At 40.5% G+C, this 121,896-nt stretch overlaps 2 protein-coding genes across 6 annotated transcripts; both read left to right on the top strand.

Annotated features, from left to right (window-relative positions):
- Positions 1-43,751: 43,751 nt before the first annotated feature.
- Positions 43,752-102,270, top strand: smad1 (SMAD family member 1). The gene is made up of 7 exons (XM_003221677.4): positions 43,752-44,158; positions 74,300-74,893; positions 88,572-88,829; positions 89,573-89,689; positions 95,504-95,725; positions 98,950-99,206; positions 101,028-102,270. The coding sequence occupies exons 2-7, from the start codon at positions 74,494-74,496 to the stop codon at positions 101,169-101,171; spliced, it is 1,398 nt and encodes a 465-aa protein (XP_003221725.1). The 5' UTR covers positions 43,752-44,158; positions 74,300-74,493; the 3' UTR covers positions 101,172-102,270.
- Positions 102,271-104,682: 2,412 nt separating this feature from the next.
- mmaa (metabolism of cobalamin associated A) lies at positions 104,683-117,058 on the top strand. Of its 5 annotated transcripts, none has more exons than XM_008111848.3 (7): positions 104,683-104,830; positions 109,587-110,055; positions 112,233-112,355; positions 113,641-113,811; positions 114,186-114,271; positions 115,585-115,734; positions 116,705-117,058. In XM_008111848.3, exons 2-7 carry the CDS (start codon positions 109,623-109,625, stop codon positions 116,990-116,992), a joined length of 1,251 nt encoding a protein of 416 aa, XP_008110055.1. In that variant the 5' UTR covers positions 104,683-104,830; positions 109,587-109,622; the 3' UTR covers positions 116,993-117,058. The 5 variants fall into 5 exon arrangements, with proteins under 5 accessions (XP_008110055.1, XP_003221728.1, XP_008110058.1 ...); XM_003221680.4 differs by lacking the exon at positions 104,683-104,830 and adding an exon at positions 104,847-104,957; XM_008111851.3 differs by lacking the exon at positions 104,683-104,830 and adding an exon at positions 105,703-106,623.
- Positions 117,059-121,896: the final 4,838 nt, after the last annotated feature.

Below are 121,896 nucleotides of genomic sequence, written 5' to 3' on the forward strand. Positions count from 1 at the left end.
CTCACCCAAGGTCACCCAGTGGGTTTCTATGCCTGAGTGTGGAATTGAACCCTGGTCTCCAGAGTTATTGTCCAATGCTCAAACCACTACACCACACTTTTTCTCAGTTTACAGATTAGGGGGTTGTTATATTTCTCAGCCAAAAAATGATAGTGCCACACCAAACCCATGATTTCATAGGATGCAGCCATGACAATTTAAGTGGGATTGATTGTGCAATGTAAAAGGGTAAGCTCTGGATCTGGGTATGTAGGTTGTTCTGGATCTGGGTATGTAGGTTCTTCTTTTCCTTTGTTTGCTTGTACCTTCCATCCATTTCTAATAATTTTGCTTGTTTGGGTTTTTTATGTTGTTCTTTTTTCGTTGTTGGTTTATTTCTTTAATTTGACTTGCTTTCTTGCCTTGCCTTGCCTTGCCCTTCAACCCCCATTGCCCTCTTCCCTTGAGAAGGTGTGATTTCCCAGCTAGGAGAGCTTTGTCTTTGTTGCTAAGTTACCCACTTGGCTGCTGAATACTGAGTCCATCAAATAGCACAGCTCCTTGTTCCCCTTCTTCCAGTGTGCAGCTCCAAATTCAGTATGGCTCCAGGCATGTAATTCTGGCAAAGCTTTTCCTGCAATGTAGGCACCTTCCTGCATGTTATATACAATTCAATAGCTATCCCTTGACACACTGATTTATTGTTATCATAACCCAATGCTAGAACTTTGGATGAGTTACTTTTGGGAACACTGCTAGAAAACCCCAGCCAGATTAAGTCACAAAACGTTACTTTTCCATACTCAGTCTATTGGAGACCTGCCAACTGTTGTCTATTCTCTTTCTATCGATGCCAACCTTTGAAGTTCAGCTGACTATTCACATTAAAGGCCCTGAGATATTTTTTTCCTGCTTCACTTTGAGTTGGATCTTGCCTCCCGTTTTCATCCAAATGCAAGTAATTGCAGGGACCTATCCTCTGGTCTGCTAAAGGAGGCATTTGACCACTTGTCCCAACATACTGAATGGCTTTTCCCCCACTTGTTCTGTTTCTTTCAGCTGATTGCTTCCCTTCCAACCCTGCCTGGCACTTCTTTCTTTGAGAGCTGCCAAAATTGTTTCTTTCCCCTGTTTTGTGTGCTGATTAATTCTCTGCACATTCCAGGAACACAGCCCAGAATGATGAATTCAGTCTACTGATGTGATTCTTGTATGGGAAAACGCCATTATGTCCCTCATCACTGTTGGGCGCTGAATTGCCCAGTTCATTGCACACCTTCCTTAAACTTGCATCCAGAGATCTGGGGAATACAATATGCTGGCTGGCTAAATCTGGGTACTGTAGTCCCAAATCATAATACTTTTAAGATCTGGTTGTGTTGAATCTTACAGTAAAGTCATTTCGTTATTTGATTCAATGAATGCTCAATAATAACCTCAACATTTATTGGTTTTGCACAGATACAGACATAATTGCATTAGAAATGCATTTTGCTTTCTCTTTGTACATTAAGTGAACAAAGTGGTTTTCGTTCTATTATGTTTATCTGCATATTCATAGCTGAAAATGATAAACTTGCATCTTGAAAAAATATTGAGTCCACTATATAATATTAAGTGAGACATAAAGTTACTATTTTTCGATTAGGCTTTCTGGCATGAATCCAAATGTTTTAATATTTTCTCCAAAAAAAGTTTTAATGGACCACTCTAACAACTACCATGCCAGACTACACAGAGAAACCATTGAAATCCACAAGCATGTAGACAATTTCGACAAAAAGGAGGAAACCATGGAAATGAACAAAATCTGGCTACCAATATTTTAAACACTCTAAAGCCAGGACAGTAAATAAAGAACAACATTCAGAAGATGGGAATTCCAGGCATGAAACAATCAGGGCCAGCTAACACTTCCCAACAAAGAATACCCCCAGGTAGAAAGAGCCAGGCTTTGAAGCCACAAGGCCATTCAATGCTAATCAAGATGGCCAATTGCAACATTCACACTTGCCTCAAACAGACAAAAATTTCTTTCTCGCACCCTGGACTTTCTACAGATATATAAACCCCACTTCTCTAGTTTCCAACAGACCTCACAACGTCTGAGGATGCCTGCCATAGATGTGGGTGAAACGTCAGGAGATAATGCTTCTGGAACATGGCCATACAGCCTGGAAAACCCACAGCAACCCGGTTATTTAATTAATTTATATCCCAACCTTCTCCCAATTTGAGATCCAAAGTGGTAGTTTTTTTAATGAATTTTTATTGCAAGCATTTATAATAATGTGGTTTACAAAGTGGTAGTTTTCAATAGCAAGTAGACTTCAAGCAGTTATATGCCAAGCCTGAACTTAATCTGAATGGATTTAAACAACTATGGACCTTATCTCGCAATAGATGTGTTGCCTGATTGCATTAATAGTACTGTGTTTGATCTTTGCTTATCACATGACGTCATGACTCTCCTGATGTGGCACTGCATTGTTATCACTTTGGATTGCATCTTTTCATTGACTGGAAAACCCCATAAATATCGCTTTGGTTTAACTACTGTTTCTGGTGCAATCATTTTGGTCTACTTCCGTACCACTATTCCAGCAGTCATGTGATGTGAGCTGGCATGGGCGTATCCCAAATCAGGGTGAAATTACATTGCTTTATTCTGTTACCCAGGGGGTTTTTAAAGGAAAAAAATTGCTATAATTGTGCAACTGTGCTACCATGGGATGGGGGAGGTCATCAATATGCTGCAATTATGCAATTACAGCCATGCCCACCATTTGCGACAAGTGTTGAACTGATTAATTGTGGTATAAGAGGAACAAGGTGTATCTGCTATGTAGGGCAGATGCAGGAGTGAAGCAACGCAGTGCAGAAGACTAAATGTGGGGACACACATCACTAAAATGGCACCATAGCAGTTCAGTGAGAAGGTGTCAAAGTTATTGTTTCCATATAAATATGTTTCCATTTGTTTAAACCAGTGGTCCTCAACCTGTGAATCCCCAGGTGTTTTGGCTTACAACTCCCAGAAATCCCAGCCAGTTTACCAGCTGTTAGGATTTCTGGGAGTTGAAGGCCAAAACATCTGGGGACCCACAGGTTGAGAACCACTGGTTTAAACAATGTGATTGGTGCACTGGACTCATAGCAAATTTAGAGTTAGAATGGTGTAGTGGTTTGGGTGATCTGGGGTAAACGACACTCTCTCAGCCTCAGAGGAGCTGTGGGAAGCTGCCTCTGAAAAAACCTTCCCAATAAATTCCATGGGTAGAGCTGATTTTAAGTTGACTTACCATTAAAGGCACATAACAATAACAGTGACATAAGCCTGCATCTACTGTTGTTGTATGAAAACAGTAGAACGGAGCAGCTGCCTCCTATCTCTCACTACAACTTTCTGCACGCACACACCCTTATGCCTTTCAAAATCTCCAGATAATTTTAGTGATGAACACAGAAGCTCTGACCATCAGCAAAACCACCCCAAAATTCCTGACCACAGAACCTTCTCTGAACAAATAAATGTACGTACACCCAGCCCCTGGAGGCGCAGCAGATTAAACTACTAAACTGCTGAACTTGCTGACCGAAAGCTCAGCAGTTCAAATCAGGGTGAGCTCCTGCTTTTAGCCCCAGCTTTTGCCAACCTAGCAGTTTGAAAACATGCAAATGTGAGTAGATCAATAGGTACCGCTCTGGCAGGAAGGTAATGGCGCTCCATGCAGTCATGCCGGCCACATGACCTTGGAGGCGTCTACGGACAACGCTGGCTCTTCAGCTTAGAAATAGAGATGAGCACCAACCTCCAGAGTCGGACACGACTAGACTTAATGTCAGGAGAAAACCTTTACCTTTACACTGATAAAGAAACTCCGAGTTGGGGGGGGGGGGGGGAAGCTGGGGCTTCAACTCTACAGTTCTGTGCCATGCATTCAGTCCTATGCTCTGTGTTGGCAAAGGAGAGAGAGGACTAGGCTCCAAACTTTTTGCTCTTGGCATAAACCAGCTCACTGCTTCTGACACTGAATATTGTGGTCTATGGGAGTAGTACCAATAAACTGGTTGAAAGCTTTTCAGTTTCCTTTGTGCTGGCACAAAGCACAAGTCCTGGATAATTGTGGTGATTCATTAATTGTATATGAGTAAGAATAGTACCTATGGAGATTGGTTAACTATACATGAGTAAGGCTAGTGCACATATTAGTGAATGTGTGGAGGGCATTTTTGAGAACTTTGTACACATATACATGCACCCTCGGACTGAATGCTGATATTTGGCTGAAGACATGTAAGCCCCTTGGCATTCATGTTTAGTCCCCCACAGCTATTTTGTATGGGAGGCACTAGTAAAAGTGGTTGAAAAGTCTCAGAAGGCAAGTAGAATTATTGATTTGCTTCCTCTTCACACTATACAATTAATATTTATTTATTTATTTATTTATTTATTACAGATTTTCTACACCACCCTTCTCACCCAACAGGGGACTCAGGACAGCTTACAATATAAACACATATATAAACAATCAAAGTAATGTTCAATTTCAGTTTTAAATTAATTACATTAAAACATTCATAAAAGCACATATAAATATATATTTAGGCACAATTCAAGTACAAGCCAGATCTGTCAAATTATGTCCTGAACCATGTATTACAGATGGTGCTGCTGAAAGCCTGGACCCACAGCCAATAATAATAATAATAATAAAACTTTATTTATACCCCGCCACCATCTCCCCAATGGGGACTCGGGGCGGCTTACATGGGGCCATGCCCAGGACAATACAATATAACCATAACATAATGCAATTAAATAATACAATACATAAAATAAACAGTACAACATAAGATCAAAACAGCAATATAACAAGGGCGGGCCGCATGAGCACTACATTTAAAAACTAGATTAAAAATTAAAAACTCTGGGTGAGAAAGGGATCAGAATAAAAACCTCGAGGGACAGGGACATCAGATAGTGAACCAGTCAAGTCTTGACTCTTAACGAAAGGAAAGGAGAGAGGGAGTTTATCTGATTTCATTTAGGAGGGCGTTCCAGTACTTTGCTAGCACTTTAATCGCTATGGCTACAGAATTCTGGGATCTGTAGTTTGCTCAGGCTCAGGCACAAGACCTTTTTGGCAGAAAGCCTCATGGAATTATAAATTCCAGGATTCCATGAAATGAAGCCATGGCGATTAAAGTGACATTTTAAAATCTATATTAATTTAGTACCAGTTGAATATCCTTTGTCTGAAATGTTTGGGACTTCAGCTGTCTTTTATTTTATTTTGGAGTATTTGTATTTATGTAATGAGATAGCTTGGAGATGTGATCCAAATCTAAACATGAAATTAGCATACGTTTTATAAACATTTTATACACATTTGTTGTTTTGTGTCTTCAAGTTGTTTTGGACTTATGGCAACCTAAGGCAATGTATCAAGAGATTTTCTTGGCAATATCTGATTGGGGGGGGGGGGGCTGCCTTCCTCTCAGGCTGAGAGAGTGTGACTTTCCCAAAGCCAACCGGGAGGATCCCATCGCTGATCAGGGATTCAGCTCCTGGTCTCTCCATAATGCTCAAACCACTGCACCACTCTTGACTCCTTTTAAACACAATACAGTATTTTTAATACTTTGATGCATGAAGCTAATTTTGTGTGCATTGGATGATCAGAAAGCAAAGGTGTCACTATCTGAGCCACCCATGTGGACAGTTTTGGATTTTGAAGCATTTTGAATTTCTGGATAATGGATACTCGAAGGTTCTGCTTTATCTGCTACACTAAAGAACTTTCCCGTCTTTCATTTTATAAGGAAAGGGACCTCAGGAATTCCTCTTGCTTTTTCTCAGAGCATTAAACAATGTTAAATAAAGGAACAGAACTTTCTGTGGGAAGTGTTAGCTATAAACCAACATGGATCTGTACTTAAAGCATGAAACATCTATAGCAGCCTTCCCAAAACTGATACCTTCTGGGTGATTCGGGCTACAGCTTGCATTATGGTATATCTAATGTATTGTAAGCTGAAGATGACATCAGGAGAGCAAAAGGTTGGGGAAGGCAGGAAAGTAACAAGAAACGCCTCCTCATTAAATTAAAAATAAATAATAAATGCTTCCAATTATCTTATTTAAAATATATGCTGTCTACATTGTTTTACATGAATGTTTACACAGGTAGAAAGATACCGTAGGACTTCTATATTGGTACACATAGCTTCACTTACCCATGTCTGAAAAAAAGTTTTCTCTAGGAATGTAATAGGTCCTCAAGTCTGGTTCTGTGGTATACTTCTTCTAGAAGCTGACCATAGAATCAACTTGGAGGATGTAGAAATGCTAAAGAGGCATTTTCTAGGTCCTCCAGCTTTATTCTGCAGTATACTTCTACTACAAGTGGTTCATAAATAGGATTTGTTATTATCCATGTTTTTGCATTTCCATGGTCAGTCCAGGAACATATATCCTGTGGATACAGGGGCCATACTGTATTTCCCAATGTACACACACACATATAAGCCATCTGTTTAATATTCTGGTTTTGTCTAATAGTGAAGAGTAGAATGTCTTAACCCTCTGTATGAATTTGTAGATGAGCTCTAAAAGTCATAAGGCTAATAAAAGCATCTTTCCATATCTAGATAACCCTCCTTCTAAATCCCAGCACATGAATAAATCACATAAATTGCATCTTTAGGAAGCTACTGGCAAAGACATAAAATGCAAGTCATTTCCCCTATTTTCCTGGGTCATTGATTTCCTTCCCAGTCATCTGTTACTAGTTTCTTGTCAGATGTGATCAGATGGATTTCACATCCCATTAAGAGATTACATAGGAAGAATCCATTCATACACACAGTCCATCTGCAATAATCTTTGAGCATTAATAACTCCCCATCTGGGATATCCCAAAGGACAAAGCCCCTTGGGAAATCATCTATATCACATGAATTCAACTAGGCTTTAACAAAAATGTATTGAATTGATATGGTGCACTGATGTTAGCATTCTTTTTACATGTAAAGGTAAACACAATTTTAATTGGAAATGTACCAGTTATGATTATTTAACACCAAGTCTCTCAGAAAAAAACCCTTTATTTGCTAGGTCTCATCAGTGAGGGAAAACAAGCAAAGCTCTTTTCATCTTCCCTGACTTTATGAGGTGTAATAAGACCCTGCTATCTGTGGAAACAATATTTGCATTTTCACTTATCCATTTAGAGCCTCCTATACCACAGTTTATTAAACTCTGGGTGCTGACCCCTACCCCACTAGTCTGGAAGTTTGTCAAAGAATCTTTCCAGAAGGTTCAAAAACGTTGTTCACTTTTGCAAGGCCTGTATGACCTAGGACAGACATTCTCAAACTGCAGCCCTCCAGCTGTTTGGGCCTCCAAGTTTCTGATTTCCCAATCATTGAACAAGTTGGTTAGGGAGTTGGAGACCCAAATAGCTGGAGAGTCGCAATTTGAGGGTTCCTAACCTAGGACCTATCTACTTGGGCCAAATGAACCAGTGCAGGAATGAATGGATTTCATGGCATCCATATGACGCACAAGGTCAATTTGCCTTAATGCGGGAGCCTCCAAGCTGGCTTAGTGGCTGGTCATGCAAATTTTGGAGGTGCTGATCCAAAGTAGCACACTCCGGATCACCATTTCTTGCCCATGTAGATGACCCCCGTGGTTGTTTCATCTCATATGTGTATACTGCTAGGGTTTTTTTTGGTGAGGCGTGGAGGGTGGGAAGCAATGTTCATTTACCACTTCATCACATTGAACCTGGTCAAGTGTTTGGTAGTGTAGAGCTCTGTCATACTCTGATGATTTTCCAAACTATTCTTCTTTCTTGTAATGTAGGAATCAATCCCTTTTCTCTCTAAGTTATTTGTATACCCCATACAAAATGTTCTGTTAAAGAAGTAATGTTCGGGAACATGTTTACTACATGTTTGTAGTAAACAATTTGATCTTCAGTGTTGCAACTTCCAAAAACTGTTCCTCCTCCCTTGCTGGCATTGTTTTTTTCTTTTGCCAGCGACAGCCCCTCCTACGCAAGTCCAGAGACCATATGGATGCAGTGTGGCAACCTTGTGTTCTTAGACTGTTCTATTGGTATGACAAGACATGGAAAATTATAGCATCTGTTTCTTAACCAAATGGAAACATGCCCTTTGCGTAGCTCTTAACATTCTCATTGTTTTGAGCTACCAGTGCCTCCACCACTTTGCACCCTTTTTATAAAGAGAACATGGTTGTCCCAGATGCCACATGTGCAGTTGACTTCTGCATTATTTACTTCTTAATCTGAATTGCTGGGTTAGATTTTAGGCACATGGCTTAAGTGTCTCCACTCTTCAATTTGGTTTGTTTTGTTTTCTTGAGGCAGATGTTGCAAATTATCTGCAGAAATATTGAAGATGAGCAAAGCATACTTTCTGGTTTTGATGTGGAGTCAGTCACACAGGCGTTGAAAGTAATATGATTCAGCAAAGGGTCTGAAGTGACTTGAAATGATTTTCTGATGCCACTGGCCTATTTCTTGGCATGCGGTATTACCACAGATCTTATTAGCTTCCCAGAAATCTGTGAAATGTTGAGCTCAGATGGTTTCTCTCAACCACAGAAAAGGCTAAGCAAGTTAACCCTTTCTATGAAACACTATGGCAAATATAATGTTACTCATATGTATCGTATGGTAGGGTCAGTCAACAAGAACTTCCGCGCAGTGACATAACTATAATACAGAGGTAGATTTTTGTTCATGTCGGTCTGATGTTGTTTGTTCTCCACTCCCCTCTTTCTTTGTGGTATTTTTGCCTGAATGAATAATCTCTGGGATGGCTTTGGAGCCATGAAGGGGTGGCACTGGCAACTGTGAGTTTAGGATTGGAATCATTAAAGAGGGAATTTTGAACCGAGATCATTACAGGTACAAAAAGGGTTTTAAAGACATTTCCCCAATCCAGGGGCCCAATCCAGATTGCTCCACCGTGTTTACTTTGGTGTCATAGCTATGTCTTTATCAGGAGTTGGGAACTAAGGGCTCTCCAAACACTGTTGGAGCTACTTATACATAGAGACATATAGAAAAGGTCTCTTATAAAAGTCTCTGATTCTCTAAATTCAGGCATGATTTGCCTTGTTGAACTAGAGTTGCCATTTCTTTCTCATAGACTCCATGTATTAACAGCTGTATTCCAGGAAGATAAAAACAGATGGAATAGAATCAAGTTGGGAATAGCTATGTACATGTTTAATCTAAGTGGTGCAGTTTAAAGTTTATTTGCTCACATTTGTTATGATCTTACCCAAATTTACAGATATCTTCATAAACAGGGTGCAAAGAACTTGGCATTTAAAATATAGAAGAGAGCAAAACTGGAGCATCTGTCCATTCATAAGGCAACTTCTTAAATCCTAATAGCAATATTGTTTTTAAGTCCCCTTCAGCGTGAAAAGGGTGGGGTACTAATGTGGGAAATAATAAATAAATAAATAAATAAACAAATAAATAAATGGGATTCTCCTGTTGGCCTTCCAGATGCTTTTGACTACAACATTTTTTGACTACACCTTATTATTGAGCAAGATTCCTTACAGGACCATAGCCAGAAAAAAAAATCGGGCAGCTATGGAGTGATACGAATAGCTCCAGCCCTTTCCCAACCAAAACCAACTTCTGATAAACATGAAAATCTTGCCTTTCATTATGTTTTTAAAAAGAAATACAGACTTGAATGAATGAATTAGTGAATGATGGGGATGGGAGAGCATAGATCTAGGAATAGAAAATGGAGCAATGCAATTGTAGTGCATTAAATGGTTTTTTAAACTATACTAGAAAAAATATTAGTTTTGATGGACCAGTGGTTGAACTTTCTAACAAATATCAGAAGGCAAAACAAAATTATGAAACATTTTATACTAGCTAACATGTGTTGTAAGATAATGATAACAATAATAATTTTATTTATTACCTCTCCTCGTGGTGGGTTACAACATAGCTAAAACACATAATAATTATTATATATATATATATATATATATATATATATATATATAAACATATTTCTGCAAAAAAACATTTATCAAAATATACAGAACAATGATTAAAATAGAGTGGACACAAGACGCGAATTTAAAATTAATTATTAAAACTGACTGGATAGGCCTGCCAGAAGAGATAGGTCTTCAGGTGTGTTTTAAATTCCAATAGCTCATTTAGCTGGCAGGTCATTCCATAGTCTTTGGGCGGTCAACAAAAAGGTCCTCTGGGTGATGGTCACCAGTTGGGTATGTAAGTATTGGCATTTTAAATTAAACCACCTTTGCCATGAAAAAATGGAAAAAAGAATGACTTATCCCAAGGAGCTTACCAGTATATCTGTTGATTGAGCTTCCACATATGTTTTTTTTTCTAAAGAAGCATTTTATTTTGAAGTCATTTCATGCTTTTTGTAAGTATTGCAGATTGAGTGAAGTAACAGGCACCTGTATAATGAATTAGTGCTTCTTTCTTTCTTTTTCTTTTTACAATTTAAGAATCTTCTCTTAGGTGGGTGTTTTAGAAAGAGGTTTTATTTGCTTGTCTGTTCTCCCTCCCCCTCCCTCCCCCTCTCTCTCTCTCCCTCCCCCCCTCTCTCTCCCTCTCTCTCTCTCTCTCTCTTCCTTCCTTCCCTCCTTCAAGGAGTTCACAGCAACCTATCTATCCTTCCCAATCCCAAGCATTTTCTAATCAGGACAATTTGCAGGGCTAGACATGCTTAGTTTCAGTGACAGATCTGCATTATGCACCTTGAGGCTATTCTATGGAGCTAAGATGCAATCAGCTCCCTGTTTCATCTGTTCTTGCTACCTTGAACACTATACAATCAATGATTAATGTATGCTGTCCCCATTCACTTGATTTGTTGAGAATTTGTACAAGAGCTGACAGCTGGCTGATCAGTAGTTTAGTCAAGTTCCCTTCCTTTTGGCAATCCCTTTCAGAAATCCATGTGACTCTCTACTAGGCTGCACAAACAGGAAGAAACTTGAAACAGATTCTACCTGTTTGCTAGATAACTCTTTAAATTCATTTCTCTTTCTCACAACAGAATCATGTTGGTTTTCATTCCTTGGAATTTATAACAACTGGATGTTTTTGGCTAGAATGTTTTGGGGATTGAAAAGAAGGCCTTGTTTAGGCTTGACCTTTGCCTATTGGATAGTTGATGAAGATCTGTTCTGGACTAGAATAGTACCGTATATACATTCAGTTAAATAGAATCCATAAACACTCTTAAACTAGGTGATCAGCATTAATCTCTGTTCCTCAGCTCCTTGTCTCTTCAGTAAAACGTATATTTCTTGCATGCATGCACGGACACAAATAGATACCCACACTTTGCTGTTTTAATTTGAAGGCAAAAGTTTCAGTCTGGTCAACTAGCCTAAAGCCATTGTGTAGTGGTTAGAATACTGGATGGAAGGAGATCTGGATACAAATCCCCACTTGGTCATGAAACTCAAGATGTGACCTTGGGCCAGTCACTCAGTTTTTTCTCAGCATACCTCATAGGGTAGATGTGAGGATAAGACTGGGGAGAAGATCCATGTATGTTGTCATGAACTTTATGAGAAAAGGGAGGACAGAAAAAGCAGCAGCCAAAGATGAAATATTTGCTTTCTTGTTCACTTTTGTGCTTAAACAATTATATTAAATGTTGCTTTTGCTTTCCTGTCTTCAGCAGCCAATTAACTAACCTATCTACATTATTCTAATTTTTATTGGTGGCCAGTATGTCTGAGAAAAATATGCTTCCAATCTTCCAGTTGTTGGGAATACCATGACAGAGGACCCCAGATAGCAACTGATAGGGATGTCCATGCTGAAATCCTTTTACAAGTTTTGCTTCTCCTCTTTGCTAAGCAGGAATGCTGGGTGTTACCTAAACTGTATTGCTCGAGGACTTGTCTCCAAACAGCAGGTAACATGAACATAGCCTGATTCATAAATTTATTTGGCATAAAAGTTTGTCAAGATGGATTGCATAAAATGAACATTATCTACACTGTGGACTTTACCTGATACTGTGTATAGCCTAATGCGTATGAATGCATGCTATAGAAACAAAGAGTTCATTTTACAAACTCAAGACAGGGTCCCATTCAAGCTAAAACTCATGGGAGTAAACTGCATGGATTACCTTCTGCTTTATTTCAAGAGTTTGTCACATTTTCAAATTAGGTGACCCTCAACATATAAAGCATGCATTTTATGTCAGCATAAGAGGTACTTAGGAAAGCTGTCCAGACACAGAGGGAAAAATATTCCACAGGAAGTGATAGTTTCAGCATGCAGGGCAAGCTCCTGATGACACTACTAAAATTCCACTGATGGAAAGCCGACAGCGTACTCTGACCCCCAAATGTTTTGTGATTAGATGCAAAACAGTCTGGAACCTGGAGTGACCTTGCCTTGACAATCCAGTGTGTTAGACTTCCAAATATTCCATCTGGGTTGCCGTTCTCATAATTCAGCATCAGATGTGCCAGTACAAATAGAATAATGACATATTTGTTTTGGAAATTCCGCATAGAAAACTGATTTGCCAGGGCAGAGGTGAATACAGTGAGATAAATCTCACTATTGAAAGCCAGAAACTGGAGAGCGAATGGCTAGTTTTTCCAATCCAGACTAAATGTTGAAGTGTGATATATATATGCCAATGGAAAGAGGGAACATTCAAACGTCGGCCAAGGTAGAACAGTCTATAAACTGTAGTACTTGTCTGTTGGGAATGGGCATAGACAGAAGAGCAAGTAAGGAACAGTGTTGTTTAATACTGACTTCATTTCTGAACCCAAAGAGGAGTTGCCACATGCTTTTAATATTCACACATACCACGATCATACCCTCTGCCTTGATTCAGCAGGGACAGTCCTGATTAAACCTCAGTTCTTCTACTTTGAAATGTCCCAGTTTCCCTCTCCACTTTTCCCCTTTGTCCCCAGATTATCTCACTTCCTGCAAACTGAATTCAAAATGCAAAAGTAGTGAACTCAGCAGGTTGTAGTGGAGAGGATGAAATAATATCTTTTCCCAGGCAAAAGCAAACTGCTGACAACCCTCCTAGCTTGTGTGTTCTTTCTCATTATTGCCTTTTGCTGCCTTGACCACATTCTGATGTCACTTGGCCTGTTTTCATCTGTGAAATATTGGCAAGTGTGCAAGTCGTTATTTGTTAACTCAAAGTATCGTACTGTTATGTAATCCTGTTCCCTTCTTTCCTCTGCCACTTTCTGTGTTCCCCAGTAACAAACCCACAGTCAACAATGCTGTGTTGGGGCAATCTTGGTATAATTATGAAAAACCAGCATGGTTAAAGAAAAAGCAAGTAAAGTGCGGTATTGCAAATACAATATGAAATAAGTGTCTCATCCTCCACCAAGGCCTGGGGAACAGGCAGAAGGTAGAGAGAGCCAATAGTCCAAATAGCAGCAGGCTATCTGAGATTGGTGGGAACACAGAAAGTGGCAGAGGAAAGAAAGAAACTGGGAGGCCTCGAAACTGGAGGTTCTCTTTAGGATATAGAAGAAATCAATAAAACAATAGATATATCTACACACATTGGGAAATTTTGGAATGTGGCAGACAGATACCTCTTCTTCAAAAAATATCAACAATCCACATCAAAAGGTGTTTCCAGAATGTTGTCATAGAACAGCCATCACTGATTCCCAAGACATGTTTTAAATATGCCCTGTGAGATTTGCTCCACAAAGTATCTATGGCATGTAAAAACTTCTTTGCACCTGTTCAAATATTTGTTTTGTTCCTTTGACTCCCTTTGAATGGCTCAGCCATGCACGAGGATCCAATTGCACACATGAACTGGTAAGTGCAGGTGCAAAGTAGCATGTGGTCCAGATGCTCCCGAGCTTGTCTAGGTCCATTGGGGTAGAAAGGAAGGAGTCAGCTCCAATTAGTGCCATCACTTTGTACAGTACTAGCAATTGAAGATATAATGTACTGAGAGATAAGGGCAGAGCTTGGAAATTTTACTATTTTGGATACAACTTGCATGGCCTTTCCAAGCTCTGGAGATGTACATTATCATAGGCGCCCCTATCCTTGCTCCAAATCTGTCTTGGGAAGCAGCAGCTTTCACAGTGACAACACAATGGATATTTGAGATGTGAGGTTAATATTGGCAGTTGAGGAAATGGCTAATTTTAGTGTGTCCTGGTATAACAAAAATTAGCTAATGAGCAGAGGGCAAGACAAGATTAAAATGGAAGTATTTTCCCCAGAAGAAGTTAGTAATACTGAATAAATGAAAGCCGACACCACAATTGCAAGCAGAAGGAGAAGGCACTGATAGTAAATGTTGCCAACTGTTGTAAGCCGCCCTTAGTCCCCCCGGATGAGAAGGGCGGGGTATAAATGCTGGAAATAAATAAAAATAAATAAATAGTAACACAAAAATCCATGGCCATATGACCACACAATCTGGAATCTGAAGGGATCCTTACCATATGTATCTTCACCCGTTGGCTTTTGTGAAGGAGTTGACACTAATTTTTGAACCTGACTATCTGCACCCTGTCCATGTTGCTGTTTGTTGCTTGAAGGGGATACATACAAGCATAATGATGTTCTATTGTTGTTGATGATTATCATGCTGTCTTGTAAAACCTCAGCCTCTGAGCATGATGCACACAATTTGAAAAGTGTGTGTTCTGTTCATTGTACAAATATATTAGTCACAACAAATCTGTTATAGAACTCCAATATGCAGATGAAAACATAGTCTGTGCACATTTAGAAGAAAACCTACAAGCCACTCTAAACACCTTTCCAAAAGCATACAAGAAGCTCAGCCTCTCACTGAACATCAAGAAAAGTGCTCTTCCATCAGTCACTAGCCAATCACTCTGCAATGCCAGAAATACAGCTTAATGGTGTAACATTAGAAAATGTTGACCATTTCAGCTACCTTGGCAGCTACCACAAAAGTCAACATTGACACTGAAATATAACACTGCCTGAGCTCTGCGAGTGCAGCATTTCTCCGAATGAAGCAGAGAGTGTTTGAGGATCGGGATATCCGTAGGGATACCCAGGTGCTTGTTTATAAGCCCTGTTATATGCCTATGAAACGTGGACTGAATACAGACGTCACACTCAACTCCTGGAACAATTCCATCAGTGTTGCCTCCGAAAAATCTTGCAAATCTCTTGGGAAGACAGGTGGACAAATGTCCGCGTGCTGGAAGAAGCAAAGACCATCAGCACTGAAGCGATGCTCCTTTGACATCAACTCCGCTGGACTGGCCATGTTGTCCGAATACCCGATCACCGTCTTCCAAAGCAGTTACCATACTCCCAACTCAAGAATGGGAAACGTAATGTTGGTGGACAGGAAAAGAGATTTAAAGATGGGCTTAAAGCCAACCTTAAAAACTGTGGCATAGACATCGAGAACTGGGAAGCCTTAGCCCTTGAGCGCTCTAACTGAAGGTCAGCTGTGACCAGCAATGCTGCAGAATTCGAAGAGGCACAAATGAAGGGCTTAAGGGAGAAATGTGCCAAGAGGAAGGCTCGTCAAGCCAACCCTGACCTGGACCACTTTCCACCTGGAAACCAATGTCCTCACTGCGGAAGAACATGCGGGTCAAGAATAGGTCTCCACAACCACCTACGCATCCACCACCAAGACTTGGAGGGTCATCATCCTTGGGCTACGAGGAATCGCCTATGTAAGTAAGTATCTAAGTATATTAGTACATTGAAAACCTTGCCTCAGTGCTGTAATGGAATAAATATATCTGGTCCTCATCATTATGGAGTCTAACAGCCTAATCCAATGTATGTTTCTTGGAACTAAGCACTACTGAGTTCAAAGGATTAGCTTCTTAAGTTTCTATTATTGTAGATTGTTAGTGTTGAATGGGGCCCCTGGTGGCAAATCCCGGGAGCGGAATGAGCGCCAGCTGTTAGCCCCAGCTCCTGCCAACCTAGCAGTTCGAAAACATGCAAATGTGAGTAGATCAATAGGTACCGCTCCAGCGGGAAGGTAACAGCGCTCTATGCAGTCATGCTGGCCACATGACCTGGAGATGTCTATGGACAATGCCGGCTCTTCAGCTTAGAAGTGGATATGAGCACCAACCCCCAGAGTCAGTCACGACTGGACTTACCGTCAGGGGAAACCTTTACCTTTTACTTAGTGTTGAATGGTTGAAAATATCTGGTGCTGAAGTTACTTTGGAGGAAATAACCCCAAAAAATGAAGATTCTCTCAACTTTGTGAAACATATGTGAAAATGTCTTACAGATTTACTCTAACTAACTGTCATCCCACTGGGGCTTTGCTTGAACATGGTATTGTAATGCAATTAAAAATAAGCATTTCGTCAGTATTGCTCATCCCTGAAGTATACAGTTTCAGAATCATATGCCAAATGTATTGTTTCATATGTTGCAACCCTATTTATCCATGACTGGAAATCTTAGAAAAATCGTTTTTCAATGTGTGCACACAATGATAAGCACTGTATTTTTAAAAATAACTTTTGTAATGGTCATAGAGGAGACTGGACAAATTGTGTCCTTTTGCATCTGTTTGGTGAAGCTCCCAGTGTTTCCTGGAGTGTCTAAAATCCACAAAATGTCTCAGCGTACTTAGTTTTATCATCTGTATCCTTGATTTAGCAGACAGATGTCAAGAAACACATGGAGTCAGAGAACTCCCCAGTATCTTCACAGCTGCAGATACTAAAATTAAATGGCTACAGTCAGCATATATTTAAGCCCAGATGCATCCTCCCTTAAAAGGAAGGAAGACCTACATTGAATGACCAGTATCAACTACATTTATAAATTCTGTGAGAAGATGGAAGATCAAGAGGGAAAATGTGCAGCAATTCAGTGTTGCTAGATTGTAATTCCCAGCAAACCTTGCCAGTGTAGCCTATAGTGTGAAATGATGGGAGATGTGGTTCAATAATAGCTGGAGGGCTGCATAGTTTTCATCATAATAGTAACTCAATGCTTATATAAGGGCAATTGATTGAATGGTTCTACCCTAGTTGGAGTAGCTATAGGATCTGGGGCAATGACTAGAAATGATCCAACAACTTTAAGAACCAAGTTCCTCTGAAAGTATGGCATTATAGTGCTTTCGTAACCTCTCTTCATTTGAGATTGGCTTATGTAGAAGAACTTCTTTATAAATAATGTCAAATAGTAATAATGTATTGGTGTGCATAATCCATTTTCACACTGCACAGCATTATGATTCCACCTTAGCTGCCATGGCAACATCCCAGGGTTTGTAATTTGATGAGGTATTTGTGCTCTAAATACCACTCCCTAAACTGCAAATCCCAAGACTCCATAGAATAAAACCACAGAAATTGAAGTGGAATCATTACGCAATAATTGTATAATGTGACAAAGCCCTTAAAAAACAATGGTCTGAGCATGTTTTGATGACATGCTACTGTAATTAATGTGGTGAGACCAATGTGTCTACCCCACATTTAAAGGTTTTTCACCACTCCCGTTTCATGTTTTCATTTTAGAATACTGGGATACTGTAATCTATAAACATTTGTTATAAATGGAAGACTATGGTTACAGATGTCATTTGTTGGCCTGCCATTACTTTCCCCTGTAGTCTCTACTGATATTACTAATTTTCTGATTATTGGAATTTTCTATTATAATAGACACAAAACCAATCTTAGTCCAACATAAACTTTGCATTTTGAACTGTCAAAAGCAATTACATGTTGCCTTTGAATTCAATTTGAACATAAAATGCTGAGAAGATGTTGTGTCATCTAACAGATATTTGCAACCGATGCAGGCATGCTTGCATAATATTTATACCACAGCTGCACATAAAGCAAAACAGCTTAACAAATAAAGCTTCCAGCTATATTCCCAGATATTATGTGTCTCTCAAGGATGACCATATTCTATATGTGTCCCAGTAACAAAACCAATACCTATACAATTTTTAAAATAAAGTAAAGGTTAGGTAAAGGTTTTCCCCTGACGTTAAGTCCAGTCGTGACCGACTCTGGGGGTTGGTGCTCATCTCCATTTCTAAGCTGAAGAGCCAGCGTTGTCCGTAGACACCTCCAAGGTCATGTGTCCGGCATGACTGCATGGAGCGCTGTTACCTTCCTGCCGGAGCGGTACCTATTGATCTACTCACATTTGCATGTTTTCGAACTGCTAGATTGGCAGGAGGTGGGGCTAACAGCAGGCGCTCATTCCGCTCCCAGGATTTGAACCTGGCACCTTTCGGTTTGCAAGTTCAGCAGCTCAGTGCTTTAACATACTGCGCCACCACCAGGGGCCCCTTTTAAAATAAAGCTGTCAATAAATCACATGCACTGTATTATAAACAAGGGGCAATTAAATGATAGTATTTCATAGAATCATAGAGTTAGAAGAGATCTCGTGGGCCATCCAGTCCAACCCTCTGCCAAGAAGCAGGAAAATTGTATTCAGAGCACTCCTGACAGATGGCCATCCAGCTTCTGTTTAAAAGTCTCCAAAAGAGGAGCCTCCATGACACTCCAGGGCAGAGAGTTCCACTGCTGAACAGCTCTCACAGTGAGGAAGTTCTTCCTAATGTTCAGGTGGAATCTCCTTTCCTGAAGTTTGAAGCCATTGTTCCTAGTCTCCAGGGCAGCAGAAAACAAACTTGCTCTCTCCTCCCTATGACTTCCCCTCATATATTTATATATGGTCATCATGTCTCCTCTCAGCCTTCTTTTCTGCAGGCTAAACATACACAGCTCTTTAAGCCACTCCTCAAAGGGCTTGTTCTCCAAACCCTTTTATCATTTTAGTTGCCCTACTTCAGACACATTCCAGCTCGTCAACATCTTCCTTAAATTGCGGTGCCCAGAATTGGACACAGTATTCCAGGTGTGGTCTGACCATGCTAATACAGGGGTAGCATGACTTCCCTGGATCTAGACACTATACTCCTATTGATGCAGGCCAAAATCCCATTGGCTTTTTTGCCGCCACATCACATTGTTGGCTCATGTTTAACTTCTTCCCCACGAGGACTCCAAGATCTTTTTCACATGTACTGCTCTCTAGCCAGGCATCCCCCATTCTGTATCTTTGCATTTCATCTTTTTCTGCCTAAATGGAGCATATTGTATTTGTCCCTCTTGAACTTCATTTCCTTGTTTGGAATTTGTTTGGATTTCTTAAATTGAAAACTATTACTGTGGTTTCAGGATACAGGTAATGAGAAGCTTCATACATAGACTGAAAGTTTTTGGACTATAGTTTCCAGAACTTCCCAGCCAGATTACAGTTGTGATGGGCATCATGGAGACTGGAGAGGGGAATTCCGACTATGGATTTTGTGAATTGTAGCCCAGAAACAACTTTTCCAAACTCTGAGGAAGGTTCAGATTCATATCCTCGGGCAAACTATGATGTTGACTTAAACAGACTGGCTTCATTCACTGTTTAACAGCCTATTCTATCTCAGCTGGTCAGGATAAAAAAAGGGGGGGGGGGGAATGGAATCGTTATGTGGAAAATAAATATTTAATAATAGAGAATTGGCAAGGTAGGAGGGGATGATTGGCTAGAGGTGTGAGTCTCCATGATTAGAAACAGGAGAATCTCCCTGGCAGGCATTCACCTGATCAAGAGCCCAGTGCAGCAGCTGGGCAGCCAAGGTCAAGTCTGGCCGGGTTGCCAGACAAAACCCAAGCCTGTCTTGCCTAATAGGTCAGGGAAACCAGTGGTCTGCTTGGATGGGATGAGTCATCCTGTTGCTTGAGGTCATTTCAGACAGAAATACTGAAAGAGCTCCTTAAACAACCATAAGGGAAAACTGATGACGAGTAGCCATAAGGGGCAGCAAACACAGATCTGGGCTATTCTAGTTGTCACGAGCTCTCATAGCTCATGACAACTAGTTAAATAATTGCTAGTAATGGGAAAGATACAGTGTTTTAAGTGGAGAAAGCCAAGAGGATGACTGCCAATGACATGTGCCATTCCCCCTTCTTTCCAGAAGGAACTCAAGAGATACTGGATATGTATTGCAACATTAATTGAAGGATTGCTTTCTAATCCTTGTTAAAGTTCGTGTACTACAGCTGCTTGTTTCTGTGCCTATTGGGCCCTTTTATTTTAAGTATTTGTATAAATTAATATGTTCATATGGTTCACAGTCTTTCCAAGTCAGGAACTGGAATATATGGCAATGTGGACACAGATAACCCAGTTCAAAGCAAATATTGTGTTCTGCCTTGATATTCTAGAATATAGGGCAGTGTGGAAGGGCCCTAAAACTCAATGCAGCGAAGTGAGAGATGGGGGCATATGATGGACAGGGACAGACTGAAAGGGAAACAGGTATTTCTGACCACTTATTAATAAAAATATAAGTACCTTTCCACTTACAACCCTGTTTTCCACAAAATAAGACCTACCCGGAAAATAAGACCTATCATGATTTTTCAGCATTTCTGAGGATGCTTGAAATATAAGCCCTATTTCGAAAATAAGCCCTAGATGTAGTTCATTTTGAAAGTCAGTTTGGAAAAATAAGACTGCCCCTGAAAACAAGCTTCAGCACATCGTTAGGAGCAAAAATTAATATAAGACCCTATCTTATTTTTGGGGAAACAGGGAAGTTGCCAGCAGCTGAAACCCAATGAACCATTTAAAAAGCAGTATCAGTGGATATCCTTTGGAAAATAGGCATTCACTCCCCTAAGAGTTTCACTGGCAAAATATCATTTCTGTTGTAAGTGGCAGGATGGTAGCTAAGACCACTTGACCTATACTTGATTTGATTATAGGCATCACATTAGTCATTTCTCTACATAGAAGAAGAGAAATCATTGGATGCTAACAATTTGATTTACTTTGCAAGAAATGCATAATTCAAAGAACACACACACCTTGAAACAGTCATAATAGTCCCTCCATTTGTTCCTGTGTTTCTGTATTATGTATGTATCTATATCAATCAGTAAATAATCAGATTATTAGAAAACAACTCTTTGTATCAGAATTCTGTATTCCAAAAATGCATTCTGTAAAGAGTGCCCTGACCTTCTGACTTTTTGAAGAAAAAATGCATGCCTCTATGTTATGTTCAAAGGAAATGTTATGCACCATGAATCATAGGAGTCAAAATCTGGAAGAGCTCTTTTCTGGACTATTGTTTCCCAAATTCACCTCAGCTATGATTGCTGGGGATTCATGGATCAAATGGTCCAAAATTATGTTTTCTTGTCCTTCAAACAATATGTCCAATTGTAAAGTTGAACAAAGCATTTCACTGAGCATTGTATTTTAGGATATTTATATTAATGGTCATCTTTAAAGTTCTATCTTCTCCCCATGAACATCTCCGGTAGTGTTTCATTATCCAGGCAGAGGCCACAAGGTGGCACTAGAAAGAAGGATAGTCCATTTTATGGGGGTGGAGGGTGGGTGGAAGGAAGAAAATAATTCCTCCTGTTTTCCTGTTATTCCCCCCAGCCATATCCCCATCATGGAAACAACCCTTGTTTATAATATGGGAAGGGGGGAGGGGGAATAACCAGCAAAAACAGGGGAAATGGTTTTCCTTCTTCAACTCTCCCCCAAAAATAGACTATCCTTCTCTCTCTAGCACCCCCTAGTGGATATGGATAATGGAACAGTATCATATCTCCTAAAGACCTAGGGGCCATTTTATGCAATACATCTGACTCACTGTGATAATTTGAAAACTTCTGAAACTATGCACAATTTTATATGTACCACATCACTGTACACATCAGGTCCCATGTGTTATGTCCAGGCTATTGTCCCTTGCAATGAGGTTTTTTGTTGTTGTTCCTAGCACTACAATATGTAGACCTTGGAGTATATGTGTAAGATGAGTAAGAGAGTTGCCAATGAAGACAGTTTTTCTCAAGTACTTGTACCGCAGCAGCTATAGTTAGAAGGCTAGTCAGTTCCTAATACAACTCTGCCTGTCTCATTATGTGGACACACTGCTTCTAGGTAAGGGAAAAACTACTAAAATGGATTGTTCCAAATCCCTAAACTTTTCCTAAGAATCCAAAATCCATGTTAGTTTAATCATATCTTTATTACTTCACCAACCGAAAGCAGTCAGTCTATTAACGCTATTACAATTTGATATTTTTTTACCAACACCAGTTACCTTCAGGTTTTCTCTAAAGCATTATTTGCCTGTCCTCAAAAAATTTACAAAATTTTCTGTTATTTGTGTGAAATATTTCCATACGGTATTCTCCCACACAAGCTCAACTGGATACTCTCAACATAGAAGGGAAGTTTAGCTCACCCAAGTACTGTCTGTTTTCTCATCTGCTGGGACAAGGCAACAAAAGCAGAGACAGAGAAGGCAGGATAGTCAAGGCATTGCAATGAATAACATGTTGTTGTGGGATTTTACAGCAAAAATTACGGGAACACCTTAACCAGTTGTGTTCTTTTAGCCTGGGCTGCATCACAAGGCTGTTGGATGGATAAAATAGAAAAATTAGAGCCATGTACAGTGACTTGAGCTCATTGGGGGGGGAAAGCTTGATAGCACCTCAAATAGGAAATCACTAATGTATAACAACACTTAATGAGACCAATTATTAAAATTAAAACTCCGTGGGGATGGTTGTTATTGGAGCCCCAGAGGAATTTGCCTTGCAGTCCTTGTTTCTGCACATGACTTCGCATTTCAAAGTCAGGCTATGTTAATGTGCTGTGGACACAACTGTTTGACATCTATTGGCCATCTGTTTTCCAGATTGCAGGGGCCAGACAGGTAAATGTTCTTCCCTTCCTAGAATTGTTTGTGAGACCCTGGGAGTGTGGCCCATCTGGTGAAAACAGCCACTACCATGTCATCATCTGCTACTATAAAGATGAAGGTTTGATATCTAGTCACATGATTTCCCCCCCGACTGTCAATAAAGGCCTATGACACACTGGACCAAATCCTATTTGTGATATAGCTCTCATGCAGCGTCCGAAAATGACACAGCATGAAGAATACCAGCAGCTGAATCATCATCCTCATCATTTACTGCAAGACTCGTGATTTTTTCTTCAGTGTCTGTCTCCCATCCAACTGCCAATTGGACCTGCCCTGCATAGCTTCAATACGATGAGCTCATTCTGCTTGGCTGTGTAAATGCAAGCCATAAATCTGAGCTATGGCTCCTGATGGTTACTGTCTGACTAATGTACATTACGGTTGCCTTCAGTGAGGATATTGAGACACAACCTGTTCATGTTCCTTATCAATACATTATGTGAGGATCACCAGCCAGATGACTATGGGATACATGTTATTTTTGTGAATATAAAAGATGGTATACATGGCATTTATATTCTAGGGAAGTGAATTGAATTAGGACAGTTAGGAGTTGTGTAGCTCAATAGATATAAAGGAAAGATGGTACTACAGTAGGAATTGCTAAAGCCCAGTATTCCCTTGGATCTTGTATCTTAGGTTTGTCCACCTTGCCTGAGTCATAGCCAAAGTGAGGCAGCAGATTTTGGGCATCATGAAAGAGCATCCTATAGTTAGTTTGTTTTGATTGTAGTTTTGTCACAAGAAAATTGTATTTGTAAAATATCTTGACACAAATACCAATATTTTTACTAGCCTAGGATACTGTGCACTTGGAGAGAGAATATCATTTGCTCCTCAGGGGATACAATGTTTTGGGGGTGCCTCTAATTCTCAATGACTGCAAGAAATATGAGTGCATATGTTTGTAGGAAACCATGATTGGAAGTTGTTTCTTCTTTAATGGACTTAATCTCACATACCATGTCTTCACAATTGGCTCTATATTGTGTATATGTATATGACTGTTGTCTTATGGTAACCTCATGAATGTAATAGAATTTTCTCAGGGAATACTCAAAAGTGGTTTTGTCAGTCCCTTCCTCTGAAATGTAGCCTACAGTGTGTGGTATTCATTGGTGAGCTTTCATATAAGCCACTCTGCTTAGCCACCAATATTAGACCAAATCTGGTGCCCTTAGGGTATTTAACCTGGCTCTAAACCAGTGGTTCTCAACCTTTTTTTGACTAGGGACCTTTTTACCCAGATACCACTCTCCAACATTAGTACCAAAAAGGTTACGAATCAGTTTTTGGTCAACTTCAGATTTGGTTTGGTTATTTGAGGTGCTGATTCAGAAAATTGCATTGGATAAACCACATCAGCTCTAGTTTCTGATACAGAACATATGCCATCCAGTAGTTGCCATCTGCTCACCCACAGAAAAACATATTTAATAATCTAGAGCTGATGTGGTCTATCCAATGCAATTTTCTGAATCAGCACCCCAAATAATCCCAGAAACAGGCCTAAAAATGAAGACACGAATAAATTTTTTTTTTATTGTGCTGTGTTATTATCCATAGTAGTGAGGCCGCGGTCGATATTTTAGTTCTTGTGGACCACTGGTGGTCCATGGACTACAAGTTGAGAACCACTGCTCTGAACTGTGCGTTATAAAATTATAGTATGAAGTCTTTTGCTCTCTCTGCTTACTGGATTGGATCTGTTGGACCATGAAAATCTACTCATAAAAGTAAATCCCATCTAACACAGGCTCCTCTTGATGTAATCCTAACCATTGATCATGCTGGGAACTATAGTCTAAAATAGTCTAAAATTTTAAAGGTCAGATTCTAGTATCTCACTAACCAGCATTTGCCTCTTCTGGAAGTTTAGTTCTGAAACAATCTTTTTAAAAAAAACAAAAAAAAAACCCCCAGCTTCCATCTCAATTGAAAATTCCAGTGAAAATAAACAACTTTGCTAACCACAGTTAAGAGAAAGAAGGGGGGAGGGAATCCAGCAGACAGGAATTTACCCCATTACACAAACTAAAAAGCCACTACATTTTAGCAGGGAAACCGCAGATTCAGCCATGTGTGCGCGAGTGAGATGGAGAGAATATAAGACCCCTGCTGAATCAGAGCAAGGCCTCTATGTGCTCCAGCATCCTGTTTCCCACTGTGCCCCACCAGATGCCTTTCAGAAGACCATACACAGGACATAAAGGCCATAGCCCTTTCCTGTTTTTGCTCCCCAGCAGCTGATATTTATTGGCACACTGTCTCTGAGCCTGGGATTTTACATATAGCCATCATGTCCAGAAGCTATGGGTAGATTTATTCTAGAACAGGGCTATAGCTTGAAGACAAAAGGTACAATTTTTGGGATTCTATAGTTCTTTTTGAACTTCATTTCCCAAGAGCCCAAAGCAATAAACATCTGGAGGACAAGTCCTGGTCTATGGGGCAGTGGAACTGAAAGGAAGTTTCAAGGGTAAACAGTCAGTTCAGCTCTGAGCTTCTCAAAGTAGGTCCTGAGGAGACAAATAGAATCAGAATACAAGAGACAAACATGTGAACAAATGTAATGGCACATGAAGGAACAGGAAGAGTACGACTTGAACACACACTCACACACATTGACTTCAAAGTGAAGGGCAGTACTCACACACTGCTTCATGAGTTTCCAAATGATTCCTCTATTTACCAACACCTTTCTGCAATAGTTAGGGTTCCCAGATCTCAGGGTCTAGCCCTGATTTTCAGTACCTGGGCTCTCTTTCTCCTGTCCTCAGGATGAAGGTGAAGAGTCTCTGGGAACGAGCATTGCCTCAAAAAGTATGTGTCTGTGGGTGCATATACACTGTAGAATTAATTCAGTTCAACTTCACTTTAACTGCCATGGCTCAATGCTATGGGATCCTGGGAATTGTAGTTTTATAAGGTCTTGAGCCATCTCTGCCAAAGAGTGCCTCACCAAACGACAACTCCCAGGATTCTATATCATTGAGCTATGGGAATTAAAGTGGTGTCAAACTGTATTAATTCTATGGTGTAGGTGTACCCTGTGTGTACATGCATTTCTTCATTTGTTTACTTAGGTTTTTTTAAATGTCATATTCAATGCAGTTGTAAGGTCATTTCATGGCTTTACCAGCAGTTGCTCCTTGTAACATCATCTTTGTCGAATTAGTGTGACATCACAGAAAATCATCCCCTTATGTTTTTGGTCCTGAAATTTGAAGACTTGTGATCACTCTGACCTATCTAACATAATGAGAAGAATAATATCATCTACCTTTGTATCCCTCCCTGCAGTTGCAGATCGAGTTTAAGGAGCAAATATATATCCTTTTCCTTGGGGAAGGCATTTTACCACCGAAAGAACAAATCATTCTGCTGACATTTAAAGTCCAGGGTTGAATTCCCATTCACTGCAGCAGATGACTTGTGCAAGCGTGTTGCTGTCAGGATGCCTGAAACCTGCAACAAAACTTGCTCCAGGAGGTGCAAATGGAAAGAAAGATTTGTCTCAAGCCCATCTGTCTTCAAGTACCTGCCAAGAACCCACTGCCCCAGGAAAGAGAACTAGACAGCCCACATTTTAACTGGTCTTTAACATTCAGTTGTATCAAGGTTTGAAACAGAGCCAGGGAGCCGTCCAAAATATATTCAGTTCACCCAGTCAAGGAGGAAGGTGCAATGAATGTGGGTGGGCATGCTGTTTATGTTGGCAGAAGGCTCACTGCTTTATGGCTGCTGTGAGGTACAGTTATAGCTTTGGAAAAAACTCTGTTATAGGTGCCAAGCTAGGAATCCTATACTGAACCGGCACAGTTATGTAATAAATGTGAATGTACAGCTGCAGATCTTTCTAGTGTCTGAGAAAATTAAAAAGAAAAATGGCTTTACACCTATAACTAATATCTATCCCGTGTACACACATGTATTCCACTTTTTCCACACTTAAGGTAAATCTGCACCACACAAATACAGCACTTTGATCACTTTTTTACTGCAATAGTGACAAATTATGGAATCTGTGGAGTACTCATTTAATGAGGTTCTTGGACTCCTCTGTTGCAGTTCAAGAAAATGCACTTGAGAATTCTGTATATCGATAGGATGCATCCATGTCAGTTAAAGCAGTATCAAAGTGATTGTACAGCCTTAAATTGTAATTATATGCACACTTTACATGAGTATACATGTTATTAAACTCAATGGGATTTGTTTATGAGTAGGCACATACAGAATTGTACAATTTAGCTCTTTTATTTTATTTTTGTATTTAAATCAGACTTACATAAAGTTTCAGTCTGTGCTCCAAAAACTGAATATGCCTTCTGCATCTGTGATTCTAAGCAATACAGTAGAGTCTCACTTATCCAACACTCACTTATCCAACATTCTGGATTATCCAACACATTTTTGTAGTCAATGTTTTCAATATATTGTGATATTTTGGTGCTAAATTCATAAATACAGTAATTACTATATAGCATTACTGTGTATTGAACTGCTTTTTCTGTCAAATTTGTTGTTAAACATGTTTTGGTGCTTAATTTGTAAAATCATAACCTAATTTGATGTTTAATAGGCTTTCCCTTAATCCCTCCTTATTATCCATCATATTCGCTTATCCAACGTTCTGCCGGCCTGTTTATGTTGGATAAGTGAGACTCTACTGTATTTGGAAATACTGCTTAATGGAACTCCTCTATGTTCTCCAACAACAAAAGTACCTGACTCATGAGAATATTCAGTATTGTTTTGTTTTTAATTCTGGCAACTTAACTTTAAAAAAAAAAGGCTTACTGCATTATTGTGACTGACACTTAACATTTTTTGCATGTTCTCAAGTGTTCTTCTTGCCTATGCATGTGTTCTGTGTGATTCTGGAAAGTGGATAATGTAACTGTCATCTTCCATGACAAACAAAATTTGTCTCTGATGTATTTATTTTGCTGTCTTATGCTGCGGCTTTTACTGGTATTAATTAATTCATTACAAACAGACCTGTGAATCTCCTGGATTTAAAAAAATCAGGTTATGAAGGCTTGACCTGAAAATGTATAAATATAAAATCCATAGTAAAATAAACACACACAATATACATATGTACATGTACACAAAAATACACAGAAGAAGCTTTTGAAAGTTAAGCTCTCTCTGTCCAACATCCCTACACTCTGTTCTGTTTTATGATCATACTAAAATGCCACTAAGAGATGGACAGAATTGTTCAATATATGATTTCACATATCTGTTTGACGATATGCCATTAGCCAATTACATTAAGGTACACAAATAGTTATACTCTGCAGGGGGATCAGTAATAGTCTGGGGAAATACTCACTTTGTGGAATGGGTACAAAACATCTGCCAAAAATAAGAACAGAACATCCCTTATGCACGCTGAATTGTGAATGTGTGCCAGAGTTTTGTAGCATATTGGATTTGGGCCATAATATAATCCAGCGCTAACAGTGTTTCCTAGAAGGCAATTACGACATTTCAGAAGGTAACTATTACCACATATCTTTAAAAACAATTACAACAGCAGGGCGCTTACCAGCCTTATCATGTAGAAGACCTTGCTCCAAGAGCTCCCCCTTTGCTTGTTTTTCAACATGTAAACTAGGTTACAAATTTTGTACTTTACTGAAATGCCACATGTTCCTTAGCAATTTTATTGAGAAATAAGTTGAATAGACTTACTGCTATGCAAGTGTGTACTCATGACAGGTCAGCTTTTTCAGACAGCTCAAACTATGTTCCCATCTGTGATAGTTTAAGGGAATGGTGCAGAGCAAGGAAGCGATAGGGTACGAAACAATGAAGTTTACAAGTGTCTCCTCACCAGAGAAAGAGGGGAACTTTGAATTTTGTACTTATCTTGTGTTGTCAGTTTTTAACGAGATGTAACTAGGACACAGCTCATAATTAATTTGTAATTAATTTGTCAAAATAGGCTCATAGGAAGGGTGTCTTCCAAGACACAAATGGAAAACTGTGTTAATTCAGTTATGTAAATGTCTCTAAATGGAAAGTTTAAAAGGAAATGATTTATTTTCAATGATTGTTTGTAGAACATTGAGAACAAGAAGCAGAAGTAGTTCCACCATGCCCTGGTCTTGAAGCAGATGAAATGACCTCACTCCATTCAACTGCCACTGCCCTGGCCTTAGAGAGAAGAAAGCAATATCTACTGGACTTAATCCGTTCCCAACTGCCATCCCCTTTCCCTTTTGTGCCATGTCTTAATTAAAGACCCAAGCCAGGGAACTGTTTTGTTGTTCTGTTACTTGTAAAGCTGTGGTTCCCAACATGTGATCCATGGACCACCAGTGGGCATCAAGAACTAAAATATGGTCAGTGGCCTCACCGTTACTGCACCGTTGCAACGAGAGCGATTGGTCTCACAAAACCCTCTTATAGTGCTAAGGCAACAGAGATGTTGGGCCCGGGCTGTGGCGCAGGCTGTTGAGCAACCAGCTGCAGCCAGCTGCAACAAATCACTCTGACCAAGAGGGCATGAGTTCAAGGCTATGTCAGAGCCCCGTGTTTGTCTTTGTCTTTGTTCTATGTTAAGGCATTGAATGTTTGCCTTATATGTGTAATGTGATCTGCCCTGAGTCCCCTCCGGGGTGAGAAGGGCGGAAAATAAATACTGTAAATAAAATAAATAAATAAATAAATAAATAAATAAATAAATAAATAAATGTTGGGAGGGGAGAGGCTGACTACCCACAAAAGGCATGACAACAAGCCTCCTGACTGCTGCTTCTCCTCCTCCTCCTCCTTTCCCCCTGAGCGGAGCCAAGTTATTTGGTTATTTGGGGTGCTGATTCAGAAACTTGCATTGGATAGACCACATCAGCTCTAGGTTATTAAATATGGTTTTCTGTGGGCGAGCAGATGGCAACTACTGGATGGCATATGTTCTGTATCAGAAACTAGAGCTGATGTGGTCTATCAAATCCAATTTTCTGAATCAGCATCCCAAGCAGCTAAACCGAATCTAAAGTTGACCAAAAACGGATTCGTAACCCTTTGGGTACTAATGTTGGAGAGTGGTCCCTGGTCAAGTGGTTCCTGGTTAAAGTGGTCTCTGGTCAAGTGGTGCCTGGTCAAAAAAAGGTTTTTTTGTACAGTAGTGGTTCTCAACCTGTGGGTCCCCAGATGTTTTGGCCTTCAACTCATAGAAATCCTAACAGCTGGTAAACTGGCTGGGATTTCTGGGAGTTGTAGGCCAAAAAATCTGGCAACTTGCAAGCTGAGAACCACTGATGGAAAGAGATGGTACCATATAAGTAAATGATGATATAATAATGGCCATAATCATAATGATAGATGAATAAATAGACCGCTGATAGCCAATGTCATTGAAAAATAGGGGCATGCTTAAGGGTTTGCTAGCAATACTTTCCTTATTCTGTAATGGTTTTAGTAGGAGGAAGGGGCAGTTCCTGTATGCCCAGTAGATGCTCTTAAAAACAGATTATTATTACCACAATGTAATATCTATAACCTGATATTCTAGATTCCTGACTTTGAAACTAAGAGCAGTTGATGGAGTGAATTCTTTTATCCGAGTATAGCTTGTGATGACAGGCGGTAAAGAAAGATAGCAGGGCAAGTCCTCCCTGCTATTGTCTCAGTCTCCAAACTTTTAATTTAAAATCTTTAATCAGAGTCTTGGCTGCTACGGATGGATACATTAATCTGACCTAAGTAATGAATTTTGGTCTGAATCCCATCAGAGCCTAAGTACCAAAGATAAATGAGTGTTCTGAGCCAAGCAAATACTTTTTTGGCATCTAGATATTCAATTACTGCAGAAGTACTATCTAATTTAGGAAAGTGAAATGTATTTAATAATACTAGAATGTTTTCATTTCTCTGATGATTCTGTGCTCTTTGTGTCCTGTGCTTCATTCCATAGGAGAATACTCACTTCCATAGGAAAGATGGAAAGAGATTATGCTGTTAGCTTTTGGAATGCCTCTGTTGTGGTGAAGAGACCAACTAATCCCAAAAGCTCTTCAACAGACCTTTTTTATTCTGAGAACAACCTTCGATTCTTCTAAATCTGCCATAAAGGCAAAATCGTTGTTTCAAATAAAAGAAATCTCACTTTTGGTTTATAACTCTGCCCAACTTTGATCAATATTTTTGTTTATACTTACCATTCAGTTGCTCCTTGTCTTATCTAGCATTTGTGTGTGTGTTGTCTGTCAATTTATGGTGACCCTGTGAATTTTGTAAGGTTTTCTTGGGCAAGGAATACTCCGATATGGTTTTATTGGTCCCTTCCTATGAAATACAGCCTACAGCACATGGTATTTGTTCCCAGAATCCCACCTAAATATTAACCAGGGCTGACCCTGCTTAGTTTCTAAGATCAAATGTGATATAACAACTACATAATGCACAATTGTCAACTTCCATTTTCCCTCTCCCTTCTTGTAGGACTCCATGCCCTGAACTGCTCCAAATTATATAGAAGATAGATAGATATCCCAATCCCCTCCCCCCTCACAAGCTCAGGATAGCTTACAAAAATTAAATCAAATAGTCTTGAGAGTATATACTACACGCACGCACGCACAGTAAACATACAAAATAGTTGTTAAAAATGTAATCAAGCTACCTAAATTATTACTATTAGTTAAAGATTGTCCCCTGACATTGTCTAGTCGTGTCCGACTCTGGGGGTTGGTGCTCATTTCCATTTCTAAGCTGAAGAACCAGCGCTGTCCATAGACACCTCCAAGGTCATGTGGCCAGCATGACTGCATGGAGCGCCGTTACCTTCCTGCCGGAGCGGTACCTATTAATCTACTCACATTTGCATGTTTTGAACTGCTAGGTTGGCAGAAGCTGGGGCTAATAGCCGGAACTCACCCCGCTCCCCATATTTGAACCACCAACCTTTTGGTCAGCAAGTTCAGCAGCTCAGCGCTTTAACATGCTGCGCCATCAGGGGCTCCTTATTACTATTTCTACATAATAATAATTTGTTGGGAGCTTTTCCTGGCATGAGGGTGATCAGCCTTGTCTTTAGTTAGGATATTTTCCAAAAAATACAGGCAATCCATATCAGCAGGATGCAAAAGAAGAGAGCTGTGTTCCATGTGGATGAATCTCCTGCTGCCTTCAAACATATTGTCTCATTGGCAGTAGTGGGGAAAAAGTCAAAGTCTAGTCAACTTTTGTACATGAAATGAAAATGGGTGCTCTCTTGGTTTGGTTTTGCTTTACTCAGATAGCAAAATGCTTTGGACCAGGGTCAACTATGGCAGTCAGCTATTCTAGATCAAGCAGGGACTTAACATTAGTAAGTACTGCCACCAGTCTTTTCATATTACTTTTAAAGAGATAAAGTCCTTTTTAAAGATAATATAAATCCTTTGAGATTATGATTGACTGTGACAGATGCTTCTAATAATATAATTCTACCCGGAACCCTAAATAAAGCAGAATTCCCAGTATTTCCTACTTGCTCAATAGAACTGAATCCACTGACTTCTTTCGATTAAGTTGGGGGTACTGTTAGATGTCAACTCCCAGCATTCTTCACCACTATGTTAGTGATAGAATGGGAATTGCAGTCCAGCATCTGAAGGGTCACATTTTGTCCACCCCTGAATCAAAGGGCATATAATATTGCACTTCATTGCAATCAACATTTAAAATCCTTTGCATGTGGAAAACAAACAGCAAATAGAACACCAGTAAGAACAAATGTTGAAGTATGAATGCTAGTAATTCTGACTTTAAGGGTTAAATCCAACTGGAACAGACCCACTGAAATCAAACTGAGCCTATAGAAATGGTAATTGAGATAGCCCATTCATTTCAGTGGGATGTTCTACTTGCGTTTGACATTACGGAGACCTGTTTATGTCTTTTGTGACTTATTCTGGAACAGAAATGAGAATCAAGCAACTGTAGATGTCATTGTTGTTAAGTCCCAGCAGCACCTAGAACAGGCATGGGCAAACCTCTGCTCTCCAGGTGTTTTGGACTTCAAATCCCACAATTCCTAACAGTCAGTATAGGCTGTTAGGAACTGTAGGAGCTGAAGTCCAAAACACTTGGAGGGCCAAAGTTTTCCCACGCCTGACCTAGAAACTAATGAAGAATGCTTGGAATTATGATTCAACAATATCTGGAGGGCTACATGATTCTCACCCCTGATACAAAAGAAGTTACATCTCTGTCAATGCATAAACAGGAGCCCAGATATCTTCAAAGTTCAAACATGGGACTTTCCTTATTACCTTTTTTAAAATGTCCAGACAGTATGCTGAGATATGTTGCTGTGCCATGTAATAATATGAGAATATTTATGATGAGCTTGGCATCACTGAAGAGAAAGCATCACTGTATTTCTTTTTGAAGAGGATTAATGGCTCTGGGACTACTCTTAACCCTAAGTACAATTTCCTTTTCAGAACTTGACCTTCCTTGGCTTTGACTTCAAATAAAAATACTCCCCTTTTGCATCCATATTAGCTTCAGCTTGCCGTGGGAGGCAAGGGCCCCCTTCCTCCAGGATCTGAGGCACCTACCTACATATAAAAAACACACTGTGATTCCAAGCTGATGAATGTAGGGCAGATCCTTCCACTACCATACATTATAAACTTTATTTATTTCACAAGCGTACACTGAAGAAACAGGGAGAGGAGCTGAGGGGAATCCACCTTTTCAGTCACTGGAGTGGCTACTTACACACCAAAGTTAGAAATACATGACCAATTGTGGGAGGTGAGGAGAATAAAGGAAAAAAGAGGCCAAAGGTTTACCATACGTGAGCATGTCTCTAAAGAAATATTCACTATAATTAAAGAAAAATAAAGTATATAGTATGACACCAATACCATGGTTTCACTTACCTATGCTCCAAAAAATATCTTCCCCCACCCTCCAGATATGTTTGTGGATCTCTCTTGGCCTTCAGTTGCAGTTTTGTGGCATGCTTCTGGTTCAGGTATGGTAAAATATAGGATTCAATATTATGCACAGTTTCGGGTAATCATTGTGGGCTGGGTTTTGGAATGTATTCCCTATGGATGCATCAAGCCCTATGCCTTTGAGAGTTTGTAAATTTGGCCCTGTAAATCATTTTTAATTGGCATACAGGTATTAAAAAACAAGGAGGAAAAAATCTCTCCGTTTACTACTTTTTATTATCCTCGAATGTATGACAGATTGGTTAAAAGGCATCAAATAGTAAATAATATGTGATACATTCCCTTGACAATCATTTTGTTCTGGATCAGATAATATGCTTCTGTCTATTCAATATCACTTTGGAGTATAGGTGGATACTGGTTTGACTGAATGTTTATTTAGTAAAATCAATCTTTGCCTTTAAAAAAATTAACAAATTTTGAAAAGACTAGCCTAGAAATCCTCTAGTGTAGTGGTTTGAGTGCTAGGACTATGACTCTGGATACATGAGTTTGGGCCCATACTCACCCATGGAAACCTTCTGGGGAGCCTTGGACAAGTCACATTTTTTCACCCACAGAGGAAGACAAAGGCAAATGCCCTATGAACAAAGCTTGCTAAGAAAATCCCATGCTAGTTTCACCTTATGGTCGTTGTATGTGGAAAACAACTTGAAAGCACACAACACCAACTAGCATTCCCCTCCCTTATATTTAGTATTCCATGTGAAGGAATTGTGATGATGATAGATGGGAAACATTCAGCCAAGTTAGTTCACACCTGCAGCCTGAATACAGCCCACACAGAGATTATCTTCTCAGTTCAGAGATAGCCTTGAGCCTGGTTGACGCTATTATAGATTAAAATGAGATAAAAACATTCAGATATAGAATTCCTATAATTTTAACTCGCAAGTGGCAGAATAGTTGTCTTCTCAAAATGGTTTGCGCTGTAAGGGTAATTGGGCTGGCAGTTGTTGAAGATAGGGGTCTGGACTAAACAATGCAGCTTTCCTTCATATTGCCATGCTGGGTGAAAATAATGCAAGTTCTGGAAACCAATAAATGACATGGAGTTAATCTGTAAAAGATGTTCTGAGTAGACCTTATAATAACAAGTTTTATAAACTGTGTCTCCCACAATTCTTGTTTTCTTTGTTTTCCAAGCCCTGGTTCCAACCCAGCAAGATAAGTAACTTCCTTCTCAAGGGCAACCTATCCTCTGGGATGGGCTCTGGTGTTATGGTCTTCAGATACTGTTTTATTCATGTCAAATCACCATTTTCTTTTCCCATATGGGCTGGGATTGTGTTCTTCTGGCACCATCACATCGAAAACACATTTTGAATCTGCATGTGTTGGGCTATTTCCAAGCAAAAGGCTGTCCCAAGGGGTATGTGAATATAGCCGTTTTTGTAGTTGGTCCTTACTTTTAAACTTTATATAGATGGAGATTGTGCAACTGCATGTTATATTTGCAAGTAGAAGTAGATAGCATGGTGTTCAAACATTGGGAACTCAAGCTTCAAATCCCTCCTTGGCCAATTAAACTCTCACTGAATACTCTTGAACATATCAGTGCCTCAGCTTCATCTCTGGGGATGCAGCAGTAATATATGAGAGGAATCATTAAACATTTTCCATGGAAATACAGCATTTGAGCAATTTAATATATAGTATCAGATTGTAATTATAGTGTAGACTGTGCAGGTCAAATGCAGTCTAGAAGTGAGAATTGATTCAAACAGATCTTGTCTCAAATTACTTTAACACTCATAGCATAGATCAGGGGTTCTCAAACGTTTTCAGCCACAGAGTCCTTTCTGAAGCAAAATTTTCTCATGGAGCCCCAATAAATGTTTATATAATGGATATAATCAGGTGTGAGAAAACCTTTGGACACAGGGACCGCATTGTCTTTTAAAATTTGACAGACCAGTGGCAGATGGCTAGAGAGTGTTTGTGTGAACTAATTAAAAAATATATGAACAAATTCCTATGCACAGAGCATATATCTCATTTGTGGTGCAAAAGAAAAAAGAAAAGAAAGAAAGAACAATATAATAATTAAAATTAAGAAAATTCTAACAGTAGTTCTGTGGAAGACCCCGGGGGTCATCCAATTGAACTCCCTTCTATCATGTAGTAAAAGCACAAAGTACCCCCAACAGGTGTCCATGTAGCCTTTGCAATAACAACAACAACAACAACAACAACAACAATAGGAGCAACCCCAGGGATTATCCAGTCCAATCCCCTTCTCCCATGTAGTAAAACCACAAACAAAACAGCTCCAACAGATAGCCATCCAGCCTTTGTAATAATAATACAAAATAATAATAATGGGAGGAACTCCAGGGGCCATCTAGTCTAATCCCATTCTGCCATACAGTAAAAGCACAATCAAAACAACTCCAACAGATGGCCATCCATTTTAAGTAAATAAATAATAATAATAATAAGGAGCAAGCCATCAGAACAAATGCAATTAAGGCCAAGATTGAAAAATCAGCTGATGACCCAAAATGCAGATTGTGCAAGGAAGCTGACGAAACCATTGATCATATCCTCAGCTGCTGTAAGAAAATCACACAGACAGACTACAAACAGAGGCACAACTATGTCGCCCAAATGATTCATTGGAACTTATGCCTCAAGTACCACCTGCCAGCAGTAAAAAACTGGTGGGATCACAAACCTGCAAAAGTATTGGAAAATGAGCACGCAAAGATAATATGGGACTTCCGAATCCAGACTGACAAAGTTCTGGAACACAACACACCAGACATCACAGTTGTGGAAAAGAAAAAGGTTTGGATCATTGATGCTGCCATCCCAGGGGACAGTCGCATTCACGAAAAACAACAGGAAAAACTCAGCCGCTATCAGGACCTCAAGATTGAACTTCAAAGACTCTGGCAGAAACCAGTGCAGGTGGTCCCGGTGGTGATCGGCACATTGGGTGCCGTGCCAAAAGACCTCAGCCGGCATTTGGAAACAATAGACATTGACAAAATTACGATCTGCCAACTGCAAAAGGCCACCCTACTGGGATCTGCATGCATCAACCGAAAATACATCACACAGTCCTAGACACTTGGGAAGTGTTCGACTTGTGATTTTGTGATACGAAATCCAACATATCCATCTTTCTTTGCTGTGACATAATATAATAATAATAATAATAATAATAATAATAATAATAATAATAATAGCAACCCCAGAGGCCAGTCAACCCCCTTATGCCATGCAGGAAAGCACAAAGTGACCCTGGAAGACAGCAATCCAGTTTCTATAGTAATGGTAGTAGTAGTAGTAGTAGTAGTAGTAGTAATAATAATAATAATAATAATAATAATAATAATAATAGCCGAAACCCTAGAGGTGATCTGATTTAACTCCATTCTGTCATGCAGCAAAAGCACAAAGTACCCCGTGAGCAGTGAGAGGGAAATGGGGTTTTGGAAGCAAGGAATGGAGGGTCTGGGTAAAAAAACGAGCCTGGACAACGAGGGAGCCAGGTGGGTGGGGGGAATCTGTGCCCCAGGAGGACACTACTGCTGCTGTTTTGGCAGCTCCAAGTTTAATTTCCCTGCATTTCTCGGAGGTGAAGGAGGAGGAAAGAGAAGGAGGTGGGAAGCAGTATGGTGCCGTGGAACCCCTTACTATCAGTCACAGAGCCCCAAGGGCTCCGCAGAACACAATTTGAGAACACCTGGCATAGATGTTTGTGATCCAGTAAGGCCTAAGTAAAGCAGTTGATGACCGGGAGGTCTCTTGTTCATAGGGTCACAGTAAGTCAAAATCAACTTGACAGTAAATAACAACAAACTGATTTTTTTGGTCAGGGACGGCTATGTTTCTTCAGTGTTAAGACAGCAAGTTTTTATCATTTACACATCTAAACCTGAGCTGAGTTGCAAACTTGCCACATTTTTTATTCAACTACAGTTGCAAATGGATCATAAAGCAAAATAACTAGATACCACAAGACTCTTCTGCAAGTACAAAAAAAGTCTTGCTCCCTTTAGACCACTGTTGAAATCACACTTGAGGCAACCAATGACCTTATCACAAAGGCCAGTCAAATGTCCAACTTTGCCTGGCTTCATGGAGGAAAGAGAGGGGCAGCAGAGCAAATCTGTCACCCCTCATGCAGCTCACTCTCAGCAATGCCTTCCCCATCACACATGGGAAGTGTTGCCCTTCTGGCGAGGATCCATTGGAGCCAGCACAACACAAAAGCCTCCCGCATTATGAAAGAAGCATCCAAGACACTTCCATCCCACTTGAGGGCAGGGCCTCCACTGGAAGTCACACAATGTCATGTGATGACTGACATGGGGCTGTATCCCCAAAACACTCTGGGAGCATCCTAAGAAGCTGAATTTGGTGAGTGTGATGATGTCACAAGTCTTGTTTGGCACCATTTAAGACATATATTGGACATATGAGTTGGGGATGAAATATATGGTAATATCTGAATCCATTTGTTTGAGGGAAACAACTCCAAAAGTTCAATTTTCTTTTATCCTTGATCTGCTATTCCTTCAGTGCTGTGTCATTTACAGTAGACATGATTTGTGATCTCATGTCCAACAGTACAAATAAAACATAGTACTATGCTTGCTACAGTGGGTAAAAACTCTGTCCTTTAATGTAAGTGCTACATTATCAGCAGCAATGCATCCATCATACCTTTCTCCATCTGTGCATCTTTATGGAACAGTAGGAGTACCAAATACTTTTCTTCCCTGGGGCTGTTGGATTTTAAAAGATGGTAACTCTGTTCATAGCCTCCATCATATTTATGAAAACACTGTCCATAATATGTTCCTACTCTAAATCCAGAATCCTCTTAGTCATATTACCATGGTCATGAAATATAAAGGGCTGCTCCACATATTCTGGCTACTGGGATGAACATCAGAGCTTCACCAAGGTTTTCGGCAAGAAAATATATAACATGTTTGAGAAATCTGCTCAAATATTTTTATTATGGGGATAGAAATGCATTGAAACCTGGTGTTTGATGTCCATAATCAGTTTTTTTTCCTGCTGTGGACCAATGTTATAAGACATGGAAAGAAGCATCCAACTGCCACAACAAGAGTTAGAGTTTGGAACAGTTTACAAATGTGGACTTTGACAACAAAGTGCATCTTTCCAAACATTGGACATTTTAGGTTTTGGGACTATTACTTTCTGAATCCTATAGCCAGGGTTAAATGCAGCATTAGTCCAACCAGAGCAGATCCAGTGAAATCAATGGAACTCGTGTTGCTTGTGGCTAACATCAATAAGTTTATTTTAGTTGGGACCGTCATTGGATTTCACCCATTGTCTTCATCTGTGTTGTGTGTCCATGCACATAGGCACAAGAAGAGAGTTTTGTGGCACCAAGAAGACTAACACATGTATTGTGGTATAAGCTTTCACAGATTAGAAACCACTTAAAGTGCATGACTTCACACCTCCAATAAAGAGCTACAATCAATAAAAAATTCTGCCACAGTAAGAGATTTCCAGCGCCAGGAAGACGTTATTTTTGTCTGCATATAAATAACAGCACAACTCACTGCATGCTAAATCAGAATAGTTCTTCAGTGCTAAGGTGAGAATCACGTGGCCCTCCAGATGTTGTTGGACTTGAATTCCCAGTAGTCCTGGGCAGAATAGCCCATTGCAAAGAATGTTAGGAGTTGCACTTCAAAGACTTCTGGAGAGCTACAAAAGAACAATTCCCTGCTGTAATATAATCAGTAGATTTCATTAGCCAGTGCTAAGGTCTGGACCCTAACAGAACACTTCCTCTGAAATTTTATATACTGTACACCCATTTCACCATGTAATTCATTGCATCTTTAAATTCATGAATTTCATGTACAAATACAGTTTGGCATTATAAGCACTCACAGTTACTACCACGGTTATAGCCGGGGCTGGGGGCACAAAACAAGGAGATTGTCCCTTTGCAGATAAGCATTCTGGCCCTGAAATGTATTTTCCTTCCAGTCCTCAAAGTTCTTGTATAATCAGTATTCCACATTTTTTACTTTTGCAGATTTGCTTAATACGTTCTCTTTAGCACTTTCTAGGCTCTCCAGTATGATTCTATTGGCAATTTCCCACAAAAGTTGACCATAGTGTTATACTGAAGGACTTAGAAATATATACATAGCATACACCTCCATCTTATTCCAAAAGATGTACCTGTTGCTTTTCCTTGAGGATAAAGGGTGCTGCGAATGCCATTTGACAACCACTTTCACTGCCATGGCTCAAAGCTATGGTATTAGTAATAATATTAATAGTAGCAGTAGTAGTAATATTCCACTTTGATCTTTTTGATGATTGAGATGCAATGTGGCTGCAATCCTAGCAGTTGTTGTTTGGGGAGACCCTAGCTCTCTTTGGCAGAGAAGACAAACTATGTGTCGTGACATATTAATGCATCAGCTGCATTGTGTAGCTGCATTGTGCAAATGAACAAGAAACTTCTGACTATGTGAAATAAGCAAAGAAGTGTGTATGTGTGTGTGTGTTGAAAGGTTTTTATTAGATATACAGGTAGTGCATCCGACTTACAAATGACTCATAGTTAAGAATGGGGGGTAAGTGAGTGAAATATTCCCCTTGGAAGGGAAATTCTCTCCTGGAAGAGTTATCATGGGGAAAAGGTATTGCCACTGAAGCTTTATCACCAACCCTTGTTTCCATAAGCCAATTTTTTCAAAATCTAATTGTCACAGGGACAGAAAGGGAGGCAAAATCTTCTGAACAGGGGCACAAACAGCAAAACAAACACCACAGGGGTGTTCATTGCAATTAGCAAGCTTGATTAGCATTGAGTATGTGAACAAGGCCTGTGTTTACATGGATATACTTCAATATGGGTACTAGACCAATTTAATTCATAGGAATGGCTGTGTTTTTAACTAATATTTTTATCATTTTTATTGTTAATTTTGTTTATTTGTGCTTGGCCTATCTTGTTTGTTTTATATTGATTTGATGTGTTATTATTTGATTATTTTATTTTATGTATCTTACTGTACTAAGTGTATTGATTATATTTTTTCAAGTTGTGAGCTGCCCCAAGTCCCTTGGGGAGATGGGGCAGGGTACAAATAAAGTTTATTATTATTATTATTGAGTACAAATAAAGGTAAATCACCCCCAAACCCTGCCTGTGTTCACAGTTGGTTGTGTTGGGTCTGTGTGCCAAGTCTGGTCCAGATCCATTGTCAGCTGTGTTCAGAGCTCTCTGGAGAAGAGCGAACTACAAATCCCATATGCCAAGGTCAATCACCCCCAAACCCCGCCTGTATTCAGTTGGCCTTGTTAGGTCTGTGTGCCAAGTTTAGTCCAGATCTATCATCTACTACGTTCAGAGCTCTCTGAAGAAGGGTGAACTACAACTCCCAGATTCAAGGTCAATCACCCCCGAACCCCTGCAGTATGTTCAGTTGGCCATGGGGCTTCTCTGTGCCAAGTTTGATCCTGGTCTATTGTCGGTAGGGGTATGTGTAGGTAATGTATGTATAGACAGACAGATACTGTAGACAGACAGACAGACAGACAGACAGATAGATAATGTATATCAGGCATGGGCAAACTTTTTAACTTGGAGGCCACATGGCGGGCCAGAGGGGAGTGAGTGGGCTGGCCAGGGAGGGAGGGGGGAGGCCAGGGAGGGTTGGTGCGGGGGGGGGGGGGGGTGTTACACATGGCAGCTTGCCTGCCGCATGGCCATGCCCAGGAAGTTGTGCTCATCAGCAACAGTCCCGGGCAGAGCCTCTTCCCTGGCCTGCGCTTTGGCCTCCACTGCCACGGACTCAGCTGTCCTTGCCAGTACACTCCTCTTCTTCTGGGCCTCTGTCCCTGGTGACAAGGAGGGCACCTCCTCCTCCTCCTCCTCCTCCACCACCATCACCACCACCACCACCATCACCTGGACATACGACTGCCTAGGGCTCTCCTTCCCTTCCCTCCTGCTCCTGCTCAGAGGGGGAACGTGCCCTCGAGAAAGGTGGTGGAGGCAGAGAAGGAGGAAGAGGAGGTGGAAGAGGAGCCACCGTCCTCGTTGCCAAGGGTGGAGGCCTGGAAGAAGGGGAATGCGCAGGCTCCACATGCACCAGTGAGGAGCAGCTAAGTCTCATGGAGGTGGAGGCCAAGGTGCAGGCCAGGAAGAGGCTCTGCCTGGGGCTGGGGCTGCAACTGTGTGTGACTTCCCTGATCTCTTCTTAGCATGAGGACATGGGCAGGCCGCCACATGCTCATGCTCATAGACAAGGCCTTCTCAGTGTTAGCCCTTCGGCCATGGAACTCCCTCCCCAATGATATTAGATTGGCCCCCTCCCTCCTGATTTTTCAGGAAACAAAGTTGCCCTGGCTTTGGAACAAGGTGTTTGTGCAATACATAACTGACAAAATTTCAAAGCATGAAGGACAATGATGGATTTAGGGCTATGTTTTTAACAGTTTTATTTTATGTATATGTTTATTTGCTTATTGTTTAATATGATGTATTTATACACTTTTTGCAATGTGGCACTGAACTGGTCAAACTGTAAGCTGCTCTGAGTCCTCTTCGGGGTGAGAAGAGTGGGGTAGGAGTAGAGTAAATTAATTAATTAATTAATTAATAGAGGTGAAAGAGAGGAGGGCCTGAGAAAGATGCCGGGGGGGGGGCACATCTGGCCCCCAGGGCCTGGGTTTGCGCATACATGATGTACAGTAGAGTCTCACTTATCCAACGTTCTGGATTATCCAACACATTTTTGTAGTCAATGTTTTCAAAACATCGTGATATTTTGGTGCTAAATTCGTAAATACAGTATTTACTACATAGCATTACTGCGTATTGAACTACTTTTTCTGTCAAATTTGTTGTATAACATGATGTTTTGGTGCTTAATTTGTAAAATCATAACCTAATTTGATGTTTAATAGGCTTTTCCTTAATCCCTCCTCAATATCCAACATATTCACTTATCCAACGTTCTGCCGACCAGTTTATGTTGGATAAGTGAGGCTCTACTGCAGGGGTCCCCGAACTTTTTAAACTGGGGGCCAGTTCATGATCCTTCGGACTGTTGGAGGGCCGGACATAGTTGGCCACCAAGCAATAATAATAATAATAATAATAATAATAATAATAATAATAATGATGATGGTTGGAAGAGACCCTTTGGACCATTGAGTCCAATCCCCTTCTGCTTTTAGGCACCAAAAGCACAATCAAAGCACCTCTGACAGATGGCCCCCCAGCCTCGATTTTAATAATAATAATAATCACGATCTGCCAACTGCAAAAGGCCACCCTACTGGGATCTGCACGCATCATCCGAAAATACATCACACAGTCCTAGACACTTGGGAAGTGTTCGACTTGTGATTTTGTGATACGAAATCCAGCATATCTATCTTGTTTGCTGTGTCATAATAAAATAATAACTGGAAGAGAAGAGAACCCTTGGGTCATTTAGCCTAACCCCCTTCTGCCTTTGTGCCATGGGGGCCAGATAAATGGCTTTGATGGGCCGCATGTGGCCCCTGGGCCTTAGTTTGGGGTCCCCTGCTCTACTGTATATAGATCTTGATTCTGGTCTTTTCGATGAAAGCTGTGATCCTGGCAGTTTGAGGCCCCAGCTCTCTTGGGCAGAGAAGACTCAAGACTTTGGTGAAACTCTCTCGGTTCCACAGCATTGAGCCATGGCAGTGCAAGCGGTGTCAAAGTGCATTCATTCCCCATTGTAGAGAGATGCTCCCAAAGCCAGGCGGGCCAAAGCTGTGAGGGAGTGGAAGAAACGCTACTGCCTGGGTGCCTCTCAAAGGCTTTCTGCCCAAATTCAATGCAGGGAAAAATAAGGGAGCAGAGGGGAAAGAAGGCCGTCCTTCTGAGGGGAAGAGCGAGGAATCCTCATCTTGTGAAAGGCAAGAAAGAAGGAGGCGGCGTCGCCACCGCTCAGCCCTCAGCCAGCCAGCCCTGCCTTCCCAAAAAGGGTGGGCCTTTTGGAGAGGATCCCTAGCTCTCGTGTGAGTGTGTGTGAGCGTGTGTATATATGTGTGTATGTTGTGTATTGGCAGCGGGGTAAGTGGAGGCTGGGTGGCTCCGACTCTCTGACGCCAGTGAGACCAGATCAATCCAGGAACAGCAGCGGCGGAGAAGAAGAAGAAGGAGAAAGCGGGAGGGAAGAAAGGCAGGCAGGCAGGCGCAAAAAGCAGCCGCATTCACAGCATCCACACGGGGGAAAGGAGAGGAACAGCAGCGGATATTCTTCCCCTTTTATTTTCCCTGGAGGAGGGGATTCGCCGCCTCGACTTCGGCACCGGTAAGCCCCATTCTCTGCTCTTTTCCCTCCTTCCTTGGAGCCGCCTCCATGTGCAAGCCATCCCAGTCTGCCGCCTTCTTTGCTGAGTCTTTAGGTTTGGGAAAGACTGAGCCTTGGCTCTACTTAAAGACGGATTTTTTGTTTTGTTTTAAAGGGAAAGGGATTCTGTGTGCTTTCTTTTTGCCTTCATGATGGCGGCTGCGGCGTTCCAAAAAGAGCCTTCAAAACTTTTCCCCTTTGTATATCTATCTATGGAGGCCCTTTTGTGGCTCCTCAGAAAAGAAAGCGCTTTCTCTCCCCCTTCCCGCTTCAAGGAAGCAGAAAGGAAAGGAGATGCCGGCTGTTTCAAAACAACGACACGGGCCCCATTCCAAAGCTGAACGGGTCTTCCTTGGTGTTACAATTACTCAAAAAGTTACAAGCGGTTTCCATCTTTTTTTTCCCTCTCCCTTCCCTTCCTGGAGAGGGAAGGGACATCATTCCTCCTTCCTGGAGAAAAAGGCAAAAGAAAGAAAACCCCCAGAAAGGCTTCCCAATGGCGAGTCTCCGGCCTCCTTTTGTGCCCAAAGCCAAGTCTGGGAAACTTTTGCGGCTTTTCCTTTCGCCTCCCGTTTCGCTTTCCCTCGTCGCCGAGGGAAAAGCAGCCCGGCCGACACAATGGAGGGGGACTCTTCTCTCCGTTTGAGGTTTTCAAGGCGGACTAAGGGACCTTCCACACAGCCCTATATCCCAAAATATCCGAATCCCACATTATCTGAGTGTAGACTCAGATAATCCAGATCAAAGCAGATATTGTGGAACTTCCTGCCCTGATATTCTGGGATATAGGGCTGCGTGGAAGGGCCCAAAGCCAGCCAATCCCCATCTGCTCCTTACTTAGAACCCTTCCACACAGCCCTATAACCCAGAATATCAAGACAGAAAATCCCACAGTATCTGCTTTGAACTGGGTTATCTTTGAGTCCACACTGCCACATATCCCAGCTCATAGCAGATCATGTGGGATTTTACTCAGTTGTGTAGAATGGGCCCTTCCAGACAGGCCCAGTATCCCAGGATCTGATCCCAGGTTTTCTGCTTTAAACTGGATTATATGAGTCCACACTGACAGATATTCTGGGATAAACAGAAAACCTGGCATCAGATCCTGGGATATAGGGCCTGTCTGGAAGGGCCCTTAGTCCAAGCTTTGGAGTTTGCAACAACATTCCTTTTCTTTGTGGGTCTGGGAAAAAGTCTTGGGGTGCATCACTATGGAATTGATGCAGTTTGACATCAGTTGTTCAGAAGGCTTTCCTTTCAGTCTTTGCTTTTCTCTGTGGCTGTTAGAATGTAACTTGACCAAGAATTTCCATGATCTAGAGTGCATCTGCACTGTGGGATTGATGCAGTTTGGCATCAATTGTTCAGAAGGCTTTTCTTTCAGTCTTTGCTTTTCTCTATGGCTGAGAGAATGTCACTTGCCCAAGAGTTTCCATGATCTAGAGTGCATCTACACAATGGAATTGATGCCGTTTGGCAACAATTATTCAGAAGGCTTTCCTTTCAGTTTTTGCTTTTCTCTGTGGCCAAGATAATGTAACTTGCCCAAGGTTTGCCCCAAGAATTTCCATGATCTTGAGTGCATCTACATTGTGGAATGAATGCATTTTGATCCCACTTTAACCTCCATGGCTCAATGATTGGGAACCATGGGGGTTGTGGTTTCTTTATGGTCTTCTCTACCAATGAGTGCTGGTGCGGCACCTCACCCAAATACAAATCCAAGGATTTCACAGTATTGAGCTTTATGATTTTGAATGATGTGAAACTATTGATTTTTACAATGTAGATGCATTCTCTGGTACATATTTATGGGGAACCTTGTAGGTTGCTCCACTGATTTGCTGTTCATCCACACTGTAGGATTAATGCAGTTTGATAACCCATGAACTGCCACGGAATCCTGGGAGTTTTAGTTTGGCTAGACATCAACACTATTTGGCAGAAAAGGCTAAAGATACATAAAACCCACTTGCCTAGTTTCCAACAGATATCACAATCTCTGAGGATGCCTGCCATAGATGAGGGTGAAACATCAGGAGAGAATGCTTCTGGAACATGGCTTTACAGCCTGGAAAACTCACAGCAACCCAGTGATTCTATCCATGAAAGCCTTTGACAACACAAAAGAGTAAAGACTTTGTAAAAATACATCAAGCCCAGGCAGTTAAAGTAGTGTGAAACTGGATTAATACTACAATGTAGTTGCACCCATAGCTTCTGGCCCTGTTCAGAGTCTAAAATATCTGCCCTTTTTATTATTGAGAGCTTTATAGAAAAGGGAGGGGGTTGCAAAGTAGAAGAGAGAGTAGTTTTCTACTCCTTTGTTAATAGTTGATGAAGCTGCATGTGGGCTTGTTTAGATTTTCATTACCCGGCCTAAATACGAATTGTTGCTTTAATTTGGGGAGTGGCTTCAGGACACAATTGATCTTTATTGTGGCTAAACGTATGTATGTAGGGGAACTCAAATTAAGGGACACTAATTTTTGCTGTATATTTTCAGCTGCAGTTGGTGCTTCCTTAGCGACTAAAATGTAGCTGTCACCCATAGGTTAAGAGTTTCTTGCTGAAAAGGCATATTGTAAATGGGTCGAGGATGAATCACTCCTGAATACTAATAGAAAGCTGCTCTTAATTAAACTAAATGCGCATCCGGAGTTTATACTTGAATTGCAGCATCTCATGAAAATGCAGAAATCTGTTTTAAATGTTCAAAGCTGTGCCCATTTACCCCATGCCACTCTATATTGTTATTTAAGGATTACAGCAGAGTAAAACTCTTAAAAAGATTTTTTCCACCAGTCACTTTGCTCCTATTCTTTCAGACACTAACTACCTTGAGCTTATGTGTGATTTTTTCCCCCTAAGGGTATGTTGCACCTAGAAACAAACAGCAGATATCTGCTGAAGACTGAAAAGAACTTATCATAACTTCTGTGTTGTCTGTTCCTCAAAAGGGGTTTGAACAGCTCAGGCCCTTGATAACACCGATACCTGGACCTTCTGTTCTCAAGGCATAACTAAATGGGTTTTCAGGACATGTTAATCGGAAGCTCAAAGGACCTTACAATGTGTCCTAGCTACCTCTCAAGATAAGATCATCTTAGTTCAAGGCCAGATCGGGTTACAAGGGTACTGATTTGCCCTTGTTTTAAGTCTGATCCTTTCTTTCGTTCTCAACACAAATGTAATCAAATACAGTTCTTTTCTCTGATACCCATCTTCCTGTTTCTGAGATCACACACACACACACACACACACACACACACATGATCTGGTGACTTGAAATACCTTGGGAAAGCATTTAGAAAGGCAAGGACAATATAGACCAGCCTTCTCTTGGTGATCTCAGTTATAGTAAAAGATAAAGGTTTTCCCATGACACTAAATCTAGTCGTGTCCGATTCTGGGGGTTGGTGCTCATCTCCATTTCTAAGCCGAAGAGCCAGCATTGCCCATAGACACCTCCAAGATCATGTGGCTGGCATGACTGTATGGAGTGCTGTTACCTTCCCACCGGAGTGATACCTATTAATCTACTCACATGTGCATGTTTTCGAACTGCTAGGTTGGCAGAAGCTGGGGCTCACAGCGGGAGCTCACCCTGCTCCCTCGATTAGATCCACCAACCTTTCGGTCAGGAAGTTCGGCAGCTCAGTGGTTTAACCTGCTGTGCCACGGGGGGCTCCGATCTCAGATATACCAGACTGCAAGTTCTATCATCCCCAGCCAGACTGAAGAATTCCAGGATTTCTAATAATGATGGGAAGGAAAGAACCTCTATCCCACATTTAAAGAATACTGTAGGAGAAAGTTAGAGTGCAAATTTAGAAACTAAAGCGCTGGTATTTTTCATTCTGCCTTCCCCTCCCTCGCCCCTGTTAATGCACATCTGACGCCATTCACAAATTATGTTCTTCCTGCTTCAAATATCATCGTAGCCTCTTGAGGCAGAGTGGGAGAGAACATTTTCCCACCTGCTCAGACCGGATGCTACCTTATACTGCCCTGTGAATAGACTTGGATATGATCCCACCAACATCGTTTATCCTATCCCACCATAATTTCCTTCGCTGTTCCCTCCTCTGCCCCTTTATAACAGTAAAACTGATGAGGAAGGATGCTTGTGGATATGTATAATCCTTTGAAGGCAAACACACACATACAGAGTCCCACCTCCCCTTCTTCAAACAACGGGAAAAGGGTAGACAGGAAGGATTTGTCCAACCCTGGTAACACTGGGCTGTTTCCTCCCCATCTCCTGTCAGTTTTTAATGCAGGAGTAAGAGATTTAATATGAAAGAAAAACCTAGACAACTCTTTTTAGACACTGGATGAAGTGAAAGTGCATCTGTAGACAGACAACGCAAAATGCAAGAAAGCTGAAATGTGGTTGTAAATCCACAGGGCTGCATGTCTGACAGTCACTTTTAAATGTGTTTGTTATTTTCTCTTCAAAGAAGCATATCTGTCTTCCTTGCCCGCATGCTTGTCATAGGATAGTAAATCAAAAGTGCTTTTACATGTATGAAGTCGGTTGGTATCTCAAAATGAAAGCATGGCAATGATTATTTCCAAACAGATTTCTCACTCCACCCCAGCTTAATGCGTGTAAACAGAGGGCAAGATCAGCCTAGGGAGAAGGTAAAGTTGAATTAAGCTGTGCTGGCAGTGCAACAGCCCATACTGTCAAGTATAAGTGCTATCTTTTGGTGTGTAATCCTGCAAGGCTAATGGAGGCATCATCTCAGTTTTATAAATAATGTAAGCTGTGTATAATGTGGACTCCCCAGAGACTTCAGAGAGCATCATTACTTGCCTTTCCAACCTGCTGTAGATCTCAAATTGACTTACGGCAGTGAAATGCAAAATGATACATCAAAATGACATGAGGGGGGTCAGGCTGTGAGCTTTTGTGTTCAGTCGTTATAATTAAATATATTATGAAAGTAAGTATAACAGTCACTTGACCAGGTTGTCCTGATGTGTGGAATACTAAGGTAAATATCCAGAAGTAATACATTAAAACAGCAGTCTTGCTTTAAAAAAAAGCCAAATCTTTAGTGCTTTGTTCATTTTATTTTTATATGTCTCCTCTCTCCTGGGATGGAACTCAAGGCAGCTCAGCTCAAAAAAGGAATCAATTAAAAACTCACGATAACATTTTTAAAAAATCGCATCCATTATATTTTAAACATTATAAAATTAAGCAGACAAAAGTCTATCTAAGTCAAAATATGCAAATACAAGTTACGAACAAGATAGAGTCTGTGTTTTTGAAGACTTTCATGGCTGGAATCACTGGATTGCTGTGAGTTTTCTGGGCTGTATGGCCATGTTCCAGAAGCATTATCTCCTGATGTTTCACCCACATCTGTGGCAGGCATCTTCAGAGGTTGTGAAGTCTGAGGATGCTTGCCACAGATGTGGGCGAAACATCAGGAGATAATGCTTCTGGAACATGGCCATGTCATTGGATTGGCTGCTATTAGGTGAAAGGCTGTCCGTTCCTAAGGTGAAGTGGCCCCCTGTGATATCATTGGGAAAGAAGGGTGACATGTATGAGTGGAGGGAAAGAAGGAGCCACAAAGAGAGCCATGTTGACATAGTAGGCCCTCTCAGAGCTAGAGAAGAGAACAAGAGAGGGGAGGCAATGAAGGAGAAAAAGAAGAGAAAGGATAGGGGGAAATGTATGAGGGGAGGGAAAGAGAATGAAGAAGAATAGCGGCCCCTCCAACACTTGTGCAGGGCTGGGTACATACTAGTAAACAAGTAAAACATATAGCCCCTCTGTAGGCAATTACACATCCAAAGCCTTCTTAAACAAATGGTCTCTGTCTACAAATGGAAAACATGGAGAAAACAGGCCAATTTCCTGCAAAAGGGAATTCCAGAGGATGGGAACAGCAGAAGACTCTCTCCTGGGTCCTCATTAAGTAAACTGAGAAAAGCCTGCCCTGTAGCTCTTAACATTCTGGCAGATTTGTGTAGGGCCAACCTTTGGTCCTCAACGCTTTTGGACTTCAACGCTCAGAAATCCCAGCCAGCTTACCAGCTGTTACGAATCGTGTGGGCTGAAGTCCAAAAGACCTGGAGGACCAAAGGTTGGGAACTACTGATGTAGGGGGATGCAGTCATTCGAACAGTTTGGACCTACCTAAGCCATGTAGGGCTTTATAACGTCATGATTACCACTTTGAAACCTGAACTGAAACCTGTATTTTCAGAAGAGCTTATTGAATAGCAGATTCAGTGTTAAATTTCCATAAAGATTCAGTCATCCCTCCGTACTGATTTGATTGTTCATTAATTTGAATTCTCTCTTGGAATATCTGGTTGACTCAGTGCTCCATATCCTGAAGTCATGCTGGAGGACCTAGATCTTTCAAGAGAGAACATCTAGCTAGGAATCTGGGTCCTCCAATGCAATTCTGTATAAAGTCATTTTCCAGAAGAAGTTGACCATAGAGTCATGCTGGAAGACTTAGAAATTCCTCAGGTAAAAAATAGCAATTTTTATTTGCCTTTTTTCACTTTCACATGGGTCCTGTGCCCCAACCCCAGCAAATGTGAAGGGGTGACAATGTACTTAAAAACATATAATATCCTAACTTTGTATAGCAGATGACTAAATTCTAATTGTGAAGACATAATGTGGTGCTGAGGATTAGAATATTGGGGGATCTACTTTCATATCCTTTTCCTGCTAAAATGTTCAAAAGGTGGTCTCTGGCATGTTACTGTCAACTCAATATCAAGAGTAGCTGTAATGCTGCTCCAAACACATATAACAAACCTAATGAGAGCAGTTTTGTTTGCAGGCAAACATTTCATAGTTAATTCAGACTGTGAATGCAACATATTTCCTGGCAGTCATAGTGCTATAGAAAACCACAGTTTCTGCTCAGGAGTATCAAATAACAATAAGCAAAAGTAAATTGTAAGTGTTCTGCTTTTCCTTCCCCCTTCGTTCTGTGGTTCAGGACAGTTCTTGGCGGGACTAAATTCTTGGATATAGCAAACCAGTCTGGGTTTCTGCTAAACAAGCAAGACTTAAGTGACAACAACAGTGTTAGCAATGATGAATTAAGATATTAACAGACTTGGAAAAGTGAATGCTTTATTAGTAGAAAATTTCTTGAATATTCCAGGTCCATTCATTTTGTTGAATTTGGATGATATAGCCATCAGTTTAGGTTAATTCAGAAAATTACATAACTGAAAACATGAACAGTGTAGGTAAATAATAGAATTTGTAAAATTATTTTCTTGTTTAAGCCCTATATCTGGTAAGCACATGCCCAATCATGCTTCCAGGTCACAAGAAGTTGTTTTTTTAAAACCCTTTTAAACAGTAATGCGTCTTTCCAAACTATTCTCCTATCTAGTTGTAGAATCCAGGGCACACTGTGCAACAAACTGAGTATTTTAAGGCAAGCCCTTTTAGAACAGTAGAGATGAAAATAAAGATTTCGGAAATACTAGTAACATTTGTAATTTTGACAACTAAAGGAATAATGCCATTACATATCTCGGAAAATACATTTTTGAGTTGAAGAATAGGAGGCTATCTTGAAGTATTAGTTACCACATTACAAATATGATTCATTTCTGTAATACCCTGCAGGCACCAGAGCCCATCTGATCTTGGAATCTGAGTAGGGCTAACTCAGATTAGTACTTGGATGGGAAACAACCAGAGATTTCTTGGTACTGTAGGCTAGACCTCTGAGGAAGACAACTCTGATAATCATAATAACTTCCATGGGGTTAAAATCAATCAGTAAGCAACTTGAAAGTGCATATATTCACATACTTGGTTTAAGATGTAGAAACAATTGGCAAGCCATGCCAAATAACTGTTGAAATGTAAACTGTCTAATATGTTGTGGGCATACCTATTTTGCTGTTTGTTCTTGGTGAAGGATTGTGGATAAAATGGAATTAGGATCATAATTCAAGATTCCTTCGTCTTGTACTTGATTACTTGCCTGAAGCACACAGCATTTTTTGGTTTTCCTTGACATCTCTGAAAGTGTCATTTGCAAATGAGATTGTTTTCAAAACAGAAGTTGGTATAGTTCTGTTCTTACAGTATGAGCCTTTCAACTTCACACATGATGTACCTAGTTCCAATTCCAATTGTGGTTTGATCCTGCGTTTGTTCTTTATCATCCACAACTTCACTTTAGGAAGTCTGTTTACTTGAAAATTAAAATTCAGTTCTTAAATGCATAATTGTTTAATTTTGGCATCTTGGATTTGGCAATAAAAACCAAATTAGCTGAAAAAACAGGAGGGGCGGTTGATGCCAAGTGCTGCCAACTTCTGAGCTAGAGTTCCATCCATAAAATACTGTGAGTTATCTTGAAATGCCGAAGTTCTCTTTTGCAGCAGCTCTGTAATTATTCTTACTTATGTCTACATACATCCAAAAAGGGATCAGGGAAACTTCGCCTAAGACTGGAGCATCGGGGAGTGCAAAATATCCAGAGAGTATCCCATCCCTACTTCCGATAATCTAGAACGTTCAATCATAGGAATATAAAATGAAATCTAGTTAGGAAACAAGGAGAAAATGGTTGATGAATGTTCTGATATGACAATGAGTTCTTGAGAATTTTGAATTGAATTGAATTTGCAGAAAATTCTCTGCTATCTTGCATGTTTGTGCAATGTTTGAAACCATATTTGATCTGCACCTTCTACATTGCACTGATAATCTACCACTATATATTCAGTTGCTGTGAATGCTATACTTCCATAAAAAGTGTTTGGTGAATTGTATATATCACATATTGACACAGCCCCAGGAGATGAAACAGACAGCTAAGTGTTCACATTCAGTGAGAGTTTAGTTGGCCAGGGCGGAAGCTTGAACCCCTAATGGAGCTGCGGTGGCACAATGGATAAAACTCTTGTGCCAGCAGGACTGCTGACCTGAAGGTTGAGTTGCTGACCTGAAGGTTGCTGGTTCAAATCCGCGAGATGGGGTGAGCTCCCATCTGTCAGTTCTAGTTTGCAGGGACATGAGAGAAGCCTTCTAGCAGGACGGTAATACATCCAGGCATCCCCGTGGGCAATACCTCTGTAGATGACCAATTCTGTCATACCAGAAGCAACTTGAGAAAATACTGCAAGTCACTTCTGACACGATTTAAAAAGCTCCCAATAATTGGACACTCCTATTTACTTCTACTTGCAAACATAACATACAGTTACACAGTCACTACATAAAGTTTAACAGCAAGGAGCAGATACAAAGATATTCACACATCCCTTAGAACAGCCTTTTGCTTGGAAATAGCCCAACCCATGCAGATTCAAGATGTACCAGAAGAGCTCAATGCAAAATCCAGTGCAGTGCAAAAGAGAGAGGTGATTTGGCATGAATAAAATAATCAGAGCCCATCGAGAGGAGAGGTTGCCTTTGAGGTTTAACAGTGTCCTTTTAGTGTTATTTACTATATGTTACTTAATATGTTAATTGTGTTAATTAATAATATATTATTTAAATAATTCAGTTTTTCCTTGTAGTCGAAAATGCAGTGGTATTGTTTGCCGCAACGTCATCTTGTGTCTCTATAGTCAGTTTCTACCATATCGTAATGGAAGATGTAGAGATTCATAAAATTGGAAGAAACGACAAGGGCCATCCAGTCCAGCCCTTTGCCATGCAGGAAAATACAATCAAAGCACTCCTGACAGATGGCCATCCAGCTTCTGCTTTAAAACATTCAGGGAAGGAGACTCATCCATTCTCTGAGGCAGCATATTCCACTGCCAAACAGCTCAGCCAGGAAATTCTTCCTAATGTTTCAGTGAATTTCTTTCCCTGTAGTTTGAATGCACTGCTCCATGTCCTAATCTCTAGAGCAGCAGAAAACCAGTTTGCCCCCACCCCAGTGTGACAGCCTTTCAAGTATTAAACATGTTTGTCATGTTCCATCTTAGCCTTCTTTTCTTCAAGCTAAACAAGCTCCCAAAACCACTCTTCATAGGGTTTGGCTTCCTAACTTCCTAGACAGGTTTTTTTTTGGTGCTCTAGCATAATTCTATGTTAAACTTCCAGTAGAAGTTGGCCATAGAATCACATTAGATGACCTAGAGAAAATATTTCAATCAAATCAGTGGATTATTAAATATGCAGAAGACAAATCTGCAAATATAGAGAGGCGATTGTAAACCATTTTAATTGAGAGCTACAACCATTACAGTCCATAAATGATCCATGCTAAATAGAATATATTATTGACTGGTATATTTATGCCAAATCTAAGAGGGGTTATTCTGGTAGCTTCTGTTCCCCAACTGTAGTGCTTTTTCCAGGTTTGGAAGTGCACTTGGTCAAGTAGGAGGTGGCATTGTTTCTCATCTTCACTGCTGTTCCCTCTCCCTATGAACTTGCCTTCTTCCTTTAGGGCAGTTTTCCACATGTGAGTCCTTTCACTTGATTGATGGGCCCGGCTTGGTTTACCTCCATGCAACGGAGATAATCTAAGCAGCAGTGGGTGGCTGAGTGTAGCCAATTTTTACATTTCTCCATAATGCTGCAGAGAGACTAGGTTGGGGAGATCATGGGAAATTCAGTGGATGGTTAGATCCAGTTATTTGACACTGCTGCAAATGCTGACAGAGGAGGAAAAATAAGGGCTGGTCAGAGCAAGCATGGCCAGGGGGCCCTTGGAGCAGCTCAATATTGAAATTGGTGATGTTTTCTTAAAGCATTGCAAGATCTTTATATTACTTGGCTTTGGGAACCATTGTTAGGAACTAAATGCCTTGGGCTTTAATAGATCTTTCTGTATCTTTTGTAGTAAAATTGTAACCCATCCTAATCCTTTGGGTTAGGAATTAAAATATGGGTTTAGAGCAAGCTTTGAAGTAGAAATAACTCTTTCATAATTTTGAGCACTTTTTCTATTGAACTGGTTGAAAATTTCAGAACCACTAATACTTTTCAATGAGTAAAGTTCACTGTTCTTATTAATCATGGTAGTTGTTGGTTTAAACTGTGTATTTTGATCTTTATTACTGCAGTAGGTAAAGGTAAAGGTTTTCCCCTGACATTAAGTCTAGTCTTGTCCGACTTGGGAGGTTGGTGCTCATCTCCATATCTAAGCCGAAGAGCTGGCATTGTCCATAGACACCTCCAAGGTCATGTGGCCAGCATGACTGCATGGAATGCCGTTACCTTCCTACCGGAGCGGTACTTATTGATCTACTCACATTTGCATATTTTTGAAGTGCTACATTGGCAGAAGTTGTGGCTAACAGTGGGAGCTCGCCCCACTCCCCGGATTCGAACCGCCAACTCTTTGGAATGGTTTAACTCTCTGCACCACCGGGGGCTCCTATTACTTCAGTATTTCAGTAGAATTAGAAGTGGTTTTCTCTTATACAGTAGACTCTCAGGCCCCTTCCACACAGCTGAATAAAATCCCACAATATCAGCTTTGAACTGGGATATATGATAGCGTGGACTCAGATAACCCAGTTCAAAGCAGATATTGTAAGTTGTTCTGCCTTGATATTCTGGGTCATATGGCTGTGGGGAAGGCCCTCAGTTAACCAGAATGCAAACAACTGGAATTCTCAAGCAATCAGCAAAAAAGTTGAAGAAATAATACTTTAAATTTAAAAAGCTTCTTTATAATACAGTAAAACTATATTACATTAAGTTTGTATTTATCTGTCTTTTTTGTTTTTAATTACTGTATTTCAATATTAATATCAAGTCAAAAACAAACTTTATCGTATGGTATAGGGCAGGGGTCCCCAAACTTTTTAAACAAGGGGCCAGTTCACGAGCCTTCGGACCATTGGAGAGCTGGACTATAGTTGGCCACTGAGCAATAATAAATAAATAAATAAATAAATAAATAAATAAATAAGAGGGTTGGAAGAGACCCTTTGGGCCATTGAGTCCAATCCCCCTTTGCCTTTGTGCACCATAAGCACAAGCAAAGCATCCCTGACAGATGGCCACCCAGCCTCAATCTTAATAATAATAATAATAATAATAATAATAATAATAATAATAATAATAATAATAATAATAATAAGGGTTGTAAGAGAAGAAGAGACCCCTTGGGTCATTTAGCCCAACCCCCTTCTGCCCTTGTGCCGTGGGGGCCAGATAAATGGCTTCAATGGGCCACATCTGGCCCCCGGGCCTTAGTTTGGGGACCCCTGGTATAGGGTATAGTATTAGTTAGGTCTATTTTAAATATTAACTCTCAAGCAACCAGAAACCACATGTATCTGACATCTACCAATCTCTATGGGCTCTGGTTAACTGAGAATCTACTGTATCACTCTTTTCAATTGGATTGTTTTTCTGTATGTGCGTGCCTTCAAGTCACTTGTTAACTTACAGTAATCCCATTAATTTTATAGGGTTTTCTTAAGCAAGGAATATTCAGAAGTGGTTCTGTCAATTCCTTTGAAATATACAGCACCTGGTGTTTGTTGGCAGTCTCACATCCAAATAATGACCAGGATTGTCTATGCTAAGCCTCCAGTATCAGATGGGATATGGTACCTTTAGAGTTTCTTTGTATCAAATGTTAAACCAGTTTCTTTGTAGAACTTGCTTATATACATTTGAGGAGGAATAGTTCCTTATTTTATTGTGAGAGTTTCTCAATACATGGTTTTCTTTCCGTACTGAACTCCCTGCCCCCAGTGCTTGTACTATCCCAAGTGGTGATCTGTGTGTGATCTAGGTATCTCTGTACTTAACTTCTATTGTAATTGAATGTTCTTGCTTTAGGTCATAGAGAAACTCCTCATAGGTAGACAGTTTGCATTAAATAGTAATCCAGCACAACTGTACACGCCCAAACATATATAATCTCAATATTGCAATACAGTGCTTAAACTGAAAACATAACTAAATATTCTGCTTATAGATGCAGTAGCTGCATATGCATGAGAACAAGTAAGGGAAAGAGGCAGTTGCTGTGATTAAATAACTGAGGTCAGTGTTTTCACTTCTGTTTATAACTTTTCTCACACGGACATTATATGGGGAAACTTGGTGCACTTCTAGTTCTGCAAGTGTTCCAAATATAAGTTGGAGGACTTGTATTGCAGATTTGATTAGCAAGTAGGCAAGAATACACAAGTTACAGCTTGCTTCACTTTCTGTGTACAGTAAAAAAAAACCCTCAAAGGTTCACAAACTGCACTTTGGAAAACTTAGAATGACTTGTTCTATTATGCTTCAATCTTCCTTCATTTTGTCACAAGTAAAGAAATTGAAATGGTCTGGGATACAGAAGCCTAGCCAGAAAATAGTAATGGATAATTCCACAAACTAAGAGAATGAAGAAAACTCTGATCTTGAAACTATTGGCTCAAATAACTGTTTTCTTCATGCTCCCAGTTTGTACCTCTTCTCAGATTAGAAGAATGCAAAACAAAACACCATTTTGCTACGGAAAATATTATACATTCAGCATTGATGCAGTCTCTTGTGTGGCGAAAGTTAATATACCTTTAAAAAGTAAAAGTCAAGGCAGAATTGAGCCTGATATGATTATAGTGTTTTGCTGGATCATAGGATGCTTGCATGGAAATTGAGGTATCTGTTATCAAATCAAATTTTGCATTTTGTAAGGTATTTATTTTGTGCTAATACTAGGAAGTATGGAATTTGAAATGAAACAAATATTCAGCTAGAATCGTTTTGAGGGCCACGTGTCTGCTGCAGGGCCCAGAAGAGTCCTTGAAAGCAACCTGCACTGTGATTTCTCCAAGTGGCTACTTCAAACCTATTACACTTTCTGATCTTTCTTTACAGTAGTGATCTCAACTTGTGGGCCACGAGAACAAAAATCAGGTCCCTGAACCTCCTTCCTGTTTTTTATTTTATTAATTTTATTTCTGCCCCTTTCCGCAGAGCTGACGGTTGCATTGGATAGACCACATCGGTCTAGATTATTAAATATGGTTTTCTGTGGGTGAGCAGATGGCAACTACTCAATGTCATATGTTCTGTGTCAGAAACTGAGGTGCTCTATCTAGAGCTGATAATGGTCTATCCAATGCAATTTTCTGAATCGGCACCCCAAATAACCAAACCAAATCTAAAGTTGACCAAAAACTGATTCGTAACCCTTTTGCTACTAATGTTGGAGAGTGGTCCCTGGTCAAGAAAAGGTTGGGAGCCACAGCTTTACAGGATCCCACTTACATCCATACTACACAAATGGGCTCCTCCCTGATTAAGCAGCATTTTTGCTTCTCGGTGCCTTCTCTTGCCTTCAACAGGGAAACTTACAGAGAGGCAGGGCTACTAAATTAGGGTTGGGCTGCTTTGAACACTCCAAATCTGCAATGCACATTGTTTCCTTGGAGGCTCCCTTTCTTTCAAGTCAGGGGTGGGCAGCTGCAGAAGCTGGTGGGATAAAGACATTCATTTTTTATAAAAGTGGCTGGACAACCACTTCCAATTCTTTTTTAAAGAAAAGGCTATTTTGAGTCTCAAAAACTGCCCTTCAGATAGTCTTATGTTCTTATCAAACATGCCTGGGATAGCGGTGGGACTGAAAGCCTTCCCTTTAGATCTTAAAACTTGAGCAAGCCCTTGGAGTGATACACTAATCCATAGTATAATATGGCTTGCAAATGTGGCCAATATAGTCATATATACCTTCTCATTATCTTAGAAAGATGTTGCGACAGGACTTGTGAACTGTTCTGGTTTCCTTTTAATGTCAAAGCAAAGCTATTGCATCTAGGTTTTTACATCTGTCTGTATGCTTACCTTAATTCATTAATTTATGCTTTATTCAAAGTAAAGCACGTACTGTGGTGGCAGAATTCCCTTTTAATTGTACTGAATAATGTCTTATGGTAGTCTAAATTACATCAGGTACAAAGTATGATGCAAGCAAACATGCTTTTTTTTAATTGGAAAGTAATATTCCAAAACTACTCTTAGTATCTTGCAGAGCTATGTATAGCTTTTGAAAAGGTAAGCTGACCTCTTAATGTGTTGAAGCACATCTTAAGCAATTGCTTAAGAATTCAAAGTAATCATAACCTTGCTATGCAGATTATTCAAAAACTTCTGTATCGCAACTAATAAAAATACCTCACATGTAGTCTTCTCTTAAAGTATATAATAAGGTTTACAATAGCTAAAATGAATTTGATAGAAGTAAAGTTATATGAATCCCTACCAATCTGCTCTTGTTTAATTGTGTTTAATAATCTTGCAGAGAAGCCCGCGGTGGCACAACAGGTTAAACCGCTGAGCTGCTGAACTTGCTGACCAAAAGGTCAGTGGTTTGAATCGGAGGAGCAGGATGAGCTCCCGCTGTTAGCCCTGGCTTCTGCCAACCTAGCAGTTCAAAAACATACAAATATGAGTAGCCAATAGGTACCGCTCCAGCAGGAATGTAATGGTGCTCCATGCAGTCATGTGGGCCACATGACCTTAGAGGCATCTATGGACAACACTGGCTCTTTGGCTTAGAAATGGAGATGAGCACCAACCCCCAGAGTTGGACACGACTAGACTTAATGTCAGGGGAAAGCCTTTATCTTTACTAATCTTGCCGGCTGAGCAAAACTATGAGATAGCAACTCTATTCCCTGCATTCAACATAGAGAAAGTGACTGGACTGCCAGTTAAACATTATTTCAGTTCTTTTAGGCGAAAAGAGAAGTTTGTAAGACCTGTTAATATTGCCTCTCCAGTCCTGATTCTTGAAATGTTTATTTCACAGCCTAATGATAAGGATGCTGCTGTATCCTGTAAATCAGATGAGAAATATGGTTCAGGACTTTCATTGACTACATCTATAGATAAATCCCAAACTTTCATGTGTGTGCTGTAGGAGGAAAATGTCAAAACAGCTGCTTCTTCACCTTAATCAGCTTTCATGCATATAACCAAAGCAGTATCAATGGTCTGGGCATCTCTATGAATTTTTCACAAAATACATTGTGAACTTGACCTAAGCCTTATTTCTGATGTGAAATTTGTGGCAAACAGCTCCTCCATGTTCTCAAACCCCCCCTTTCATCCCCGTGTCACCTGTGTGGGAAGCCACACCTTTTTGTCCTTCTAGCCGTAAAAGGAAATGACTTTGTGATTGATAAAGAAATAAAATTCCCTGCCCTTCCTAAAGGCGGAATTCAACAATTGGAGAAAGTGGCATGAGACCCATGTGTTGGTTTGTAAAAGGATATGGCTTGTAAAGATGTTTCCTTTGATGCCTGTGATGAATATGGATGTATTTCCGTTGCAGAAGGTCCTGATGAAATTATGCAATTACAGCTGACCAGGCAGATCTAAATATAGGGCAGAAATGCCTGCTGTTTCACTTTTGTGTATCTTAACACACCCACATGGTGTGTGTAAAATTGCTGTTAAAAACACCAGGTGTTTGGGAACTGTGGGAGTCAAGAGTGGTGAAGGGTCTATGGTAGGCATGGGCAAACTATGGCCCTCCAGGTATTTTGGACTTCAACTCCCACAATTCCAAAAGCCTACTGGCTGTTAGGAATTGTGGGAGTTGAAGTCTAAAAATACCTGGAGGGCTGAAGTTTGTCCATGCCTGGTCTATGGGAAGGCAGAAACATTAGACTTGTATGCCACCATTCTTAAAACCTACTATACCAGGGGTCCCCAAACTTTTTAAACAGGGGGCCAGTTCACGATCCTTCGGACCATTGGAGGGCTGGACTATAGTAATAATAGTAATAATAATAATAATAACAACAACAACAATAAAAAAGAGGGTTGGAAGAGACGCATTGGGCCATTGAGTCCACCCCCCTTCTTGAAAAAGAGTTTAGCACTTCTCTGGATGTCTTGGTATATTTCCAGGTTTAAAAAAGAATCAATATTCATATAAAATATTTTCCTGGAGTTAAAATACATTGAAAAACTACATGTTTTAGGGCAGGACTGGGAAAATACACAGCGACGGGAACTAGTTTTTACCCTCACAACATTCTGGTGTGCAATCAGACCCATCAATTATTGCACAAAAAATACCTGATTTTTCATAGAATCATAGAATCATAGAATCGTAGAGTTGGAAGAGCCCTCATGGGCCATCCAGTCCAACCCCCTTCAAGAAGCAGGAAAATCTCATTCAATGAACCCCCGACAGATGGCCATCCAGCCTCTGCTTAAAAGCCTCCAAAGAAGAAGCCTCCACTACAGTCCAAGGGAGAGAGTTCCACTGCCGAACAGCTCTCACAGTGAGGAAGTTCTTCCTGATGTTCAGGTGGAATCTCCTTTCCTGTAGTTTGAAGCTATTGTTCCACATTCTAGTCTCCAGGGCAGCACAGAACAAGCTTGCTCCCTCCTCCCTATGATTTTCCCTCACATATTTATACAAGGTCATCATGTCTCCTCTCAGCCTTCTCTTCTGCAGGCTAAACATGCCCAGCTCTTTAAGCTGCTCCTCATAGGGCTTGTTCTGTAAATAATTGATGGGTATAACGGAGTTGGGAGATTATGGGACTGGGGAGAGGTTTTGGGAGGCCAAGGGCTGTAAACACACTGCTGAGGTCCACCTGTAGCCCAGAGATTGAGGTTTTAGTTAGTGAATGGATGGAGGATTTTGAAGGCAATTTTGGAGGGATTTGGACACCATTAATTTTCCATCTTGCAGTTATGACATCAGCACAGGGGTATCCAGAGCCTTTTGGGACAATGTCTTTTGATTTGCAAACTTATTGCAAACACTTGCAAAATGACTTAGCAATGGAATGTACAGGTGTTGTTTTCATTTCAGACATTATGTTAGGCTGCCTGCGATTATGACCGTTTATGGATTATACTTTAATTAAGTGTATGAAAGTAAATGTGAGATGGAGCTGTGCAATGTCATGGTACTCAGAGAAAGAACTGAATACCTGCAAAATATGTTTACATGTTAAATGTATGAAAAATACATTTGAAAATAATACAGTAATACAATATATGTGTGTGGGTATAATCACAAAATCATAGTGTTGAAAGAGACAACATGGTTATCCAGTCCAAGCCTCTGCCATGCAGCAGGGGTTTGTATGATTCTATCTGGCAATTTTAGATTCGGGGAAATTTGGTGATCAGGCGGTGGCAGCCGAAGGCTCAACCAGAAATGGAACATGACAGCAGGATCTTTTGGTTAATGGGGGCGATGGGGCTGAGCGGCACCTGCTTGAGGCAAATAAGGCAAGGAAGGTTTTCCTAGGCCTCTCCTCCAGAGTGGGTTCGACTGGGAACTTTACATGGCATAGGCATTGAAGAAGCCCCTGGGGTATGATGGGGGTTGAGGTTTCTCTCTCTCTCTGTTCCTCATGTTTCTTTCTCAGCTAATCATAGGCCTGGTTGACTGTGTTGATTCTCCTCCCCTTTTTTGGTGCAGTGATTGGGACTTCAATTCCCAGAACCCCCCTTTGTGCTTTTTTAAAAAATGTTAATGTTATGGTAAAAACTTTAAAAAATTCCCAAAAAACAGTGGATTGGTAAAACATTCTGAAAGTTGGCAGGCTAGCAGTTGTAAATGTAGTCTACAACTGAAGCAAGTTTCATCCTGATAGGCCTAAAAATAATGGAGAAACAAACTCTAATATTTCCCTATCGGCACCAATGGACTCACTCTTAGTAGGTAAAGGTAAAGGTTTCCCCTGATGTTAAGTCCAGTCATGACTGACTCTGCGGGTTGGTGCTCATCTCCATTTCTAAGCCGAAGAGCCGGCGTTGTCCATAGACACCTCCAAGGTCATGTGGCTGGCATGACTGCCGGAGCGGTACCTATTGATCTACTCACATTTGCATGTCTTCGAACTGCTAGGTTGGCAGGAGCTGGGGCTAACAGCGGGGGCTCATCCCACTCCCGGGATTTGAACCTGGGACCTTTTGGTCTGCAAGTTCAGCAGCTCAGTGCTTTAACACACTGTGCCAACAGGGGCCCTATCTTTTCCGGCCGTAAATGGCACCACCCTTCCTGGTAAACAGAAGGGGGGGGGGCACCCAAAAATGGGACCGAAAACACCACTTTTTTGCTGAGTCACATATCTCTACAATATTAAAGTACTCCCGACAGATAGTTATCAAGCCTTTGCTTTAAAATCTCCAGAGAAGGAGACTTGACCACACTCTGACACAGCTTATTCCACTGCCTAATAGTTCTTACCATCAGGACATTTTTCCTAATATTTAAGTAAAATCTTTTTTACTGCAATTTGAATCAATTTCCCCATGTCCTAATCACTGGAGTAGCAAAAAAAAAAAGCTTTCTCACTTCTCAATATGATAACCTTTCAAATATGTATACTATAGGTAAAGGTAAAGGTTGCCCTTGACGTTAAGTCCATTCATGTCTGACTCTGGGGGTTGGTGCTCATCTCCATTTCTAAGCCAAAGAGCCAGTGTTGTCCATAGACACCTCCAAGGTCATGTGGCCGGCATGACTGCATGGAGTGCCGTTACCTTCCCGCCGGAGCGGTACCTATTGATCTACTCACATTGGCATGTTTTCTAACTGCTAGGTTGGCAGGAGCTGGAGCTAACAGCGGCCGCTCACGCTGCTCCCGGGGTTTGAAACTGGGACCTTTCAGTCTCCACCTCAGTGCTTTAATGCACTTCACCACCGGGGCTCCTCATACTATATATATACATGTATACTATACATGGCTATTATGTCCCCTGTCAACCTTCTCTTCTCCAAGCTATACATACCCAGCCTCTCAAAATCAATCCTTATAGAATATGGTTTCCAGACCTTTGGCCATTTTGGTCCTCCTCCTCTAGACACTTTTCAGCTTGTCCATACCCTTTTTGAATTGTGGTGCACAGAATTGGACACAGTATTCCAGGTGAGGTCTGACCAAAGCAAAACAAAGTTGTGCTGTTGCTTCCTTCACTCTAGAGCAGGGGTCCCCAAACTTTTTAAACGGGGGGCCAGTTAACAGTCCCTCAGACCGTTGGAGGGCCGGACTATAGTTTTTTTAAAAAAATATATGAACAAATGCCTATGCACATGGCACATATTTTATTTTGAGGTTAAAAAAAGAAACAAATACAGCCTCAATGTTAATAATAATAATAATAATAATAATAATAATAATAATAATAATAATAATAATAAAGAGGGTTGGAAGAAACCCTTGGGCCATTTAGTCCAACCCCCTTCTGCCTTTCTGCACCAAAAGCACAGCAAGGAACCCCTGACAGATGGCCACCCAGACTCAATGTTACTAATAATAATAAAATAATGGAGAGGGTTGGAAGAGACCCTTGGGCCATTTAGTCCAACCCCCTTCTGCCTTTGTGCACCAAAAGCACAGCAAAGCACCCCTGACAGATGGCCACCCATCCTCAATGTTACTAATAATAATAAAATAATGGAGAGGGTTGGAAGAGACCCTTGGGCCATTTAGTCCAACCCCCTTCTGCCTTTGTGCACCAAAAGCACAGCAAAGCACACCTGACAGATGGCCACCCATCCTCAATGTTAATAATAATAATAATAATAATAATAATAATAATAATAATAATAATAATAATAATAATAATAATAATAATAATAATGGAGAGGCCCCACTAAGGCCTCCAGCCCAGGGAGAAATCCGAAATAGCAATATACTCCAGATTTCTCCCAGGACTGGAAGCCTGAGTGGGGAAAGAAACTCTCCCTCACTAAGGCCTCCAACCCAGGGAGAAATCCGGAGTATATTGCTAATCAAGAATAGCAATGTACTCCAGATTTCTCCCAGGACTGGAAGCCTGAGTGGGGAAAGAAACTCTCCCTCACTCAGGCCTCCAGCCCAGGGAAAAATCCAGAGTATATTGCTAATCAGAAATAGCAATATACTCCAGATTTCTCCCAGGACTGGAATTCTGAGTGGGGAAAGAAACTCTCCCTCACTCAGGCCTCCAGCCCAGGGAAAAATCCGGAGTATATTGCTAATCAGAAATAGCAATATACTCCAGATTTCTCCCTGGACTGGAAGCCTGAGTAGGGAAAGAAACTCTCCCTCACTCAGGCCTCCAGCCCAGGGAAAAATCCGGAGTATATTGCTAATCAGAAATAGCAATATACTCCAGATTTCTCCCAGGACTGGAAGTCTGAGTGGGGAAAGAAACTCTCCCTCACTCAGGCCTCCAGCCCAGGGAAAAATCCGGAGTATATTGCTAATCAGAAATAGCAATATACTCCAGATTTCTCCCTGGACTGGAAGCCTGAGTAGGGAAAGAAACTCTCCCTCACTCAGGCCTCCAGCCCAGGGAAAAATCCGGAGTATATTGCTAATCAGAAATAGCAATATACTCCAGATTTCTCCCAGGACTGGAAGTCTGAGTGGGGAAAGAAACTCTCCCTCACTCAGGCCTCCAGCCCAGGGAAAAATCCAGAGTATATTGCTAATCAGAAATAGCAATATACTCCAGATTTCTTCCTGGACTGGAAGTCTGAGTGGGGAAAGAAACTCTCCCTCACTCAGGCCTCCAGCCCAGGGAAAAATCCAGAGTATATTGCTAATCAGAAATAGCAATATACTCCAGATTTCTCCCAGGACTGGAAGTCTGAGTGGGGAAAGAAACTCTCCCTCACTCAGGCCTCCAGCCCAGGGAAAAATCCAGAGTATATTGCTAATCAGAAATAGCAATATACTCCAGATTTCTCCCAGGACTGGAAGTCTGAGTGGGGAAAGAAACTCTCCCTCACTCAGGCCTCCAGCCCAGGGAAAAATCCAGAGTATATTGCTAATCAGAAATAGCAATATACTCCAGATTTCTTCCTGGACTGGAAGTCTGAGTGGGGAAAGAAACTCTCCCTCACTCAGGCCTCCAGCCCAGGGAAAAATCCAGAGTATATTGCTAATCAGAAATAGCAATATACTCCAGATTTCTCCCAGGACTGGAATTCTGAGTGGGGAAAGAAACTCTCCCTCACTCAGGCCTCCAGCCCAGGGAAAAATCCGGAGTATATTGCTAATCAGAAATAGCAATATACTCCAGATTTCTCCCTGGACTGGAAGCCTGAGTAGGGAAAGAAACTCTCCCTCACTCAGGCCTCCAGCCCAGGGAAAAATCCGGAGTATATTGCTAATCAGAAATAGCAATATACTCCAGATTTCTCCCAGGACTGGAAGTCTGAGTGGGGAAAGAAACTCTCCCTCACTCAGGCCTCCAGCCCAGGGAAAAATCCGGAGTATATTGCTAATCAGAAATAGCAATATACTCCAGATTTCTCCCTGGACTGGAAGCCTGAGTGGGGAAAGAAACTCTCCCTCACTCAGGCCTCCAGCCCAGGGAGAAATCCGGAGTATATTGCTAATCAGAAATAGCAATATACTCCAGATTTCTCCCTGGACTGGAAGCCTGAGTGGGGAAAGAAACTCTCCCTCACTCAGGCCTCCAGCCCAGGGAGAAATCCGGAGTATATTGCTAATCAGAAATAGCAATATACTCCAGATTTCTCCCTGGACTGGAAGCCTGAGTGGGGAAAGAAACTCTCCCTCACTCAGGCCTCCAGCCCAGGGAAAAATCCGGAGTATATTGCTAATCAAGAATAGCAATATACTCCAGATTTCTTCCTGGACTGGAAGTCTGAGTGGGGAAAGAAACTCTCCCTCACTCAGGCCTCCAGCCCAGGGAGAAATCCGGAGTATATTGCTAATCAAGAATAGCAATATACTCCAGATTTCTTCCTGGACTGGAAGTCTGAGTGGGGAAAGAAACTCTCCCTCACTCAGGCCTCCAGCCCAGGGAAAAATCCGGAGTATATTGCTAATCAAGAATAGCAATATACTCCAGATTTCTCCCTGGACTGGAAGCCTGAGTGGGGAAAGAATCTCTCCCTCACTCAGGCCTCCAGCCCAGGGAGAAATCCGGAGTATATTGCTAATCAGAAATAGCAATATACTCCAGATTTCTCCCAGGACTGGAATTCTGAGTGGGGAAAGAAACTCTCCCTCACTCAGGCCTCCAGCCCAGGGAAAAATCCGGAGTATATTGCTAATCAGAAATAGCAATATACTCCAGATTTCTCCCTGGACTGGAAGCCTGAGTAGGGAAAGAAACTCTCCCTCACTCAGGCCTCCAGCCCAGGGAAAAATCCGGAGTATATTGCTAATCAGAAATAGCAATATACTCCAGATTTCTCCCTGGACTGGAAGTCTGAGTGGGGAAAGAAACTCTCCCTCACTCAGGCCTCCAGCCCAGGGAAAAATCCGGAGTATATTGCTAATCAGAAATAGCAATATACTCCAGATTTCTCCCTGGACTGGAAGCCTGAGTGGGGAAAGAAACTCTCCCTCACTCAGGCCTCCAGCCCAGGGAGAAATCCGGAGTATATTGCTAATCAGAAATAGCAATATACTCCAGATTTCTCCCTGGACTGGAAGCCTGAGTGGGGAAAGAAACTCTCCCTCACTCAGGCCTCCAGCCCAGGGAGAAATCCGGAGTATATTGCTAATCAGAAATAGCAATATACTCCAGATTTCTCCCTGGACTGGAAGCCTGAGTGGGGAAAGAAACTCTCCCTCACTCAGGCCTCCAGCCCAGGGAAAAATCCGGAGTATATTGCTAATCAAGAATAGCAATATACTCCAGATTTCTTCCTGGACTGGAAGTCTGAGTGGGGAAAGAAACTCTCCCTCACTCAGGCCTCCAGCCCAGGGAGAAATCCGGAGTATATTGCTAATCAAGAATAGCAATATACTCCAGATTTCTTCCTGGACTGGAAGTCTGAGTGGGGAAAGAAACTCTCCCTCACTCAGGCCTCCAGCCCAGGGAAAAATCCGGAGTATATTGCTAATCAAGAATAGCAATATACTCCAGATTTCTCCCTGGACTGGAAGCCTGAGTGGGGAAAGAATCTCTCCCTCACTCAGGCCTCCAGCCCAGGGAGAAATCCGGAGTATATTGCTAATCAGAAATAGCAATATACTCCAGATTTCTCCCAGGACTGGAATTCTGAGTGGGGAAAGAAACTCTCCCTCACTCAGGCCTCCAGCCCAGGGAAAAATCCGGAGTATATTGCTAATCAGAAATAGCAATATACTCCAGATTTCTCCCTGGACTGGAAGCCTGAGTAGGGAAAGAAACTCTCCCTCACTCAGGCCTCCAGCCCAGGGAAAAATCCGGAGTATATTGCTAATCAGAAATAGCAATATACTCCAGATTTCTCCCTGGACTGGAAGTCTGAGTGGGGAAAGAAACTCTCCCTCACTCAGGCCTCCAGCCCAGGGAAAAATCCGGAGTATATTGCTAATCAGAAATAGCAATATACTCCAGATTTCTCCCTGGACTGGAAGCCTGAGTGGGGAAAGAAACTCTCCCTCACTCAGGCCTCCAGCCCAGGGAGAAATCCGGAGTATATTGCTAATCAAGAATAGCAATATACTCCAGATTTCTCCCTGGACTGGAAGTCTGCGTGGGGAAAGAAACTCTCCCTCACTCAGGCCTCCAACCCAGGGAGAAATCCGGAGTATATTGCTAATCAGAAATATCAATATACTCCAGATTTCTCCCTGGACTGGAAGCCTGAGTAGGGAAAGAAACTCTCCCTCACTCAGGCCTCCAGCCCAGGGAAAAATCCGGAGTATATTGCTAATCAGAAATAGCAATATACTCCAGATTTCTCCCAGGACTGGAAGTCTGAGTGGGGAAAGAAACTCTCCCTCACTCAGGCCTCCAGCCCAGGGAGAAATCCGGAGTATATTGCTAATCAGAAATAGCAATATACTCCAGATTTCTCCCTGGACTGGAAGCCTGAGTGGGGAAAGAAACTCTCCCTCACTCAGGCCTCCAGCCCAGGGAGAAATCCGGAGTATATTGCTAATCAAGAATAGCAATATACTCCAGATTTCTCCCTGGACTGGAAGTCTGCGTGGGGAAAGAAACTCTCCCTCACTCAGGCCTCCAACCCAGGGAGAAATCCGGAGTATATTGCTAATCAGAAATAGCAATATACTCCAGATTTCTCCCAGGACTGGAAGCCTGAGTAGGGAAAGAAACTCTCCCTCACTCAGGCCTCCAGCCCAGGGAAAAATCCGGAGTATATTGCTAATCAGAAATAGCAATATACTCCAGATTTCTCCATGGACTGGAAGCCTGAGTGGGGAAAGAAACTCTCCCTCACTCAGGCCTCCAGCCCAGGGAGAAATCCGGAGTATATTGCTGATCAACGTATTGCTAAACCTGGAGGAAACATACCTTAGTAATTAATAATTAATTAAATAATAATTAAAATACCTTTTGATCAGCAGTAAAAGGTAAGGCTCCTCCACAGCTTATGCAGGGAGAGTGGGGAGCCAGGTGAGGCTCAAAGGCTCATAGAGCAGAAAAGTGGCCGGGAAGGCGGAAAGGCAAGTCTCCAAGGCTTGTGCAGGGAGCGGGACAATGCAGGAAAGGGAGGAAAGCTGCCGCGGGCCGGATAAATGGCTCCGGCGGGCCGGATCTGGCCCGCGGGCCTTAGTTTGGGGACCCCTGTACTATACTGTCTTTCTACCAAACACATTGGTATTAGTATATATTTAGCATATGTTTCAGCAATGTAATGTCATGTTCGTACTGTATCTGTACCATTTCCTTGTGCTGGAAGCATTTTCTTATTTTTTTTAAAGAAAATGTATTTTTATCCTGAAAATATTTTTTATTGCCGGCAGCTTATGAATGTCATAATTGAGCAATAAATACTTGGCAGTTGATGCAGATACAGTCTATCTATATCTTATATCCACAACATTGACTCACCTGTCATTCTTCATATCTCTCTTTATAGTTTCTAAACCCATTAGACCATTGCATCCATGCATTTGGACTAGGTATGCTACATTACAAAACAAGAACACTCATTCAAATGTAATATGTACTCAAACTATTCCTAATATGGGACATTATTGGAGGAGGTTTTTTTGTAGGCAGATGTCTCTGTTTATCTAAACCACCATCATTCTGATACTTTCTATCATAAGAATGGTACTGAATTAGAAAAAATGACTTGTATCCATTCTTCACATAGTCTATGGAGGCAGCTTCATGTTAATATGACATATATGTTAACACGACATATAGAGTAGATTTAATTTATAGTAATATGAAGTACAGTAGGGTCTCACTTATCCAACACTCGCTTATCCAACGTTCTGGATTATCCAAAGCATTTTTGTAGTCAATGTTTTCAATATATCATGATATTTTGGTGCTAAATTCGTAAATACAGTAATTACTACATAGCTTTACTGCGTATTGAACAACTTTTTCTGTCAAATTTGTTGTACAACATGATGTTTTGGTGCTTAATTTGTAAAATCATAACCTAATTTGATGTTTAATAAGCTTTTCCTTAATCTCTCCTTATTATCCAACATATTCGCTTATCCAACGTTCTGCTGGCCAGTTTACGTTGGATAAGCGAGACTCTACTGTAGTTGTTCAGATGTATATGCCGTGACATTCTATATGTGTTTATATTTGCATGACATTTTATGGATTTAAATATAATGAATAGGAAACTTTGCATTCCTAATATGTAAAATATTTGAGGGTTCTTTTTGCCTTTGATTTTCAAGTCAATAGATTCTAAACTAGATTAAAATTAAAATTGTGTTATCATAGAAGTATTTCAGAGATATTTGGAATGAGATTGTGGAATTCCTCTGGTTTAGGCTAGTGCCATGCTGCCCACAAGCTTATCTTCATGGTCTGCTAATTTGTTGGAAGCACAGCATTATCTTTTGCAGAAGGGTACATCTATTTGGGAAAGAGGGGAGTAGGTGTCAGACACAGGCTCATGTTAATTGTTGTTTGTACTTCTAACTGATAAGGCCACTTGCTGCTTAGAGTAATACAGGAAATGGATGTGTGGCAGAAAAGAAAATGGAATGTACTGGCAAAAGCTTGAGGCACTTTAAGATTCTTGGAAAAGAGAAAATGTAGGCTTAAAAGAGTGTTTGTTTCAAAACACCTACCTAACATCTGTTGCTTATCTGTTATATTTGGATCTCAAAGCACCCTCAAAGTGTCCACATACCTGCTTCACTCCATCATGCAGATCAACACATAGCAATCCAGCTACATTCATGCTTTGTTGTGCCAGGATGCAGAGATAGATCCTGGTTAGAATGAGTGTGTGTAGTTGCTTGTTCTATCTCAGAGTTTTCTTTTGGGGTACGGGGGTAACACGACTAGCCTGCACAGTGTAATGATCTCCTTACTTGTTATTTCATGCTTGGAGGAGTTTCCTTATAAAACTGTCTTGAGGAGCTAGCTTATATTTAAACAGCATTTCACAACCTGCAGGTCGCAAGGCGGGCTTCAGCGGGGTCACCAAAGACCATCAGAAAACACATTTTTGATGGTCTTAGGAACCCAAATCCCTCCAGTATTTTCTGTTGATCATGGGGGTTCTGGGTGGGAAATTTGGCCCAATTCTATTGTTGGTGGGGTTCAAGGGGTTCTTTGATTGTAGGTGATCTATAAATCCCAGCTAGTACAACTCCCAAATGTCAAGGTCTATTTTCCCCAAACCCCACTAGTGTTCAAATTTGGGCATATTGAGTATGTGGACCAAATTTGGTCCAGATTCATTACTGTTTGGGGTCCACAGTGCTCTCTGGATGTAGGTGAACTACAACTCCAAAACTCAAGGTCAATACCCATCAAACCCTTCTAGTATTTTCTGTTGGTTGTGGGAGTTCTGTGTACCAAGTCTCATTCAATTCCATCGTTAGTGGAGCTCAGAATGCTCTTTGATTGTAAGTGAACTATAAATCGCAGCAACTACAACTCCCAAATGACAAAATCAACCCCCAACCCCACCAGAATTCAAATTTGGGCATATCGGGTATTTGTGCCAAATTTGATCCAGTGAATGAAACACATCCTGCATATCAGATATTTACATTATGAATCATAACAGTAGTAAAATTACAGTTGTGAATTAGCAATGAAAATAATTTTATGGTTGGGAGTCAATGAGGAACTGTATTAAGAGGTCACGGCATTGGGAAAGTTGAGAACCACTGATCAAAATGATCTTTGTTTAGCCTAGGCTCCCAATTTTCTTCAATTTATATAGGAAGTGTAAGACATGAAACATGACTGTACAATTCACATGCAACTCCCCGCCCGGGTCTGGGCCAATTTAAGCCCAGGAGAGACCTCCCTCACCTATTTGTGGTTAGGATATGAGCATTCATAGTCCTTAGGAGAGGGCACCCTAACACTCACCAGCTACCCACTCCTGCTGTATTGGCCCTTAATGGGAGATAAAGGTCCCATTAGTTTGGAAACCAGTAGACAGCAATCCCTGGAAGCTCAGCTAATCAGGGAGAAATGGGTGGGCTTCCTCCAACCTTTGGGTCTATCTGGAGAGCTGGCAACAAAGTTGCTGTATTCTCCGCTGAGTGACTGAATGAGGCAATGGTCTTTCTCAGCCCTAGCTGAAGATGCAAGGATTCTATCTGACACCTATCTTCTGTTACTGGATGTTTCTGAAACATACAAAAAAGGAACCATTATTGGAATCTTCAGCTATTGAGGTATGATCTGAACTGAGTGTTCTTAAGGGTGCCTCCTGCACCAAGAGAAACTGCATCTCATGCACCTAGGTGGTCCCGTCCCCCCCCCCAGAAATTCACCAAATTTCTGCCCATCCCTTGTGTAAATTCAAGGCAAACTTCTGAGATATGATTTAAACCCAAATACATCCAACAGCAAATATTACTTCCATACTTAGATGGGAGCAATCCCCATTCAAGTGTGTACAGATAAGGCTGCAGCATTAGTCAGCCTTTCATCATCACTTTGTTAATGGAAATGTATGTACATGGAAAGAAGAGTACAGTCTTTGGTACTGTCTGTCAACATAGTTAAATCCCTGTTTCAATTGAGACATCCCTCCTACCTCTGGGTACAATGCTGGAAGGAACAGTTCTTGATAAAGTGGAGGGATTTGGCGGTCTTACTCTCTGTTGTAAAGAACTATAGTAAATAATAATATCAGTCTATCACACTACACTGTAATAGTACAATATTCCACTTTAAGTGCCATGACAACATCCTACAAAATCTTGGGATTTGTGGTTTTGGAATTTTTGAATTCTCAACCAGAGTTCTTGATCCTCAATAAACTACGAATAACACCATTCCACAGGCTGTTATTAAAGTAGAAAATAGCGCTATAATTGTGTACGGTTGGCCCTCTGTGTTCATGGATTCAATAATTCGTGGCTTGAAATGTTCCAAAATCTTAATTTGCCCATTTTCTATAAGGGTCATTCTTGGTATAGATTTTAGTACCCAAGGTCCTGGAACCAAACCCCAGTGGATCCCAGGGATTCCCCCATAGTGTGATAAGGAGCTTAGCGAAGTGATTTTCTGCAGTTCTCATGTAAACCTTTGCTTTTGCAACTGCACCTGCAGTTTCTCTAAGCTTGTCTTTGAATGGAGAGGGAAAAGGTAAAATATGTATATTTTGGGCTGAATCTATCTTAACTTTAAATTACCATTCGGCTAATGTTCACATGCTGATTGTATATGCATGTCAACAGAAAGACATGCAAACATGGTTTTTAAGTGCTTCTGACTTACCATACTTATAAACTCTGGCAACCATTTATGTTTTAACATTCTTCTGAATCATAAATAATTCCTATTTATTTTGAGAATGCTTAGGAATGCATATGTTCTGAAGCATTTGAAATGAGTGGTCTCTAATACTACAAAATGGATTTTTCTCTGTCTGTAGTAGTTTAGCATGAGTGTGACAAAACAATCTGATCAAAGCTTTTAAATTTTTTCTTATACTACTAATTTTCTAAGTAGTTTCTTATACTACTAATGATTTTAAACATAGAAGTGGACCAATTCCTTCTATCCTTAGCTATTGCCTTTAGGAAATTTGTGAAGGATTTTTGTGTATCAGTAGGAAGTGATCTGTATCATAACATACATGAAGAAATAGTGTTTTAGAAAAAAACTCCCAGATTCTGTGTTTTATTATAACCAAGAATTGTGTGTCTGCCCATGGATTCCGCCAGTTCAACAAAATGCTGTGCCACCTGAGTTTGTTTGAATTATATATTATATTAAAAGATACTGATTTTCCTCACTTTTACCTCCTTCAGGTGCCTTCCTCAGATTTGGAAACCAAAGATTAGAGAAAACATCTGTCAAGCTGGAATGTTAGTTTCACTTTTCGAGACCTCTGGATCAGAAAGCATAAAGGGGTAATACAAACTCACTGAAGATTATAGTTGCAAACTCTTCAGGAATAGTTTTTCTAGAACTTCTGTGTGGGTATTCCTTCCGCGTCGTCACCATGAATGTGACAAGCTTGTTCTCCTTTACAAGCCCAGCTGTTAAGAGACTGCTGGGATGGAAGCAAGGAGACGAAGAGGAAAAATGGGCAGAAAAGGCTGTCGATGCTCTAGTTAAGAAGCTGAAGAAGAAAAAAGGAGCCATGGAAGAGTTAGAGAAAGCATTGAGTTGTCCAGGTCAGCCCAGCAACTGTGTCACTATTCCCCGTTCATTAGATGGCCGGCTCCAGGTCTCCCATCGGAAAGGGCTACCACATGTGATTTATTGCCGTGTGTGGCGCTGGCCAGATCTGCAGAGTCATCATGAACTTAAACCACTGGAATGCTGTGAGTTTCCCTTTGGTTCAAAGCAGAAGGAAGTTTGCATCAACCCCTATCATTACAAGCGAGTGGAAAGTCCAGGTACGTACATACTTTCATTATATCTTCTTCCCACAACTCCTCACTGTGCCCTAATTTGTTGCATATACACATCTTGTCCAGGTGGTTCAGTTTCAATTGCTCAAAGCAACAGCGTGCTGAACTAGAGAAATGAATTGTACAATTCAGTAAGTGTGTTGTTTCTTCACTTAAGATAGAAGCCTGTGTGTATACATGCATGTTCCTTCAAGTTACTTGTTGACATAGGGTGACTCCAGCAATATATAGGCAAGGAATACTCAGAGATACTAAATCGCTTTCCTTAGAAATTTAGCTCTCAATAATATCTTTACAGCCCCCATCCAAGTTTCTGTCTGCCTGCCCTCTGCTTAGATTTAGTGTTTGTGTTTTCAAATAGCCTTTGAGTACTCAGTGTATGAACTCGTACAGTACATAACTCTTAATAGCAATTGTGTCCGAATTATGCATGACTGGAGTCTATAAGGAGGTGTTATAAAATACTGTGCAATTCTACTTTGATAATTCAAGAAGTTAATAATATCTGTTTCTAGAGGAATAAATGAAAATAAACATTCATGGCAATGACCTTTACCAATGTTTTCTGCTGAGCAATGAAGTAAATGTGCTGCTTGGATAACATCCATAGTAGTATCGGGAACACTGACTTCAATATAAGTGTTGGATGCATTCATTTTCAGGATAAAGCTTATTGGAAATCTATTCTTGTCTATCCCATTTAGGTAATTAGCTTGTATTCTTACAAAATTGTTTAACAGCAGTGTGCCAAACTGGGTGGGAGAAAAGAGACAGTTAGAAAGAAGAATTACAGAGAGATTCTAGTGTCCCAGTTGCTTGTTTGTATACATAGATGTACTGTAAAAGATATTTTTAGGGTGGTCGCTACAAAAACTGATGATGCATCAGCTGGAAAGCTTGAAACGGTAAGCTGTAGCTGGTGGGAAGGCATAACTTTTAACTGGAAATTCAAAGCTTGGAGAATCCGAGCTTTGTCAGCATGCTTCCTGGTAAGCTGCTGCCTATATGTGGTGATAGGAAGGAGTGATGGGGGAAGCGTGTCGTCATCTGCAAACACTCCAGCACAATTGTCAGAAAGAAGTGCCTTGTGCAGGCATGTCTGTAATAGCTAACTGTAACTGACTATGCAAAATTGTTTGTGTGCTGAATACACAATAGTGTTATAGTTAAAGGGTGAAGCCAAAAGTATCTGGCTGTCTTTTGATAAATATTAAATCTACCTTTGAATCTGATGGAAGAATATATTTTGTGAAAGGAATGGATAGGTTCTAACTGTGGTGATATAATGGTTATTCATCTGGAGCTGTAAATGTGAACTCTGGCCACATTTCTAAAGGTATTTTACACATAGCTACATTTTCTCCTGAAAAGATATAAAGCTAATTATTCTCTTATTACAGAATCCACACAGACCTGTTGAATATCTTAATGTTGCAGTCTTTCAAATAATTGTGTTTAATGTATTCAAATCCTTAGCCTAGGTTTCCATTGTGACTGTATTTTTAACTTAATAATTTAAATTGCTAGACAGAGGTGTGTTTTAATCAGATTCTTAAGACTTGATTCACTTAAAATACACCCTTTTAGTCTTACTATTGGCCTTAAATGGCAAAGGAAGAAGCAAGCGATTTAGCTAATTTGCTCAACTGATCTGAACATTATATGGCATTATTAGTTAATTGGATTTACCCATTGCTTACAACTTGGCTCCCTTACAATTTCCTTAATATAGCTATACACTCTTTCATACTACAGGTATAGTTTCCTTACTGTGTATTTCAAAATTGGAGTTCTCCTCCATTACTGACAGAGTTTCTCTAACAATTTCCTAGTATAAAGAGCTCCAACCGGCAAATTTCTTAACAGAGAGTTGGGATTTTGAGGATTTCTGCACATAAGTTTAAGGCATTACCAAGTGCTATAATGAGAAGTTGGCTGTCTCCTTGGAATATCTGTGTGCCATGCAAGTACCGGTCCTTTTTTTTTTTTTTTTGCATAGGATGATAATTCTTCTCAACTGGGTGAAAAGCTGAACACAGTAAGGATGGGGTTTAGATGGCAAAGTCTTGATTGCAACTCAGTTGCGTAAGGTATTGAAGGAACTTTAAAGGTGTTGAAGAAGGAACTAGCAGAAGTCATTTCAGAACTGTCAGATTAATCTTTGAGAATTCTTGGAGAACAGAAGAAGTCCCAGCAGACTGGAGGAGGGCAAATGTTGTCCCTATCTTTAAGAAGGGGAAAAAAAGAGGACCCAAATAATTACCGTCCAGTCACCCTGACATCAATACCAGGAAGGATTCTGGAGCAGATCTTTAAGGAGGCAGTCTGCAATCGTTTAGAAAGAAATGTTGTGATTATTAAAATTCAACACGGGTTTCCCAAAAACAAGTCATGGCAGACTAATCTTATCTCCCCCCCTCCCAATAGAGTTATAAGTTTGGTAGATGCAGGGAATGCTGTGGATGTGGCATATCTCAATTTCAGTAAGGCATTTGACAAGGTCCCCCTTGACCTTCTTGCAAACAAACTAGTAAATGTGGGCTAGACAATACTCCTATTAGATGGATTTGTAATTTATTAAGCAACAGAATCCAAAAGGATGCTCACCAATGTTTCTTCTTCATCCTTGAAAGAAGTAACTAGTGAAGTGCTGCAGCCTGCTGTCCTAGGCCCAGTACTGTTCAACAACACTATTAATGATTTAGGTGAAGGTTTAGAGGGCATGCTTACCAAGTTTGCAGATTACACCAAATTAGGAAGGATAGATAATACTCCAGATGACAGGATCAGAATTCATAGAATCATAGAAGTGGAAGAGACCCCATGGGCCATCCAATCCAGCCCCCTGCCAAGTAGCAGGAAGATGACATTCAAAGCACCCCTGAGAAATGGCCATTCAGCCTCTACTTAAAAGCCTCCAAAGAAGGAGCCTCCTCCACACTCCTGGGCAGAGAGTTCTAGAGCTAAACAGCTTTCATAGTGAGGAAGTTCTTCCTAATGTTCAGGTGGAATCTCCTTTCCTGTAGTCTGAAGCCATTGTTCCGTGTCCTAGTCTCCAGGGCAGCAGAAAACAGGCTTTCTCCCTCCTCTCTATGACTTCCCCTCACATATTTATACATGGCTATCATGTCTCCTCTCCTCTCAGCCTTCTTTTCTTCAGGCTAAACATACCCAGCTCTTTAAGCCGCTCTTCATAGGGCTTGTTCTCCAGACCCTTGATCATTTTAGTCACCCTCCTCTGGACGCTTTCCAGCTTGTCAACATCTCCTTAAATTGCGGTGCCCAGAATTGGACACAGTATTCCAGGTGTGGTCTGACTAAGGCAGAGGGGTAGCATGACTTCCCTGGATCTAGACACTATAATCCTATTTATGCAGGCCAAAATCCCATTGGCTTTTTTTGCTGCCACATCACATTGTTGGCTCATGTTTAATTTGCTGTCCACGAAGACTCCAATATCTTTTTCACACATACTGCTGTCGAGCCAGGCATCCCCCATTTTGTATCTTTGCATTTAATTTTTTCTGCCTGTGGAGTATCTTGCATTTGTCCCTGTTGAACTTCATTTTGTTAGTTTCAGCCCATCTCTAATCTGTTAAGATTGTTTTGGATTCTGCTCCTGTCTTCTGGAGTATTAGCTATCCCTCCCAGTTTGTTGTCATCTGCACACTTGATGATCATGCCTTCTAGCCCTTCATCTAAGTCATTAATAAAGATGTTGAACAGAACCGGGCCCAGGACGGAACCCTGCAGCACTCCACTCGTGACTTCTTTCCAGGATGAAGAAGACGCACTGGTGAGCATTCTTTGGGTTCGTTCACTTAGCCAATTACAGATCCACCTAACCGTAGTTTTGCCTAGCCCACTTTTGACTAGTTTGTTTGCCAGAAGGTCATGGGGAACCTTGTCGAAGGCCTTATTGAAATCCAGATACGCTACATCCATGGCTTTCCCCGCATCTACGCATCTCGTAACTCTATCAAAAAAAGAGATCAGATTAGTCTGGCATGATTTCTTTTTAATAAATCAAAATGATCTTAACAGATTAGAAAGCTGTGCCAAAACTAACAAAATGTATTTCAACAAGGAGAAATGTAGGATACTACACTTACGCAGAAAAGATGAAATGCAAAGATACAGGATGACTGACGTCGGGCTCAACAACAATCCATGTGAAAAGGATCTTGGAGTGTTACTGGATAGGTTGAACTTGAGCCAACACTGTGATGCAGCATTTAAAAAACCAATGGGATTTTGGGCTGCATTAAATGAAGTATAGTGTTTAGATTAAGGGAAATAATGGTGCCTCTCGCTTCTGCTTTGGTCAAGCCTTACCTGGAATACTGTGTCCAATTCTGGGCACCATAATTGAATAGAGATGTTGACAAGCTGAAAAGTGTCCAGACCAAGGTGACTAAAATGATCAAAGGTCTGGAGACCATCCCCTCTAAGGACTGGCTTAAAGAGCTGAGTATGCTTAGCCTTCAGAAGAGAAGAGCGAGAGGAGACATGATAACCATGTATAAATATTTGAAAATATGTCATAAGGAAGAGGGAGCAGGCTTGTTTTCTACTTTCCTGAAGACTAAAACTCTAAAACCACATGATTGATGGGGAGCTTGCAGCAATTAAATATATTTATTTATTTATCTATTGTGTCAGAAGTGAACCAAGGGTACAAGTTTTGATGCATTTGAAAACACAAGCAAAGTTTTAAAAAACTTAAAGATATTGCCAATGTCTGGTTGCTTTGCAAATGTCATATAAGAGATTAAGAAATAGTTTGTCACCTTCTTGATGAAAAATCTAGCAGAAGGTGGTCACTAAAGGCTAAAGTGTGGTTAGCTGCAATTTTTTTTTTACTTTTTAGAGTATTTCAGACTTTTGGATAAAAGAGACTCCACCAACTGTAACCAACTTACGTCACGTTACAAGGATTTTTATTCAGTGCTTTAGCATTGCTTAATGGATGACAATCCATGAACATCAAATGTATGGTACATAATAAAATGCAAAGTTCAAAAGCAATGAAATATAAATATTTTATTAGCGTGTGTGTGTATGTATGAGAGTGGATTTCCATATTATAGTGGGCTAAGAGATGGGGAAGATTATTATTTACTGAGGTGCAACAGAAAGCATACAGGAATATTCAAATTATTCCACAAGAAGTTAATCTCAACTTTTTCTGCTCTGACCATATAAATACAAAAGTGCTGGGCTGATTATCACATACTGTAGTTTTAATTATGTATTTTTCTACTACCTAATGGTAGTATTAATCTTAGTAACACATCCATTTCTGCAGTGCTTTTGTCTTGTCCGGTGCTTTGGAAATGTCTGACTGGTTTCTGGAAATTACAGTTTTTAAAAAGCCAGTTTTTAAAGCTCTTTTTTGTGTGTTTTTTTTTAAAACAAATTAAGCCATGGTATGTTTGAGTTTAAGCTTGGATGATGAAATTCTGTGCTTTCTTATGTGAACATGCTGTTCAAATCAATTGAAAAGGTTAGGTTTGAAGTAGGCTGTGCAATATGAGGCCCTCACAATGTTGCTGGGGGTGACTCAATAGTTAATAGTGAGAGAAGTCCCAGTCCAACGAGTAACAGGTTCCCTATCCCTGGGTTAGCATTTTGTTTCTGGAGATAAACAGGATGCAGCTGCCATTGAAAGCTGTTGGAAACGTGCAATACCTTCACACAACAGGCTATATAACCACATACAGAGCCTGGCTAATGCAGCGTCCATCCTTTTACCTCAAAACCTGGAAGAACTCCACTTGATATTCCCTGGACTGTTTCTGACCAGCTGGCAATGCTATACTTGAAGAGTAGCAGGAGTGAATAGACCAGTTGTGTGTTGGTCTCCCTTGCTACCAGCATTATTTTTGGAAGGGAATGTTGGACAGTAATAGACTTGACAGGATAGAGAGGGGATGATACAATAAAGAACAAGGGGGAGTGAGAAGCTTGTGCTACTCTGAGAGAAATGCAAAGAAAAATAAACTCTTTGCATCAAAATGACAATTTTCAAATACAATAGAGTGTCACTTATCCAACAAACGGGCCGGCAGAATGTTGGATGAGCGAAAATGTTGGATAATAAGGTGGGATTAAGGAAAAGCCTATTAAACACCAAATTATGTTATGATTTTATAAATTAAGCACCAAAACATCATGCTTTACAACAAATGGATAGAAAAAGCAGTTCAGTACATGATAATGTTATGTAATAATTACTGTATTTATGAATTTAGCACCAAAATTTCACAATTTATTGAAAAATGGACTACAAAAACATTGACTACTAAAAGGCAAACTGTGTTGGATAATACAGAACCTTGGATAAGCGGAGCTTGGATAAGCGAGACTCTATAAAGGTAAAGGTTTTCCCCTGACGTTAAGTCCAGTCGTGACCGACTCTGGGGGTTGGTGCTCATCTCCATTTCTAAGCCGAAGAGCTGGCGTTGTCCGTAGATACCTCCAAGTCATGTCATGACTGCATGGAGCACCATTACTTTCCCGCTGGAGCGGTACCTATTTATCTACTCACATTGGCATGTTTTCGAACTGCTAGGTTGGCAGGAGCTGGGGCTAACAGCGGGCGCTCATTTTGCTCCTAAGATTTGAACCTGGGACCTTTCGGTCTGCAAGTTCAGCAGCTCAGTGCTTTAACACTGTGTTAGATATCCTTCCATAATTCAGGAGAAAAAAATTCCTTCACTTGCAGAGAAGACGCACAGATTGATTTAACAGGACTAACTTAAATTTAGATGTAGGCAGACAGTAGATTTGTAGGTAATTTTGCAGTAACGCATCTAGGGTTTCTATCTAATAGTAGCTTAAAAACAACGACACAACCTCCCCGAACCAGGTACTATCTGATCTGGTATATTTCACATAATTTGTAAAGTAGTGAATTTCCTTCGTGGAGTTTTTGATTCAGTAGACTTAGCACACTGAGTCTCCCAGACCTTTGCCATTCCAAAATATGCAGTCTAGTGACGGGCAGTCTGTGGGTGGGTTTCCATGGTCTCCAGAGTCAATGTTCAATGCTCAAACCACTATATCATGCTGACCTTTTTGGAATAAGTTGCAGAAAGAAAATATTTGTAGATGTTACCATTCAATAATATACCCAGTCTAAAGCACATACTCAAGTATAGGTCGACGCCATGAATAAATTTATGGCAGGATTTGGGGCTATAACTCTGGATTTTGATATGCCTCTTAGATAAATCAAGGGTCATTCCATGGAGGGGGGAAAGTGTCAGAATATCTTAGAAATGCCAGTTAGTTGCCCCTGGCTGCTTCCACTGTCATTTCCCCATCAGAGCATTCAAAAAGGCCAGAAGCTGCTTTTTTTAGGGTTCTCCCAGGACAAACTAAGCTCTTGCCACTCTTCTTAGAAAAGGGGATGATTCCTTTTTTGATAAAAGTTAAGGTACAGTACTCACATTGACCCATAAATAAGGTGAGCCAGTTTTTTTGGTTTGATTTTTTGACTAAAATGTCTAGACTTATACTTGAGTATATAGGGTAAACATTTAGTTTTATGAATTTGGCAGGAGATAGCAGTGGTTCTCAAACTGGGGTCCCCAGATGTTTTGGGCCTTCAACTCCCAGAAATACTAACAGCTGGTAAACTGGCTGGGATTTCTGGGAGTTGTAGGCCAAAAACATCTCGGGACCCCAGGTTGAGAACCACTGAGATAGAGGGAAGCAGAGTGAGATGAAGCTGAGCAAAAGTAGGCAAAGTAGTTTGGCCTTTGAGCTAGGTGTTTTACTCTCTACCACATATGTCATGTGCATTTGGTACTGATTGGACCCCTCTATCCTTATTTATTAATGAAAAAGAAAATAACTTTGATTTGCATGCCAGGGATCATACACAAAGATGCAGAAGATTAGTAATCCAAGTTTTATTATATGTACACATGGGTAGACTAGGCAGCTACAAAGAGGACACCGTTGCAGGGCTTGAATATAGCCTTACCATAGCCGCCAATCACAAATTAGTTTCATTAGAGTCAGACAAGTCTGGAGTTCTTATCCACAACAATAACATTTGCAACTGACCATAATTCATTCATAATTGTCCTTCACACCGAAAAATATTTAGCACTTTTTGCTAGATGAACAAAACTTGGATGGGCTAAAGAATTGTGTAAGATCAAGGTTGAACAAACTAGTGCCCTCCAAATGTTTGAAAGCCTATTCTAAATAATATCATTACAATGGAAGATCATTCCCATGAATCTACAGGCTGCCCTTGCCCAAATGTCATTGACCAAGATTCAATGGCCAGTGGGTATTGTAACCTAAAATACCTACGTTTTGACAGTACCGTGTTTCCCCGAAAATAAGACAGTGTCTTATATTAATTTTAGATCCCAAAGATGCTCTAGGTCTTATTTTCAGGGGATGTCTTTATTTTTCCATGAAGAAGAATTCACATTTATTGTTGAACAAAAAAATGAACATTTATTATATACTGTACAGTAGTTGTCATCACAAACCAGCATAACGAGACAAACTGTGAATCCTATCAAGAATTTCTTGTTACTACAATTATTTCCATATACAATACTCTATGGTAGGTACATTTACCGATCCTGCCTGCTCTGGTGTTCTGTTAGACGGGCATGCTTCCAAACAAAAACTTTGCTAGGTCTTACTTTTGGGGGAGGCCTTATATTTAGCAATTCAGCAAAACCTCTAGTAGGTCTTATTTTCTGGGGATGTCTTATTTTAGGGGAAACAGGGTACTGAAAGTTATGAGAGGAGAGAAATGCAGCCCTTGCAGAGCTTTCCCTTACAATTCAAGGAAGGAAAGAGTTAACACCTCTCCAGCTGTATCCTCCAAGGTCTTGTAGCTCTCCAAAGAGCAGATCTGGGCTTCTAGATTACTTTATAGCAACAGGTGTGCTTGGCTTAACCCAGCAAAGTCTTGCTGTCTCTTCAATTAGGCTCTTCCCTTGGGTTGGCAGCTACCTCTGAGATCAGCCTCCTTTCCCCGCTGTGCTGAATTTTGGCAATTTATTTTGTACAGTAGAGGTGTCTGACTTGATCAAGCTAACTTCTAACAGGCATATATACATAGAGTCACAGTGTGCTTTCCCTGAACTAACTACTGGCAGGTTTTTCATTTAGCGGGTTAGGGTGGGGGTTGCTTTTCCTTTAAGGCTGCTATTATAATATCTAAAACATTGAAGACCTTGTCTTGTACCTTAATGATATGGATTTGAGTTGGTGCAAGGAAACCTAGCACAGTAATAGAGGGAAGTTACACTCAGGGAAATGTCTTTTACACAGTATGTTTACACAGGTACAGGAACTCCCATAAAGGAAATGGGATAGTGGTTCTTCTTATTCCAATAAGAATATTGGAAAAGTTGTGGTTTTAGATAACAATACAGGTAAAGGTCACTTATCCGAAATGCTTGTGACAAGAAGTGTTACATATTTTGGAACCCCTACATATGCATAATAAGATACCTTGGAGATGAGACCCAAGTCTAAACATGAAATTCATTCATGTTTCATAAGCACATCATATACATAGCCTGAAGGTAATTTTATAGACAGTATTTTAATAGTGTTGTTCATGAAACAAATTTTGTGTATGTGGAACTATCAGAAAGCAAAACTTTATCTCAGACACATATGTGGACAATTTGCGGGTTTGGTGTATTTTGAAATTCCAGGTAAGGGATACTCAATCTGTACAAAAAAAATCTAGCAACCATTTGTAGTCCAAAGGAGTAATATTGCCGTCTAAATCCAATTGCTACCAACAATCAAATGCCCAAGAATAAGAAGGGGTTCTCATGACTTGATTGTTAAGCGTACAACAAATTATATAAGTAGGTTGGAATACAAGTGTGCCATTTCTTAAGGCAAGTTCATGTTAAGAACTTTTGCTAGCTCTAGCACCCAAGTGACTACTGATTTACATGTTTCCTTCTGAACGGAGTTCCTAGCAGTACCAAGAAACTGCTGGGAATCTCCAGTGTTTTTTTTTAAGAAGGAAAACTTAAAACAATACACATTTTGGCATTCTTGCACAATATGGGAGAATTAAATTAGTGTGTTGATGAGTATGAGCTGTTGAGGAAAAAATCATACCAGAAGTGACCCTCTCTCTGCCCTTTGTCTGTAGTTTATGTGGAAAATCCAATGCCTCTGTGCCCTTGGAAAGTCTGATTAGCAGTCCAAAAGACATGCTGCAGATTCTCTTCCAGATATTTGAGAAAAGCACGAACTCCATGGCTTGGAACAAGGGTTCATAGGCCATTATTTTAAAAAATGACAACGAGTGATAGAGATGTAGTTCTTTTCAGTAACAGATTTAGGAGATTTGAGGAGCAGGTATGCAGTGTTTTGATTCCTTGAAGGAATTAAAGGAAAGATATTTAAAACCTGAAGGGGGGCACTGGTGGACCTCCAGGTATTTTTGCACTGTAATTCCTGTCATCCCTCATTACTTGCTATGCACTAGGGCTAATGGGAGTTGCAGGCCCAACACCCACTTCTGCTTAAAATAATAGCAGGTATCATTTTTAAACAAGACTTTGTTTGTGGAAGAGGCGGAAGTGACCGAATTTATTTATTTATTTCCAGCATTTCTACTCCGCCCTTCTCACCCGGGGGGACTCAGGGCAGCTTACAGCAGTTGGCAAATTAATGCCTAAAATACAATTATAACTCAAAATGCTACATACAATTAATTAAAACTGTTAAATACATTATAAAACTAAAAACATATGTGGTTAATTCAATTCATCCAAAATCCTCATGCTTCAGCCTTGCAATGGACCATGTCGACTTGACGTTTACTCATGAAAAGCTTGAGCACACAACCATGTTTTTACAGCTTTTCTGAAGCCCAAAAGGGTTGGGGCTTGTTGGATATTTCTCAGGAGGGTGTTCCACAGCTGGGGAGCCACCACCAAGAAGGCCCTTGCAAGGCCGGTGGGACCGAGAGCAGGGCCTCTCTGGATGATCTTAGGGATCTTGTTAGCTGATAGGAGGAGATATGTTCGGACAAGTAAATGAATTAAAAATTGAGTATCTCTGCTTGGGTGTGAAGTTGACTAGGTAGCTTTCTGTAAGTTACTTTTGTTCATCAAGGATAAAGGGCACATTGCTGGGGTGGTTGGGAGGGGGGATTGTGTGTTTTAAAATGCAGTTCAATTGTATTTATTGTATTTTATTTGTATTTTTAACTGAACACACATATACTGTTTAATTGTTTTGTTTATTTTTGTATTTCCTTTGTTTTAAATTGATCAATGTGTCTGGCTGTTAGTTATCTTGAATCAGGATATAGATCAGACATGGGCAAACTTCAGCCCACCAGGTGTTTTGGACTTCAACTCCCACAATTCCTATCAGCCTACTGGCTGGGTTGTTATGTGTTATTTGGGCTGTATGGCCATGTTCCAGAAGTATTCTCTCCTGATGTTTCGCCCACATCTATGGCAGGCATTCTAGGAGGTTGTGAGGGATATTGTGAGGTGTATACCGGCTGTTAGGAATTGTGGGAGTTGCAGTTCAAAAAACCTGGCGGGTCAAAGTTTGTCCATGCCTGGTATAGATAAAGTGAAGAAGAAGAAGAATCAATTGTATTGTATAGAAGGATTGTGGGAAGGGGCAAGAAGCTATATCATGATGCACTTAGTTGTTTTTGCATATGCTGTCAGTGGAATTTACATGAAATAGCTGTTTTTCTCCACTATACTCCTGCCTCCACTCGATTGCTTGGTAATATTACTTTTTTTAGGCCACAACTTGCAGAATGGCTCAGTTTGTGTGTAATTTTCCAAGCTATGCCATTGGCCTAGATCATTTCCAAACACCTTCTAAACGGCCTTTCTCTTCGAAGCTGAGGTTTAGCTGTAGTGGGGGTAGGGGACTCACCAAACTTGTCTGATATCAAGATATCTACAAACTTTGGGTGGTCAGAATACATGGCTATCAAAATCAGGCTATTCCATATTCCTTAACATTCTTGCACCTCTGCAGGTAGGTATAGACTAGCTTCTGCATCACAGCTCTTTCATCTTTTGAGAACATCCCTTCAGTGGCTGGTTGTGAAGCCCATACCTGATTATATAGAATTTCTCAATCCATACCAGGACTAGCAAAATACAGGACTTAAATTAGTTGATCTGAGCACATCTATTTCTTTGATGGCTACTCTTGTCTCCAGAAAGTAACAGAGATTGTAGCACTATTTCTGCCTTTCTCCAGATCCATATCAAAGACACACACAAGGAGTTCCCTTGACATCCTCATCCAAGGCCACTATGGCCATGGTGAAACTACATTTTGATCTCTGCTTTTCAGTGCCAGACAAAAATAGTATTTTCTAGGGAAAGGGAGAGGGTTGGTTATGGTTCTCCCTGCAATCTTGAATTTTGCCCTGCAATTTTCTAAATGCACTGTTCTGTTTTTAGTCAACAGGTGCAGTAAAACCAGTTTTAGCTGCATTATTATTATTGTATTGATTGTTTTAGTAGCTGACTACTCTTGAAAGAATAATTTCACAGGGCAGAGTGGAATGTAATATATATTTAACATCAGCAGTCAAAGGCCTTGTGGAAATAGCTTTCTCTATAGATTGCATTGTGATAGGGAGAAAAGATAATGTTTTGGTTCCAGACTGAGTTATGCTTTGTGTAGACCTAGTGAAATTAATGAGATTTGGCCATAATCCCTTAAATCCTGTGGATTTCATTGGGTCTGTTCTAAACATGATGTAAGCCTGGATCTAACCCAACTTCAAGAGTTCCAGCTTTACTTCAGTCTTCATGAGTAGAGATGCTAAACCAGTGAAGTAAGATTCAGGTTGCAATTCTGTGGACATCTGGAAGTAAGTGTGGTTGATCAGAGGGATTTAATTTCTGAGTTTACAAAGGCAGGAATGGCTGCATGGTTCTTATGTTTGCATGCATACCACTTCTTCCCTAAAAAAATAATTATATAAGACTCGCCACCATCCAGTAAGGGATAAAACACACTTTTGAATAGTGGTTCTGTATTATCTCTAAAGCATAGACTGCACAATATAATGTTGGAAATATTTCAGAAATAAAGCGAACTGACAAAGTTAAACTAGCAAACTTTAATGTTAACCTTCTAGCCATTGCTGAAGTTAAAAATAATCTTTCAGCTGTTGTCTCTTTGCTCCATTCATGGCCTTTGTAGTGCTATCATTGTATTAAGTGGAATTTTCTCATCAGCAACATTTAGGTTCACAAACTACAAAGTAGTTCAAAAGATGCTGAATGTGCTAAAAGCAATAATGTTTGCAATCATTTTATAAAACACTGTTTCGCAAATAAAACGACCAGGCAGCAAGTTCCTTTTCTTCTCCATGCCCACCCAGCAACTACCTTTTCCCCAGCTGCTGTGAAAACTGAACCATGGCTTTGGGACCCTGACAGGCAGTGTGTCCACTAAGAATTTTAGTTATGTAGTAACTGGATACTAGGAGGTTTCTGGCTTTGACCTCCTTGTTCCTAGAACGTAGTTATCATCGACCAAATATGTAATTATTATTGCACCCCTATACAGAACAATCTTCCTGTCTACTGTAAGTATGGTCTTGTGAACAAAGGCTGAAATCTTCTGATTTTTCTCTCTCTCCATCTCTTTCTAGTTCTTCCTCCGGTGCTTGTACCCAGGCACAGTGAATACAACCCACAGCACAGTCTTCTGGCTCAGTTTCGCAACCTTGGGCAAAATGAACCTCACATGCCGCACAATGCTACTTTTCCAGACTCTTTCCAGCAGCCCAACAGCCATCCATTTCCTCATTCACCCAACAGCAGCTACCCAAACTCCCCTGGAAGCAGTAGTGGCACTTATCCTCATTCGCCTGCCAGTTCGGACCCAGGAAGTCCTTTCCAGATGCCAGGTAAGCTTCCCCCTAAGAGATACTGGCCACAAGTTCTACTATGTTGAAAATTTTGGTCTACTCATAAAACTCAAGGCAACAACTGTTTGTGTGGATGTTTGCTTTTGGGGAGTTTAAAAATGACTCATGTGACTAAGAGGAGGTATGTGTCAATGAACAAAATAAACTAGACTAGTTCTGGAAGGAAGCCTAGCCTTGATTTTGTCCAGCATTACTCATTTCCTAGTTGATATGCTTTAATTTTTTATGACTGTTCCTTGCCTTCCATACCTGAAGCATATTTAATTTGGTGCAAACCAGCATTAGGTATTGTTTAGTGCTTGGGGAAGACAGCATAAGAAGAACATGACAAATGTATGCAAATATTGCCTGAAATCTTGTTCCTGCAGGATTCTGTTATTGGTTAAACACCTAAATTTGTAGACCACCTTCTGCTGATCATTTTCTCCAACCTTAGTCACAATTTTTGATTGACTTTTATCCCATTTGCTTCTGGTTGTCCCTTCAAGAGCAAACTGTAGCATGTTTCCTCAACCATAAAAGAATGATTTGTATGTTTGCCTTCTTGAAGAGTAAAGGGAGGCTCAATACAGAAAAATGAACAGTTGGAAATATAAGTGGCTTCCTTGGGTTATCAAGTGAGCAGAGACTATAGTTTGACTTGACACACCATTTTCTACTTAATGTGAATGTAAAAATAAGAAATAATCTCTGTGGGCTTTTTTTTTTTTTTTTACATTTAGCTGATACTCCTCCTCCTGCTTACCTACCTCCAGATGATCAAATGACACAGGATGGGACACAGCCAATGGACACCAACATGATGGCACCTTCAATTCCTCCAGAAGTAAACAGAGGAGGTGAAACTTTATTTCTCTCTTTATATATTATATCTATATATATAAAAATATATAAATTATATGTACAGTAGAGTCTCACTTATCCAAGCTAAACGGGCCGGCAGAAGATTGGATAAGCAAATATTTTGGATAATAAGGAGGGATTAAGGAAAAGCCTATTAAACATCAAATTAGGTTATGATTTTACAAATTAAGCACCAAAACATCATGTTATACAACAAATTTGACAGAAAAAGCAGTTCAATACGCAGTAATGTTATGTAATAATTACTGTATTTACGAATTTAGCACCAAAATATCACGATATATTGAAAACATTGACTACAAAAATGGCTTGGATAATCCAGAACCTTGAATAAGCGAGGCTTGGATAAGTGAGACTCTACTGTATATAGATAAACAAACCCTATTAATATGTGTGGTTGGTGAGAAAATATGATCCTGCACTAATATGGAGCACATAGCTGTGGATAATCTTCCCTCAGGTGCTCCTGGGAACAAGTCCTGAAAACCAGTATGCCAACCAAACTTATGTTGGCATTCTGTGGACACTCCAGTCCACAACTGCAAGCAGATGGCTCAGACAGGCACAATGTGCATATTATGTCATCAAGATTAGATATGCAGCCACCTGGATAACTTGGCTACTGCTCAGCCTTATGAGCAGCTTCAATAGATTTGATAAATAAGAGTGGGCAGTAACCTTTTGGCAGAGGTAACTTTTAATTCCTGCTATAAATCTCACTCTCAGTAGGAAACACTGTCTTATGCCAGCTTTGTTGATAGGTTTAGGTTATGTCGTTCTTGCAGCAGTAAGCAGATTTATGGATTTTTTATCTGACTCTTCTGTTCTGGAACTCTTGTATTCCTTAGGAATTCTCCCAGTGACTAGTATGTGTGTAGTTTGACTAAAAGGGTTTGCTTGGGTATTCTGGCTGCAATAAGTCAGTGTGAATTTGGTTCGGAAAACTGTCCAGGTATAGCAGGGCTAACCAAATACATAACCCATTCTTCCATGTTGGGTTATGCTTGAATTAGCTCCAGGTTGTATGGTATGGTTGTATAGTTGCAATGTGATATCTCAGGCAATGTGCTGTGAAGTGGGGTGTCTCAGGCTGGATCTACACTGCCCTATATCCCAGGATTTAATCCTAGATTATTTTCTTAACCCAGATTATCTGGCAATGTAGACTCATATAGTCCAGTTCAAAGCAGATAATCTGGGATCAGAACCTGGGATATAGGGCAGTGTAGATCCAGCCTCAGTCGATGCTCCCACAGTTTCATCTGTAAAGCATCCTGAAAAACCTGGGTCTGGGACCAGATTAAGCTTGTGGTATTTTAACAAATGGAAGTAGCAGCACTTTTTACTCCACTGATCCCTGTGCTCTTAATGGCAACCTCTCTGTGTCCTCCCTGTGGGTTTGGGGTTAGATATTTCCATCAGAGGGAAGCAAAGGCATGTACAGGACAGCTGAAGGAGGTTTCCCTTAGCACAGGAGTGGGAAAGCAGGATGCCTGACTGCTGGTAGCAAATGCAGCTATTCAGCACGGCAGAAGCTCCCTCCAGATCTTCTTCCCCCTGAATTTAATATCCTCCCTCCCCCTCTTTTATAGAGGGCAAAGCTATCGTAGTTTCCTTTATATTGACATTGTTTACCCCACACCTGTTTCCCTTGATTCTGTGAGCTGGCTTCTCTCCTCCCCTACCTCTGCCTGATACGTAGGGCTGCATTGTTTGTTTAATGGCCCTTTGGAAAGGTCTGCTGCAGTTCATGTTTACCAAGGGGCAGTCGCAGTAAACCTCAGTGCAAACGCTGTCTAGCTGCAGACGTTTAGAGGCCTGTTCTTTGTGAAGATTTGTTAGTCTTAAGAGATTTGACTTAACAAGCTGCATCCTGTCAGTGAAGTTGGGTAACTCCTATTGTTGGCTCATGCTGGGAAATGGAGAGACAAAACGCACCTGCTCGGCATGACTTAAGGCAAATGTGAGGAAGTTAGTATGAAATCTGTGTGAGAGAGATATGATTTCACTCGGCAGGAATGGCCAGCTGGCAGGATTTCTTCCTGAGTTTGAGAACTAGGGCAAAACTGCGTAGCTTTAATAGTTACTGGCATCTTGCTGCGAAGAGTGCACCCACTTACTAATAATCAAAGGCTCCCTTACAATGACTTGAAAGGATTAAGAACGCCACAGCTTGTTTGCATCAGCACTTCTTAGTATATCCCTGATAATAAGTGAACTGGACTTGGAGACAGTGGCTGGACGTAGATGCTGGCCACCCCACAGCTAATCCTCTTTTTTAGCTCATTCTGATGGTCTAAACCAGGGGTCCCCAAACTTTTTAAACAGGGGGCCAGTTCACAATCCTTTGGACTGTTGGAGGGCCAGACTATAGTTGGCCACCGAGCAATAATAATAATAATAATAACAACAATAACGACAATAATAATAAAGAGGGTTGGAAGAGACCCCTTGGGCCATTGAGTCCAATATCCTTCTGCCTTTGTGCACCGAAAGCACAAGCAAAGCACCCCTGAAAGATGGCCTCCCAGTCTCAATGTTAATAATAATAATAATAATAATGAGGGTTGGCCACTGAGCAATAATTAATAATAATAATAATAATAATAATAATAAAGAGGGTTGGAAGAGACCCCTTGGGCCATTGAGTCCAATATCCTTCTGCCTTTGTGCTCCAAAAGCACAAGCCAAGTACCCCTGACAGATGGCCACCCAGCCTCAATGTTAATAATAATAATAATAATAATAATAATAATAATAATAATAATAATAATAATAATTATAATAATATTAAGGGTTGTAAGAGACCCCTTGGGTCACTTACACCAACCCCGTTCTGCCCTTGTGCCGTGGGGGCCGGATAAATGGCTTTGATGGGCCGCATCCGGCCCCCGGGCCTTAGTTTGGGGACCCCTGGTCTAAACTGTACTTACGTCTATTGTTAATTATTTCTTTCCTCTAGCTCTTTATCTTGGATCAGACTTAAGTGTATTCTAAAGTATAGGGGCAGCACAGTATAGAAGCTGGTGCTGAGTTGGGAAGAGTTACCTTCTGAACAACAGAATCTTCCAGTTACCATTGGACAAGAGTGGCAAAATTCTAAACGTTACTATTGGATTATGACCTGTTAGGATCATAACCTATTGGGTAGAAGAATTTCAGAGGTGTTCCTTTAGTTTACTGGGTAATGGAAGATCACTGAGCACATAAATATCTTGTCTCTCAGTAGACAAATATTCAAGTAGACATCTGTAAAATGACTTGTTTGTTTTACTTATAAGTTCATGTATTTAAATATACCACTGCATTTCTTGTCAGGTTAAACTTTCAAACATTTCAGTTTGTATTTTTAACTTATAGTCTTTAACAGTCTCTTCAAAACTATATTGCTCTGTACAGCTCTCTTTCATAACAGTCTACTTCCAAGGGACTCAAGCCTCAACTGTCTTCTGACTCCTAACACTGGCTTCTATACTCAGACAGACTCAAGCCTCAAATGTCATCCTTTTAAACTGTATCCTAAACAGTGACTAAACCAGTCACATGGTCTGCAGCCCCTCCCACTGCTTTAAGTACATAGAGATAGGAAAACTGCAAACCAAATAAGACATTCACTTCAGGAAATAAACAGACACATTATAAAACAGACAAAACATTAAATAAAGGAGGCTTGAGAAGGTTACTATTTCCAACAGTTATAGTACAAAACCAATGTTTCAAGCTCTGGCTTTTTAATGCCAATCCACCACTATTTGACTTCTGGTCTACAGAACTTTTCCAGGAAATAAATTATAGTCATTGGGCACCAATATAGTGATCATCCCTGGCACATTGGGGGGAGGGGGATGGAAGAGCCAACTATTACATCAAAGAAAAAAATACAAAGACTAACTGTGGCTGGAACTTCAAGATTAGTAGAAATATACTGTGGTTGAGGAGGGAGGGAGGGAGGGAAAAATATAGGATGATTTGGAAGGCAAATGTTAAAGCAAAGTACTACTGTTGTGATTATGAATATAAAATCCAATAAATATATATATATAAAAACACAGTAAAAAAAAACATTATGGGTAAAGCCCTGCTAGTGCCTGATAGCAGATAGCTTTAAGAAGCACTGCCCTATAATACAGTAAAGAAGTCTGGGTCTTTTCTGCCTATGGTGAGGTGTTCTGTGGCATAATCATTGCCTTGACTCTTCTTCCAATTCCTTACTATAAATAGTATTGTTAATATATTTGATATCACATCTTTTTCTTCTTTCATCAGCTATTATTACAGTGTTCCATCACTACTTCGCAGTTCACTTTTTGTGTATTCACTGTTTTGCGGTTTTTCAATAAACTCTAAAAGACTATTATAAATCATAAAAAATTACAATTTACAGCCTAAAGAAGGGAGGAAGGAGAAGCCAAAGGGAGAGAAAAGGAGCCCAAGCTCAACGAGAGGAGAAGGAGGTGATTTATCAACACACGATTGGTTGATAAAGACTTAAAATAGTGTATAACTACTAAAGTAATGTATAAATATTAAAATAAATATAGTGTCCCTACTTCACAGATTTTAACTTATTTCAGGTGGTCCTGGAACCTAACCCCCGTGATAAGTGAGGGAACACTGTATATAATGATAATGGAGCTATATTAGGATTTCTTTCTATTTTAATGTTCATTATATCCTCTATTTCTCTAAATCCCTTTCCCCAAAAATTATTTACATATTTACAATGCCATCACATATGTATATATGTTCCCGCTTCTTGGCATCCTCTCCAGCAATTTTTGAGTGATTTTTATTTGTTTGCTATTTCTATTGGGGTTAGATACCACTTCCATGTGGAGCCCCCAGTGGCGCAGTGGTTACACCACTGAGCTGCTGAACTTGCTGGTCGAAAGGTTGGTGGTTCGAATCCAGGGAGAGCAGGGTGAGTTCCCGCTGTTAGCCCCAGCCTCTGCCAACCTAGGAGTGTGAAAACACATGCAAATGTGAATAGATCAATAGGTACCGCTTTGATGGGAAGGTAACGGCACCATGCAGTCTTGCCAGCCACATGACCTTGGAGGTGTCTTCGGGCAACGCCGGCTCTTCAGCTTAGAAATTAAGATGAGCATCAACCCCCAGAGTCGGACATGATTAGACATCATGTCAGGGGAAAACCTTTATCTTTACCTACTTGTCCTTAAATGTGCCCATATCTTATAGCAGGGACCCTTTTGAACAAAGCACTCCCTTTTTTTGTCCCAAGAGAATGTATACCTATTAAAAATAATAATAATGAAGTTTACATAAAAGCTGCCTGGAGTTGTTCTAGAGTGTGCATGTTTTTGTTCCTGGCATTTGTATTTCACCCAACTTCTAAGGGTCTTACAGTGGTTTAAGAAACTCTTTTATCCTTGCAGCGAGGGCAATAGATCTTGTAGCACAAATGACAATTCAAACACAGACCTCCCCCATTTGATACTGCTTAATCAGTATTAATATTACCACTTCCTTGCAACGCTTCAGGTATCACACTGATTGCCCAGATACCTGCTGCACTTCCTCTCGGCCTCCCCTCAGCATGGAAGTTTTCATTGTATTGCTAGCAAAGCTCCAAACGTATTAGATAATGGGGCATTGTGGTGGAACGACTTCTAATTAGCAGCTGCAGTGCCAGATTTCCAGCCCGCCTCCTTGGCTTCTTCAGTGATCTGAAGCCAAAGCCTACACACTGAAAATAAATAAATAAAACTTTAAAGCTCAGGAACTCATTAATTCCAGTGTCGCTGATTTCTGTTTTCCTTCTGTTGCAGATGTTCAGGCAGTTGCTTATGAAGAGCCGAAACACTGGTGCTCTATTGTCTACTATGAGCTCAACAACCGTGTTGGCGAAGCGTTTCATGCCTCTTCCACAAGCGTCTTGGTGGATGGCTTCACTGATCCTTCCAACAACAAGAATAGATTTTGCCTTGGGCTGCTCTCTAACGTTAATCGGAATTCCACCATTGAGAACACCAGGCGGCATATTGGCAAAGGTACTGCCGGGTTTGTTCCTATTTGAGAGGGAGTGGAAGAGAGGCGCCTTTTTGCCTTAAGGATTCATTGAGAGGCTGCGCACTCCAGTGTGCATACAAAGTTATCTCTTTGTAAACAGAGGACATTTGAATAACCTGTAGGAACAGGTTTGTACAAGGCAGCCTTCTCCAACCTGGTACTTTTCAGTTATGCTGGGCTACAACTCCAGATATGGCCATATGTACCCTATATTCTGGACTTAGGATACATCTACACTGTAGAATTAATGCAGTTCACACCACTTTAACTTCTATGGCTCCATGCTATGGAATCATGGGAGTTGTAGCTTGATGTGGTTTGAGCACTAATTGGCAGGGAAGATTAAAGACCTTGCAAAAAGATAACTCTCATGAGCCATGGCAGTTAAAGTGGTGTCAAACTGCATTAATTCTACAGTGTAGATGGCACCCGTAAGAGTCCAGCACATTAAGAGGAAATCAGTACAAGTCTTCAGGCTGGAATATTTCGTGAGCCTTCAAGTTGTTTCTGACATATGGCAACCTTAAGGTGATTTTCTTGTAAAGATTTGTTCCAAAGGCGTTTGCATTTGCTTTCCTTTAAGGCTGAGAGAATGTGAATGGTCTAAAATCACCAAGTGAGTTTCCATGGTTTAGCAGAGTGTTGATGCCTTTAGGAGACTAATAAATGCCCTCCCAGACGGGCCCTTTGTCCCAGGATCTGATCCCAGGTTTTCTATTTATTCCAGATTATCTGGTAGTGAGGACTCACATAATCCAGTTTAATGCAGAAAACCTAGAATCAGATCCTGGGATATAGGGCCTGTCTGGAAGGGCCTTTAGACACTTCCTAGTGCAGTCAAAAGAGTACTAATACAGTAGAGACTCAGTTAACCGGCACTCGTGGGGATGCATAGATGCTGGATAAACTTAGTTTCTGGTTGCTTGAGAGTTCTATTAAAATAGGTCTACTTAATACTATACCCCATAATATTCCATACCTTACACTCTGTATTGACTTGATATTAATATTGAAAGATGGTAATTTAAAGCAAGTTAAAACAAATGCAGACGTAATGTAACACAGTTTTACTGTATTATAAAAATAGCTTTTTATTTAAAGTATGATTTCTTCAATTTTTGCCAGTTGCTTGAGAGTTCTTGTTGCTTGAGTTCTGGTTAACTGAGGGTCTATAGTATAGCTTTCAAAATAGTAAAACAAGGGATGTTTGTCTGCCTGCCTGCTGAATTCAGGAGTGGGCAGTGCTATTATAGAACTAAGCTAAATTAAAACATTGAACACATACACTCAAATATTCAATTCTGAAACATATGCTTTGTTTTGTTTGAATTTCCCAAACAATATAAATGAATACATGCTGCCTCTTTTTATTTATTTATTTATTTATTACTATTATTTATACCCCGCCCTTCTCTCCCAAGGGGACTCAGGGTGGCTTACAAGTGGCAATTAATGCCGTTACACTTTTAAAAGGACTAAGTAAGTTACCTGGCTTTCTATATGACTGGTATTTCCAGAAACATGGTCTGCTTGCTGTTTATATTTTTTCTTAATGGAGATGCATTTGGATTTCAAGTTAGCTGGAAGAAAAATTATATTAAATTTTCCCACCTGTTTGTGACAGAAAATTATTTTTTTATCTTGGTAGTGTATATTGAAAACAGACAATATTTCACAGTGCTTCTCAAATTAACTATAACTGTTTTCCTTTGAAAATGTTTTACCATGCCTTTGTATATAATGAGACTTAAGCATACAAGGGGTTTGGGTATTTCCCTTCTTCTCCAGCTAGTAGGGCCAGTGGGAGACGTAGTACAAAAAACCAACTTCTCCAAGATCTTGAGGTGTTTCCCATTTTATCACAGTAATCCCTTGCGGGAGAGCAGGCAGGTTGAGAGTGACTCATTCGGGAGATTTTTAATCACAGGTTCAGAGAAAACTGAACTCTGATCTCCTAGTTCATTGTTGCAACTGTTATACTACTATGATTCTGATTTCACAACTGAGATTTCTAAAGGAAACCTCAGGGCAAAGTCCTTTAGAGGCAGGCAGTGGTTATGGAAAACTGCTGGTTTCTTTAATTGAGTCAATGTCACAGTTTCGGTTCATAAGGCTTTTAGGATATGGAGCACATAGGAAGTTCCTGTTTTCTTATTAGTGGTCTGATAAGAAAATGGGGGAATACCAGACATGAATCAATTAAGGTCTCCCAACCAAGGATTTCCCCAGGCAGGAAGCAGCCAGGCTTTGACGCTGCCAGGCTATTCAATGCTAATCAGGGTGGTCAACTGCACCATTCACATTTGCCTCAAACAGAAACAAAGAGTTTTTCCCCAACCTGGACATTCCACAGATATATAAACCCCACTTGCCTAGTTTCCAACAGACCTCACAAACCCGGAGGATACTTGCCATAGATGTAGGTGAAACATCAGGAGAGAATACTTCTGAAACATCGCCATACAGCCCAAAAAAGTCACATCAACCCAGTCTGATAAGACCTCATAACTTTAAACTTACTTGTCAAAATTCCATATGTCACTTGGTTGATTTTATGATTCTGCTAAAAATACATATTTAGGCTTCTTATTTCTAGGAAATAAGCACTAAACTGAACCTTGAAACCTAAACCAATAAACACTAAACACGAAACACTTTACTGAAACACAAAAGAGCTCTGGTTCTCCAAGCATACAGAATTTCTCCTACCTATGAAAGGATTTAGATAGAAACTAAAAACTGAACCATATAAAATGAAATTGAACTATATAAAATTATTATCTAATGCAGTCATAAATAAATTGATGATTCCACAAGGTTATATGGAGAGTTGCTATTACTATTTTACCTCCAGGTTTTTTTGGCTGCTGTGGGGTTCAAACTGGGTACAGGTCGGCCCAGAACTTGGGGATCGATGTTTAGTAAAAAAAAAAATGATTTATGCACAAGGGCTTGCATTGTGAGAAGATGGAAATTTAAACCTTAATTTTTAGAAAGAGCATCCTTCAAATCCATTATAGACTTTAATGCATTTGTTATAATCAAAATATGAAAAGGATGATCCTGTAGTTACTTCCTTAGTTCAGATACATAGTATTTAATTGCACTTGAGAAGTAATTATTCATACTGAACTGCTCTTTGAAACATTTGCTCAGAAGCCCCTCAGTTTCAGCATGAATCTAACTAGTCTTTTGTCTCTTGTAGGAGTTCACCTGTATTACGTTGGTGGAGAAGTCTATGCAGAGTGCCTTAGTGACAGTAGTATATTTGTGCAAAGTCGAAACTGCAATTACCACCATAGTTTCCACCCAACCACGGTTTGCAAAATTCCAAGTGGCTGCAGTTTGAAGATTTTCAATAACCAAGAGTTTGCTCAGCTTCTGGCTCAGTCAGTGAATCATGGCTTTGAAACAGTGTACGAACTCACTAAGATGTGCACTATCCGGATGAGTTTTGTAAAGGTAAGCTGTGTGGACATCAGGGAGAGACCTTTGATAGCTTGTGAAACAGAAAGCCTGGTTTCTTGAATTAATAGTATACAGTATTCCCTCACTTATCACAGGGGTTACGTTCCAGGACAACCCGCGAAAAGTGAAAATCCGCAAAGTAGGGATACTATATTTGTGTTGCTTACAGTCTCATTGGCAAGTAGAGTCTCTGTCTGCCGCTGCCTTGTGAGGTGAAAACAAAGCTGCTTCAGCCTCCTATTATCTCCCTTCGGCTCCTTCCTTCCTTCCTTAGGCTTCTCCTTAGGAAGGAAGTAGAAAGAGGGATTTATAATATTTTAAGATTTATACTATTATTTTAGTGATTATTAAAAAAAACGCAAATCAGCAAAAAGCAAACCGCGAAGTAGCGAGGGAACCACTGTATATCATTTCTAGCTCTCCATCAAGATTGAAATAGTAGTTATTCTACAATTATTTCATAGAACTATTAGTTAAAATAAAGAAATTCTGTGTCTTGTCGAAGGCTTTTGTGGCTGAAATCACTGGGTTACTGTGAGTTTTACGGGCTGTATGACCTTGTTCCAGAAGCTCTGAGGATGGCTGCCATAGATGTGGATGAAATGTCTAGAGAAAATGCTTCTGGAACATAGCCATACAGCCCAAAAAATCTCACAACAACCTGGAGGACTTCTCTCTTACACACTTCCCTAAATTTACATATGTCCACCAAGTGTTGTAGTAGTTAATAAATTATTTCACATGGAAGTTACAGGGTAGTGGTTGAAAGGTACTGCCTTTCTGTTTGGGCCTATATTATGCAAACTCTCCTCATGACACCCAATTATTACAATTATTACGATTTGAAAATACTGTGCTTTGACTCATCACAGAAGGCTGACTCCTCCCAATCCATTTGAATGTCCCCCTATTTTTTCTTTTTCTTTTTTAATATTTCACAGTGACCTAGCCTGGAAGTCTCAAACAACTGTTCTCACGAGATTTTAGCTGACGGAATGCTTACTGATTTTGATCACATGTAAAAATAATAATATTTAATCTTTATTTATACCCCACCAACATCTCCGTGGGAGTCCCCAGTGGCGCAGTAGGTTATACCACTGAGCTGCTGAACTTGCTGAACGAAAGGTTGGCAGTTTGAATCCAGGGAGCAGTGTGAGCTTCTGCTGTTAGCCCCAGCTTCTGCCAACCTAGCAGTTCAAAAACATGCAAATGAGTAGATCAATAAGTACTGCTCCGGCGGGAAGGTAACGGCACTCCCTGCAGTCATGCCTGCCACATGGCATCTCTTCAGCTTAGAAATGGAAATGAACACCAAACCCCAGAGTCGGACATGACTAGACTTAATGTCGGGAAAACCTTTACCTTTACCTACCATCTCCCTGAAGGGACTCGGGGCAGCTCACAGAAGCACTCCCAAGTGTTGCATATAAACAACAATACATAAGTATATACATAGTGACAATACATATAAAATCCCAGCTAATAACATTGTAAAAATTATAACATTTCCTAAAATGCAGTAGAACCTGTGAGTAAAGCTGGCTATCTGCAGTAACAATCAAAGTGCAAAGTGAGACAAAGAACAGTGCCTCAGCAACGTATAAAAATCTAGTAAATAAAAAATAAGAATAGAATCCTGTGTGCATTTCTGTGACGCTTTGCAGACACATTCCAAGGGATTTCTGACAATTGGAGAAATGTCATTTGATAGGACCCATTTGGAATCGGTTTCAACGAATCTTGGAAATGGAATATATCTCTATGTGATAGAGGTCAAAAATGTTGTAATCTTTCAAATTCCTTTCTTTGTAGGGTTGGGGAGCAGAGTATCACCGGCAGGATGTCACAAGCACGCCATGTTGGATTGAGATTCACTTGCACGGACCCCTCCAATGGCTGGATAAAGTTCTCACGCAGATGGGCTCCCCTCACAACCCAATCTCTTCTGTATCTTAAAAGGATCCGGAGCAACTAGACTTCAGACACTATTGAGCCTTGCATGTACTTGAAGGATGTATGAGTCAGACACATGTACAAAACTGGCAGCAGCCTTTATTATACTTGACTTCTGTGACCAACTGTTAGATCAGGAGGGAAAAAAGCCGCTACTAAGTTGTTGGTATTAAGACTCTTAGTTTACATAGTAGTTTATCTCTTGCAGGGCAGTGTGTAATAGCTAGGGATGACCAAGTCAGTTGAATCAGAAGGACATTGTTCTCAAACAATCTAATCTAGCAAAAAAAAAAAAAAAGACCCCACTCTAGAGCTTCCATTGTGTTTTGTGTCCTGGAATGAGTGCCAAAAAGTTGCTGGTTACTCTCTCTTTTTCCAAACTAGTTTTTCAAGAGATTGGAAAGCTATTGGTTTTGGTAATAGTTGCTCTCCTCTGAAAAAAATTAAAGCTTCAGTGTAATTTTATGAAATTGTGTACTGACCATACTGCTGCAAGAATTTTTAGGTATGCTCTTTGCTAAATGTATGTACAGTGTATTTGGATATTAGAGATGGACTAGCCTAAGGACATTAGATAGTTCAGGGGTGGGAGGGAAGGGGAAGAGGACAAGGGCAGGTAGAACTATATTGTAAACATAGCTTGTGAAACAAGTCCAAGTCTTGCTGTGTGCATTTCATTTTTCTAGTGGCTTCACCTTAATACTGATATTTCTGCCCATCCACAGCTTCACACAGCGAGTTGGGTCAATCAATGCTTTTGTCATGTACTACAAGGTCTGTATATTTCAAGACAAACTGTACAGCCTTTTTAAGATGGGGCAGTTTTGCGCAGTCCACATAACGGAAATAGCTGTTTCATTTTGTAAGAGCTTTGTGTTTTGCCAATGTAGCAGATGTTAGCACATATTGGGAGGACTTAAACAAACCTATTCAAGTGTTTCAGACTTAAGGTTAATTTTTTACCATTTTAAATTGTTTTCTTTCTGCTAATGTTTTTATATTCATTCAAGCTGTAGTACTTTTTCCAGTATTTTTTATTCCAACACTTAGTGGTTCATCTCTACTGAAATTCAAATAAACTTATTGCTTACTTTGATTAAAACCATGTCTTGTGCATTTATTATCAAGCTACAAAACAGTTCTAAATGAATAACAGTTTATTGGGAGGGAAAAGAGGGAACTGTCAGTATGGAAGAGCAAGTGACACTCTTATATCGAATTATAAAATTATCTTAGGTGCTTTGTTTTTAATATTCTCAAGCATACAAAGTCCCCTTCTACACTGCCATATAATCCAGTTCAAAGCAGATAATCTGGATTTTTATAGCAGCGTAAAAGTGGCCCAGAAATAGTTTTCAAATATTTCTCAAGGTAACTGTGATCCCTTTCCAATACCATATTGCTAATATTTATATTCACTAGTTACTTGAAAATCAGAGTATGTATTTGCTTGTTAGCATACAATCGGCCACTGCCAGAAGGGACAGAGTTTCATCTATGTTGACAATTGTGCCATCACCACTCAAGCAGGGAGCTTTGAAATGGTTGAACAGAAGATCTCCAAATCTCTAGGTGCTCTTACTGCTTATTACAGGGAAACCATCTGATTCCTAATCTATCTAAAGCGCAGACATGTGCTTTTCACCTTAAGAACAGTCATGCATGTCGAGCTCTGAGGATTACTTGGGAAAGAATACAACTGAAGCATTGCAGCACACCAAAATACCTGGGTATTACTCTGGACCATGCTCTGACTTACAAGAAGCACTGCTTGAATATCAAGCAAAAGGTGCTAGAAATAATATCACACAAAAGCTGACTGGCACAACCTGGGGATGGTAACCAGATGCAGTGAAGACATCTGCCCTTGTGCTTTGCTACTTTGCTGCTGAATACACGTATGCCCAGTGTGGAATACATCTCAACACGTTAAAACAGTGGATGTGGCCCTTATAATGAGACATGCTGCATTATCACAGGATGTCTACGCCCCACACCGCTACAGAAATACTGCTTAGCTGGTATTGTACCACCTGCAAAGGCATTGACATCTCCAGCCCATTCACTGTTTGGATATCAGCCAGCAAACCAACGCCTTAAACAAGAAATAGCTTTCTACAATCTACAGATATACTCACAGGAACACCTCAGCAAGCGAGAGTCCAAAAGTGGCAGGTTAAAACCCGGGACCTCCATCAGTAGCTGATACTGGATGAGAGACTCCCACCTGGGCACACAGAAGACTGGGCAACCTGGAAGGCGCTGAACAGACTGTGCTCTGGCACCACGAGGTGCAAATAAATGAAAACATTTCTAAACAGACATGCAGAGGATTGCAGATTGCAAAAGACGTGGAGATGTAACCAAATGCCATTAAATTAACTGGTTATAGTTCAGCACTGGGGTGTAAACTAGATATAATGCTGTCATTTGGAGTACTATCCTATGCACGCTTACTTGGCAGTATTGGGATTTGAATGCTGGGTTTAGATAGATGAGCGAAGCTTAACTAAAACGAGAGGGAAAATGTTAAGAGGAAATGTAATAAATTGTCACAGATGGATTGATGGCATATAATGCACATCCTGAATGAATTAGATGGCCTTTGGGGTCCCTTCCAATTCTATGAATCAGTTATTATATGATCTACACCCAAAAAAGCCACGTCATAATTCAGGATATGGGACCAGCATTATTGTTATTACTATTTTGATTTATACTTGGCTTTCAGCCCTGGTGGCGCATCAGGTTAAATTGCTGAGCTGCTGAATCTGCTGACCAAAAGGTCGGAGGTTCGAATCCGGGGAGCGGGGTGAGCTCCCGCTATTAGCCACAGCTTTTGCCAACCTAGCAGTTCAAAAACATGCAAATGTGAGTAGATCAATAGGTGGGAAGTTAATGGCGCTCCACGCAGTCATGCCGGCCACAGGTGTCTACAGACAACGCTGGCTCTTCAGCTTAGAAATGGAGATGAACACAAAGCCCAGAGTCGGACACGACTAGACTTGGGTAAAGGCATAGGTTTCCCTTGACATTAAATCTAGTTGTGTCCGACTCAGGATTGGTGCTTATCTCCATTTCTAAGCCGAAGAGCCAGCATTGTCTGTAGACACCTCCAAGGTTGTGGAGCGCCGTTACCTTTCCGCCAAAGTGGTACCTATTGATCTACTCACATGTTCCATGTTTTCGAACTGCTAAGTTGGCAGAAGCTGGGGCTAACAGCGGGAGCTAGACTTAATATCAGGGGAAAACATTTGCCTTCACCTTCAGCTCTGGATTGAGACCCAAAGTATCGTACCACGTTTAAAACTACAATCAGTATTGTTTTGTAGGTACAGTTTGGCAGCCTTGCCATTCATTCTATTCTAATGAGAGTGAGAAGCAGAAGGCAATCATGGAATCCAGTGGCTGGCAAAAAAAAAAAGAAAAAAAGACGGACCTCTCTTCTTTCTTAGATCTATGGGAACCCCAAGTGCTACACTGTAGCCGGTTTTTTGCGCCTGCGCAGAAGCCGTTGTACGTTACACGGCCCCTGCCTGTCTTCCACGCATGCGCACACACGTCGTCAGGGAGCAAGCAGGGCGAGGCCAGGCCATGCTTCGATTTGCGTCCTTGCTGTACGACGCACTCTGACGTGTCCCGGATGTAAAAGGGCCTGAAAGGTCAGTTCATTTCCTTGTTGCGGCAGAGAAAGGGGTCGGTGAGGTTGGTTAAAGGGCTTGGGCCTCTTTGTTCGAGCATTGACGGCTGAAAGGGAAGCAGCTCTATTGCTCTTTCGCTGCTTACAAAGTAAATAATTCTTGGCCTGGGTACAATGACATTATCAAAAAGCCCATCCACGCTACAGGATTAAAGCAATGTGAATCCCACTTTACAGAAATAATGCAGTTTGATACCACTTTAAATGCTCTGCCTCAAGGCAATGGGATCCAGATATTCGTAGTTTGGTAAGGCACCAGCAGAGAAGGCTAAAGGCCTTTGCAAAACTACAACTCCCAGGATTCCATAGCATTGAGCCATGGCAGTTAAAGTGGTGTCACACAGCATCCATTTCATAGTGTAGATGCGTCCTTAGACTTCTCATACAGAAAGGCCCAGTACCTCCCAAAACTGCAATTCCCAGAACACCATGGGATTGAACCACGACAGTTAAAGTGGAATCATAACACTATAATTGTGTAGTGAGGCTGGTCCTTCAATCTAAAGGCACCAGATTCCATCTGATTTTGGTAGCTAAGCAGGACCTGCCCTGGTCAGTACTTGGATAGCAGACCAGACCACCATAGAGCCCCAGGTTGTGTGGGCTGTATTTCAGAGGAAGGCACTGGCAAAACTCTGAGTAGTCCTTGCTTAAGAAAACCCTGTGAAATTCATGGATGACCATATGGAATCGTGGGAGTTGAAGTTTCACAAGGTCTTTAGCCTCTGCCAAAGAGTGCCTAGTCAAACTACAAATCCCAGCATTGAACATGGGCATTTAAAGCAGTGTCAAACTGAACTACCTGTACAGTGTTGATACAAGGTTGTTGTGAGTTTTCCGGGCTGTATGGCCATGTTCCAGAAGCATTCTCTCCTGATGTTTCACCCACATCTTTGGCAGGCATCCTCAGAGGTTGTGAGATCTGTTGGAAAGTAGGCAAGTGGGGTTTATATATCTGTGGAATGTCTGTTTGAGGCATGTGTGAATGTTGCAATTGACCACCTTGATTAGCATTGAATAGCCTTGCAGCTTCAGAGTTTGGCTGCTTCCTGCCTGGGGGAATCCTTTGTTAGGAGATGATTAGCTGATACACCTTCAGTCTCAAATATGCTATGAGATCTGTTTGTGTAGTTATGATTGTGAGATTTTGTTTAATATGTGTTTCTGTATAATGCATCAATAATTAGGACAAAATGATTTGGGAAAAAATAATTATATTATGTAAGTCTTCTTGCCTTTGGCTTTTCTTAACATCTCCGGCATATAGGATTAAATTGTAATTAATAATGCAGGACTGTTCTGATTTGTTATCTATTAACATTCACATAGTTTTCTTAGAATTAAACTCTGGCAAGTGGTAGAGAAATTCAGATTTTTGTGAAGGTAGTAGGAGTTGCTAGGTTGCTGTGAGTTTTCCGGGCTGTAAGGTCATGTTCCAGAAGCATTTTCTCCGGACGTTTCGCCCACATCTATGGGAGGTATCTTCAAAGGTTGTGAGGTGTTGGAAAGAACTCGTAAGAGTTGTTTCTCCCACCCTGAACATATAACTAAATCCCACTTGCCTCGTTTCCAGCAGACCTCACAACCTCTGAGGATGCTCGCCATAGATGTGGGCGAAATGTCTGGAGAAAATGCTTCTGGAACATGGCCATACATCAGGAAAACCCACAGCAACCCAGTAATTCCAGCCATGAAAGCCTTTGACAACACGTAGTAGGAGTTGCTGATGTTCAGATCCTGCCGATGTTGGTGATGGTAAATTTCAGTCTACCTATGTTTTATAACATGGTATACAGTAAATATTCTGAGTCCAGGTTATCTGAAATAGCCTCCACTGATCTCTTGTTTGCTTTTTAAAACTTTTTTTAGCAACTTCATTGTTATGTGTAATATGAACATGTTATGCTCCAGTTTGGAAGATAAAATACCAGCATTTCTATGTTAACGTTCCTTCTTGAATATTTAATCATGTTTTAGAATCCTTGTAACACATTCCTAAATGGTTACTCAGAAAGTCTTATGAAAAGATATAACATCATATTTCCAAAGGAATTGATAAGAAATAGTAGTAGTAGTAGTAGTAGTAGTGGCAGCAGTGGTATTTATATCCTGCTTTTTCTCTCCCAAAGAGGACAAAGTGTCTAACACTAAAAATCATGTCAATACTAACCCGCTAACAGTGTTTAAATGGAATCTGAGCATAAGGAATAGTTGCAAAAATAATATAGAGACAGATTAAAGGGTACAACATGTGAATGTTGCCACATGGTGTACATCTCACTCTGGGTTTATTGTAGAATTTCAAATACGGGACCAGAATGTGATATGGGAAACACCCATTTGGTTCCCATATTTCAATCTGTAGACTATTCCTTCTGAAAACTTTAAAGGAGTTTTAGTGGGTTGTATCAAAATACTATCTGGCTGAGCATCCTGTTTCCTGCTGAGACCAATCAAATGCTTCAGGGAGAATTAGGATTGCTAATACCTTCAAACAGAGAGTGTGTTTGCTAATATCTTCAGTGTTACGTTCATGTCCATAGTAATAATAACCTGTGTCAAGAGTGTTGATCCTCTTCTGTATGGAAAGCAGTTGTTAACTTTCTGGTGTTTTTATTTATTTATTTATTGTTCATGTCCCTTGAAGACACGTTTAATCTAGTTGCTTAGCAGTTAGTAGAACTATATGATTTGGAAAATCAGTGGTCTGAGAATGAGTTGTAAATATGTGCAAAGGTTGTGAGTTAGACGGGAAAAAACAGTAAAATAACTATGTTAAAATAGTGACTACAGCTCTAAATTCTTCTGTCTGTTCTCGTCTATAATAGCCTTAGTACAAAGGCTAAATGTCAGAGGATAACAATGGCAGCCCTCTCCTGAATATTCCTTACTTCAGAAAACAATGAAATCACAGGTTTGCCAAAAATTGACAGGTGAAGTGAAGACATTTATGCACATATATTGAATGTGGTGAGAAGCCATATGTTTAATTTTCAATTTTCCTCTGTGTCTGGTGTCTACATATATAGTGAGAGATACACTGAAGAATTAATGCAGTTTGACACCACTCAGGCTGCCATGGTTCTCTTCTACGGAATAATGAGAGTTTTAGTTTTTCAAGACCTTTAGCTTTCTCTACCAAAGAATGCTAGTACAAATCCCAGGATTCCATAGCATTAAGCATGAATGTTAAAGTCGTTAATTGCATTAATTCTACTGTGTCTATCTATAGGCAATCACTTGTGGCCAAAAATGTTGGGGAATTTGAGGCTCAAAAATAGTCCTCAGTTAGGGTAATTCCACAAAAATATAGCAGAGTACCAGAAGTAAACCCACTCTGCAGAAACTTATGTGTGGTGAGCAGGAAAAGCAGTCTATTCTTCTGGAGGGTTTGCCCAGAGCGTCTAAATAAGCGTCCTCACTGGAAGAAAGAAAAAAGGAACACATTAAAACATTGTGGAGACTGCATGGTCACTTCTTGGGGCAGTTTAAACATAAGAGGAAGCTCCTTCACAGAATTCCGTTACTACGTCATCAAAGGGAGAGGAGACAGTGGCTAGCAGTAAAGACAAAGACAAAGCCCTTTAGGAAGCATGCATAGGAATGTGAGGAAAGGAATCCTTTACTTTAGCCCTGTCTCTAGTCTAGCTACTCACTAAGGACTGAAAACTTGACACAAAAACTTGTGCAGTCCAGGATGAAACCCAACAAAATATGATAGTCTTCCAAGGGTATAGTCTTGGCGGTGGGTGTAAGTAACTTTAGAGACCTGTTCTGAATCCGCGTGTTCTTTCACAGTGAGGACGTATATTTCCAGATGGAAGGCAGTCCCAGCAAGAGTTTGCTTGATAATGCTTTCCTCTTGGCATGTTTATCCCTTTCTCCCTTTATTTGTGCCTCTTCAAAATCCATAGCACTGTTGATGACAACTGATATCCAACTGGAGCGCTTGAGGGCCAGGAATTCCCAATTCCTGGTGTTTATTCCAGAGTCTTTTAAAGGTTAGCTTTAAGCCCATCTTTAAATCTCTTTTCTGTCCTCCAACATTCGTTCCATTCTTGAACTGAGAATAAAGTACCTGCTTTGGGAGTTAGTGATTGGACATTCGGGCAACGTGGCCAGTGCAGCAAAGTTAGTGGTGGAGGATCATGGCTTTAATGCTGGTGGTCTTTGCTTCTTCCCTAACTGATGTTTGTTCACCTGTCTCCTCAAGAAATTTGCAGGATTTTTTTTTAAGGCAATGCTGGTGGAATCTTTCCAAAAGTCGAGTGACATTTGCAGATGGTCCATGTTTCGCAGGCGTACAACAGAGTTGGAAGGACAATAGTTTTTATAAACAAGCATCTTGGTCTTCCTAAAAATGTCCCAATCCTCCCTGCTTCATTTGAACAAATGCTACACTCATGTGTTGGTCTGCTGTGAAGATGCACCAAAAGAGAAGATTGTCTCTTATCTATGTAATTTTGAGCACTGATAAATTAGAAACCATTGTTCTTTAAAAAGTCTTTCTTCATTATAGAGAGTGACAAAATATTGATGAGCTGAGCAGGATTATACCAACTCTCTTGTTGTAGTTTGTTTATTTATTTTGAGAACAGCTGAATATGATCATGTAGTTTTGGTCTAAATGTAGTTAAACATTTGGTTTCGAAAAACGGCTAAAATATATGTTGCATTTTCAAAACCTGAAATGAGATAGATTTTTCTTCTCTCTCTAGGATTACTAAATACGGATTTTACTAACGCAAGACAACATGAATGGATCATCACTACTGCGACAATTTCCTCTCTCCCATTTTCTCAAAAATAATCGGAAGCCTTTGAAGAATTTCTGTTGGAGGTCCAGCACTCTGCCTGTTTTCCCATGTGGCCAGCAGGCTGACTTGCTTCCGTTGTGCCGTTCAAGGAGGATCCTGCCTTTGAAGGGTCTGAAGACTGGGCCCTGTCACCCAGCAGCGTTAGAGCAGCAGGCTTGGGAGCTCTCCCACAAAGAGCAAAGACTGCTAGACAGACTGTACAATGGACTCATCCAAGGACACAGGGCCTGCTTGGCTGAAGCCATTACTCTCATAGAATCCACCCAGAGCCGGAAGAAAGACATTGCGCAGGTGCTCCTTCAGAAGGTACTATCCTACCACAGAGAACAAGAGCAGTTAAATAAAGGAAAACCACTAGCCTTTAGAGTGGGTCAGTTCACTTTCGTTTGTTCAGTTCTTCTTGTTCTGGTGTGTTTCCACTAGCTAGTTTTTAAGAAAATGTGGTTTATTTAAGGTTAAAAAGGAATCATATTTCTGCATTATTGTTTTGTAAAGCCAGTCTTGCATGAACTATGTTTAGTTTTAAAAAAATGGTATCTCTATATCCTATTGTTGCTTTTCTTAGAAAAAAACATTTTATTAACATAGAGATTTTAACTACATAAAACTATGAGTATACAAAAAATATGAGTATACAAAAAGAAAAGTAACACAAGCACAAGAAGGATAAAAACTAACAAATGTCACAATCTATAAAAATTACATAGATTATACAGTTTCTAACATACTCCCTTTATAATAGCTTCAATAAACAAAAAAGATTATATGTCACCTCAAACTTGCCAGATTGTGATTATAGGTATTATATCTTTCTCCTCTATAGTTTATCAAAAAAACAATTTTTTGTAACACAGATACATATTTCTACTTAAAACAGTGGTTCCCAACCTGTGGGTCCACAGGTACTTTAGCCTACAATTCCCAGAAATCACAACCAGTTTACCAGCTGTTAGGATTTCTGAGAGTTGAAAGCCAAAACATCTGGGAACCCACAGGTTGAGAACCACTGACTTAAAGTATTACTTTTATATATAAGCACAGCTACTTACCATATTTCATCACATAATAGTTGCACTTTCCCCCCCAAATTGTTTTTGGGGAAAGGTGGTTTATGAATATTATGCGGGGCAAAATGGGAGGCTTATAGGGCATCCCTCGGCTGGTAGCTAAAGGAGACCCATTGGTTTTGTTTGCTGGTGCGTGCGAGCTAGAATTATTGGGCCTTCATTGGCTGCCAGTAGTTGAGGGAGAAGGGAGACCGCTGGTGCCAGCTGCAAGCAAGACTTATTGGGCCTCCAATGGCCCACCCGTGCCCACCCGTGCGCTTGGGAAAAGAGCTAGGAGGCCTCCCTTGACTGTCGCCAGCCAAGGGAAGTCTCTTAGCTTTCATGCCTGCCCCTCGGAGCTAAGGGGGCTGCTCCAAGGAGCAGGTGTGCAGGCAGGGGTGTGACTATTATGTGAGGAATAAAACATTCCGAAAACCAAGGGTGCGGCTTACATGCGATGGCGACTATTATGCGATGAAATACAGTACTTTCACAGAAGGCTAAAGTTAATTCCAGGTGCCATTTTTTTCTAGACTAAATCACTAAACTCCACTCTTTTTAAAAAAAAGATCTATGGCTTCTCTCTTAAAAACATTATTAGCTTGTCTTTCTCTGAGTAGTCTTGTTATTTCCAAATGCCACCAAAACAGCTCCTGGTGCACTGGCCCATTTTTAAAATGTTCTGCCAGCATTGCAGAGTTCCTTATTCTTCTTCAGTAAACATATTTTCTAAAAAGCATATCTATATATAATTATTACTTTTTATAAGGTGGGGAAAAATCAAGTTAATCAAACTCAGGATAAAAGTGATTCTTTTAGACCAGGCCTGCACAATCTGTGGCCCTCCAGATGTCTGGGACTCCAACTCCCAGAAACTAGCCAGTTTGCGTAAAGGTAAAGGTTTCCCTTCACATTGTCGTGTCCGACTCGGGGGTGGTGCTCATCTCCTTTTCTAAGCTGGAGTTGTCTATAGACATCTCCAAGGTCATGTGGCCAGTATGACTGCATGGAACGCTGTTACCTTCCCGCAGAAGTGGTACCTATTGATCTACTTACATTTGCATGTTTTAGAACTGCTAGATTGGTAGAAGCTGGGGCTAACAGCAGGAGCTCACCCCACTCCCCAGATTCGAACCGCTGACTCTTAAGTCAGCAAGTTCAACAGCTCAGAGGTTTAACCTGCTGTGCCACCAGGGGGCCAGTTTGCGTAATGGTCAGGAATTGTGGGAGAGCCGCAGCTTGTGTAGGCCTGTTCAAAACTGTAAAGAGAAATATGTTATGTAGATGCTAAATTATTTGGTTATGTAAACAAAGTTTTTATAACTTGGGGAAGAAGAGTAATTCCTAAGCACACTGAATGCAACATTAATAGTCAATGCATTTAGGGCTCAGTCAATGCAATATTGAGGTTGATGGATTTTTATATTATGCAGATACTCATATACTGAGCTGGATTTGAATGCATGGTGTGTTAGAATCAAGGTTTTATGCTGCTCCCTAGGATTGTCTGGCCCTCCTGGTGCTGGGAAATCGACATTTATTGAAGGCTTTGGGAAAATGCTCACCGAAAGAGGACATAAGGTGTCTGTGTTGGCAGTGGACCCATCTTCAAGCACTAGTGGTGGTGAGTGCTCATCATTTCTCGTGCTCCTTACTTGTCTATCTGGGTAGCATTTAAAAATATATTGTGTTAATTGAAAAATGAAAAAGAAACGAGAAAATACTCCAAAAAAAGTTCAAGTTAAAACCAGAGTATTTCCTCTTAGGAATTACAGACTTTCAGATGGACCTCAATACGAATAAGCTGTTCATATACTTGGTAACGGCTGCCAGAATATGCCTAGCAAAATTGTGGAAGACCTAAGAAACCCCAGCCCTGGAGAAATGGTATTTGAGAGCTTTAGACATAAAAAATATGGACCTTCTGACACAAATAGCACAGAACAACGCAAAAAGGCAAAGGACAGATTGGAGTAAATTGGAATGATATTTGGAATAAATAAATAAAAAAATAAAACATTTTAGAATAGGAGAAAATAACAACCCAAGGCCAGCAGAAATAAAAACAATGCTGGACAATGAACAGGCATGAAGAAAATTGGACCTGCTATGCAGAAGATCTGGAAGACGCTACAAAATACGTTTTGTTGGGTGTTGCTATAGGGGTTTTTCTGGGGGCTGTTTTACATATATATGAATATACAATAACACGATGTAGATACATATATATAATTTTTTTTCTTTTTGATTATTCCTTTGACTTTCTTCTTTCAGTCTTTTGTCTATCTTGCTCAAATTGTTCCCCCACTTTTATGTATCAATAAAATCATAAATAAAAATTAAAAAAAGAAAGAAAAATGAAAAACAAAGGAACAAATGCCACTTTAATTTGGCCACAAACCATTTTGCATTTACATGGGATACACCCTACTGAAGATAGTGAAGTTCTAGACTAACAGAACTTACGGTAAAATTCATTTGCTCAGCTTTAGTGTGCTACAGACCTGTTTGCTTGCTTGCTTGTTTATTGCTGGAGCAACATTAACATTGTTTTTATTAAATGTAGCCTCTCTCATTCTAAAAGTGTGGTGTGATGGTTGACAAAATTGTAAAATTCACTGAAGGTTCATCAAAAACCATTAATGGAAAATTATTCATGGAAGGGAACTATCTGATCATTTTCCTGCCATCACCTGTAGCTGCCTTATTCTTTGCAAAACTACAACTCAAGTTTTAAGAAATATAGGCACAACATTGAACAAAGAAACATCTTACTCAGATAGAGCTTCATGAGGATTGGAAAGTGTAGTGTTCATTCTTTTTGAAGAATAAGCCTGATTTGGGTTTAGAGCAAAAGCCTATTATATTTGAATGTTTGAGCTGTTGTGTAATTCTCTTTCATCTTTCAGGCTCTCTCTTGGGTGATAAGACGCGAATGACAGAGTTGTCAAGAGACATGAATGCTTACATCAGGCCGTCTCCAACCAGAGGGACGCTAGGTGGGGTGACGCGGACCACGAATGAGGCCATTCTGTTGTGCGAAGCAGGAGGCTATGACATTGTTCTTGTCGAAACAGTAGGTCAGTGAAACTCTCCTGTATTTTTTATAGTCTCAAATCTGGCTTCTGCAGTGAGGCCATTTAGTAGCTGTGTTTTGCCATATAACTCATGAAATCTAAAACAGTTTGGGGAAATTGGGGGGGGGGGGCGGGGAGTCCAGTTATTGGTGCTCTCTTCTGGTTTGCCTGGTTGTCTGGCCCTCCTGGTCCTGGGAAACTTTATGGTGCTATCTTGTGGTAAATTCTGCTAAGCAACACTTAATTTCATATCCACATAAGGCAATTAAAAATATATATACACCTTTGTAACTGGAGGGTTTCCTCTCTTTTTGGCCAGTGCAGTTTGCCTCTTGGCTTTTTGAAGTGAGTGGTCAATATCTGTTTTTGCTTCTCAGGTGTGGGGCAGTCGGAGTTTGCTGTTGCCGATATGGTGGATATGTTTGTATTGCTGCTGCCACCAGCAGGAGGTGACGAGTTGCAGGTATTCATGGTGCTTTTTGGCAAAAATCAAAGCTTTCTATAACTGTAACAGATTTTCTAAATATTTTGTCAGCTAGCCATATCAGAACTGAGCAACAACATGCAGGGGTCAATTTTGGCCACATTTACTAGTGTGAGGAGGGCATACTGTGCTAGTCATCCGTCAAAACCTATCACAGTGCAACTATTTATATTGACTACTATTTTACTTTTAGGATGCAAAGTTAACTGTTTAGTTGCTCTTTAGACCAGGCCCTGCAAAAACCTAAGGCTACTCCTTTTTTATTGATCCCTTATTTACTCATAGCTCACCATACATAGCTTTTTGTAGTACGAGTATCCACTTATTTCTATCTGTCTACCACGTCAGTATTCACTGACTAAGAATTATTCTCAATTGGCGTAGGAAAAAGAAACATGTGGCCTTCCAGATATCATTCAGATACAACTACTATCAGTGCTATCCATCCAAACCAATGGTGAGGACTGTTGGGAGTTCAAATCCAGCAATATTTAAAGTGCTGCACTGTTTTCCCATTGTTCTAAATAGACGAATTAACCCTGTAAATGCACATTCATTCTAGCCTCATTTTGTTGGAATGTAACTGAATTATGAGTCATTTTTGTGTGGCTCTTTTAAATAAATATTATTTTAAAAAGATAACTCTAATTCAGCTTTCCCCAACTTGGTGCCTCCAGATACATTGATCTGCAATTCCCCAGACAGCATGGTCAATTGTATGGAGAACACAAAGTTGGGGGAATTCTGCAATAGTTCATGATTTAGAATATTAGCTAATGTGCATTAATCATTTAATGATCAAGAAATTAACCCTTCCTAGTGTAATGGTTTGAGCATTGTACTATGCCTGGGAAGATAAGGCATTGAATTCCTGCCCAGCCGTGGAAGTCCACTGGGCGACCTTGAGAAGTCACACTCTCTTGGCCTCAGGAGACAAAGGCAAACATCCTGTGGACACAAATCTTTCCAAGAAAACTTTACATTAGGGTCACCACGAGTTGGAAATTACTTGAAGGCACACAACACCAATGCACCTCTGAAGGCACAAGCATTTCGTACTAGATATATATAAACTTAGTTTTTCTAAGAAATGGGAATCTTTGTAAAAGCTACCCCTCCCCCAATTTGTTATGTTAGACGTCTTTATTTATCTGGTAGAGTTTTATGGGCAAGGACAATCAAATGTTTGGTTGCTTTATTTCAAAAGATCTGTATGGCTCCTAGAAGATGTAAATTGGTTATAATCAGTGCCTCTGAGCTCTGCTTTTTTCTTCTTTGTTTTCCCCCCTCAGGGTATCAAACGAGGTATAATTGAGATGGCAGATCTCGTTGCAGTAACCAAAGCTGATGGAGATCTCGTGGTGCCAGCGCGGAGGATTCAAGCCGAATACGTCAGTGCTCTGAAATTGCTCCGCAAACGTTCAAAGGTTTGGAGGCCAAAGGTTGGTATATTCGAAACATCCTTTAGGAAAATATACAAGACATAAGTGAAAGAATATTAATACTGTCAAACTCATGATTCTTTCCAAAATAGGCTTTCACTGCATGGTTTTCAAAATTTTCCCCATTTTCATTCAATATTGATATAAGTAATAAACAGAATTTCATATTGTTAGAACATTGGTGTGTTTCATGTCAATTTTTGTGCCTGTTGCTGAACTTTTAGATAAAGGTAAAGGTTTCCCCTTGATACAGTGTCCAGCTAATTGCGGGTGGGAACTCTACAAGCAAGAAGTGCAATGAGACAGAAAATATTACTCAATATCCTTCTCAAAGATAGGGACCTTCAGTCAAACATCCTGAACCAATAATGGGGCTTCAGATCTATATAAAGTAAAGGTTTTCCGCTGACAGTAAGTCTAGTTGTGTCTGACTCTGGGAATAGGTGCTCTTCTCCATTTCTAAGCCGAAGAACTGGCATTGTCCGTAAACACCTCTAAGGTCATGTGGCCGGCATGACTGCATGGAGCCCCACTCCTTCCTGTTGGAGCGGTACCTATTGATCTACTCACATTTGCATGTTTTCAAACGGCTAGTTTGGCAGAAGCTGCAGCTAACAGTGGGAGCTCACCCCACTCCCCAGATTTGAACCTCTGACCTTTTGGTCAGCAAGTCCAGCAGCTCAGCGGTTTAACTCACTGAGCCGCTGGAGGCTCCTTTTGGATAACTAATAAAATTATGCTCATGGTAGCTTGTTATAAAAATAAAGTGCTATTGCTACCTTTTATAAATGCAGTGTCATTGTTTTACTGTTTTATATATATCCCAAATGTACTGTCATTGAATATGTATAAATCTAAGATGGAGTTTGAGGTTGGTTTTCTTGATGGTGTCTAATTCAAATTTTCTGTTTAGGTCAGGCCTGCAACCTTATAATTTGAGTTTTTTTAAAAAAAATTCTCATTCAAATAGGTCATGCGGATCTCTGCCAAAACTGGAGAAGGCATCACTGACATATGGGATAACATGATCGAATTCCGAGAACTCATGCTCACAAGCGGCGAGTTGCTCACCAAGCGAAAGAGGCAGCAGAAAGTGTGGATGTGGAATGTAATCCAAGAAAGTATGCTGTATCATTTCCGGAGTCACTCGGCCGTGAGAGATCAGATTCCCCTTCTGGAAGGAAAAGTTGTCAGTGGAATTCTTTCTCCTGGACTGGCTGCAGACCTATTGCTCAAAGCCTTTAAAGAAAAATCCTAACACTTATCTAAATATGTGCTATGATGATGTAAAACATATGACCCTTAAAAATAACTTTTTAAGTTATTACTTGTTGGTTTCATTGAATGGACACTCTTGAACATAGGGGTTTCAAAGTCATTTTCATCGAGAGCCACAGAATCCCCCGGTTTCGCAATGAGTTAAACCCTTGTGCCGGCAGGACTGTTGACCAACAGGTTGGCAGTTTGACTCCAGGGAGAGTGGGTGAGCTCCCTCTGTCACCTCCAGCTCCCATGAGAGAAGTCTCCCACAAGGATGGTAAAACATCAAACTTATGGGCGTCACCTGGGCAACATCCTTGCAGATGGCCAATTCTCTCAGACCAGAAGTGACTTGCAATTTCTCAAGTCGCTCCTAACACGAAAAAAAAGCCAAGAGCCAGAACATCCTTATGGCTCCCTTCAAAGGGCAATTGTATCACGGATGAAGAATCCATGGATACAGAGGGCCAACTATAACTTCTTCACATAGTGGTTAGTGCCCTTCAGTTTTTACCCAATTTGTTATTGCACAACAATTCACATCACTTTAGATAATCCACCTTGCTGACTGGGGATCATGGGAACTGCAAACTAGTAACATTGTGGTTCTGAGGTTGGGGAAAGGCTAAAGGGCTTTTTAAATTGAGGCATCCTATCCACAAGCCTGGTATCTAAATTCAAACTCCACTATCCTGACTAAACAAAACAAACTGCAGCCTTCCAAATGTCACTGTATTGCAACTCTCATCAGGTCTCGTCATGACGTCCAATGATGAAGGAGACAGGAGTTGTAGTCCACCATTTGGAGGGACACATAATGGAGGGTCGGATTTGGCCTGCAGGCCTTGAGATTAACACACGTGCTTTAACAGAACAGACAACATGCTCATTAATTTAAAACCAAATTCTTTTATTTACATTCTAATTGATACTGAGATAGCACTAATATATTGAGATAGCACTCTAGCGTTTTATATTGAAGCATAATACTAGATTCATGATGTTCTTAACACTGCTTTTAAGATAATTCTGATTAAAAGATCATTATTTAAACCTGCCTGCATGACAACATTGTTCAATTGGGTCTATAACGGTTTGAAGTTTAATTATAAGACTTCTTGTAACCAGATGATGCTATACATTATTGTTGCACACCATGAAGCCATGTGAATTAATTTTCCTTCTGACACACACTATGTGTGCAAGGTCTGGTTATGTCAGAATATGAACATGTTCATTCTAATTCATGCTAAGGCTGCAATTCTGTGCATCCATCCTTAGGAATAAGCCACATTGTCAACAAAAGGTCCTTCTTATAAGTAAGTGTGCATAGAATCAGATTACGTATGTTTTGTATATATGCTCTGGTTCTTGTAATAAATACAATTATCTCTAATACAGTTTAATATCAAAAAGCTTCATACAATAGTGATCCTTTAGAGAAGGGTTAGTGTAGAAAATGTATGGAAAGCCACAGAGTTCAAGCTAATGCTGAACTTTTCACAGGACTGTAAGAAACAGTTCTGTGCCAAGCTACATCCACAGTGTTGTTGAAGGCTTCCATGGCCAGAATCATTGGGTTTTTGTGAGATTTCTGGGCTATATGGCCATGTTCCAGAAGCATATGTCCACAGTATTTTACTGCTACACTCCATTTACTTATTTGCCTCTGGGAAACGGCTGCCCACATTTTTCATGTAAATACAGTCGCTTGAGTGCTCTGCTATTGTCTTGACTGTTATAATGTCAGTGTGTTCTTATTAGGAAGTTTTCCTTCAGCATATCTAATCTACATGGGTCCTTTGTAGATCCATTGCTTCCTGTAATAGAAGCCTGGATAGCTTTTAATACATACTGCCCTTCTGCACATTACTTCCTTATTCCTGTAGAGCAGCCACACATTTTTTCCCCTTTCCAATGCGCTTCACAGTATTTTTACTTGAAAGTGGTATAACTAAAACTCTTTAAATGTGGCCAGATAATACATTTTGCTGAGCGAACTAGAAGGGACTCTGAAACAGTTGCCAAATACAAGTCTAAGTGAAAGATCTATCTACATGTACAAGGATAACGAAAGAAGGGGCCATCATAGCCTTTGTTGATAGTAATGTTCAGAATTTGAAAAAAAAAACAACCCACCTTTCTCACATAGATGCTATATATGGCTTGAGAGGTGACAAGGCTGAAAGGAAGGCCACCTTTGAGGATTTAAAAGCACCGTGAGACTTGTATAGAAGAATACAGTGCTCCAGAGAGCTTGGATCCAAAAACACTTTGGCCATAAGGATCTTGAAGAGATGTGAGAGTCATTTGTCCAAGTCATCTTTATAAATGATATGGATAAGGTACAAGGAGTCACATTTCAAACCACGAAGAGTTGTTACATTTATGGACTGGGCATTGGGTGATTACAGCAAATAGACTTGGTTTCCCTTCTGCAAACATCTGCGAAGTTTGCAGTTACCATGACCTTTTTTTTAAAGTGAGCTTTATTTGTCAATAAATTTTAGAACCTGAGTAGAATAAGAAATATGCAAAGTCTTATCTAAGGTAACACAGTGGAATGCATTTTCTGGATGTGAACATACCCTGTTAATGGCATGAATAACACTTAGTTTTTCCAAAAGGAAGATTTACATCCTGGGCAAGTTATTTATTTATTTATCGTGTCAGAAGCAAACTGAGGGTACCGTTGTAATGTACTTAAAAAAACAAAGTTAAAAACCTGCCATACTAAATGTCCTTTGAAGAGTAGCTGGCCACTTGGAGTGCCTCTGGTGTTGCTATAAGAAGGCCCTCCGTTGTGCATGTGGCAGGGCTCAGACTGCATTGTAATAGGTGGTCTGTGGTTTGCTCTTCTCCACATTCGCATGTCATGGACTCCACTTTGTGGTCTCATTTCCTAAGGTGGTGCCAGAGCGCAGTCTGTTCAGCGCCTCCCAAGTCACCCAGTCTTCTGTATGCTCAGGAGGGAGTCTCTCATTCGGTATCAACCATGGATTGTGGTTTCAGGTTTTAGCCTGCCACCTTTGGACTCTCACTTACTGAGGTGTTTCTGCAAGTATCTTTGAAAATTATTCCTTGATTTAAGGCGTTCGCGTGCTGGCTGATGTCCGAACAGGGGATGGGCCGGACATGTCACTGCTTTGGTCCTTTCATTGTTGGCTGCTACTTCCGGGGGATGTCAGGTGGTGCAATACCAGCTAAACAGTATAATTTCTTCAGTGGTGTGGGTAAGTGATGTTAAAACATATTTTAACAAATTGTTTTTGCTCTGAGGAAAGATCCTGAGGATGATCTAAATTAAGTCAAGTCTATAAAAACTGAAATTTATTATAAACCAAGGTTAAAGTCTGGAGTGTTCTTTTTTCCTTTGGTCATTGCAAACAAAATTACTCTTGAGGGGATTGCTTGGCAACACTTCTCTTTGGAAGATTTTAATGAGAAATTAGGGATACACTATGAATGTAATGTGTCTTGATTTTGGCAAAACTACTGACAAGATCCCCCATGATATTTTGAAGACCAGCAAACATATTGAATGACAGCAGGGATAAATGTAAAGTTCTGCATTTAGGAAGACAAATTGGATGTACAATACAGGTTGATGACATTTGGCTTGACAATGCATATGAAAAGGATCAATTGTGTGATTACAACAAAACTAATTCATTGATGGATTCTAGGCTTCATCAGTGAAAGTATAGTGTTCTGGTCAAGGGAAATTAATGCTATTGCTCTGGTTTCATTTCATCTGGAGCACTGTACCCAATTCTGGAAACCATAGTTTATGAAGGATGTCAACAAGCTGCAACATGTTTGGAAAAAGACAACAAAATGGTAAGCATCTTAAAACCAAGACCTGTGAAAGGAGTTGACTAGGCTTATCTTTGTTGTTGTGTGTCTTCAAGTCATTTTGAACTTATGACAACCCTAGAATCATAGAGTTGGAGGAGAGCACATGGGCCATCTAGTCCAACCCCCCTGGTGAACTTATGACAGGTTTCTTGGCAAAATTTGTTCAGAGTATGCCTTCTTCTGAGGATGTGACTTAGCCGAAAATCACCCAGAGGGTTTCCATGGCTGAGCAAGGATTGAACCCTGGCCTCTAGAGTCAAAGACTGTGTTGTGTCATGTCATTGTTAGCTGACATGACACAATGAAGTGGCTACAAAGTGGAGTTCACAACATGCGAGTGGGGAGAAGAGCAAACCACAGACCACTTACGACAATGCAACCTGAGCCCTGCCACATGCACAATGGAGGACCTTCTCACAGTGACATCAGAGGCACTCAAAGTGGCCAACTTCTGGTCAAAGAAAATCTAGTATAATGCCAACTTTTAACTTTGTTTGTGGTTTAAAATACATTATAACTATCCTCAATTCACTTCTGACATGATAAATAAATTGTTAGCTGCTTTAAATTCCTATGGGGGATATGCGAGATAAAATTAAGTATATTATTATTTATATGTACATAACAAAACAGCACACATGCATATTAGGTCCAAGTGTCTGGGATTTGTCTCTAAATATTGGGCTCTTCCCAAGGGCCTAGGATATTAGAGATGTATTATTATTATTATTATTATTATTATTATTATTATTATTATTATTATTCCAATATGCAAACCATTATAAAGTGCTGCCTCATGCTTCTAGAGCAGCAGTTCCCAACCTTTTTCAAATCTCAACCACATTTTATAGAGGCAAAATGACCTGCAATCCCAATACAGTAAATATAGGCTTGGTTGCTGTGAGTTTTCATAGAATCATAGAATAATCAAGTTGGAAGAGACCTCATGGGCCATCCAGTCCAACCCCCTGCCAAGAAGCAGGAAATCGCATTCAAAGTACCCCTGACAGATGGCCATCCAGCCTCTGCTTAAAAACCTCCAAA

Source organism: Anolis carolinensis, chromosome 5 (assembly GCF_035594765.1).
Source record: "Anolis carolinensis isolate JA03-04 chromosome 5, rAnoCar3.1.pri, whole genome shotgun sequence".
Lineage (NCBI taxonomy): Eukaryota > Metazoa > Chordata > Lepidosauria > Squamata > Dactyloidae > Anolis > Anolis carolinensis.

What these genes read in the sequence shown, in the direction of transcription:
- smad1 (XM_003221677.4), top strand. Translation starts at nt 74,494, where the DNA reads ATGAATGTGACAAGCTTGTTCTCCTTTACAAGCCCAGCTGTTAAGAGA. An exon ending in TCCAGAAGTAAACAGAGGAG is followed by an intron (nt 89,690 to 95,503) that starts GTGAAACTTTAT and finishes CTTCTGTTGCAG; the next exon opens with ATGTTCAGGCAGTTGCTTAT. An exon ending in TCCGGATGAGTTTTGTAAAG is followed by an intron (nt 99,207 to 101,027) that starts GTAAGCTGTGTG and finishes CTTTCTTTGTAG; the next exon opens with GGTTGGGGAGCAGAGTATCA.
- mmaa (XM_008111848.3), top strand. Translation starts at nt 109,623, where the DNA reads ATGAATGGATCATCACTACTGCGACAATTTCCTCTCTCCCATTTTCTC. An exon ending in ACCACTAGCCTTTAGAGTGG is followed by an intron (nt 110,056 to 112,232) that starts GTCAGTTCACTT and finishes GCTGCTCCCTAG; the next exon opens with GATTGTCTGGCCCTCCTGGT. An exon ending in TGTTCTTGTCGAAACAGTAG is followed by an intron (nt 113,812 to 114,185) that starts GTCAGTGAAACT and finishes TTTGCTTCTCAG; the next exon opens with GTGTGGGGCAGTCGGAGTTT.